The sequence below is a fragment of the Apodemus sylvaticus genome, chromosome 2 (assembly GCF_947179515.1).
Source record: "Apodemus sylvaticus chromosome 2, mApoSyl1.1, whole genome shotgun sequence".
Classification (NCBI taxonomy): domain Eukaryota; kingdom Metazoa; phylum Chordata; class Mammalia; order Rodentia; family Muridae; genus Apodemus; species Apodemus sylvaticus.
Genome location: NC_067473.1, coordinates 74,291,888 through 74,436,066, shown reverse-complemented (window position 1 = coordinate 74,436,066; position 144,179 = coordinate 74,291,888). Strand labels below are relative to the sequence as shown.

At 41.6% G+C, this 144,179-nt stretch overlaps 3 protein-coding genes and 1 pseudogene across 6 annotated transcripts in view; 1 reads left to right on the top strand and 3 right to left on the bottom strand.

The window, feature by feature from the left end:
- The window catches only part of Stk31 (serine/threonine kinase 31), an 88,881-nt gene extending 50,943 nt beyond the window's left edge, over positions 1 to 37,938 (bottom strand). The window contains exons 1-11 of the mRNA XM_052172525.1: positions 37,889 to 37,938; positions 35,251 to 35,297; positions 35,110 to 35,162; positions 28,392 to 28,490; positions 21,612 to 21,686; positions 20,168 to 20,326; positions 11,134 to 11,483; positions 8,982 to 9,156; positions 5,839 to 5,954; positions 3,121 to 3,280; positions 970 to 1,092 (exon numbers count right to left, since the gene is read on the bottom strand). Of these exons, the coding sequence (XP_052028485.1) occupies positions 970 to 1,092; positions 3,121 to 3,280; positions 5,839 to 5,954; positions 8,982 to 9,156; positions 11,134 to 11,483; positions 20,168 to 20,326; positions 21,612 to 21,686; positions 28,392 to 28,490; positions 35,110 to 35,162; positions 35,251 to 35,297; positions 37,889 to 37,938 (1,407 nt within the window). The remainder of the gene's footprint in view (positions 1 to 969; positions 1,093 to 3,120; positions 3,281 to 5,838; positions 5,955 to 8,981; positions 9,157 to 11,133; positions 11,484 to 20,167; positions 20,327 to 21,611; positions 21,687 to 28,391; positions 28,491 to 35,109; positions 35,163 to 35,250; positions 35,298 to 37,888) is intronic.
- LOC127677443 (nucleophosmin-like) lies at positions 1,995 to 2,836 on the top strand (annotated as a pseudogene).
- A 13,478-nt stretch (positions 37,939 to 51,416) lies between the features above and the next one.
- Fam221a (family with sequence similarity 221 member A) lies at positions 51,417 to 84,397 on the bottom strand. The gene is made up of 7 exons (XM_052172524.1): positions 84,248 to 84,397; positions 79,850 to 80,023; positions 73,245 to 73,435; positions 71,187 to 71,393; positions 63,504 to 63,608; positions 62,441 to 62,520; positions 51,417 to 51,567 (listed from the first exon to the last, which is right to left on the bottom strand). The coding sequence occupies exons 1-7, from the start codon at positions 84,310 to 84,312 to the stop codon at positions 51,499 to 51,501; spliced, it is 891 nt and encodes a 296-aa protein (XP_052028484.1). The 5' UTR covers positions 84,313 to 84,397; the 3' UTR covers positions 51,417 to 51,498.
- A 23,984-nt stretch (positions 84,398 to 108,381) lies between these two features.
- On the bottom strand, positions 108,382 to 129,724 carry Ccdc126 (coiled-coil domain containing 126). Of its 4 annotated transcripts, none has more exons than XR_007976603.1 (4): positions 129,525 to 129,724; positions 114,503 to 114,898; positions 109,059 to 110,175; positions 108,382 to 108,490 (listed from the first exon to the last, which is right to left on the bottom strand). XR_007976603.1 is itself a non-coding variant. In XM_052173695.1 (4 exons), exons 3-4 carry the CDS (start codon positions 114,738 to 114,740, stop codon positions 109,991 to 109,993), a joined length of 423 nt encoding a protein of 140 aa, XP_052029655.1. In that variant the 5' UTR covers positions 114,741 to 114,898; positions 119,488 to 119,575; positions 129,525 to 129,724; the 3' UTR covers positions 108,382 to 109,990. The 4 variants fall into 4 exon arrangements, 3 of the variants coding, with proteins under 3 accessions (XP_052029655.1, XP_052029654.1, XP_052029656.1); XM_052173695.1 differs by adding an exon at positions 119,488 to 119,575 and having other exon boundaries at positions 108,382 to 110,175; XM_052173694.1 differs by having other exon boundaries at positions 108,382 to 110,175.
- Between the last annotated feature and the right edge of the window lie 14,455 nt (positions 129,725 to 144,179).

Sequence of the window (144,179 nt, the reverse complement as noted above, 5' to 3'; positions counted from 1 at the left end):
GATAATATTCAATAAAAAAAAAAAAGAAAGTGAGATCTACAAAAAGAAAAGAAAATATGGTTCGTTTACTCAATGGAATACTATTCAGCTATTAAAAAAAAGGACATGTGTTTTTCAGGCAAATGGATGGAACTAAAAAATACCATTCTGAGTAAGGTAACCCAGACCCAAAAAAGACATTCATGGTATGTACTCACTGACAAGTAGAGAATACCCATGACACACCACACAGACCCAAAGAAGTTAAACAAGAAGTAAGGCGCAAGTGAGGATGATTCAATCCCACTCAGAAGGAGAAACATAATAAACCAAGGAGGCACGGACCTGGGTGAGAGAAGGGAAGGGCATATATATATACATACATACATATATATATATATGTATGTGTATATATATATATACATACTAGTAAAATAATGATACTCAGTTATGCTTGAGACAGAAGCCTAGCATAACTGTCCTCTGAGAGGCTCCATCCATCAGCTGACTGAAACAGATGGGGAGACCCAGCCAAACACTGGACAGAGCCTGGGGAGTCTTACAAAAGAGTTGGGGGAAGGACTGAAGACTACGAGGGGTAGAAACACCACAGGAAGACCAACAGTATCAACTATCCTGGGCCTCTGGGAGCCTTCAGAGACTGATCCAACAGCCAAAGGGCATGCACAGGCTGGACAGAGGCCTCCCCAGCACGGTCCTTCAGATGCCACCTGACTCCCCCACACATCTGTAGCAAAGTGCTGACTTGTCCTGCCACAGTGGGAGAGGATGTGCCTAATCCTGCAGAGAATTGATGCACCAGGGTGGGAGGATATTGGAGAAGGGGATACCTCACCATCTCAAAGGCAAAGGGGAAGGGAAAGGAGAAGGGACTCTCTGAAGGGGGGAACCAGGAGGGAGGCAGTATTTGGGAAGTAAATAAATAAGTCAAATTTTTTAAAAAATATATATGTATATATTAATTCCAACCTGCAATGTTTTTAAGCGTTTATCAAGTGGTAACTCATCTACTTCCAGAATAAAAACATCTACAGCCACGAACAGCTTCTGTTGTACTCCATTTCTTTCAGCAATCAAAATATTACCTTCATTCTGAAGAAAAGAAAATAGGATGGTCAAGATATCAGGTAATTTCACATGTTCACTATATGGACAATAGTGATTCCTAAAGCTCAATACTACAATAAAATACAACATTAAAGGTCAACAATCCTGCTAAGCTCATTTTTCCCTATTATTTTTACCATAAGAACTTGTTCCTTTAAAAAAAATGTATACAATTCCTAGGTAGACTTCAGCCTTCATACTACTACTCCCTTCATATTAACTACCTCCCAACACTGCAGGAGCATAATAATATATATAATAATAATATAGTCAGTAATATAATAATATATAGTCAGTATATAATAATGTGTCGGATTCCTATACTGTAGTAACATACCACTCAGACCAACATACAAGGTCCATGTTAGCAGGTTTAGAAGTCACCCTAGTTAAAATCTCCTATGAGGCTCTCAAAAGCCAGTATTTCTGTTGAGTCCTCCATGGGTTTAACTTTTAGGCTCCTTAAAGGACATACCCAGTTGTGAGTCCTCATTGGGTATTTTATAGTCTTCCTAATACAGATACAACTTGAATATTTACAGTAAATAATATTGACTATTAACATGGTTGAAACATTTTATCAGATTTCTAGGGAAAGAAACAGTTACTCAAATATTAAATATGAAAACAGAACAGGAAAAGATTTTTAAACAATGTATCTAGTTGCCAATTACTTAATCTAACTTTCTCTTAAGATAAACACTTATTTTATGTAAATAAAGTATCACTACAGTATCAGACCCTCTGCTTTCTTAAAAGATTCAACAGATTTAAAAACAAAAACAAAAACAATGGGTGTGATTCTGTCCTGCCTGCCTGTTCTGTGGAACTGTGGACAGTTGTTTTCTGTCCAGCTTCTCCCACACTGAAGTGTGTGCCTCTACCACATGGAAAACTCAATGGACATGGGCATGAGCTTTCTTAGGCCTCAGAACTATCTTTACTGCTGTGAACTAAAGGCTGACAGAGGCTATCACTTTAAAGTGGAGAATGATAAAAACGAGTGCCAGATACCATTAAGAACGGTCAGTTTAGGAGCGGGAGCAAAAGATGAACTACACATCGTAGAGGCAGAAGCAATGAACTATGAAGGCAGTCCAGTTAAAGTAACAGTGGCAACTTTGAAAATGTCTATACAACCAACAGTTTCCCTTGGGGGCTTCGAAATCACACCACCTGTGGTCTTAAGGTTGATGTGTGGTTCAGGGCTGTGCACATTAATGGACAGCACCTAGTAGCTGTATAGGAAGATGTAGTGTCTGAAGATGAAGAGGATGTAAAACTCTTAGGTATGTCTGGAAAGCAATCTGCTCTTGGAGGTAGTAACAAGGTTCCACAGAAAAAAGTAAAACTTAAGATGATGAGGACAATGATGAAGATGATTATTTTGATGAAGGGAAAACTGAAGAAAAGATTCCAGTGGAAAAATCTGTATGAGATACCCCAGCCAAAAATGCACAAAAATCAAACCAAAATGGTAAAGACTTAAAAGCATGAACACCGAGATCACAGGGTCAAGAATCCTTCAAAAACCAGGAAAAAACTCCTAAAACACCAAAAGGACCGAGTTCTGTAGAAGACGTTAAGGCAAAATTGCAAAGCAAGTATAGAAAAGGGTGGTTCTCTTCCCAAAGTGGAAGCCAAATTCATTAATTAGGTGAAAAATTGTTTCCAGATGACTGACCAGGAAGCTATTCACAATCTCTGGCAGTGGAGGAAGTCTCTTTAAGAAAATGGTTTAAACAGTTTGAGATATTCTTTCTTACTTCATTTTTGTAGTAATTGATACCTGTCTGCCCTTTTTATAATGCAAAGTGAGAACTTTCCCTACCATGTTTGATAAATGTTGTCCAGGTTCAACTGCCAAGATTGTTATGACAGGACATAATCATAGTTGTGGTCAGATGTGGAAATGGTAAAGAGACAAAAATACACATGTGAAATAAACTCAGTATTTTAATAAATTAAAAAAAAACAACAACAAAAACATAGAAGAGAAAATTCTTAGCCCACCTCATTAGGACAAGTTTGGATCTTCTCCTGAGCAACATTATATTCAGCCCAAATTTTCTCTAATTCATTCAAAGATGCTAGAGTAGTAAAGGACCCTTCATCCAACACTTGCATAGCATCTGAAAGGTCATTTCCAAAGCGAATACTAATATTAATATGCCTATTTAAAAACACAGGAAAAGAAAAGGGGGAAACATCAAAAAATTGCCAAGTTTGTATGAGAGAAATTCATTTAAAACATCTTAAAGTTACTATTTTCAACACTGGCCTATGACTTCTATAGTGGTTTGAAAATGTTTGTCCCAAGGAGTGGCACTATAAGGGGGACACTGCCTTGTTGGGTAGGTGTGGCCTTGTTGGAGGAAGTACGTCCCTGTGGGGGTGGGCTTTGAGACCCTCCTCCTAACTTCCTGGAAGGCAGTCTTCTGCTTGTCTTCAGAACAAAATGCAGACCTCTCAGCTCCTCCTGTGCTGTTCCTGCCATGCTTCCAACCATGATGATAATGGATTGAACCTCCAAACCTTTAAGCAGACCCAATTAAATGTCCTTTATAAGAGCTGCCTTTGTCATAGTGTCTCTTCACAGCAATGAAAGCCATACCTAAGACAACTAGGTACTTTTTAAAACTTTACAGAAAACCATGTGTAACTATGGTTTGTAAATAATACAAAGTTCTAGTTAAAAACTGTGTAGAGACTCAGTGGTTAAGACGCTTGCTATTGCAAAAGACCTGGGTTCAGTTCCCAGCACCCACATAGCAGGTCCTAACTAAAATGCCAGTTCTAGGGGATGTAATGCCTTCTGGCCTCCACAGGAACTAGGCATGTATGTGGTACATTTACATACATGCAGGCAAAATAGTCATACACATAAAATAATAAATAGATCTTTTAAAATGTAGAACAAATAATTCTATACATATTTTAAGATAAAATATTTCCATTAGCCAGACACAGTGGTACACACCGTTAATCCAAGCACTCAGGAAGCAGAGGTCAACAGATCTCTGTAAGCCTGAGGCCCTCCTGGTAGTGATTTTGTGTCTCAAAACAAAAACACTCAAAACAAAAAAAGCCATTGCCGTATTGCCCAGCTTGGCCTCAGAACATCTTCCTATCCAAGCATTTTCCTGCCTCAGCCTCCAATAAACCTGTACCTACTGACACATGCTGCCATACCTAACAGAAAGAAATCAGTATTTTTAAACTTTGTATAAAAAGATGACTTCCAAAATCTGCAAAATTTAAAATGTCAAAAGGAACTTTAATTTCTGTTCTATAACAAAATTTGTAAATATTTCTATAAAAATGTTAAACATAGGCAGTCTTGTTTAACCAAAGTCATAGGCAAATTCCTTCTACCCAGTATATATGCTGAGTTGTTGGGGGATTTTTTATTTTTAATCTATAAACAAAGCACTCACAGAAGTCAGGTAACAAGTTTTACCAATTTTTTTTTCTGGTTTCCAACTAGACTGCCACCATTCTAATAGATCACTTTTCCTCAAAAATTAGTTAAAGTATATTGTCATTTTGGTTCAAGTCTGGGTCAGAGCTTTGCCAATGCAGCCAGTCACCTGATTTTTAGTACTGTATCAAAAGCTGTGAGAAACCAAACTACCCAATTTCTAAAAGAGTTACAGACCACATGCTATGTGAGAGATTTATACTGGAAAAAATAGATTTCCACTGGAAGAAAAAACCAACATGCAATTTATATATTCATGGCAACATCAAAATATAGTGAAAATGAATGAGTTGTCCAGCATACAGCAGAAATACAAAATATTAAATAACACCAAATACCAAATGTTCTAATATAGACTTTTGAAAACTACTGAATAAATACTATATAAGACTTTCTAATTAATCCCTTTTCTTTCATTTTACAAGTAACATAATATTTCTTTAGAAATAATTAATAAAGAAATTCAAATTAACACAACCTTCAGTTCCAGTAAACTAAAAAAAAAAAAAAAATGTACAATTAGATACACTGGTTCCCCATCAAACCAGTACTTAGAAGCTGGAATGTGTGTGTTTTTGAGGGGGTTCTAATTTCACTCTCAGAGATGAGCTTAGGATACTACGGTTTTAAATGAGAACAGAACACTGATCAAAAGTTTCTCTAAAATAAATCTTAGGTTTAGAGCTTTCTCTTTGAAGACATAAAAATCCAAAGATTAAATCTCAAAAGTAAAAATAGTATATACAAATAAAATTTAAACAAAGCACCAACTAATTAGCAATTTTTACATTATTATTTGCAAAAAAATAAATATTATTCAAGGGAGGGTCTGAAGAGATCTGTTGGGAAAGTACTTGCCACTAAAGCATGGAGACCCAACTTGGGTCTTCAGGCTCCAACACTGAAAGGCTAGGCCTAGCAGTGTTCATTGTAATCCCAGTGGGAAGGAGATGAAGATCCCGGATCTAGGAGTGCAGACAGCATAGCCTACCTGGAGAGCTTTGGGTAGTGAAAAACCCTGTCTCAAAACCAAGGTAGAAAGCATTTGCAGAATGATACTGGAAGCTGTCCTCTGGCCTCCATACCATATACATGTATGCACAAAAACACACATAAATATCCACATATAAAACATTCTTTGAAGCTAATTTTTTTTTGCTCAGTGGTAAATTTTCTGTCTAGTATTTATAAGATTCTGGGTTCTATAACCAGGGCTACAAAAAAATACACATAATTTTACTTTAAAGTACCTAATTTCTTTCAATAGTTCTACTTTAGCTGCCAGATTCTTCAGCCTGGTTCCAACACACGTCTTCAGAGTGCTTTCTAAATGCTTAGTCAGATCCAAGGTAGCTGTTTTCTCTTTCTGAAACATTAAAAAAAAAAACTATCTTTGTGAGAAACCAACACCATACTTCTAGCACTCAAATAACTTTTTAGTTAGACTCAAGTTAAATGTTAAGAGTTAAAAACAATGTTAGTGTTAGAACTGAATTGAACTGTGGGACATCTAGCTAGTACCATGTCTGGAATCCTAGCTTAAAGAGATAAATTTTAAATATTCCATAAAGCAATATGGGAAATGTGATATAAATTATGTTATGCTTACTTTACTTTGAACTATATACTATGGTTATAGTTTGACTGGCTTTAACTTGGGGAGGGCTAGCATCTATCCCAGGACACCTGTACACAGATAGATATAGTTCTATGGAGGAGGTAGTGAAGGAAGAAGTAGTGGAGGTGGTGGAGGTGGAGGTGGTCGAAATAGTATTGGTAGAGGTGGTGGTGGCGGTAGAGGTGATGATAACAGGGTCTCACTGTGTAACCCTGGCTGGCCTAGAACTCACTATGTAGATCAAGCTTACTTAAAACTCATAGAGATCTACCTGTCTCTGTATCCTGAGTAATGAGATTAAAAATGCATGTCTCACCACACTCAACCTCTAGTTTCTTAAATGTCTGCTTATATTAAAATAGATATATTCTTTTTCGTAGCTTTGTCTAGCCTAGAAATTGCTATGTAGAACAGGCTGGGCTCAGATTCATTGAAATCTGTCTACCCTAGCTACTCCAGTGTTGGAATAGTCCAATTTTTTTCTTTTCTTTTTTTGCTTTTTGAGACAGGGTTTTCTCTGTATAGCTTTGGCTGCCCTGGAACTCTGTCTGTTGACCAGGCTGGCCTCAAACTCAGAGATCTGCCTGCCTCTGCCTCTGCCTCTGCCTCCCAAGTGCTGGGATTAACGGCGTGCACCCTGCAAGACACATTCTTAAGACTATGTAATACTACTGATGGGGCTAATTTTGAACAAAAGACTGAAAAAACAAAAACTGTCAAAATGTTAATGAGCAATACATGATTAATTATGAATCCTTTCTGAAATGTTTTGAGATAGTTCCAAGACTTAGAAGTTTTAAGGACTAGAGCACTGGCTTAGCCAGTAAAATGCTTGCCAAGAAAAACAACCCTGAGATTTCACCTCACACCAGTCAGAATGGCTAAGGTCAAAAACTCAGGAGGCAGCAGGTATTGGCGAGGATGTGGAGAAAGAGGAACACTCCTCCACTACTGGTGAGATTGCAAGATGGTACAACCACTTTGGAAATCAGTCTGGCTGTTCCTCAGAAATCTGGGCATGACACTTCCTGAGGACCCTGCTGGGCAAATACCCAGAGGATTCCCCGGCATGCAATAAGGATACATGCTCCACTATGTTCATTGCAGGCCTATTTGTAATAGCCAGAAGCTGGAAAGAACCCAGGTGTCCCTCAACGGAGGAATGGATACAAAAAAAATGTGGTATATTTACACAATAGAGTACTAATCAGCTATTAGAAACAATGAATTCATGAAATTCTTAGACAAATGGATGGAGCTGGAGAACATCATACTAAATGAGGCAACCCAGCCTCAAAAGATCAATCATGGTATGCACTCACTGATAAGTGGATATTAGCCTAGAAACTTGGAATACCCAAGACATAATCCACATATTAAATGATGTCCAAGAAGAACAGAGGAGTGGCCCCTGGTTCTGGAAAGACTCAGTGCAGCAGTATAAAGGAATACCAGAACAGGGAAGTGGGAAGGGGTAGATGGAGGAATAGGGGGAGGGAAGAGGGTTTATGGGACTTTTGGGGAGTGGGGAGCCAGAAAAGGGGAAATCATTTGAAATGTAAATAAAAAATTATATCGAATAAATAAAAAAAAAAGAAAGAAAGAAAGCATGAGGACCTGAGTTAAGTCCCCACTACCACATTTAAAAGCCAAGCACAGCAGTGGCACACATCTGTAACCCAACACTGGAGAAGCAGAAATAGGAAGGTCTTTGGGGCTTGCTATCCAGCCAGTCCAGCCAAATCAGCATGTTCCCAGTTCAGTGAAAGACTGCCTCAAAACTAAGGTGAAAATGAGGAAACCATCTGACATCAACCTCTGGTCTCCACACACACTGTCACACACACACATACATGCACCTGCACACATGCATACACACAATCAATATACACAAAAAATTAAAGAACATAAGGAAAATATAAATAAAAAATGATTACATTTCAAACAACCAATGAAATATAAACATGGTTAGCTTGAAATGTAAGAAAAAAAGTTTTCTCCTTACACAGGTATCAGATGAGAACAGACAGAGACAGAGTGACAATAACAACTAAGAGTTGCAGGGTATTTGTTCACACTGTGAACCCAGAGATTGTGTTATTTAATGAAAAAAAACTATTTCTAGTTGTGGTGTGGCTCATTTTTAGCACACCCCAACAATAAAGGTAAAATTAGTTTGTTGAAGGAAGCACCCATGTCTGAAAGTGATTTGACAGAATAGGATATGCCCAACTCTCATGAGAAGAAAGAAGAAAGGGAAGCTACTTAAGGGGGTGGAGTGTGAAAGGCTAAGAGGCAGTTTTACTGACAGTCATACAGAGACAGGTTGCAGAGAGAGAACATTTTAGATGTATGTTAGATGTAGATGAAGAAAAAACAAGGCAGAGAATGAGAAGAAGCCAGAAGATTAGAACAGATTGCCAGAGTTAGTTTGAAGCCAAGCAGAGTAATTTAGTAGTGGCCAAGAGAAGCTAATTGAATCAGTCAACTTGGAGAGGAGTTTGGGTGGAACAGCTGGGTTGAACCAGCCAGCTAGAGATCAGAAAAAAGTAGGAAGGGGTGAGCTTATTTAGCAGCAAGTCTCAGAGGCTAAAACATTCAAGGCTTAGATGAGATTGTACAGACACTAGTGGTTTTCAGGACTAGGCCTAGGTTAGCAGACAGAGGCAGTAAGCCTCCAAGATGACAATTACATCAGGTAAATAAAAGTTACTTTTATAAGCACTAATTGCACACATTTCACAGAACACTCTTTCCCACAAACCACTGACATACCTGCAGCTCTTGGGCAGTCTGTTCAACTTTCAATTCTAATGCTTTGTAATTTTCTAGAAGAACCTCTTTCTCTGTTTTAAGCTTTTCATTCTCTTCAATAAGTTTCTGGTCCTGCTTAATTTTTGCCAAGCTGACATTAGACCCTAAATTAAAGTCACCGGCAGCCAAACTTTCCCTGTTAAAAAAAAAAAATTCACTCATTTTTAAAACTATGCTTAAGGCTATTGGAACTCAAATACTGAAATTAGCATGGGCATTTAATAATACACCTTATAATTAATTGTGAATATTAAAACCATTGCCTAGCTCAACATTAAAAAATAATTTAAGCTGAGCATGTTGGCACAAACCTGCAATCCCTGAATTTGGGAGGCCAAAATGAATGCATACAAAATCTGAGGCCACCTTCAGCTACAGAGTTTGAGAGCAGTCCTGGCTACACAGTTAGACTCTATATCAAAACATGAAAATAAATTATTTTAATGCAAACTAGTTTATGTTAACTGGGTCATACTTCAAAAACAATTCCTCTAATGTTTTATACTCCAAATTCCTTATACCACTATCAACCTTAAAGAACATCATGAACATCAAATGGTCTGTTCATTTTTTTCTAATTCTTCCTCCTTTGTACCTTTTTATTTGTATAGTTTCTAAGCCAACAATAAAAATCCATCAAACTGCCATGACATCATTTCTTGATTCACCACAGATAAGAATACACTGGTATATACTAGAGCTAGAGAAGATGTTCAATGGTTGAGGCTGGCTGCTCTTGTAGAGGACCCTGGTTCAATTCCTATTACCTACGTGGCAACTCGCAGCCTTCTGTAACTCCTGGCCCAGAGCATCCAATGCCCTCTTCAGGCCTCTAACTGTACCAGGAATGCATGTGGAACACAAACATACATGAATTTAAGCCAAACACCAACACATAAAATATTTTTAAGTAATATACTGGTATGCATGAATATCTAGACTGACTTGTTGACTCAAGTAGATAATTCAAAATTATCTAAAATGGTATCTCAAATTATATACACCTGTGGTAACAAATATGAAACTTCTGATCTTTTAATTATATAACACATATGAATTGAAACAACATATCATACCTTAGAAATATATACAATTATTTGATAAATATTAAAATATTAAAAATACATATTAAAGGTAGAGATCAATTGGTAAAAATATATGCATATATGCATATTCATCACATGCATCAGACCTTAGGTTTGACCGTCCCAAGGACTGCAAAAAAAAAAAAAAAAAAAAAAAAAAGTTGAAAAAGAAATGAACTCCTTAATAGAGCACCTTAAAAATCTTAACTCCTGGCCGGGCAGTGGTGGCGCATGCCTTTAATCCCAGCACTTGGGAGGCAAGAGGCAGGCGGATTTCTGAGTTGTTGGAGGCCAGCTGGTCTACAGAGTGAATTCCAGGACAGCCAGGGCTATACAGAGAGGGCTATACAGAGAAACCCTGTCTGGAAAAAACCAAATCCAAAAAGAAAAAGGAAGTGGGAAGGGGTGGGTGGGAGAACGGGGAGGGAAGGGGGCTTATGGGACTTTCGGCGAGTGGGGAGCCAGAAAAGGGGAAATCATTTGAAATGTAAATAAAAAATATATCGAATAAAAAAAAAGAAAAAAATCTTAACTCCTTCAAGTCCTACAACAAGATTTCATACAAAAGATCTCTTAAACACATGAAAAATATTCTGGCAGCAAAAGGGGGGAAATCAGTCTTTCTTCCCTTAAGAGGATGGAGATCGCACCCAGAGTCTTATGCATACTAGGCATGTACTCCATTGAGCTACAACTCCAGTCCTAGCTTCAAAGCCTATTGTGACTTCTGGACTTTGATTAATTAATATTTGGGGAAGATTTTTATTTTTGTTAAAGATATTCAAAAAATGAAATGAAAAGTTCACAAGGGAACTTTAAATAATTCAAGAATGATTTTATTTTCTAATTGGCTTTTAAGGAAAACAGAGGAGCATGTGTTTGATGAGGAGAAAAACAGAAATTATGTAAGATCATTCACAAGATCATAGGCTTTGTTAAGGATTCCAAGAACCTAAGAACTGAATTCTATAAAGACTACTACCATGAATTTAAAATCAATTAGAATTTTAAAACAGCACCAGTCTTACTTTGGAAATGCCACGTGATTTCCTGCATTAGTCTCATACTTCACGTCAAGAGTCAGCCTCCCATTAAAATGCCCCTTTGGCCTGCTGAAGGTTGACTGGTTTGATCTTCGTCCCCACAGGGGGATAGGATTCTTGAGACCAAGCTGATTTGGATCTGGTTTCTTTACCTCACAGGCATCAATGCCTGAGGTCAGTCTGCACTTTTCTGCAAACCCTTTCTTTGCCACTTCTTCCCCTATATCAACAGTGCCATACTCAGCCTGAGCAATCACTGTTCCATCTTGATAGGTTGCTTTAATTCTCATTTTAATTTCTTTTTCAAAAATCAAACTCCCCAAAAATGTTCTGCCCTAAAAAAGACAGGAAAAAAGACATAAACCATTAACACTTTTCTCACTTACTTTGTTTCTATTGTTTCCAAGCATTGTATTTCTTTTTCCTAAAATCTATATACAATGAATCTTACTTCGTTGCTGACTTATGAAAGTATGTAGCTAATGTATTCCAATGTGTGTAAAAACACTCTTTTACAGAAGTAAAGCTAATATTCAACCATATTTACAAATGTTTTGATGAATGTTTAATAAAACATATATAATGTTTTAATTAAATATGCTAGAGAAAATTTTTACTGTCTTGGCTCCATCTAAATGTAATGATGTTCTTTAATTTGTAGGTTTTGTTTTGTTTTTCAAGATAGGGTTTCTTTGTATAGCCCTGGCTGTCTTGGAACTTACTCAGTGAACCAGGCTGGCCTTGAACTTGGGTATCTGTCTGACTCTGCCTCCCTAGTGCAAGAATTAAAGGTGTGTGCCAGCATGCCTGGCTGTGATGATGTCCTAAGGAGTTATAGTTTTAAAAAGAATTCTGGTACCTCTAAAAGGAATTCAACAAAATGTAATTATTTTAAAGGCAAAGTCAGATACTTTGATTTTAAACTAAAACAAGAACAAAGAAAAAGAAGTAGAATCTCAAAACACAAAACAGATGCTACAATATGGCTCAGTGGGCTTGCTACCACATTGGGCAATCTAAGTTCAATCTTCAGAAGCTACGTAGTGGAAGGAGAAAAACAATTCTCATAAGTCCTCTGATTTCCACATATGCCATGCCACATGCATGTCCACAGATGTACATACACATACAATAAATAAATTAATTTCAATTAAAAAATACCAGAATCTTTTTTAAAAATCACGAAATTAAATTCAAAAATGTGAGCCACTAGGAATCTTTTACTCAAATCTCCCTTACATAAAACTTTAAGGAGGCAATTATCAGAGCCTTCATATGCGAAACTAGCTACTTCCTAACTTTTCATTATTACCAACACACTACACTGAGAAAAGCTATAATAAAATGTATTTGAGATTGGAAAGCATCTTAAGACTTCATTTTACCAGGAACTTTTACTGTTGAAAATCTTAGTTCCTGAAATTACTTTGATATAATCTAAGCACTCTTTTCTTCTCAATTTCTCTATATTCTTTTCCTGATTTCAGCCTATACTATAAATTAAAACACTAATATTTCAGAATATATAAGTATAAATTCAAAAATAAAAATGAGATTACTGCTCACATTTACCTGTTCATATCTTCCTCGATATAGGGAGACCATTACTTATTTTATGTATATGAGTACACTGTACTGTCTTCAGACACACCAGAAGAGGGCATCAGATTGCAGATGGTTATGAACCACAGGAACTGAACTCAGAACCTTTGGAAGAGCAGTCAGTGCTCTTAACCTCTGAGCCATCTCTCCAGCCCTTACAGGGAGACCATTAAAATAAATGGACCATCTCTCTCTTAAGAGAGGGAAGTTTTATTTTTAACTATAGTCTCAATGATATGAAAAATAATATAATTGGGTTGGGTGGGAATACAGTAGCACAATGCTTACCTAGTACCTAGGAAGCCCTATATTCAAATACCAACACCATTACCAAAAAGAATGTATATGAATAATGTATGCCAACCAAGTAAGACTTGGTCAATAACAATCATAAAAACAAGGATGTAAAAAAATAAAACTAGCCTCACTTTTAAAAAATAAAAACACTCAAAATCCAAAATATTTTATAAAACTAATGAAAATACCAGCTTGCAATCCCACTTACAATGTTCCTCTTTCTCCACATCCTCACCAGCCTCTGCTGTCACCTGAGTTTTTCATCTTAGCCATTCTGACTGGTGTGAGGTGGAATCTCAGGCTTGTTTTGATTTGCATTTCCCTGATGACTAAGGATGTTGAACATTTCTTTAGATGTTTCTGAGACTTTCGAATTTCCTCAGTTGAAAATTCTCTGTTTAGCCTGTACCCCATTTTTAATAGGGTTATTTGGTTCTCTGGAGTCTAACTTCTTGAGTTCTTTATATATATTGGATATTAGCCCTCTATGGGATGTAAGATTGGTAAAGATCTTTTCCCAATCTATTGGTTGCCATTTTGTCCTATTGATAGTGCCTTTGCCTTATAGAAGCTTTGTAATTTTATGAGCTTCCACTTGTCAATTCTTGATCTTAGAGCATAAGCCATTGGTGTTCTATTCAGGAACTTTTCCCCTGTACCCATGTGTTCAAGGCTTTTCCCCACTTTCTCTTCTATTAGATTCAGTGTGTCTGGTTTTATATGAAGGTCCTTGATCCACTTGGACTTGAGCTTTATACAGGAAGATAAGAATGGATCAATTTGCATTCTTCTACACATTGACCACCAGTTGAACCAGCACCACTTGTTGAAAATGCTTTTTTCCACTGGGTGGTTTTAGCTCCTTTGTTAATGATCAAGAGACCATAGATGTGTGGGTTCATTTCTGGGTCTTCAATTCTATTCCATTGATCTACCTGTCTGTCACTGTACCAATACCATTCAGTTTTTATCACTATTGCTCTGTAGTACAGTTTGAGGTCTGGGATGCTGATTCCCCTGTGTAAATTCTTTTATTGTTGAGAACAGTTTTTGCAATCCTAGTTTGTTTTTTTTGTTGTTGTTGTTATTCCAGATGAATATGAGAATTGCTCTTTCTAACTATTAAGAATTGAATTGGAATTTTGATGGGGATTGCACTGAATCTGTAGATTGCTTTTGGTAAGATGATCATTTTTAACTACATTAATCCTGCCAATCCACAAGCACAGGAGATCTTTCCATCTTCTGAGGTCTTCTTCCATTTCTTTCTTCAGAGACTTCAAGTTCTTGTTATACAGATCTTTCACTTGTTTGATACTTTATATTGTTTGTGACTATTGTGAAGGGTGTTATTTCCCTAATTTCTTTTTTGGCCTGTTTATCCTTTGAGTAGAGGAAGGCTACTGATTTGTTTGAGTTAATTTTATGTCCAGCCACATTGCTGAAGTTGTTTACCAGCTGCAGGAGTTCTCTGGTGGAGTTTTTGGGGTCACTTAAGTATACTACCATATCATCTGCAAATAGTGATATTTTGACTTCTTCCTTTCCAATTTGTATATCTTTGACCTCCTTTTGTAGTCTAATTGCTCCAGCTAGAGCTTCTAGTACTATATTGAATAAACTGGGAGAGAGGGGCAGCCTTGTCTAGTCCCTGATTTAAATGGGACTGCTTCAAGTTTCTCTCCAATGAGTGTGATGTTGGCTACTGGTTTGCTGTATATTGCTTTTACTATGTTTAGGTAAAAGCCTTGAATTCCTGATCTTTCCAAGACTTTTAACATGAAGGGATGTTGAATCTTGTCAAATGTTTTTTCAGCATCTAATGAAATGATCCTGTGAGTTTTTTTCTTTGAGTTTATTTATGTAGTGGATTACATTGATGGATTTCTGTATATTGAACCATCCCTGCATCACTGGGATGAAGCCTACTTGATCATGGTGAATGATTGTTTTGATGTGTTCTTGGATTCGGTTGGCAAGAATTTTATTGAGTTATTTTTTGCATCAATTTTCATAAGGGAAATTGGTCTGAAGTTCTCTTTTGGGTCTGCTGGTGGGATTGCAAGCTGGTACAACTGGTACAACCACTCTGGAAATCAGTCTGGTGGTTCCTTAGGAAATTGGGCATAGTACTACCTGAGGACCCAGCTATATCACTCCTGAGCATATAACCAGAAGATGCTCCAAAATGTAATAAGGACACATGTTCCAATATGTTCATAACAGCCATATTTATAATAGCCAGAAGCTGAAAGCAACCCAGATGTCCTTCAACTGAAGAATGGATACAGAAAATGTAGTACATGTGCACAATGGAGTACTACTCAGCCGTTAAAAACAATGACTTCTTGAAATTTGCAAATGGATGGAACTTGCAAATATCCTGAGTGAGGTGACTCTGTCACAAAGGAATAAACACAGTATGTACTCACTGATAAGTGGATATTAGCCCAGAATTTCAGAATACCCAAGATTCAATTCATAGACCATATGAAGCCTAAGAAGAAGGAAGACCAAAATGTGGATGCTTCAGTGCTTTTTAGAAGGGTGAACAAAATACTCACAGGATTGGAAATATGGAGACAAAGTATAGAGCAAAGACTGAAGGAAAGGCCATCTGCAGACTGTCCCATCTGGGGATCCATCCCATATACAGCCACCAAACCGGATGTTGCTGACAGGAACCTGATAAGGCTGTCTCCTGAGAGGCTCTGCCAGAGCCTGACAAATACAGAGGAGGAAGCTCACAGCCAACCATTAGACTGAGTTCAGGGATCCCCAATAAAGGTGATGGAGATGGGACTGAATAAGCTGAGGGGGTTTGCAGCCCCATGAAGGGAGCAACAGTGTCAAGAGGCCAGACCCTCTGGAGCTCCAGGGAACTGGACCACCAACCAAAGAGAACATGGAATGACCCCTGGCGCTGGCCAAATATGTGGCAGAGGATGGCCTTGTTGGACATCAGAGGAAGGAGAGGCCCTTGGGCCTGAGAGTATTCAATGCCCCAAAGTAGGGGAATGCCAGGGCGGGAAGATGGAAGTGGGTGTGTTGGGGAGCACCCTCATAGAGGCAGGGGAAGGGGGTATGGGATGGGGAGGGTCCTGAAGGGAGACCTGAAAAGGGGAAAACATTTGAAATGTAAATAAAAAAATCCAAGAAAAAATTTTAAAAAATTAAAAAATAAAAAACTAATAAAAATAAATACTTTATTCCCCTAAATCTACAGGGAAATAACTATATAAAGGATAGAAATAAAACCCATGTAATAGAATGCAATCACTGATAAATGGATATTAGTCCAGAAGCTCTGAATACCCAAGACACAATTAGCATATCAAATGATTCCCAAGAAGGAAGGAGAGGGCCCTGGTCCTGGAAAGGCTTGGTGCAGCAATGTAGGGGATTACCAGGACAGAGAGTGGGAGAGGGTTGATCGAGGGGGGGGGGGGGAATTGGGGGAGGGAAGAGGGCTTATGGGACTTACGGGGAGGGGGGAACTGGGAAAGGGTAAATCACTTGGAATGTAAACAAAGAATGTAGAAAATTAAAAAAAAAAAAAAAAAAAAAAAAACCTGTAAAAGTCCCAAAGTTAAACAAAGGTTAAGCCAGCAGGGATTTCAAGTCAAGTATCAAGCTTTAGTGGCTTTGCTGAGTCCTTCGGTGGAACAAGATCTTTATAAAGAAAGAAAGGCTTTGGCAAATCTCAGTAACTTAGACCAACATGTAAAGAGTATCTTTAAAATAAAAGAAACTAAAGGAGAAAATTTTTTTTAAGGTTAAGCAGAAAAAGAAGTCTGTCTAGGTTCTTCGAAGACAGATGAAGTAGGATTTATATTGAGCTAGGGTTGCTAAGGAAAAATCTCATAGGAAGGCAAATTGTGTGCTAAGGAGCTTCTGCCTAAGGAGAGGACATCCTTGACAGAACACAGATGAAGCACATCAAGCCGGTCCCAGGAGCGGGTAATCCCCCCAGACCACGGAGGGTACATTTTCCTCCAGCCAAAGATAATGCTAGGGGTGTAGACTGTTAGCCCAGCTAGAAACTCCCCCAACAGCCAGGTATGGTGAATGGGGAGGCTAGAGGCATGTGCCAACCCAGGGCTACTCTGACCTAGTGAACCAGAGGTGTAGTGGGAAAGCAGGGCCACATTTACCTTTGGCCCAGAGTAGGTCTGAGCTGACTAAGTCAGACCCACTAAGTTGATCAGGTGTGAAGAAATGTACAGAGGCTCCCAGGATGAGCTCCAGGTCGTGTAAACATTGTAGTTCAGAGAGAAACTCTGAGTATTACAGTGAACAAATTAAGTTAGCACCTCCTATCTATGCTTTGTATCTGACCTTGATCTTTGGAGGAAGCAAATGATACAAATGCATAGAACCTTTCCATGCTGAATTAGACCTTGCCCCTTTCAACTTTAGTATCTTCTTAGTTGTGAACTTCCAGGCTCACCTGACCCTAGCTGAGGACAAATGACAACTGACTTCAGAGTGTTTCACCAAGGTTCTTCGGAACCCCACTGATTTGAGACAGTAGTTCCGGATGTTGCCTTGTCCTGCCCATCCTCTGGAAAAGGTTTTGTTACATAGATAACATAATGCTAACCTGTATTTTGCAGATTTGTAAAGCCACTGGAGATACAATCAGATATAGCATACTTCTACCTACCTTCAACCCTACCTAGGTGGGTTAATTTAAAAAAAAACAAACAAACAAACAAAAAACAAATCCAAAAGGTACCCTACATGGGTAAAAAAAAAAAAAAAAAAAAAAAAAAAGGCATTCCAGAGACCATAAGGTTATTAAATAAAAACTCCAGTACCAAGAAAAGTTTTTTCTAGATGGATATGATGTACCTGTCAAACTCTCATCTAAACATATGTATTTAGATGTATCAGCCTCAATTCATAACCCCTAGGGAAGCTCCTGAGATCAAGTGATTGTTACTGTCACATGGTGTCTATTTCTTAGCTATAAGTGGACATCTATAATTAACCCCTTCCGGACTCAGGGATCAATGTTGAAGAGGGGACAAAAAGAATATAAGAGCCAAAGGAAGGGGTATAGTATTATATAATAGTTTCCTCCTAAATTAAAACATTCCATTCTGCAGGAATCTCCTTAAGTAGAAAAGTAAACAACTCAAAATAGTTTCAGGAAATCCCTGAAACTGACCAGATTCACCAGGACCCTCCCTGGCCAAAAAAAGCAATAAAAGCTGAGACTCCTTCTCAGAAGAGGAAGCTGAACTGCCAAGAAGACTCTGAGATGAGATGAGTTGCCACAAAGACTCAGACAAGCCACACTACAAAAAAAGACTCTCAGAGGAAAAAAAGCTTTAAATAAAAGTCTCTGATACCAAAATAGCTCCTGAGAATGCAAAATCTAACTCAGCTTACTCAAAGAGGTTTAGACCAAAAGCACCTGGTTAGGATATTCTCTGAAAAACCTGCTGAGTTGCCTGCAGGCTGTGCAGTGCACTCCAAGTTCCCAGCTTTGTTAGCTGTCACCCATACTGGGTGGGCTTTGGTAATCAAGCCTTTGAGCTTGGTGAGCCATTTCTGCTCCTGTAAGTAACCCAATAAAAATCTTTGGTTCACCAAGTTTGGACTTTGGTGATATCCATACTTTGGTCTGTCATGGGATCCCTGTCATGAGCAGACATGTGTTGTGTCTCCCCAGAAAAGTTTTGTAACACAACAAACAGAAGGGGAAAAAAGTTTATTTGCCTTACAATTCCAAGTTATATTCAACTCTATAGGGAAGTCACAGAAGCTGAAACAGCCAGCTTAAAAGTAGAGAGAAATGAATATACCCATGCTGCCTGCTTATTCCTCTCATCTAGCTATCTCCTGTATTACATCACTCAAGGCACCCTACCCAGGGAGTGGTACTGCCCACATGTAGGGATTGAGCCTCCCCACATCAACTACCAATTGAAACAAGCTCTCACATACAAGTACACAGGCCAGCTTGACCTAGATAATTTTCTTCCATTGAGGCTCTCTTCCCAGGTTATTCTAGTTTGTGTCCAGCTACATTTAAAACTATCATATTGCCAAAAGCATAAATCGGATTACTTGTAATTTCATAATTTCAAACTACTGATATTTACAGATATGATTAAAGACCATTGAGGGGTGCTCAAGATTTAATCCCCAGTACTCTAAAAACAAAAAAAAAGCCAATACTTTCCCAAAAACAAATGTTAACAGAATTTTTCCATCATATGAAAGAAAATCCTTTTAAACTTCTACAGAAGAAACTATTCACATTTGGGGTTTTGTTATTGTTTGTTTTTCTACATTTATTTTATTCACATACATACATTCACTTATTTGATCATTAAGAATGATTACCTACCAAATATGAGAACAAATACATAATTGTTTTTCATCCATTTGAGGGACTCTGGCCAGCTAGAGCACAGCAAGCAAATTGCTCTGGCAGGCTGTGCCCTTCTCCCCAATTCCCTCTGCCTTGCTAAAAACTTACAACTAGACACCAAGGTCTATTCCCTTATTTGGCTGCTGCCTCCTCCTGAGGCTGACCACCAAGGTCCACCTATAAAACTATTTAAGTCCAGCAATCAAGAGCCACTTTGACTCACCTAATTAACAGGTTTCCCTTCCTACCTCTATAAACTGCCATTTTCCTATGTGCTATGTCTATCTCCTCTTTATCCAGAGGCAGTCCTTTGCCCCTCCCAGACAAATATTACTACTCCCTTTCCCTTCGTCCCTTTCTCCCTCATCTTCTTGTCTCCTATCTTTGTCTCTTATTCCATATTCTCTGTCCCTATGGGACAAATACATCTCATTTGTGCTAAGAACTTGGTTTTGAGAGTCCTGAGCCAATACTTTTCCTAACAGTATTTATGCTCATTTGTGTGTCTGTTTGGTAAGAACCAAGAATCAAACCCAGAGTCTGATCATACTGAGTGTTTTACCATGACTGTATCTATAACCCTGAATTACTTTTTCATATATTACATTTTCATAAATTTTATCCTATTTTCATAAACAAATTTATAATTTCCTAAATATTTAATAGTGCATATGCTTTCAAGTATATAGTTTCAAGTATAATACATTAACAAAAGTATTTAAATGTATGACTTGCCTGATCAAATTGGGTAACTTCTTGGCCAGAAGGAATCTGTAGTCCCCAAAGTCTATACTTCTTGGCAATACTAGAAAATTGTAGCTCTGGAGGAATTTCTACTATATCAGATCGGTTTAGAATTTCAGTATTTCCATAGTCAATGTACCTCACCAAGCACTAGAAAAAATTGGAAGCAAAAAGTAGTACTAAACATAGATTACAAATTTGTAAACAAGACCTATAAATGTTACCTAAGATAATGAACACCTTCAGAAATTGTTCTAATAACAACCTCAAAGATAAACCCTACATTTGGGACTAATTTCTAAGAGTACCATTTGTCATTTGTCTTTTTTTAACCACTGGTGTTTTTATACAAATGTGAGTATACAGCATTGTGATCCTTTCTACTATTAAAATCAATCTACATTCTTAACTTCAAATTGAAAATAGTAGAACCTAGGGGGGTCCCCCCCTCCAGCAAAAACCTTATTTGATAAAATTAAACTCACTCTATAAACTTGAAATTGGCTACATTCACCCTTACTTCCAGCCCTGTATCTATCTGTTCAAAGTTTTTCCCAGGGGTTATACAGAGAGCTCAGCAACTAAAATCACTGGCTGCTCTTCCAGAAGACCCAGGTTCAGTTCCCAACATCCACATGGCAGCTCACAACCATCTGTAGCTCCAGCTCCAACACCTTCTTCTGACTTCCACAGACACTACATATGCATGGAGTACATAAGAGCATAAGAGCAAAGAGAACTCCCAGACACACTTAATTTTTAAAATTTTTCTAGAAGTATATTACAAAATCATGCATTATCTCATGCCTTAATTTAAATTCTTAAAGTCAGTCCAAAAGACAAGTGTAAAAGATATTCTTCAATTGAAAAATTATGGGAAGATTTATATTACAAAAGTCAGTTTCATAAAAATAAAACATTATGACACTAGTAAATCATATTTTAAAAACAAACCAGAGAAATCATGAAATTTTCCACTCATTTTACCAAGAAAAATATTTATCACACACATACATTATGAAATATAACTATTTTTAGACAGCCTGATGATTGTACAGAAACTTAAATTCTGAAGAATATTTTTGAATCTTATCTAGTTTTAAAAAATTAATTTATTTTCATATTCACCAGAAAAACTTTCATAAATGTTAAGTTTATTAACTAGACATTATCACTATGAATAAACAATAGACTCAATAGGCATCAAGTTTCAGAAGCAATGGCTTAGTAGGTAAGGATGTTTGCTGTTATGGCTAATGACCTGAGTTCAATCCCAGGACCCAGATAGTGGTTAGGAGGAAGCAACTCCCTCAGGTCTCACTTATGTTCGTGTGTGTGTGTGTGTGTGTGTGTGTGTGTGTGTGTGTGAACAGACACACATATATAACCAAAATAAACATTTCTTAAGCCCAAAGTATGAATACATATTTCCTGCCTTATCATCGCTGATAGTTTTTAGCACTTTGCATCTGTACCAGCACTTATCTTCAGAAAACAATCCACCATAAATCTGTAGAAGAAAAAAATTGTCACTATGATAAAAAAGCATACTAAGTAGGTCTGGATATAAGTTAGCATTGTGCACTATTTTATGTTAATAAGTACTTTATATACAATAACTTATCTAATTTTCCTAACATACCTCTGAAGCAAGTACTTTGTTTTTACCATTATGTATCCAAAGTCATAGCCTAGTCTTTAGCAGAACCAAGATTCAAACTTCTGACTCTAGAGTCCATTATACTAGGCTACCTCTCAAAAGGGTAGATAAAATGTTAAAAAAAAAAAAAAAAAGACCCCTTCTTGTCTTCTGGGAGAGGACAATACTCAGCCATCATAATCATGTACTTGCAACAGCCACATATGACTGTATTGAGTCTACATAACCATGGAACCATCAACAGCCAGGAACAGATAAAGGAGAAACCCAGGAAAGCTCACATCATTACTGAACAATCTCTGGATCAATCGAGTAATAGTCACTGCCTTTCAGTTGTGCACCTACAAGTGAAACCAGCAGGTTCCAATGCTCACACAGATTTCCCTGGTTAAACTAAATGGGCTACAAAACACAGCAGAAAGTTCTGAATCTGGAAGAGAGGCAGTAGGGAGCAGGATGACAGGGACGGTACAGAAAAGGAAGGACCAGGATGCATTGTTTATGTAGCTATGAAGCTGTCAAGAACTAAAGTGAATTTGAGGGTAACCTGCAAGACAAGAAAAGGCCATGGTGGAGTGCAGAAATCCAAGCTAACTACCATGGAAGGTCTTACAACTTCCTCTACCACATGCATGCCAGAACCCTAAGAACACTGAGGCTGCAGTGCCTACTGGCCCCTCACACAACTAGGAGCCTGCTTAGAGCCATTGGAATCTGAGGGTATCATCACCTTTCAGCTCAGCACAGCTGTTCCAGAAACTCACTCCATAAGTATTCTTCTTATTTCTTATTCTCTATTATTTAATCTTCAGTATTGCATATATGTCTCATAAAGATAACCTTCTGTTCACATACTATTCAGACAGGTTTCAGAACTATTTCCCTCCAGTCTAATATAAAGCATTCTCTACTACACTTCTAACATCTCATATATCACCATCTCTTATTCCTATATCTTCCTTTCATCTTTATCCTCACTTATTTTTACTTAATTACAACATTCCATAGATATAACAACCTCTAACATCTGTGGACCCTAACAGAATCTTAATTTTCCCTTCCTAGTTACATTATACACCTTGATTTTTTTTTCTTTTCAAAGTTAATCTAATATTGTGCTGTCTAGATTTATGTCAACTTGACACAAACTGTAATCATTTAAGAGGAGAGAACCTCAGATTAGAAAAATACCTCCATAAAGTCAGGTTGTGGGCCAGCCTGTAGAACATTTTCTTAGTGATTGATGGGGGAGGGCCCATCCCACTGTGGGTGGTGCCATCCCTGGGCTGGTGGTCCTGGGTTCTATAAGAAAGCAGGCTGAGCAACCCGTAAGGAGCAAGCCAATAAGCAGCACCCCTCTATGGCCTCTACATCAACTCTTACTCCAGGTTCCTGCCCTGTTTGAGTTCCTGTCCTGATGTCTTTCAATTATATATAGAAAGATTGACGTATAAGCAGAATAAACCTCCCCAACTTGGTTTTTGGCCATGGTGTTCTGTCACAGCAATAGAAACTCTAACTAAGACAAATGCTTAATCCTTATCTTTACCCACTCTACCTCCCTACCACTCCTAATTTTATTAACTAAAATCTAAGTATATCCTATACTATCCTTAGTTATTTAGCAGTTATGGAAGCCAAAGGGGCCACTGTCATTAACTGGCTAGTATAGTATCTCCATAGGAATAATATCAAGCAGCTGTGATTGATCTCAAAATTTATATCCTGCTCAGAAAGTAATATATAATTCACACCAAGCACCCTGAGCTCCTAACTGGAAAACTATTTTCTAAACTATACACTCAACTCTACCACATCTAAGTCCCACAAAAATATTGCAAATACTTCAATTGAAAGAATATAGTTGATATAAAAATGTGTGTACCAAGTAAAATAACACCACACATGTAAATCCTAACATAGTGACATAAGAAACACACAAAAAAGACAACATAATTCCTCCAAATATTACTAATCTTATAGCAATGACATCTAGTAAGAATGTGTTAAATGAAATCACAAAGAACTCCAAAGAATTGTAACTATGTTCAAGGAAATGAAAGAAAACAAGCTCCTGATTGAGAACACAAAATAGTTGGATAAATAAGGAAGGCTAGGTAATACGTGAAAGAGGAAATTAAAGAGAAATACTGAGGAAAAACAATGAAATGTTGGAAATTAAAAATAATAAAATCAAATTAAAAGCTCTATGAAAACCCTAACAGAATAGATCACGGAGAGAAGAGAATATCTAAGCTTCAAGACAAGGTTGGGGAACTGGAACAATCAATCAAGGCAAAGTTAAAACAGTAAGGTAACAGAAAGAATTCCATCTGAAAAGGCATAGAAAAGAAAAATAGTCTAGATCTAAAGATACAAAAAACAGTTTTTAAGAATTGTAACAGAAACTTTCCCAGAGTTGAGAAAGGAAATGTATGCCAAATCAGATACAAGAGGCATTTACACTAAGACCAGAAAAGAACCTCATATTGTCAATATAATTAAAATTCAAATATACAAGACAAAGAAAGTATTCTGAAAGCAGCAAGAGAGAAGCATCACAAATAAAGATAAGTCCATCAAAATAACAACAGATTATTCAGTGAAATTTTAAACACCAGGATGGCCTGAACAAGTGTATTTCAAGTTCTGAAAAACAATCGCCAACTCAGACTACTGTAACTAGCAAAGCTATCCATCACAATTCAAGAAAAAAATAAAATCTTCTCATGATAAAAACAGGCTAAAGGAATTTATGACCACAACTCCAGCTCTACAGGAAAATACTTCAAGAAATTCATTGAACTGCAGAGTAAAACAAACCTGTCCATGCAGCCTCGGGAAAGGCTAACCTATCATCAACTAATGCACTGCGGAAAAACAACTGGGTCCTTGAAGAAATAAAAAAGTGAATAAAATAAATTCCTAGAACCAAATGAAAATGAAAACACAATATGCCAAAACCTACAGAATATAATTAAAACGTCCTAAGAGGGATCTGTATAGTCTAAGGGCCTATATTAACTATGTTCATAGCAGCCCTAGTTATAATAGCCAGAAGCTTGAAAGAACCCAGATGTCCCTCAACGGAGGAATGGATACAAAAAATGTGGTACATTTACACAATGGAGTACTATTCAGCTATTAAAAACAATGAATTCATGAAATTCTTAGGTAAGTGGGTGGAACTGGAAAATATCGTCCTATGTGAGGTAACCCAATCACAAAAGAACACTCATGGTATGCACTCACTGATAAGTGGATATTAGCCCAGAAGCTTGGAATATCCAAGACACAAGTCATATATCAAATGATGCCCAAGAAGAAGGAACAAAGTATAGATATTCTGGTCCTTCTTAGAAGGGAGAACAAAATACCCACAGAAGGAGATACAGAGACAAAGTGTGGAGCAGAGTCTGAGGGAAAGACCATCCAGAGACTACCCCACCTAGTGATCCATCCCATATACAGTTACAAAACCCAGACACTATTTTCAATGCCCACAAGTATTTGACTGGAGCAGGATATAGCTGTCACCTAGAGGCTCTGCTGGTACATGACAAATACAGAGGGAGACATTCTCAGCCGTCCTCTGAATTGAGCACAGGGTCCCCAATGGAAGAGCTAGAGAAAGAACCCAAGGAGGGATTTCCAGCATCATAGGAAGAACAATGATATGAGCCACCCAGCACTTCCAGAGCTCCCGGAGGCAAAAACATCAACCAGATAGTACACATGGTGTTACCCATGGCTCCAGATGCATAGGCAGCAGAGGATGGCCTTGTTGGAGGAGAGGCCCCTGGTCCTGGAAAGGCTTGATGCATCAGTGTAGGGGAATACCAGGACAGGGAAGCAGGAGGGGGTTGATTGGGGAACAGGGGGAGGGGAGATGGCTTATGGGATTTGAGGAGGGAGGTGCAGGGACAAGGAAAGGGGAAATCATTTGAAATGTAATAATATATTAATAAACAATAACAACAATAATAATAAAAAAAGAAAATGAAACTTGAAAAAAAAGGAAAAAAATCAGAGAACCCTCAAATAAGTAAATCAAATATTCACCTTAGAGCCCTGGAAAAAGAAACACATCAAATAACTAATCAGTAAGTGCAAAGAAATAGGGCAAAAAAATTAATGAAATGAGGCAAAATATACAAAGAATCAATTAATCAAATACTTGGTTCTTTGACAACATAATAAAACTGACAAGCCCTTATCCAAATAGCCAAAATAAAAAAGAGAGACAACCCCAAATGATAAAGTAAGTGACAAAAAGGGAGTCTTTACAGCAATTACCAATGAAATGAGAAAAACATTAGATATTACCTTGAAAACATACATTCCATCAAAGCAGAAATACTAAAAGAAACTCATAAATTCCTAAATGCAAATGACATAACAAATTAAGCCAAATGAGACAAATAATTTAAACAGGTCTATAACAGTGAGTCTGAATGAATAATTTGAAATTTTCTAACTAAAAGAATTCCAGGCCCAGCTGAATTCACTGGTGAATTTTACCAAACCTTCAAAGAACCACCAGTAATTCTTCACAAACCTTACCATTAAAGAAAGAAGCAAGTAACATCACCCAACTCTATTTAGTGACCTAGCTTTACCCTGATACCAAAAGTAAGTAAAGATACAATAACAACAAAAAGAAAATTAGACTCCCATGATGAAATTACACTGAGACAAAAAAAAAACCCTCAACAAAATACTTTGAAACTTAATTTAAGAACAGATCAAAAAGATCATTCACCATGACCAAGCTGTTTTTATTCCAGAGATGAAAGGATGGTTCAATGTAAATAATTCCTTATGACTAATTGGTCAGAGAAGTATCAGGGTCCCCCCAAAAAAGCATAGGCTACTGCATTGCTCTTGGCTGACCATCACAACTAGATGGTAAGACTCTATTAAAGACCGAACACACTTTGGTTACAGGACATAGAAAAATAAAACTGCAACTTACTGAAAACTTTCTACCTACTTGCTAACTTTTACAGTGCCATAAGGTGCTATACAGGCCACTGGGGAAGAAAAGTCATTCATGGTACTACCCAGAAGTAAATCCTGAATACTACAATATTGTTCTACAAGGCAAGATGTTACCACTGTTGAGCAATAGTGGTAATAATCACCCACTTTCTGACTGGATTTAAGGCCTTCTCCATAGGAGGAAGAAGTTCATGCCTGGTACTGTAAACCTGGCCAAACGTCTTTAACTTGGAAGGTCATAGGCCATAGTGGAGAGACTATTAGTGCTGTTTTGCCAAAAGAGCATGTTGTCAAACTGCTTTCTAAATATGTATGTCCAGGGTCAATTTGACATAAGCTAGTCATTTTGGAAGAGGGAACCTCAATTGAGAAAATGCCCCCACCAGATTGGTGTGGACAAACTTGTGGGGCATTTTCTTGATTGATGGTTAAACATTTTTAACAAGGAAAAAGATAAAACTCTGGACTTTCTGTGTTCTTAGTTAACTTCAAAGTCACTAATAATTTTGGAGGCCAATGATAATCAGATTAATTTGCCTCTGTTATGTGAGTTGTAGTAACAGTCACTTGGCAAGGACTTGAAGGCTACTTTTGATGAAAGCACTGATTCTCCACTGGGTCTACAGAGGTATGAGATTAGAAGCAGACTAAAAGATTTGGTACCTTGTGTACTTTAAGACTTTAACTTTTTAGTTAAATATGAAAATAACAGACCACAGAAGACAGAAAAACATAGCATGCAAGTTTTTCAAAGATTTGTGCCTATTCACAGAAAAGGCAGATATTTCTTCCTGAGTCTCATTATTCTTATACCGTGACTCCTCAGGCCCCTGGAGGAGTGACACTAAACCGCAAGCAGAGACTCCAGTTCTCCATTTTTTGGCCAATTAAGTTCTCTTCATTTATCACTCTCTTGAATTACTGTTTGATCCAGCAACGACAAAAATCAAATGCTTTACTGCTGCATGATTAACTGAGTAAAATTAGACAATATTATTAACACCAAACTTTCACTTAAATTTATAATGACATCTAATAAAAGGGCCAAGAAATTATGCTGTGAATTTTGCTCCTGCTTCAGTTCTACTGACATTTGTGACTGGATGGTTCTTTGTTAAGAGGTGAAAGGCTGTACAGGATGTTTACCATCCTTTCCTTTGGCTTTCAACCATTTTATGCCAATCGAACCACTTCCAGTTGTGACAGGCAAAAAAGTATCTCCTTTGCTATATAATCTAGACATTTTGGTCACCTGCCTTTTGTATCTTTGGACTCCTAGCTGCTGTACCTGGTCCCCCTCTCCTTCCTCTCCCCACAGGGCCCAGCTCAGTCTGGTCACGCCCACTCTGGACATGCTTTCCCACATGTCTATAACCCATACTGTAGTTTATATCAGAATTTCTGTCCATAAGTTATTTTTAATAAAATTACTATGTAAATTATACAAAATCTGTCTTTTCTATTCAAATAGGCCCCACATTCCAAAATCTAGATACTAAAATCTAGAAAAGCTAAAATGTAGGATGAATGATTATATCCAGGAATAAAGCTCACCTTCTTAGGATCAAGATTCCCAAAAACTGAATTAGCATGAGGACAAACTTCCGATAGTGAACAACCAATCTTCATAATATCCTTATTTCTACTAATATTCTAAGAAGAAAACAGAAGACGTATGAGATTCAATAAATTATATATGAAATATAATTGAGGGTTCTACTAAGTCTAATATTTAAGGAACTTTAGAGCACTGGGAATTAGACCATATTCTTGTGCTACCATTTTCTTCATAATTCAAATGAGTTCTTATAAGAAATTATACTAAGCTTAAACAGAATTCAAATAAAGTACCAAATAATAGTAAATCATCCTTAGAAACTGTGTAATTGTAGTGACATAAAATAAGCAAGTGCTCAAAGAAAGACTAAGATATGTCTAGAAGACATGAAACCAAACTATGTTCTTTGGACAACTTCTGCTCCATTGGCCAGACATGAAGAATTCAAAATAGCAAAAATAAATAATAAGAGCAATAGATGTACAACCTGTGGCATATCCACTAGTCACACTGTAGTCACAGAAAAGAAATGACTCTTCCTTACAGAAAAACAAGTAATAGATGCAGCAGGAATAAAGAAAGCTGAAAGACCATCATTAGACCAGTACAATACCAAGAAAAAAATTTAAGAGTGAAAATTTAGGAAAAGCAATACTAGTCAATCCCATGTGTCTTTCTCTAAAACATTTATTAATTACAAAAAAATATTAATTATATTCTTAAGAAATGAACATCTCGGTACAACCACTCTGGAAATCAGTCTGGCGGTTCCTCAGAAAACTGAATGTGACACTTCCGGAGGACTCCTGGGCATATACCCAGAGGATTCCCCGGCATGCAATAAGGATACATGCTCCACTATGTTTATAGCAGCCTTATTTATAATAGCCAGAAGCTGGAAAGAACCCAGATGTCCCTCAATGGAGGAATGGATACAGAAAATGTGGTACATTTACACGATGGAATACTACTCAGCAATTAAAAACAATGAATTCATGAAATTTGTAGGCAAATGGTTGGAACTGGAAAATATCATCCTAAGTGAGGAAACCCAATCACAAAAGAATATACATGGAATTCAATCACTGATAAGTGGATATTAACTAGCCCAGAAGCTCTGAATACCCAAGACACAAGTAGCATATCAAATGACTCCCATGAAGAAGTAAGGAGAGGGCCCTGATCCTGGAAAGGCCTGATCCAGCATTGTAGGGGATTACCAGGACAGAGAAAAAGGAGGGAGGTGATTGGAGAATGGGTGTATAAAAGGCTTATGGGACATATGGAGTGGGGGGAACTGGGAAAGAAGAAAGCCCTTGGAATGTAAACAAAGAATTTAGAAAATAAAAAAAAAAATGAACATCTCAAACCAAGTAGATTAAAGTTAATATATCCAATAAGACATAATGACATCAGAAAGCCCAATGCTATGCACACTGCACACAACATCATTTTGGGGCATTTTAGCCAATTTATGAGAAATCATCAAACAAACCCATATTAACGGATACTTTATAAAAAACAACTGGGACTCATCCAAAATATTCAAAGTCAAAAAATTTGATAAAGTAGCAAAGGTTAGAGGCCTCTTAAAGATACAGTAGGGATTTTTAGATTGGATCCTGTAACATGAAAAAAACTGGTAAATTTTGAAATAATGGCTATATATAATTCAGCTGACAATATAATTTTTCTGGCTTTTGTCCCACTGTGCTATGCTTAATACAAGAAGCTACCATTAATGGAAGCTGGGTAAGAAGTACACAAAAAGCCTTTGAACTGATTCTGTAATTTTACTGTGAATAAGTTTCTTCAAATTAGAAGAAATTAAATATAAGCTGGGAGTGGAACTGTACACCTGTAACCCCAGCACTTGAGAGGTAGGGAATGCAGGAGGACCTTGAGTTCAAGGCCAGCTGGGCTCTGAGATGGCATGCTGCCTCAAAAACACAAAATCAAATATACACACATACATACCAAGCTTTATAGAAACACAAGAATAAGATATTCAATGAGGCTATAATGTCTGGTGAGAGAAAACCTCTCAAAGAACAGTTCAAGAGATCATGATGAATATCAATGTTATCATGCAAAAAAGAATTAGGAGTTGTGGTAATAGCACAGTTGGTAGAATATATTAATCTAGAATGCATGAGGCTCTGAGTTCAATCCCCAGAACAAAAAGAAAGGAGGCGGTGGAGAGGGACAAAAGGAAAGAGGAGGAAGGGACAGAGGGAGGAAAGAAAGGAGGAAGAAAGAAAGGTGAAGGCAAAATACTTAAGATTCTTTTAGTTGCCATTCACCATTCATCTGGCTAAGAATACTGACAATCCTTAAATCCTTAAGCATTTTTTTTTGCTTCTTTCCGGTCCACTGTTCACAATATTAGTAAGCATCTTAACTCAAATATTACTATGTCTTCATTTATCCTAAACCACTCATGAGTTTGCATTGCCCTCAAAATACACTCAACGTTCAACCTCAGATCACTGTTTTTGCTTGCCCTCTGTAGGCTACACTCATATTATACTTTCTTCATTTCCCAAACTGGTTGTGTTCCTTCTTGCTTCAGGGCTTTCACACATGGTCAGTCCTATGTGTGCTGAAGTACACCTCTGCCTTTTTTCTCTCACTTTCTTCTGTCATAATTCTACTCATCCTTTATGTTAATTTTTAAAATTGGTGTATTCTGGCAACTCATTGTTGAGGACACTTTCAGGCTTAAATTCTATCATCTTTTAGTCCCCCCTTGTTGAACATCATTGAAAATAGCTAATTATTTACTGAATAACTTGCTTTATATGCTTAGAAGGTAAGATCTTCAGAGACATGGTGTGTACCTTATACTAATCTTTCATTTCCAGTACATGCTCCAGTACCTAGCACATAGTGATACAACAGCATCTGCTGCTTGAGCAGATGAATAATAAAGTATATAAAAGACTTGAGAAACAACATATGAGTTGCAACAATTAATATTAGTTAAGGAAAATATCTTTTTACTCAGTAAATTTTTTGGTTTGTCTGTATTATTGAGCAAATATCAAATAGATAAGTAGTACAAAATCCAAGAAGGACCAAGAATTTTACAATGACTGATATGATTAATAATTCTTTCTACCCTTGTGTTCCCCCAACTTTTTTCCCTATACATAAACACTAGTGCTTATAGTTCCTTGAACTGTGCTAGAGATTGTATGTATGTATTATAAATCATACCATACTATAAACATTTATACCTTACACTTTTCTTTACTATGACTTTAACTTGGAGATCTGCTCTTTATAAAAGGATTCTCATTTCTTTATAATAATTTCTTACAATTCTATTGTCTGGATGTATCACAATTGATTTTACATTCATTTAGTAATTGATAGTCAATGTTTTATAGTCTATTTTTATTACAATTATACTGCAATGAACATTTTTTCTAGAAATGCAGTATAAAATAATTATTATACATTAAGACTCATGAGATTATCAAAGCTTCACTCTAGTTCCATTACTATCAACTGAATGGCCTTGAGCAAGTTATTACAACTTTTTGGAATTTCATTTCCTTAGTCCTTAATTTGGTAATGACAGTACAACTTACCTCCAAGGTAAGGTGCAAAAAAAGTTAAATAAGCTACTTAGATTATATTTCCACTAGTGTACATATTCAGTAATATTGTTGTTATTAATAGTGGCAGTTTTCATAAGCATATAACAATTTTAATCTATCATGTTATAAAGGTTAGAAGTATTTGAGAACACAGTATGAATAAAAAGTACAGTATAAGTAAAAGAATAAAGAATAACTTGCTCAAGGCCATTCAGTTGACAGTATTCTCTTTTAAATAGCAGAATTCAGGCTGGGGAAGCAAACAACAGATCTCCACCCTGGGTTGCCTCTCTATTTCCAAATCTCTACTTATGTGTCTCTACTCTCATCTCAGCCTAATCTCAAAAACATTTTATGATTTGCATCTTGAGATAGGCATTAGATATATAGGAAAAGCAACAGTAGTTTTAATCTTTTTAATGCATTCATCTAAGGCATGTTTTCTAACTTTTTACAGTACGTATTGCTTTGAGTTTGAGACCTGCCTGGTCTACAGAGTGAGTTCTAGGACAGTCAGAGCTACACAAAGACACCATGTCTTAAAAAGAATAAATAAATAAATAAATAAATGAGTGAGTAAGAAATGCAAAATGTCTTCTTTGTATTTTATATCAATTGCATGCGTGCACTTTCTTCTAGCATTGGAAATGGAACCCATTTCTATTTGGCAATTATTGTATAACTAAACCACATCCCCAGTCCTTGTTTATTCAACAGAGTCTAAGTTTTTAAGACAGGTGCAAACTCAAGGTTCTCTTGCTTCAGGTCCATGGAATTACCATGCCCAGTTTGCTGATAAGATTTTGAAACAATATTTTGGATATATTAAGTTAAATAAAGATATGTATTAAAATTATTTTACCTGTTCCTTTTACTTGCACCAATGTGACTGCTAAAACTAGTTTTTAATTACTCATAGGATTCACATTGTATTTCTATAATAATAGCACTAAACTAGGAAGTATTAAGTTAGTACATATACAATTCCTGTATAATGACCTTAAGTGTATAATTTGTCATTCAGTGTGGGGTACCACTAACTGGCACATGTGCTAGTAATATAGAAGACCCACACAGATCCACAACATGTGAGCACCATTTAAAAAGTACATGTACAACTGGAGAAATGGATAAGCTGTTAAGAGTTCTGGCTGTTCATCCAAAGAAACCAGGTTTAATTCCCAGCATCAACAGGGCAACTCACAACTGTCTGTAACTCCAGTTTCAGGGAATCCAATACCCTCTTCTGGCCTCCCTGGACACCAGGTATGAAAGTTGTACACAGACATAAACTCATGCAAAATACACATGCATATAATTTTAAAAAATAAAAAGTTTGTGTGTACATATACAATTTACCACAAATTCTGCTGATTTTTCTATAGTTTTTAAAAACTCTTAATCATATTCTTCTATAGCTCTTTATAACTTCTATTTTATATACTGTACACCTAACCTCATTAATAAGAAGTTCCCAAGCCATGGGAAGTGTACTTAAATGCAATTTCCTCTCCCTGCCACCATCATGCATAGTTTGCAGAATCAAAAATTCATCAGTAACAGCACATTAGAAATTCACTTCTTAACATTTGAAACCCAAGAACTTTGGTGATTAATATTGTTTTACTGTTTTGTTTTGTTTTGTTGAGAAAACATCTGTGTAGAGCTGGCTGTCCTTGGAGAGCCACCTGCCTCTGCCTCCCAAGTGCTGGACTAAAACGGGTGTACCACCACACCCTGCTTACATTGAAATAAGACACATTTCATTAGTTCTCCAAATTTCATAATTAAATAAATACTTATTTTACAACGAATCGCATGCCATTAGGGAAAAAAACTGGGTTTTCTTTGTCATCTCCCAGCGGCTTGAGTATAGAATCTTTACTCTCTTTATAATCTATGACCATCTGATATACTAGAAACTTTTAAGAAATGTCTTTGAAATAGTGTAAGTGTATTCAAAATGGCCCAATGTTTGACATATCACCTGGGCCTCCCCACAACATAACTTCTAACAAAACAATGCTGTCCCAGACCCCGGTGTGGAAGAGGGGGAGTGGGCACCCCTAGCAAAGAAGCTACTCAAAATTGATAGTGTCTGGGAGAGAGACAGTCAGTGTTCCTTAGTGGACTGATGCTGGATACATCAACAACACTAGTCATTAACACAGACTGAACAGCATGGGTTTTCATTTTGTTTTAAAGAAAGACAAAGAACATGATGTTGTGTGGGTAGAGATGTGGGTGAAGATCTAGGAGTTGGGAGTGGGAATAATAAAAGCAGAATATACTGCATGAAATTCTAAAAAAAAATAAAAAATTAAAAACATAAGACAAGTTTGATAAAATATTATTTTATAAGGATATGGTGTATTTAACTATATTAATAAGTTAAATATAATTAGTGTTATTTTTCTATCAACAGAACTAGTCACTTTTATACCAAGAAAGTTGGAAAAATACAAAATTTCTAAATGTGACTCACATTTAGTGAGTTCAAGGTAAGCCAACTTGAAAAGGTGCTGCCTACAATTCCTTCAATGTCAGCATAGACTACTGTTCTATATATGCTAAACTGGTCCATTACAGGATCAAGAACAAAACTTTATTTTGAGGGGTAAAGGCGTGTGGGGTGGCTATGTCCACAATACTTTGAATAAAATCCTCAAAGAACTAAGAAAATGAGGAAAATACTGTGAATGTGTTAAAGGCATAAAAAGAGAAACACATGCAGGTCAGAAAGCTAAGATTTGTTTTTTGTTTTTGTTTTTTGGATCAAGGGCTTTTGAGTAATTTTTAAAAAAAAAAGTGTTTAGCCTAAGTTTTCAGGAAACAATCTTACAAAGGACCCCTAGGTAGAGCTACAGCTTTACAAATACAACATTTGTGGCTTCCTGACCCCATTGAACATAATTTTGAAGTTCCAATCTTAATTATTTTGCTGTTTAATTCAGCTATATTATAAGCATTTTTTTCAACACAGGAAAACTGTAAGTTTTAATCAACTGAAGAGTAAAAACAAAAAACACATTTTAGATTTTGATTTTTGTTGGAAAAGATTTGAATTGGATAAGAGGAAGGTAGAAGAGAAAAACAGTATTATATTTACCTGGGCCCAAAACGTTACTGCATCTTCTACATGACTTCCAACAACATCTTCAACTAAAATAAAATCACAATGCAAAACAAATTAGAAGTTAATCAGTATCATTTAGCTCTTATACCCCCAAATAATATTTAATGCCAGTACCTTTATTGTAATGTGTATCTTCATCCATTTGGACAAGTCCTGGAAAACTAACAATTCAATACCTTGAATTAGGTTTTTATATCTATTAACAATGAAAAAATCTAAACCACATATGTTCAAAGTATTTGCCCTAAGGTGGTTATCAAAATTCAAACTATACTAAAATTGTCTGTTTTCTCATGGCTGTTTCTTGTATTTGTTCTGAAAATATTATAGTTTTCGATGGCAAAATACATCATCTCTATCTCTATCATTGTCATTAGCCAAACCTTTACAGGTTTACAAGTAAGATAATTCAAACAGATTTTGATCACTTATATAAATCAATATTTTGAAATAACATGCATATTGTGTGTGTGTGTGTGTGTGTGTGTGTGTGTGTGTGGTGTGGTGTGTGTGTGTTTTGCCTGAATGTACATCTGTGTACATGCAGTGCATGCTGAGGCCAGAAGAGGGCCAAAAGCCGGCTCCAAATCCACTGGACTAAAGTTACAGCCAGGTATAAACTGCCATGTTAATGCATCTAGAGAACTAAGGTTTAACTTTTTTTTTCTGGTCTTTTTTAAATTTCTTTTCTATATTCTTTGTTTACATTCCAAATGATTTCCTCTTTCCTGGTTCTCCCCTCCCTATAAGTCCCATAAGCCATCTTCCCTCCGCCCATCACCTCCCAACCCCCCCATCAAACCCCTCCCACTTCTCTGTCCTGGTAATCCCCTACAATGCTGCATCAAGCCTTTCCAGGACAAGGGCTCTCCCCTTCCTTCTTCTTGGGAATCATTTGATATTTGAATTTTGTCTTGGGTATTCAGAGCTTCTGGGCTAATATCCACTTATCAGTGACTGCATTCCATGTGTGTTCTTTGGTGATTGGATACCTCACTTAGTATGATATTTTCCAGTTCCAACCATTTGCCTAAAAATTTCATGAATTCATTGTTTTTAATTGCTGAGTAGTATTCTATTGTATAAATACAACACAATTTCTGTATCCATTCCTCCATTGTGGGACAGCTGGGTTCTTTCCAGCTTCTGGCTATTATAAATAAGGCTGCTATGAACATAGTGAAGCATGTGTCCTTATTGCATGCTGGCGAGTCCTCTGGGTATATGCCCAGTTTTCTGAGGAACCGCTAGACTGATTTCCAGAGTGGTTAAGAAAACCAAGCTGTCCCAAATCCCAAATGCCAACATGGAGGAAGGGAACTGAACCAGTGCTCTAGAAAAGCAATAATGCTCTTAACTGTTGAGCCATAGACAAAAAAATTTTAAAAAAAAAATTTAAAAAGCCCTCTCAAACAAGAGAAGAATTCTGAAATAAAAAAACACAAATGCCTGAGAGTGGCTATTTTTTAAATGCTCTAGAATTAAAAACTGAAATATAACAAATTTGCCTATTACTTCAAAAATCATGTTCATTACATAAAAAATATTTCAAAAGAAGTATCTACTATTTTACAATTTGATTCTCAAAATTCCAGGAATCACTTTCTACTCATGAATATTAAACTGATAACATATTTCATCTATTTCACTGTTCAATTCCAATTGATTTTATTTCTCAAAACAAGCACAATCTCCACCCTCCAAAGCTGGAGCAGGGGACAGGGATAGGTTAGAGCATCAGTTTGCCTTCAACTTTAAGGTAAACATTCTACACATTCTGATAAACAGGGGGAAAAGTTAATTTTTCACAAAACTGCTTTTAAAATGTAGGATACATGTCATGTTTTGAGACGCATTTTTGAGAGTTTTTAAATCAAGAACATCTACATCAAAGTTTCAAATGCTCTCAACTATGAAAAGAGAAATTAACTCATCACAGAAAATAACGGAGCCTATTTATAGGAATCTAAGACTTCCGATTTTTGTCTAGCTTAATTTGTTTCAAATAGCATCACTGAAACATCTTCAAATCGGGGATCGTTTAAAAAGCAGTTTTAAAATTCAGCTGTTTGTGAAGCTGTTAAAAAAAAAAAAAAAGAAAAGAAACTGGAATCTTTTAGAGAGGCTATTTCTCTCTGGAAAACCCTTTTTTGTGAGGACTGGGGGGTTCAAGACAGGTTTCTCTGTGGCGGTCGTGGAACGCCCTCTGTGGACCAGGCTGGCCTCGAACTCAGAGATCTGCGAGCCTCTGCTCCCGCGCGCTGAGGTTAAGGTGTGTAACCACGGCCGTGCGCTTCCTGAACATTTACAAGGTTACTCTGGAAATCCTGGCACTTGTTTTAAGAAACCTGTTTTCTAGACTTCTTTTAAGTGTATTTCGAAAGACCTGCCACGGGCCGTCCCGGCTGTGAGCAGAGGGGGATGGCGCACGGTGAATTTAAACCTCGCCTTGGAATGGCTGAAGGCGGAGGGAAGGAGAACACCGCGCCACGCTTGCTTTCTGGCGGGTCGGAAGCCGAAACCGCAGAACTTGCCAGAAGGGGAAGAAATCCCGCACAGTGGGCCTAGCGGCGCCTCCCGGGGAAGCTGCGGCGCCTTCGAGCTCCCTGAGGCAGGCGGCCCTCGAGGGCGGGCGAGGGCGGGAGGCCGGAAATAGGCCTCGCCCCGACCCTGAGCCCGAAAATGCCAGCAGGTGGACAAGAACGCCCTGGGCGCGGCCCCTGTCACCCTCGCCACCAAGACTACCACTAACCTCACACTCTCCGCCACAGCCGGGCCAGCAAAGAGCCGCTGGCCCCACATGCCAGGCGCTCCACCCTCAGCCCACCAGCTCTCAGGCCAGCCCTCGGCGCGCTTACCGCCTGAGCTTCGGCGCCTCGGGCCACGCTCTGCGCCTGCGCACAGGGTGCTGCAGCTGTGCCATCGCAGCAGCCGTCACGTGGGCGTCCCGCCTCAGGGCCTCGAGCTGCCCGGCCGCACGCGCTCTGCGCACGCTCCGCAAGCCGCCGCGTGCCCCTGTGCGCTGTGGATTTATAGGACGACGCCCCCACACCTGCAGGCCAATGGCAGCTTCGCTTCACCAGGCGCCAGTGACGTAAGACCGTGGCGTGAAGTTGCGTGGGTCTCCCTAATTTTTACACCGGGATTTCAACTAAGGAAAAAAAAAAAAGAATGTAATAAGTGACAATGTCATTTTGTAGATCAATAGCTTTACACATATTTCTCCCCAGACTTCGCATCCATATCAAACATTGCAGGGGACAGCAGGGATCAGTGGGGACTGGGGTGGGATAGGGTTATAGGCAAGTTATGACACTTGGAGTTAATATTGCACAGATAAAAACCATCTCTACCTAGTTCTTTTGTTTTGCAAAGGAAAGAAACCCAAGGTTTCCTGCAAGACCAAGGAGCTCTCCAATTAATTTCTACAGCTCGAAGTATAATTTGCAGACTACTGATACTAAAGTGTAAACTATTTTAATATGTTATACACCATTGAAGTCATCCCCATAATAAAACATTTCCATCAACCTCAAAAGTTTCCTCACACCATTTACAATAACTGGCCCTCCTTATGTATCTTTCTGTTTCTTGTAACTGAACGTTAATTTTTTTTCCTAAAAGTGTTAACAAGATCACACATAAAGACCGTTTTATCTGCCTTCTTTCAAATGGCATGGGTATATTAAAATAATTCCATCTTCTATACATCAACACTACTTTCTATACGTCAACAGCTTGTAACTTCCCATGTACTAGTCCGCTGTCGATGCATAACAGTTTTTCTACATTTCTGTGTATAGGGATTGTTTTGACTTTAGATGTCTTTAAAATAAAGCTGTTATGGTCTCCAAGTCTTTCCATGGGCATATTCTTTCATTTCTTTTGGGTTAATGTCCCCTAGTGGATGGTTAAATGGAAGAAGAGTATACAAGAATTTGCCAGACTATTTAACAAAGAAGCTACTCTTTATTACCACCATCAAAGTTTATATATTTTGGTTGTGTCACTAGTTAAAAGTACTGTGTGGTCTTCCAGAGGACCTAGGTTTTGTTCCCAGAACACACCTACTTGGCAGCCCACAAAGGTCTAACTCCAGGGAATCCAACAGCCTCTCTGGCTGCCTCAGGCACACGTGTGTTACACAGACAGAAATGCAGGCAAAACTCCCATACATATTAAATAAAAATAAATCTTAAAAACCGAATAAAAATTAAAAAGTAATAATTCTAGTTGCTCCATACATTCACCATCACTTAATATGGTCAATGTTTTTTATTTTAAATAATTTTATATAGTGGGGGACTTCCTTGAGGTTGTTTGTATTTATTTATCTAATAAATAAAAACATTGGGTATCTTGATAATGTTGTATATTTATTTTCCATACACCTTCATACATCTTCTTAGGTCCTGTCTTAGTCAGGGTTTCTATTCCTACACAAACAGCATGGCCAAGAAACAAGATGGGGAGGAAAGGGTTTATTCAGCTTACATTTCCACACAGCTGTTCATCACCAAAGGAAGTCAGGACTGGAACTCAAGCAGGTCAGGAAGCAGGAGCTGATGCAGAAGACATGGAGGGATGTTTCTTACTGGCTTGCTTCCCCTGGCTTGCTCAGCTTTCTTTCTTTCTTTCTTTTTTTGTTTGTTTGTTTGTTTGTATGGTTGGTTGGTTGGTTTTGTTTTGTTTTATTTTTTTTCTATATTCTTTGTTTACATTCCAAATGATTTCCCCTTTCCCGGATCCCCCCTCCCCATATGTCCCATAAGCCTTCTTCTCTCCACCCATTCTCCAATCACCTCCCCTCCTTTTTCTCTGTCCTTATATTCCCCTCCAAAGCTAGATCAAGCCTTTCCAGGATCAGGACACTCTCCTTACTTCTTCATGGGAGTCATTTGTTATGCTAATTGTGCCTTGGGTATTCAGAGCTTCTGGGCTAATTAATATCCACTTATCAGAGATTGCATTCCATGTGTATTCTTTTGTGATTGGGATACCTCACTTAGGATGATATTTTCCAGTTCCAACCATTTGCCTAAAAATTTTGTGAATTCATTGTTTCTAATTGCTGAGTAGTATTCCATTGTGTAAATATACCACACAAAATCAACTCAAGCAAATCAGTTGCCTTCCTATACTCAAAGGATAAGCAGGCTAAGAAAGAAATTAGGGAAATGACACCCTTCACAATAGCCACAAACAATATAAAGTATCTTGGTGTGACTCTAACCAAACAACTGAAAGATCTATACGACAAGAACTTCAGGTCTCTGAAGAAGGAAATCGAAGAAGACCTCAGAAAATAGAATAATCTTCCATGCTCGTGGATTGGCAGGATTAATATAGTTAAAATGGCCATCTTGCCAAAAGCAATATACAGATTCAACGCAATCCCCATCAAAATCCCAACTCAGTTCTTCACCGAGTTAGAAAGAGCAATTCTCAAATTCATGTGGAATAACAAAAAACCCAGGATAGCTAAAACTATTCTCAACAGTAAAAGAACTTCTGGGGGAATCAGTATCCCAGACCTCAAGCAATACTACAGAGCAATAGTGTTAAAAAACTGCATGGTATTGGCGCAGTGACAGGCAAGTTGACCAATGGAATAGAATTGAAGACCCAGAAATGAATACACACACCTATGGTCACTTGATCTTCAACTTGCTTTCTTATAGAACCCAAGAATACCAGCCCAGTGATGGAACCACCCACATGGGGCCCTCCCCTCTTGATCCCTAATTGAGAAAATGCCCACAGCCAGATCTCATGGAAGCACTTCCCCAACTGAAGCTCCTTTCTCTGTGATGACTCCGACCGATATCAAGTTGACACACAAAACCAGCCAGTACCGGTACGTAGGTAAAACTATCTCTATTCTAACATCCTTACTTTTTTTACTGGATTCTTTCGTTTGTTTTTGAGACAGGGTTTCACTATGTAGCTTAGATCAGCATTGAACCTGATATATATATATCTGGCTGGACTCAAAATCAGAGAGATCTACCTGCCCCTGCTTCCCAGAGTTCTGGTAGTAAAGGCATGTGCCACCACACCATTTTTAAAAAGACAGGGTCTTGTGTAGCTCCAGCTTGCTTCCAGCTCACTGTGTAAGCAAGGATGACCTTGACCTTCACCCCTGACTGTTGAGATTACAGACATTCCTCAGGGTGTCCATTTTTTTAATTGACTGGGTTATTTATCCACTTTACATCCTAGCCAATTCACCTGTGGACCCATCCCTCAAATTCTGCTTCATCCCCCACTCCTGCACATTCTGTACATAGGACAAATTCTGTGTCTAAGGTTTTGTGGTTGGGTTGGTGTCCCGAACCCTCCACTGAAAGTCTTGCCTGGTTACGAGAGATGGCCGGTTCAGGATCTATATCTCCCATTGCTAGGATTGCTTTCTTATCATTAGCTTATCATTGTCTTCTCATTGTGAATGTAACTCCTTTAGATTTGTAAACATCTTACACAGGTTAGGACTAACTTTTCATCCTCTAACAAAAGTATTTAAAAGAGAGAAAGCGAGAGAAAGCTCAGGTGCTGAAGTATAACCCAGTTAGTGAGGCCCAGGATTAAATTCCCATCACACACACACACACACACACAGAGAGAGAGAGAGAGAGAGAGAGAGAGAGAGAGAGAGAGAGAGAGAGAGAGAGAGAGAGACCTGTTTATTTTACAATTGTTTTCTCGGGGAGGGAGGTGGTCAGACACTGTAAGGCCCCCTTACATGCCATTGCACACATGTCAAAGTGAGAGGACAACTTTAGGGAATTGGTTCTCTCCTTCTACCAGGTAGGCTGCAGGAATCAAAGTCAGGCCATCAGGCTCTCTTATCCACTAAATCTCACTGGCCCAGTAAGTTATTTTGATGGAATCTAATTTATTGGTTTTGCATTATACATTTTACATTTGCATTGTTTTTAACAAATCCCTGGCTGACTAGTTTACAAATGTTTCTTTCCTGTATTTTCTTTCTAACTATATACATAATGCTACATATCATACCATATATGTATATATATATATGTATTTTTGTGCAGATCTATAATAGTTGTGCAGTTAATTTTTTATAAGATGTAAAATGTGACTTTAGGTTCACATTTTATATATGTGTGTCCAATTTTTCCATCAGCATTTCTTGAAAGCACTGTCATTTCTGTACTGAATCATCTTTGCAACATTGCCAAGGATGGATGGGCCACATATGTAGAAATCTATTTCTCAATTATTTGTTTTGTGATTGAACTATGCTTACTTTAAACTGCCCTGAGTTCTGAGGCTTTAAAAGTCTTGAAAACAGGTACTCTAGGGCACATTCCAGCATAATTTTTTTCCTAAGACTGTTTATTTTGAGTTCCAGGAAAATGAAAATCACCTGTTGGTCTGGTGAGATGGCTCAGTGGTTAAGAGCACTGACTGTTCTTCTGAAGGTCTTCAGTTCAAATCCCAGAAACCACATGGTGGCTCACAACCATCTGTAATGAGATCTGACACCTTCTTCTGGTGTGTCTGAATACAGCTACAGAGTACTTACATATAATAATAAATAAATCTTTTAAAAACAAAAAGAAAAAAATCACGTCACACAAAGGCACACACTGACCCATCCAAGAATCGTTATCAGGAGAGTGATGAATCTACATGTCTAAGTGAGGAAAATCTGCACCTTAACTAAAATCTTCTGATCATTTAACAGAGTACATATGTATAAGTACACACATATGTGTATATATATATATTATACATTATAATACATTATATTATTATATATAAATATATGTTATATATGTATATATGTGTGTACATACATATATACACACATATACATACATATACATGTATATATATATCCATATATTCAATTATTTTATTTTCCTGAGCAATGTTCTGTATTTTCAATGTAAAAATTTTACTCTTCTTTCATCTGATTTTCCCAATTATTTCTATTATTATTATGCTACTGTTGATACTTTTTTCTTCAACTTCTCATCATGCTCTTATTTCTGTGATAAGCAGGGCTTTGTCTTGTTTTCTGTAGAGTTGGCAGATTAACCTACATGGATGATTTGTTTCATGCAAATTCTTTCACTTTCTCCTTCCCATTTGGTTCTCCTGTCTTAATTTTGTGTTAATACAATGCCTAACACATCCAGTGTGAGAATGTATAGAAGTGCTGACAGGAAATGCCCTTATAGTGCTCCTTCCAAGAAAGGAGGAATTTTCCCTTTGCTACCAGGTGCTCTCAGAGTGTGATTTTAGTAGATGCCCTTGACTGATGAGGTTACCTTTTGTCCACAGTTTGATGGGAATTTTTAATCACAAATAGACATTTGTCTATTTACATTTATTATTTTTTATTTACATTTATTATTTCAAGTGTTAAATCTATCTTGCATTCCTGGGCTAAAGCCCATTAGGTCATGATGTATTAATCTTTTTATGTATGTTTATTTGGACTTGCTAAAAACACTCAAAATTTTTACACGCATGTTCATGGGGGATATTTATTATTTTGAGACAGTGTCGCATGTATGAGGCTGTCTGAACTCATTGTATAGCTGAGAGTGGTACTGCACTGCTGGTCCTTCTGTCTCCATCTCCAAAGCACTGAGAAGACAGTCACTGACCAACACATCTGGTGTATTAGGGTTTTACTGCTATGAACAGACACCATGACCAATGCAAGTTTTATAAAAGACAACATTTACTTGGGGCTGGCTTACAGGTTTAGAGATTCAGTCCATTGTCATCAAAGCAGAAGAAACATGGGAGCATCCAGGCAGGCATGGTGCAGGAGCAGCTGAGGGTTCTACATCTTTATCCAAAGGAAACCTGGAACAGACTGGGCATCCTCAGGCATCTAGGAGGAAGATCTCCAAGCCCATCCCCACAGTGACATACTTCCTCCAACAAGGCCACACCTTCTAATAGTGCCACTCCCTGGGATGAGCATATACAAACCATCACAACTGGGTTTGTACAGAACTGGGGATGAATCCTGCCAGCTAGACAAGCTCTTTACCAAAAGAGTACATAGATTGAGCCTCTAAGAGAGATGTTGTTCTACACTTCTTTATTTATTTATTTATTTATTTATTTATTTATCTATTTATTTATTTTTGTAATGTCTTGATGTGTTTTTGATAGGAGAGTAAGAGTTGTTTTTTTTTTAATTCCAGCTTCAGCCAGGCGTGGTGGCGCACGCCTGTAATCCCAGCACTTGAGAGGCATAGGCAGGCAGATTTCTGATTTCGAGGCCAGCCTGGTCTACAGAGTGAGTTCCAGGACAGACAGGGCTACACAGAGAAACCCTGTCTGGAAAAAACCAAAAAAAAAAAAAAAAAAAAAAAAAAGTTCCAGCTTCAGTTTTCTAGAAAACGTGATATAAGTGAATATTCCTTGTTCCTTAATTATTTAATAACTACTTCTTTGTGGGAAGGATTTTTTGACTGCAAGTTGGATATTTAAATAATACAAAGCTAATAAGGCTGTCTTATTTATTATTAAATATGCTTAGTGGTTTATTTTCAAATTTTTACAACTTTCCTGGTGCTTGACTACACCCACAAACAGGTGTGAGCACTCTGTTCAAGCACCTAATTGTGCTAGTATGATGGCCCCTGTCACTAGTTCCCCTTCCTGTCCCCTTCTGACTGTGACCTCATGACCTTCCAAAGCCCCAGTGAGATGCTGTCCCGCCTTTCATGTGTGCTCTGCTCCTAGTCCTAACATGAGGCTTGTAGATGGATGCCTGCTTCACTGAGCCAGTTCCCTCCAATGACTCTCCTTCCTACAGGAACCCTTAAGAGGCCATGAGTATGCGGAATCTTTTAATCTCACATTTCTCTGTAATTTACCCAGCAATTTCAGAATGCTCCTTAAAGATTCCACATAGAGGACTCACTTTTCCCTCAGTGTTTTTTATTGGGTTTGTGTGGTTGGATTACCAATGAACGGGGATGGGGGAGGAGATATTTACATTTTTAGTCACTATAGAATCTATGATAATGGCAACAGTCACAGTCCTAACATTTATCTCCTGTACCCACCACACACACATTGATCAGTCATGGTACAAGCTTGCTGGTCTCCAAGGAAAACAATGAACTTCATTGAGTTCTTCTCATGTTTTCCTGCTTGTTTCAATTCGTGGCCTAATCTTTATTATTTCCTCTTAACTACTTAGTTCTCTTTTATACATTAACTCCACAGAATAACGGGTCTTATTGCAACATTTTCATGTGCATACATAATTGTCTTGAGCTCATTACCCTGGCTCAGGTCACTCCCCTCCCAGGTTCTGTTCCTCTTCCCAGATAGTCCTTCTGCTTCACTGTCTCTTTCTAGATTCTACATGAGAATCTACATATTTGTCTTTCTGAGTCTGACTTAGTTCATTGAAAATGATAATTTCTTATTCTATACATTTTTATACAAATGACATTTAATTCTTCTTAAACAAAATAGTACTATTACGTGGCATTAAAAAACAAGTGTGGTTCTTTTACCCATTCCTTCATTGATAAGCACTAGGCTGAGTCCATATCAACCACTGTGAATAGTGTTGTGACATACGTTGGCCTGCAGATATCTTGTATTGTACAGCATTAATTCTTTGGGGGTATGAACCCAGGTGTGGTAGAGCTGACTCAAATGCTAGTCCTATGTTTAATTCCTTGAGAAGCCTCCAAACAGGTTTCCAGACTTGCACTCCGTACCAGTGGAGCATCTCAGCTTGTCCCCACCAGCACCCGCTGCCCTTTGCTGTCTCGGTGGAGCTCATCCTAGGAAATACTCGAAGACTCGTTAGAGCTTTGAGCTGTGTTTCTCTTATGGTGTTAAACATCTCGCCATTTGTTCTTCCTTGCAGGTTGGCATGTTTGGCTCCTTTCCCCATGTAATGACTGGAGTGTTTACCTTTCTGTATTTTTCTACCTACATAACATAATGGCCGGAAGCACCAATTTGAGATCTTCCTTCTTTGCTGATATAAACATTTGGTGTCATAAGTTAACCTATAAATATTTCTTTAGCTACAACCCAAGAATTTTTTTATGTTTTTTTAAGCTTCCTATTTTTAAATGGCTAAATATTAGATAAAAGACTGAATACAAGTAATAAACTGTTATAAAAGGATATAAGGCTAGTTTTTTTAGTTCCAACTCAATTATGAATTTTTTGGTGGATAAGTGTATAAAAATATACTTGAGAGTGAAAGTGTAATATCCAGTGTGAACTGCCACAGTGTTTTGAATGGCTATTTCAACCATATAGGAGTTCATTGAGTTTTATAGTCTTTGGATCCAGCTAATTTTGCTGTGTAATGCTTTTTGATTTGTAGCTTTTAACTAATAAACTTATAAGACAATTTTTAGATACACCAAATTCAGGACTACAACCAAATCTGTGGGTACAGCAATCAGCATCTGAATATACATCACTCAACAAGTTACCCTAGTAAATATCTGCCTTATAAGGATTTTCAGTGGATATGATGATCCTTCCTGATAGGATCTGGGCTTTCTCTTCCTCCTAGAACCAAGACTGAACTTCCTTAGAACTAGTAAGTAGGTAAGAAACTGTGTGAGGAAGGGTTATTTGATTGGTTAATTTTTGTGTTTTCTTTATTCATTACCATGACTTTTGTAAGCCTTCTGTTTGCCAGTTTATCACAGTTTTGGGGTTTGCTTTGCTGTATTATATTTGTTGTGTTTGAGTAATGAGAGATGAGGCAGGAGTAGTTATACACCTCAAATATTTTAACTGTCTTTCTGTCCTACCCTTTGGATCATGAATTTAAATTTAATCAGACTCATGCCTTGTTGCCCATTTAGTTATATTAAGCCTCTCAGAGCAGCTGGGACAGAAGTCTTCCTGCCGCCATTAGCACCAGGGAGCCGGGAGACTCCACAGCCTTCTGTGCACAGCCTGCCAGGAGAGAGTGATCTCCCAGCAGCGTTTTCACTTCTGAGCACAGAGGTCAGATCTCCACCTTCTCTCTGGAGGGTACCAGCTAGGAGCACACAGGGCATAAGATCAGTGGAGCAGTTGGGACAGAAGTCTTCCCACCGCCATTTGCACCAGGGAGCCAGGAAACTCCACAGCCTTCTGTGCATAGCCTTCCAGGAGAGAGAGATCTCCCAGCAGTGCTTTCACTTTTGAGCTCAGAGGAGTAAGGACACAGGCTTACAGGCCCACAGGAGGAACAAACTCCAGCCAGAGACAACAATACCAACTAGCACCAAATGGCAAAAGGCAAGCACAAGAACCCTACTAACAGAAACCAATGCCACATGGCAACATCAGAACCTAGTTCTCCCACCACAGCAAGTCCCGGATACCCCAACACACTGGAAAAGCAAGAGTTGGATTTAAAATCATATCTCATGATGCTGATCGAGGGCTTGAAAAAAGACTTAAATAACTCCCTTAAAGAAATACAGGAGAACATTGGTCAACAGGTAAAAGCCCTGAAAGAGGAAACACAAAAATCCCTTAAAGAAACATAGGAGATCATGGGTCAACAGGCAGAAGCCCTTATAGAAGAAACACAAAAATTCCTTAAATAATTACAGGAAAACACAATCAAGTGAAGGAACTGAACAAAACCATCCAGGATCTAAAAGTGGAAGTAGAAACAATAAAGAAATCACAAAGTGAGACATCTCTGGAGATAGAAAACCTTGGAAAGAATTCAGGAGTCATAGATGCAAGCATCAACAACAGAATACAAGAGATAGAAGAAAGAATCTCAGGTGCTGAAGATACCATAGAAAACATTGACTCGACAGTCAAAGAAAATGCAAAATGCATAAAGCTGGTAACCCAAAACATCCAGGAACTCCAGGACACACTGAGAAGACCAAACCTAAGAATTATAGGTATAGACTAGAGTGAGGATTTACATCTTAAAGGCCCAGTAAATATCTTCAACAAAATTGTAGAAGAAAACTTCCCTAACCTAGAGAAAGAGATGCCCATGAACATACAAGAAGCCTTCAGAACTCCAAACACACTGGACAAGAACAGAAAGTCCTCCCGGCACATAATAATCAAAACACCAAATTCACTAAACAAAGAAAGAATATTAAAAGCAGTAAGGGAAAAAGGACAAGTAACTTATAAAGGCAGACCTATCAGAATCACAGCAGACTTCTCACCAGGGATGATGATAGCTAGAAGATCCTGAGCAGACCTCATACAGACCCTAAGAGAACACAAATGCCAGCCCAGGCTACTATACCCAGCAAAACTCTCAATCATCATAGATGGAGAAACCAAGATATTCCATGATAAAACCAAATTTTCACAGTATCTGTTCACAAATCCAGCCCTGCAAAGGATAACTGATGGAAAATGCCAACACAAGGAGGGAAACTACACCCTAAAAAAAGCAAGAAAGTAATCTTCTTCCAACAAACCCAAAAGAAGATACCCACACAAACATTAAAAATAACATCAAAAATAACAGGAAGCAACAATCACTATTCCTTAATATCTCTTAACAACAATGGACTCAAGTCCCCAATAAAAAGACATAGACTAACGAAATATTTCTCATGTAAATCTTCAATTTTATCAGAAAAATTTTGTAATTCCCCTTTTAATTAATGTTTTTATGTCTACCATTTTATTTGCATTATTTTTCATGATAATATTCAATTTTAATCTTTCTATATACTTCCTCTATTTTATCAGAAATGTTTTCAATGTAAATCTTTGATTTTATCACAAATATTTCTAATTCCACCTTCAATTAATTTAGAGTTTTTATATCTACCATGTTATATGTAAATTTTTCCATGAAATAGTCAATTTTAACGTGTTTGTTTATAAATTTCTTGAATTTTACCAGAAACATTTTCCATGTAAATCTTCAATTTTATCTGAAAATGTTTATAATTCCATCTTCAATCAACTTAGATTTATGTTTATACCTATCATTTTATTTGTATAATTTCCATGATCTGTAATTCTAACATGTTTCTATATATTTCCTCAATTTTATCAGAAATATTTTCCATGTCAATCTTCAAGTTTATCAGAAAATGTTTATAATTTCACTTTCAATCAACTTAGGAATATTTTTATACCTACCATTATTATATCTATATAAAATTTTCCATGATAATCTTCAATTCTAACATGTTTTTCTACATTTTTCTACAATATTATCAGAAATATTTTCCATGTAAAACTTCAATTCTATCATAAAATGTTCCTAGCCCATATTTCAATTAATTTAGCAATGTTTTACATGTCTACCACTTTACTCTTTAATTTTCCATGAAAATTTTTGTCAATTTTAACATGTTTATATGAAATATTTTCCATGTAAATCTTTAATTTTATCATAAAGTGTTTTACTTCCCTTTTCAATTAAAAAAAAAAGCCTCTCACATTTAAATCCCACAATGTGATACTCCATCATCAATCTGCTCTAACAAGAGTCCAAGATAACAGCAGTGACTTCCACTAATTCTAACCTGTATAGGTCTGACACTCTGTGTTCTCAGTTTGCAGAACATTCTCAGCCATTGCATGTCTTAAGACCTTAACGGTGAGTATCATCCAGGGCTCCCTAAGGGTAAATTCAAACTATAACTTTTCCAGGGTTTTTTCCCTCCCAACATAATATTTTTATTATTTAGAAATTTCACACAATAAATATACCCCCAATCATATTTGATTCCCTGGAAGGCCTGGGAATCAAATGTGACTGGGGGTGTATTCATTGTGGGGGTATCTACCCTCTGAAATGGAAACGTTAACGGTTCTTTGGAGAGTCAGTTTTGTTAGATGGCATTCTGCTGTGGCAAACACGTGAAGAAATGTTTTCCTAAAGTGGGCACAGGTGCCAAAAGCCATCAACTGTGAAGAGCTACACTTCAGCATCCCTAGCACAATTTTTAAGTACTCTCTTCAATGGCTTCCTACCCAAACCGTTTCACTCGGGGAGGGAAGGAGAATATTATAGAAGCCGTCAAAGCCTCCCATTCTCATCTGTGAGTCTCCAGCCATTGACATCACTGCAAAGAAGCTTTCGAGTCAATAACAGCCAGCAGCAGCATAGACAGTGGACTCCTCCAGTGGCAGCATGGACCCCTGACATTCACATGGCCTCTGCACAGGCCACACGTGGCCTCCAGCAGCAACGCAGACCATAGAGGTCTTTTGAGGAGGTCCAGTCCACAAAATGAACCTTTCTTCCTTTTGGACATCCTGCCATTGGCCAGAGCCAGGGCAGTCATGTGACTAGGCATCACATTCAGAAGCAGAGCCTGCCTGAGCTCCAGGCTGCTGCACACCACCCTATGGACAGTACCAGGTAACAGCATGCTCCTCTGTCAGCTGAGGCCATACATCTTTGTATATTTATTCATTGAAGTGGCACTGCAAACATGGGTGTGCCATACAGGATTTTTTTTTTTTTTTGCACAAACAGCTTTACATGAAAATACTTTTGCAACTAGTTATTGTTCTGATTCAAGGTTTCTGGTTTCTGAAGTACCATAAATACTGGTTATTGCTAAGACTCCTGATGGTACCCAGAGGCAGGGTGACTCTGTGGATGGGCAGTACGGCTCAGGGAATAATACTGAATTAAACTCAGAAACTCAGGGCTAAGAGCATGGTGACTGAAGACAAAGAACAGGTTGTTGCTGAGTAGGGCCAGTCCTCAGCCGGCTGGGAGGTGAGGCCCGCCCAGCAGGTCGGTAGAAGCCTGGAGCCACTGCTAGAGCCCTCACTGGTTGTCCCTCTGAGGAAAGGAGGGCGTGGAACCGAGGCGCTGCCCAGGCCTGAGGGCACACTGGTCCTATCGGGCAAGCCAGCTGGACAGCTGTCAGTAAGGGCGCAGAGGCGTGTCGCACTATCCAGCCACAGGTCACCTTGACTCTCCGCAACAGCAGGATGTTCAAGACAAGTCTTGCTACCTTGAATGAAAAAATTAACTCTATGTATTTGTTTAGAACTTTTAATAATAATCCTTAATTTTTTAGGTAGACTAAAAACGTTAAATTATGATAAACTAAAAATATTTACTGTACTTTCAGGGTTTGAATCACATGAAAATAACATAAAACCTGCTAAGAGAGAGAGAAAGTATGCATATGCAGAGGCGAGAGCACTGTGATCTCAGAGCCAGTCGGGGCTGCCCAGGAGACTATCTTCACAAGGCGTGTAAAGTGCATTAAGTCAGGAATTCTGACAAAAAATTCATTTCACTTGTTTCAAAAGCTAAGCAAAATTCAAAAGGACATATTTACATGATAAGAGCATATACTGGGAGAAACTAAACTTAAATAAACAGATGTGTCTGGCTGGTGGCGATGCGTCCGACGGACTTCAGGATGGCTCTGTGCTCGGCAGCGGGGGTGCCTTTCCTTTCTGCTTTGCAGCCTTTTCCAGTTTTATCTGTAAAGTTAAAACATTTATTGATAAAAATGTTTAATTATCCTAAATAAAGGTTGAACATCCTTATTAACATTGCCACAAGAGTTATTAACTGCTAAATACTAAATCCAAAATCTGATCACAAATGAGGAATGCTTGAATGTCTGTAAATGACTGACTGGCTTTGGCTTCTCAGGAGAAGTTTAATGAAAGAACATATAAATGAATATTGCCTTGGGTAGAAATGAACCTGAACTGTCCCTGACGGATTCCTAAATGCTTAAAATCCTAATGTATATCCAGCCTATGCCCGTTGCCCGCAGCTATAGAATACACCTAATTCAGCAGGAGCCTCTGTGGAACACAACACCCATAAGGCTGAGTCCCAAGGTCTCAGAATCAGGGAGCTCCAGCAGCAGCTGTCTAATTTCGAGACACATGAGCCTTGGCATGACCTTAGGGACTCCCAATAGGAAACACATACTATTTCTTCATTGCCATCCCTCAGGACAGCTTCCAGGCACAGTGTCAGTGTCCCTAACTTTAAAGAGGATAAACAAAATATAAAGGGCCCAAAAGTAGAAATGGGGCCTCTAAGCTTAAATGACAGAAGCAATAGTAATAAACCACAGGGAGACGGGGCAGTGGTAAATACAATCAAAATACATTACATATACTATGAAATAGGAATTATTGGGCACCAGTGAGTCTAGCGCAACGCCCCCAGCCAAGCTGTTTGCACAGGTTTCCTGAGAGCAAAGCATCCTGAGGCTCAGCTTGATTCCTGTTTCCTGCTCGATGTGGTAGGGACTTTCCAGGTGTCTGACCTATGGCTATGATTGTTTTTTTCCTGTTGTTTTTCACCCAGTCTCAAGTATATATTGATGGTCCCTCAGTAAAGCTTTGGCAGTCTCCTTACTGAATGACGCATGTCTGTGTTTTCTGTTAATCCTCCAGGCCTACGCCCGATACTTGGTACTGTGGCAGCACAGGTGCTGTCAAATGGAGGTCCCACTGAGATCGGGAAGGAGAGGAGCTCCTGAAAGGATTGTTCCAAGAAAAGCCAGCCAGTGAAAGAAAGAGGAACATACTGGGGAATATATGGTGCAAGAAACAAAGTAAAAGTAAGAACTGCAACAAAGTAAGTACAGGATCCCCCCATGGGGACAACAAGGACAAGGAGTTCCACCTTACAATTAGTAAGTAGATCAACTGGTATATTTGCTTAAGCAACAGGTACTGGGATTAAGGTTAAAACAGCTAACAACAGCTAAGCGTGACAGCAAAATGGGATGGTGAATTTTATTAGGCAAATTGTCCACAGTCTAGAACTTCATCAGGTGAGCAGAATAGGAATAAAATAAATAAAATAAAATAAAAAGAGTAAAAAAACAAACAAAAGATGGATTTTAGAAACATGAGAGAGAAAGAGAGGAGGAAAATGGATTTCAAAACTCTAAGGACAAGGGGAAACATGAAGACGTCCCTCTATAGACTCTGGTTTCCTCTATAGACCCTACTGGAGATATTCTTTGTACTGGTTACAAGTGTTCTTCTCTCGTATTGTCTTTGGTGCACCAATATGTCCATGTGTCAATTTGTGTCTGTTCTTGTTTCATTGTTTGAATGATTATTGTTTTATGTTTCATGTTGAAAAGAAAAACTGGTAAAAACTTTATCTGCTGGCAGTCCATCTCTTGATCCAGTCTCAGTTTACACAGTAGAGACTGATTTAAGCTGCCCTGCATTAACTAGGAGTCAAGCACAGCTGGAGAAAAGCTGCTTTTAAAAGGGCCAACAGCGCTGAGCAGTGGTGGCGCACGCCTGTAACCCCAGCACTCTGGGAGGCAGAGGCAGGCAGATTTCTGAGTTTGAGGCCAGCCTGGTCTACAGAGTGAGTTCCAGGACAGCCAGGGCTATACAGAGAAACCCTGTCTCAAAAAAGAGAAAAGAAAAGAAAAAGAAAAAGAGAAAAAGAAAAAGAAGAAAAGGGTCCAGCAGCTTCTCAAGTTCCAGAGCAAGTAGGCTGATGGTTATTTTTCCTAGAGAAATCTCTGCAATTGTGATTATTGGGCACAAAGTGCTTTTTCTCTTAAAATTACAGCTAGAAAAAAGTGTTTGGTTTAAATTTATAAGATTTGTGTAGTTGCTTCATTTTTGTTTCTGATGGGTCTTAAAGGTATAAATATTTTTTGCATGTCTTGACTATAGAGTATTGGCTTATAAGTTATTGGACATGATTAAAAATTATTACATTGGTAACAAAAATTTGGTTTAAAATTTGGAGTTATCTTTTTTTTTAAAGACTTATTTACTTATATGTAAGTACACTATAGCTGTCTTCAGACACACCAGAAGAGGGTGTCAGAGCTTGTTAGGATGGTTGTGAGCAACCAGGTGGTTGCTGGGATTTGAACTCAGGACCTTCCAAAGAACAGTCAGTGCTTTTAACCGCTGAGCCATCTCTCCAGCCCTGGAGTTATCTTAAACAACAACACATGGCATGACCCAACCCAGGAAAAATAGGCCTCTAAAGATACTTCTAAATTGGCATAATATTTTATGTAATTCCTATCCTAGAAATTAGACTTATAAGGGATAATATTTAAAACAATGTCTCTTTAATGAGGTATTATAAGTTGCACTATCGTGCATTCAAACATAAGACTTGCAGACATACTTTGTAATGTAAAAGCAATGTGTTTGCCATTGATTTTAAAGAGAATAGATTGTTTAAAATTGGGCTTTACTTTCCAGAGTTGTAGTTATGCTCTAATATTGCAAGAGAAAGTTAAGAATTATGATTAACAACTGCCAATGTACCAATTGAAGGCTCACAATTCTTAACTCACCCATATTTTGTAATTAAGATGATTTCAAGAATGATAAAAGTTAAAAACAGCTATGGCCAGTATAGGCCTGTTGTCACTTTTTCCACAAGCTTTATTGGATACAGTGAAGCAAAATTTAACCCCCCAAAATTGAAAAGGAGATCTCAGTGGGAATTTATTTGGTATCAAATGGGCTACTTTTAAACTGCTTCAAAAACTTGTAGGTAAGACTACTAAAAACAGCTAGTGGAATTTTTCCGTGAACCCTCAAATTTCAGGTTCCTTTTGTTACTCGATCCTTATACAATGGGCAATAGGCTCAGATTAGAAAATATTACATCTAAGCTAATGCAAAGCTCAGAGCTGCCTCAGTGGAGGCTTGTGAGGCACTGCTTTTGTCTTGCAAATCCCACCTAGGAAATTTCAGGCCAAAAACAGCATTGTTGACAGATATATCCAGGTGTGGTTCAAAATACAGTTCAAACTTAAGATCTATGAAAGGTTAATAAGGCTATGTAGAACTTATTGAGGGTATTAAAATCTGGCCTGCCTACTCCATACAAAATCATTATGGATTCAGAAGGTTGGGTTTTTTGTTTGTTTGTTTGTTTGTTTTGTTGTTGTTTTTGTTTTTGCTTTGCATCCTGATAATTATAAAACATTTATTGGCTAGGACATTGCTCTAAGCTTACCACAGGAAGACTTAAACCTCTGTTCTCAAGGTGTCATGAAAATTAACTGGCAAAAGACAAGTATCTTTACAGAATTGTAGAGAAGGCTACTGTAATCAGTTGTTTGTTATGTGTTCACTGCCATTCCTTAGCAAAGGGAGCATTAATGTAGTCACTCTTTCATTTCCAAGTAAAGTTTTAACATCCTACTCTAAAGCTGTCGGTGTGTTGATAAGGTATTGCTGGATAGAATCATGAAAGTATTTTTGAAAGGAATGTCTTAAGAACCTAATGAAACATTTGTTCCTTGTTTCAATCAGCTATCAAATTGGTCATATCAGAGTATTGATATTTGGCCTATTATACCTCAAGTCTTTTAGGCAAAATTAATCATCGTTATCCAAAAGACAAGTCGTTAATTAGAGAATGGTTTATGTTTTACTAAAAATAGTAATAGGAGTTAGTTAGATAGAACTTCATTTTTGGTTCCTGTCTTGTGCTTTGCAATGTTTCCTTGAATACTAAACCATGTGTTTTAGCCCCACTCTTTTCTGTAATTTGAAAAGTCTCTAATGAACAGGAAGAAGACAAGAAATTGAATTGTTCTAGCAGATTGTGTGTATTGACAAATTGCTGAGAATATGAAGATGTGGTTGTGAGAATTCCTGGAGTTGTGCCTATGACTCTAAATAATGGAGATTCCCTGTCATCTTGTACTGCCATAAGAGAGACATTGGCATTACTACCACCCCTGATTAAAGAATGGGCTGGGTCCATGGCACTAGAGCTTTTGGCTTGTGGAGCTGCCACATTGGGATTGTTCTTCTAAACTGTATGTGCAAACAGCAAAACCAGTCCAGGGCAGTAATTGAACAAGTGCTTATGTCTTTGGCACAGGATAATACATCTGCTCAAATTTGGCTCAGTCTGTATTGAGAATAGTTAGTCTATAATGGACAACTCCTTTGCAGTCCACACCAACCTAAGACAGAGGCTCTGAGACTGGCAGAGATTTCCAGAGATGGGTAATGAGAGTTGGATGGAAGGTAACCTAAGATAGACGCTCTTCCTTTTTATAAAATAAAAAAGGGGGGATCTGTTGGGCACTGGTGAGCTTAGCTCAATGCCACCTGTTTGCACAGGTTTCCTGAGAGCAAAACATCCTGTGGCTCAGCTTGATTCCTGTTTCCTGCCCGGTATGGTAGGGACTTCCCAGGTGCCTGACCTATGGCTATGATTGTTTTTTCCTGTTGTTTTTCACCCAGACTCTAGTATATATTGCTGGTCCCTCAGTAAAGCTTTGGCATTCTCCTTACTGAATGACCCGTGTCTGTGTTTTCTGTCAATCCCCCAGGCCTATGCCCGATACTTGGTACTGTGGCAGTGCAGGTACTGTCAGGAATATAAAATATATATACATATATATTCTTCTCAAAAAGAAATCAGCAAGAGTTGGAAGGAAGGCATAGCTCAGTGGCAGGGCACTTGCCCAGCACTACACCAAGACTGGAATGCTTTCCCATGAGACTGCAATGCTTTCCCATGAGACTGGAATGCTTTCCCATGAGATTGCAATGCTTTCCCATGGAAAGGAGGGATGAGGAAGAACAGGAGGGGAGGGGAGCAGGAGAAAAGAAGAGGATCGAGGGAGAGAAACGAGGTGGAAAAAACGAGGTGATAAAATCAGTTTATGCTTTCTGTCAAGTTATGCATGATAAAACTCCCAGTAATAAGATCCTCCCCTTGATTGGCAGGCACACACAGACACGGTGTTGTCACATCACTCTCAGACAGTCCCTCAGAGGACTCCAGAGAACACTGCCCTCTATGGCAACATTGTAGGATGGTTTCATTAGGGCTGGGGAAGGGTTGGTTGATTTGGGTTGGGTTGGTTGATTTTTCAAGACAGGGTTTCTCTATCTAGCCCTGGCTGTCCTGGAACTCACTATGTAAACCAGGCTAGCCTCAAACTAAGAGATCTGCCTACCTCTGTCTCCTAATTGCTAGGATTAAAGGTGTGTACCACCCTGCCTGGCTAGATTGTTTTGTTTTGTTTCCATACAAAGTCATAGGTTTCATAATGGTGTTTATATATGTACTTTTTGTTTATCCTTTTCCTCATCCCTGTCTCCCCTCCTTTTGGCCCCTCTCCTCCCCAGAGTGTCCCCCTCTGCTCTTATGTCACCTACATTCATTCTCTCTCTGGTTCTTTTGTTTCACATGGAAGAGCATTTGAAGTCTTCCTCTTTCTTTTATCAAACACCAAGGACAGCTTTTCATTTGTTTTGCTTTGTTTTTTAAAACGCAATATTGATACTACACAGGATTATTCTAGAAGTATCAATAAAATAAAATATATAGAAAAATGTACCTAATGAATACTCAGCAAGGTAGGCATGGTGGTTTGAATGAAAGCCCCCTCGTAGTCTTGGGCATTTGAATACTCAGTCACCCACTGATGGCTGTTTGGGGAAAATTAAGAAGTGGGGCCTTGGTTGTGGAAGTTGTCACTGGGGATGGGCTTTAAGGTTTCAGAAGACTGACACCATTTTGAGCTAGCTCTGTCTGCTTGCAGTCTGAGATGTACGATCTCCGCTCTTCCTGCCACAATGCATTCACACTCCCGCAATGGACACTCTCCCTCTAGAACTGTAAGCCCAATTGAATGCCTTCTTTTAAAAAGAAAAGAACTTTGACTTTGCTTTGATCATGGTGTCTTATCATAACAATAAAAAATAATTAATCACTAATAATTAATATACTAGGAATGGTGGTTTATACCTGGGAGGTAGACATCGGAGGATTGGACAGTCAAGGTCAGGCTTGAGCTACCTAGTACCTTATTCTCCTAACCTCCAAACAACAGCAAAACCAATCAATCTCTAGATTAGTACTCAACAAACACTAGACTCTTTCCATCTCATTTAAGGATAAGTGTTAACTTCTTAGTAATATGAGAAGAGGAATAAAAACAAAGGATGCCAGACAACAGCAGGAGGGCAAGGCAGCCTTTGCTCATCTGAAATGGCATTTAACAAAGCCAAGCAGTGATACGCACTGAGCTCCCAGTGTACTAGAGGCTGAGGCAAGTTAATGGCAAGCTCAAGGTATCAGCAGGTAGCAAGATGATGCTCAAAGTATAAAAATATTAAACTTAAAAAAGAAAAATTTTAAAGATAAAGAAATAGTACTTCTCAAATATCCATTTGGTGGGCTAAGGGCCAAACTATCTGTTTTCTAGGTCTTGCCCTGCTTTTTCAAATGTCCCTCTGCACATGAACCAAGTGCCTTGCCATGTGATGCATCGTACTGGCTTCCTTAATAGAATTCTCCTTTCTTGCCGGGCAGTGGTGGTGCACACCTTTAATCCCAGTGCTCTGAGAGGCAGAGGCAGGTGGATTTCTGAGTTCAAGGCCAGCCTGGTCTACCAAGTGAGTTCCAGGACAGCCAGGGATACACAGAGAAACCCTGTCTCAAAAAAAAAAAAAAAAAGAAAGAAAGAAAAAGAAAAAAAAGGAAAAAAAATTCTCCTTTCTTGGAGAAAGAGACCAAGCCCTATCAGGGCAGAATAAAAAAAAAAAAAAAAAAAAAAAAAAAAAAAAAACCACATAACATGATATATAAAGTAAACACCTCCAATAACCTCTGAAAGAAGAAAATAACCATGTAAGCACAAAAGCTTTCAACACCAAAGCCAGTGTCCACTGACCACTACGATTGCCCATACCAAATGTGCCAAATGATTCGCAAAGGCCAGAGGCAATACATAGCCTGGCTCTTGAGCAAAGCTCTGAAACACCAACACGGCTTCCTAATCATAATTCCTTTTGCTCAGTAGTTTTGGAGCAAGGGACAAGTACTCACAACATGCATGGGCCGTACCAGCTCAAGGGTGAAGTGGAAACTTCTAGTTCTTTGGAAAGCTAGTTATGTCAAATGATACTTTGCTGGGGCACACAGGTGAGAGGATGTCTTGCTGAAGCAAACATGCAAACACGTGAAAGACTGAAGCAGACACAGGTGAAAGGATGTTTGGCTATAGCAAACACATGAAAGGACACTTGATGAAGGAGTATAAATATGACCCCACAGGCAGTGGGAGATGAGCACTGAGCTTTGGTTTGGTTTGCTCCACCTCAATATTCTTTTCCAACAACATGCACGTTTTGGTTCACCTTACATAGCATTCTTGAGCTCAACTTGTGATAACACTGCCATTGAGAGAAACTCACCTAAGAACTGCTCTTGAAGTTTCTGCGGCAGCTTTTAGCTTCTGTGGCCTGCAGTTGGCAAACTTGGCAGTTTCTTCAGGTTTGGACTATAGCTGCTTAGTGTCTGCTTACTGAGAGGACTGGCTGTAGCTGCTGGTTTGTGCCTGGTGTCTGTCCATCTAGACAACCAGTCTGCAGCTGCTGAGTCATAGTTGGTGTTTGCTGCAGAACTGAACTGCTGCCCAAGAAGATCAAGCTCGCCCACAAAGAACTATTGCTGAACAGGTCCACTTCCCCCATATCCTAATAACTTTTCTCTTCCACTCCCTCTGCTGGGTGGTGGGCTAGAGGAGAGGTTGAACTCTTATTAAAAGTAAGTTGCAAAAAATGTATGCCTACACAAGGAAGAGCATTTCAGTGTGGGCTTCTTAGTTTTATACTCCATTAACCACACTGCAGAGAGTTTAAAAACTGCCTCAGAAAGCAATTAACCATATGGGCTAGAAAGTTATAAACTGTAACTCATAAGTCCATTAATGTAGGTTTACTTATAATAAGTAACCTGAGATATTCATAACTAAGAACTCCACTCACTTTCTGTCAGCAAACAAATAGCACCAGCACACTCTGTCCACACCCAACAGTATCCAGGCTCGTGGGGAAGGACAGAAAGAGCTTCAGAACCCAGGAAAACTAAAATTAACCTGTAAGCATGTGGTCTAAGAATAAAGACTGACTGGATTATAAGTTATGCTCCCGGTGCTAAAAAAAAATTTAAAAAAAAAAAAAAAAAAAAAAAAACAGCCTTTTAATTCCAAATCATCTCTCAGGTCCTTTGGCTCTGACTTTCTCTTTGTTATGTCTTCCAAGTGTCTGTATCCCTGCCAAACTCATACTTTAAAACTTAATCACAGATGATACTAGGGGCTGTGGACTTTCAGTGGTAGGCCAGTTATGTGGACAACTGTAGGTATAATGTCATTGTGTAACAATGTCCTGTGTATAGACTATCCTTGAATTAGTCAATGCTGGTTTCTGTGTCCCCATACCTGTTGCAATCAGTATAAGATCTCAGTATAAGAATCTCCTGTCTCAATGTTGTGTAAACATTGTTCCCCAGTTATTTGCTGATTGGCCAATAAAGCTCTCTGATCAGCCAATGACTGAGCAAGGAAGAGAATAGGGCTGGACTTTCTCCTGGCTAAAGGAGGAGGAAGAGAGGGGAGGGAGAAAAGGGAGGGGAGGGAGAGGGGTAGGAGGAGGGGGAGGGGAGGGAGGGGGAGAGGAGAGGAGAGGAGAGGAGAGGAGAGGAGAGGAGAGGAGAGGAGAGGAGAGGAGAGGAGAGGAGGGAGATTCTCCAGGGGGAAAGAGTCCAAAAAAACCCATTAGAAAACACCTGGAGGCCAGAGAGTCCGATCAGTACTAAAACACAAGTATTGTGGGGATTTTGACTGAGAAGTAGTCAGATTAGTCTAGAGGATTAAAATAATACTGCTCAGCTCTTGAACCCTTAAAGATTGTTAACAACTTATAATAGTCCAGTCTCAATTATTTAGAGGCTAGAGGAAAAGTACAACACACTATATAAAAATAACACTAACATTTTGGCATCCACTGTCAGGTATTGAATCCAAACTTAGAAACACACACACACACACACACACACACACCAACAACAACAACAAAAAGCACACATATAAAACGCCAACAACAGACAACCCTCAGGAGTACAGTTGGGATCTATGAAAAAGACGCCAGCGAGCCGCTGTCTTGTCTCTCATTCACTGCCACACAGAAAACACAAAGGCACCAACTGTGGACCAGAAGACAGCCCTCAAGGGGCATCAAATCCACAAGCACCTTGCCTTAAAACTTTCTGGCCTCAAAAAATTAGTAAGTTTCTATCGTTAAGGGTATTTTGTTAAAGCCGTCCAAACAGAGATATCCTGAAGCCCGAGTTCTCCAAAAGCACTTTTCGCAGTGGTGGAGAGGATTTCCATCTTTGCTGACCAAGCGGGAGCTACTAGACACACGTGATTCCTGAGCACCTAAGCTTCCCTCAGCTAGTGTAACTCGGGGACATTTTTTCATTTTTCATTTTACTTAAATTTAGTATTCTTCAATCACATATGGTAACTGATTGCAGCACACATAGAGACAATTTCTATCAATGCAGAATGTTCCACCATTTCTCTCTGGCTTGAACTGTGTCCAGGATGCCACCTCCCTGCCTCAGGACCCTCCCCCTGGACTTTAAAATTCCTCCTGGGGGAATCTGAGATAACCTTGCTTTTCTGTTCACTGCCTCTGCTCTTGCATGGAAAATTTATTTAATATTGTTCTTCCACCTCCTCAGTGACATGGGAGCTTAGCTAGGCACACAGAAGTTCAACAGGAAGAGGGAGAGCCTTGCTGTGTGCAGCGTTTAGCTGGTTGTGTGAACTGCTGAGGTGCAGTGCGGTTCAATGCCCACATACAATGCTATCACTTCCACCAAAGTAGTTGACGTGGCTATTGCCTCAAACGTCTACCACTTCTTTGTCCATTCACATATGGTAGTGGCAGGCCTTGGAGCCTTGTAGGATTTGCAGTGAGACCAAGTGGGAGACCACCAGGCCCTATCCACCTAGAGACCAAACTACAAATGAGGCCAGCCCTTAACGCTGGAGACCCAGGCATCAAGCGTTGCTCCCCCTTGCTCCCCTTCTCTTCTCCTTTGCCATTCAAATCCCCTCTGCTAGTCATTCTGTAGCTGCTGCAAACCATGACCACCCTGGTGCACTACAGAGTATTAGAGGCTATCCCCCTATGCAGCCCGCACTCGTCAGCCAGCCTCTCCATAGCCTCACCCCTGACACTTACACATTTTAATTATTTTAAAGTCATGTATAAAAATTCAGCATACACATAATTTACAAATATGTAGACAGTTGATGCTTATTTATGTATTTGATCAATATTGATGAGTTTCATGACTCAGCTGGTATATTAGTCCTATTTATTCAGTACTCCTTTTTCTATGTGAATTGTTCTAAGGAAGCTTCAAAGCCTAACACCATCTGTGAGTTAAACCTTTACAGATTACTTTCGGTGATCCTCCACATACAAGAGCTAATCTTTCCATGGTGTCTGTGTTTCAGGTAAAGCCTTATTATGCAAGTAGATTTCCGAGCACATTTACCCTTTCCTGGTACTGTCTCTCAAAGTACGCCATATCATCCTCCTCAGGTTTCCGTAAGGAAGAAATCTGAGTGCTTGGACCTACAAACAGGAGGGGAAAAAACCTCAGTCGTGATTTATAACATTAAATGTCCCCCAAGAGGAGAGGAAGAAAAGACAGAATTCCTTTATACCAAGTAATAACAGTTTATTATTCAAACCTGAAATGGCCTAAATGGTCCTAATATTGTACTCTTACTTGGCAAGAATCCCATGGTAAAACAAAAGTAATTTCCAGTGGCAAACATTCTCCCAATATTCAACTGGCTCCTATTAAAAACACCACACCGCAATACCACGTGAGTGACCAGAGCCAGGCACAGAGCTTACACCCAATCCACGCCATTGAGAGGTGCTATCAGGAAGAGCTAAAACTGACTAAGCTACAGACTAAAACACTGTCTGAAAAAGTAGCAGAGGAGGACACTAGAAGACTTGGTAGGTAAAGTGCCTGCCACCAACCTCACAAGCTGAGCTCATCTCCCAGGACCACGTGTTAGAAGGAAAGCACCAGCTTCAGCAGGTGGTCCTCTGACCACCACATACACATGTCCCGACCCTCCCCCTTCACCCCTACACAGCAGGTAGTCCTCTGACCACCACATACACACGTCCCAACCGTCCCCCTTCACCCCTACACAGCAGGTAGTCCTCTGACTACCACATACACACATCCCAACCCTCCCCCTTCACCCCTACACAGCAGGTGGTCCTCTGACCACCACATACACACATCCCAATCCTCCCCCTTCACCCCTACACAGCAGGTAGTCCTCTGAGTTTCAGATACACACCTACTAACCAACCTGCAGGCCCGGGAGCTCCTGGATGCAACTCTTTGCAGAGTAAGGCAGCTTCTTTTGAGTTCTCCCTGCTCCTCGCCCATGTCCCTGCTGGCAACCCCAATAAACACTCACTGGTTTGCTACATTGGACTCTGGTGTGCCCTTACTCTGGTCTGTTGCCTGGGAAGCAAATTACGCTCTATACTGTTACTTCACCATACAACACTTGTACCTTCATTACCTGCCAGTGGCTGTGGGAAAGAAGTAGATGGCGTCTGCATGGCTCTTAGGAACGGATGGTCCATGGCCGACACCGGAGAGTCCAAAACCGCAGCCGAGGGTGCGCCTACAAACAGGAAATGTGCGAAGTGAAAATCCAATATCTGCTTATAAAGATGCAAGCATTTGTACTGTGAAGTAAATCAGACTTTCAGCAGAATTAAAAAAACAAACAAAAAACTTCATTGTAGCTGGCCAAAGTAGCACATGTCTATAATCTATACCTTGAGAAGGGAGACCCCCAACTCAAACAAAACAAAACACCAAAAATAAATCAGGAAACAAGAAAACAGGAGGCTTTATTTTAAATTATTTTTATTTTATGTGTATAGGTGTTTTGCCTGCATATGTGTCTGTGTACCACGTGTGTGCCTGGTACCCAGTGTTGGGTCCTCTGGAAATGGAGTCGCAGACACTTGTAAGCTACCACATGGGTTCTGGGACTCAAAACCAGGTACATGGCCAGAGCAACGAGTGCTCTCAACCACTCAGTCATCAGTCCAGCCCAAGGAAATTTTATTTTAAAATTTTATCTTTCATCCAAGTGGGGCAGAAATCACTTTTAAAAAAAGAATATTTATTTCTCAGAAACTTTCCAGGAGGAAAAATAATAGATAGTAAAGTAACCATATCAGGAAAGAATTACAAGGCCCTAATACAGTTATGACACACTACAAGAAAAGTATTCGGTATGAGGTGAATTGAACTTCTTACCTACTCCTCACTAGAAATCCAGTGAGCCGTGCGGGGCCTGTCAAGGGGACACCAACTAGAGTTGTCTGTGAAGGAGGAGCGTCAACTGAGGAGCTGCCTGTATCAGACCGCCCTGTAGGCATGTCTATAGGGTACTAACCTAATTAGAAATGATTGATGGGCCAGAGAGATGGCTCAGTTCTTAAGAGTCTTGCTCTTCCTGAGTTCAATTCCCAGAACCCATACCAGGTAAGGCACATAATGCATGACTCTAACACCAGCATCAGGGGATCTAATACCCTCTCCTAGACTCCAAAGGCACCTGTACGCATACAGCTTACATACACATACACCAAATAAAAATAATCTTTAAAAAAAAAAAGGAAAGATTGATGTGGGAGAGCCCAGCCCACTGAGGGTGACCAGGTCCTCTAGTTATTTATTCAGTGTTTGATTTGTTGTTTTTTTTTGTTTGTTTGTTTTGTTAGACGGGGTCTTTCAATGTAGTCCTGGCTGTCCTGGAACTCACTATGTAGATGCCCTGTCTCTGCCTCCCTGGTGCCGGAATTGCAGGCCTGCAGTCATCCTGGGTGGTATGGCATAGAGCAAGCTATGGGAAGGCACCAGTAAGCAGGGTTCTCCCATGGCCTCTACTTCAGTTTCTGACTCTAGCTTCCTGCTGCGGCCTCCCTCAGGAACAAATCATCACCTGGATTATCACCTGTAATCCTCTCCTCAGTTGCTGCAGGGTCTCCATTGGTAAGGGCTGGCCTCATTTGTAATTCGGTTTCTACAGGGATAGGGCCTGGTAGTCTCCCACTTGGTCTCTCACTGAAAATCTGGATTCTACCAGGCTCCAAGGCCTGTCACTTCCCACACTGAATCTTCCAGTGCTGGGGAAGATTCAGTTATACTCTAAGGTCCCCTGAGCCCCACTATGATAGACAGCATCGCAGAGCCATCATCTCAGGGTTCAGCTGTCTGCCATGCCCTTCTGAGAACTGTGTGGACTGCTTCTATATCACACAGAAATCAAGCCCCAGGCAGAGAGTACCCCTGTACCTATCACACAGGACCCTACACGGCTCAGAGCCAAAGCCCCACCCCTGGGTTCTCTTTCAGCAGGACAGAAATTTCTGAATCTTCTCTCCTCACTCATCTTTGCTTCTGCCACTTCCTTACCATGCTTACCGCCACTTCCTCGTGTATTTTGCTTGAATAAGAATAGCCCACAGACTCATATATCTGAATCCCCCAACCCCCCACTGCCAGTGGGTAGAACTGTTTGGGCAAGATTAGGAGGTGTGGCCTTGTTGGAAGAGGTTTGGCACTGGGGTTGGGCTTTGAGGTTCCAAAGCCCACACCATCCCCCGTTAGCTCTCTGCCTCCTAGTGGAGTCTCATGCTGTGAGCTCTCAGGTACACTTACAGCCATGCCTTCACTCCCAATCAGAGACTCCAACCATCTGGAACCATAAGCTCAGATTAAACACTTTCTTTTATAAGTTTCCCAGGGAATGGTGCTTTACCACAGCAATAGAAAAGTTAAAAAAGGTGAGGAGCAAGATGAAAGGTTTCTCTCTGTACATTGCCGCAACGTGAGGGACAAACATCAAAAAGGCCAAGATGGCAGTTCACCACCACCATTCAGAACGATGACAAAACCGCTGACAGGATTGGGAAGAGCTAAGTAAAAAAGAGGCAAAAATATCGCTATTTGCAAACTACACTGAAAAAAAATCTACCTAAAACTCCCAAAATGGTGGTCCTGTGTGCTAGAAACAGAGAAATTTCTCCAAAAAGTTGTCCTCTGAACTCCATATATGGTCTCATACATATACACATATGTGACTACACATACATAAACACACATAATAAATGTAATTTTTTAGTTTAAAGATTAAATAGAAATAATACAAATTGTGTGAGCCTTTAGAAAAATAATTTCAAAATTCCACTTGTCTGTGCCGAAGAGCACAGATAAATGAAGACAAAATATAAATTATCAGTTCTATGTTAATCTGCATAGTTAATGTGCTATTAAGTAAACTATTACAATGTTTTTATAACAAAAACTTAGGTCAAATTTCTGAAAAAATTTAAAAATAGGTCAGGAGTATTCTGAAATAGTAAAATTAAATCATAAGTAAATTCACTTATTTACTCCATGACTGAAATATGAAAATAACATAGTGGCTATACAGAAACACACAAGAATGAGGCAGACCATGGTGTGTAGAGCAATCTCTGGGTTGCACCCTGTTGGCCGCCATTGAAGTTTATCGGCGTGGGATGCAGGCAAGATAGTGGCCATTACCAAAAATGCCCCAGACTTCTAGAGTTAGGGTTTGGCTGGGGGCCTTTCCCAAGCCCCTGAGCGGGCAAAGATTCTTGCTCTAGCTCTTGCCTAGAGACGATTTCGTTGGGACTACACACAATCAAATTCATTTGTGACAGAAGATCTCTTCCCCAAAGAGTAGGTAGGCAAGTTTTGCATAACATAAGGCCAGATCTGCCCTGAATTTCCCTCTTTATCTTTCCAAGTTAGAAGTCTCACGCTCTGTTTTGGATTATTATCCGATGCCTTGGAGATGCGTAAGTGTCTCCGTCAATGGCCAGCTACATGGCCAATCTGGTCCTTTAATAATTGTTACATCAGCTCCTGTATCTATTAATCCTTCAAAACTCTTTCCTTCAATAGTCAATTTAAGGTTAGGTCTTTTATTGGTAATAGATTGAACCCAATACACTCCGGAGAAGCCAAAGCCTTCTTTTCCTCTTTTATCTTTAACAAATTTGGAAGGCAGTGGATGTAAAGGAACCAAGACAAGCTGAGCAATTCTTTGGTTAGCAGGTATAGTTATGACACCATGAGGGGAAGCAGCCATAATTTTTATTTCTCCCTCATAGTCACTGTCTATGACACCTGGATAAATCTGCAGTCCCTTTACGGTAGAACTGCTTCGTCCTAGCAGTAATCCCCAAGTTCCTTCAGGTAATGGTCCAAAAACTCCTGTAGGCAGGATCTGGACGCCCATTTCAGGGGTTAATACGGCATGGAAGGCACTACAGAGGTCCAGTCCAGCGCTCCCTGGTGTTGCTCTGGTGAGCTCGAAGATAGATTTTCTTGGCTCGGCAGCAGCTGCGTTGCCCCATAAACTGTCTGTCCTGGATGAATCGGGGCCTGGGGTGGGCCCCTCCTCCCGTTTCCCGACACGGGTCTGCCTTGAATATTAGTTTTGGACTTGCATCCCTTAACCCAATGATTTCCTTTTCTACACTTAGGACATGTTCCTGGTGAACAACCTGATTGCCCGTTTATAGTACCCCTGTTATCAGGGCAATCACTTTTAAAATGACCCAGACTGCCACATTTAAAACACCTTTTATTTCCTCGTCTCTGCGAAAGTATTCCCTGGATGGTGGTTCCCTGCAACGCTGCAGCCATTGCTAGACCCTGATTATACGAGGGGCCAATTTCAGAACAGAGACGAATATAACCAGCTAAGTCTGTCTTCCCCCTATGAGGTCTGATGGCCTTGTGGCAGGCCGCATTAGCATGTTCATAAGCTAGCTGAGTAACCAACGGATTTTCTGCCTGAGAATTTCCAAAAATTCTATTAGCTGTTTTTAACAATCTATCCACAAAATCCTGAAAAAGCTCATCAGGAGCCTGTTTGACACCTGTTAAGTTTCCACTAAGATCTCCCTTTGATGGTAAAAGATTCCAAGCACGGCGGGCAGCCATCGCAATCTGCGCATACACTGCGATGGGAAACCCAATCTGGTTAGTATTTCCTTCATATACACCTTCTCCCAGTAACATATCAGCATTCCATTCTGGATGGCCTGCCTGAGTATTTGTGGTGGCAGTTCTTTTCCTAGCCTCAGGCCATTCAGAACTCCAAAGCAAGAAATCTCCTCCTGACAAGGTAGCCTTACACAGGGTTCTCCAATCCTGTGGAGTTAAATTTGACTCTATCACAGTATCCAATAACGCTTGTGTAAAAGGAGCTATTGGGCCATACTGAGCTACTGCTACCTTTAATTCTTTTATCACTTTAAATTCCAAAGTCTGATATTGTCTAATCACATTTTCCTGATCTTCTATCTCAAGGACTGGAAAAGCTAAGATTTCTGACGTATCCTGCCCTTCTCCACGAGCCTGGCTTATCACTCTTTCTAGTGGCAATTGGCAGGTCTCAGAATTATTGTTCTCTCTAGTATTTGACACCCTTTTTAGCTCCTGTAATTCATTAGTCAATTTCTGCAATTTAATTTCAAACTCCAACTTTTGTAACTGCATGTCTCTCTGGATCTCGTCTCCTGCCATCAAGGTCATAGGCGGAGCAGATGGCACGATAGGGGCCCATTCTTCCCCATGAGATTCAGTTGCTCTCTTTTTGGGATGAGCTGTCTTTTTTACAATTGGCTCATCAGCACTATCTCTGTGTTTTTGTAACTTAGAGTGGGGAGGGTCCTCCTTTGCAGAGGTCCTCTCCGGCAGGCTTTCTTCTTGAGATTCCTCAATTTCTTGAATAATATCTAATTCCTCCAAGCCTCCTTCATCTATGATATCCTTTATAAGTGTCCAGAGGCAGAGAGTAATATTATCTGCCTTGGCTGCCTTTAGCAAATTACCAATTCTTTCCCAAGTTCTCTCGTTTAACATTCGTTTTTCTTGGAACCAAGGACAGCAAGAATATATCTGGTCCAAGAAATCCTCCAATCTTCCTTCTTCAAACCCTATCCCTTTCACCTGAAGCAACTCTTGAATGTTGCGGGTGCAAATTTCACACGAACTTTCCTGTCCCATTTTTCCCTATCACTCAACCCAAGGGGCCACTGTGCCGGGTCAGCACAATTTTGCTTGCTAAACTGTATCCCTCTGCACTCACAACAATAGTTTCAAGGAATAAAATTTTTACACTAGCGCTAGCATTTGACTTCTATGTTGCTTACCGTGCGGATACCATCTTCTTTCCACTTTTTCTGCGAAGCTTCGCCAGATAGGGTCACCCCAGGAAATTCTCCCGTATCAGGTCTATCCCATGTTCAGGCGCCAATATGTTGGCCGCCATTGAATTTTATCGGCGTGGGATGCAGGCAAGATAGTGGCCATTACCGAAAATGCCCCAGACTTCTAGAATTAGGGTTTGGCTGGGGGCCTTTCCCAAGCCCCTGAGCGGGCAAAGATTCTTGCTCTAGGTCTTGCCTAGAGACAATTTCGTTGGGACTACACAGCACCCAGTCCAACTAGCTGATGAACAAGAGTAGTAGTTCTCAACCCCCCTAATGCTGCGACACTTTAATACAGTTCTTCACGTTGTGGTGACCCCCAACGGTAAAGTTATTCCATTGCTACTTAATAACAGTAATTTTGCTACTGCTATGAATGGTAATGGTAATACCCAATATGCCGGACATCTGATACTCGACTCTGGTGGGGTTGCAACTCACAACTTGAGAACCACTGAACAAGAGCAAGTTGTGTAAAGTCTCTATTCCTCATCTGTAAAACAGAAGTGATGGTTTAAGTCACAGACTTGCTATCAGGAATACATGAGATCATGTGAAGTGGTTGGAACAACTCTGAGCACTAGAAAGGTCCAACCATTGTCATCACTTTGGTGCCTGAATTTCAGTTTTCTGAAGCTGTTAACTAAGCTGAGCCTAAGAAAAACATGTACAGCAGGAGGCAGAGGTGGTGGCGATGGTGGCGGTTGTGGTGGTGCCTTTTATCCCAGCACTCGGGAGGTAGAGGTAAATGGGTTTCTGTGAGTTTGAGGCCAGCATGGTCTACAGAGCAAGTTCCAAAACAGCCAATGGCACACAGAGAAACCCTATCTCAAAAAACCAAAACAAAATATCATGAACATTCAATCTACAGAAGAAAAGAAGAATTTGCTTATGTAATTTAATGAACTAATTACATAATTATGTAAAAGAGAAAATATGTTAAAGTATGATAATTTTGACAGATGAACTCAAACAGAAGGTATGTCAAGTATCAAAGTGTACCAAGACACAATAAGAAATTAAGTATGTGTGCCACTGGCATACAAACTAGTAACAAGTATGATAGAACATGACAGTGTTTCCAATTACTTGAGAAAAAAAAATTGTAGTTGTATAGCCACCATCAATTTAAACAAAAAGTTATAATATCTCACATGCTCACAAAAGTAAATCCCAACTTCATGAAAAAAAATTATTAAGATAAAATGAAGACAGAAAAGTATATTTATAAAACGAAGTGTAAAAAGTGGATTCAAAATAATCTAAACAACATCGGGAGCTAGGGAGCCAGGTCCTGTCAGAGGGGCCTACGGCTCTCCCGGGGCCGGAGCTCTGCTCCCAGCTCCCGTGCCAGGTGCCTCACAACTGCCTGTAACTGCAGCACAGGGACCTGATGCCCTCTCCTGCCCCATGGGTACCCTAACACACAAATACACGCAGACACACAGATACACAAATAAGAACAAAATTACACGTTTAGTGTTAAAATAAGACGGTTAATGGCATATTGGAGAAAATTATCTGCAAAGTAAATAAAAGTATTAGTACACAGCATCTTAAAGACTTGAGGTCAATGAGAAAAGATGAAAAGGGAAGGAAAAGGAAAAATGGTGGGGGAAGGGAGAGACAGTATTACAATAGCAAGCTGCACACAATAAAGTAACAAGTAATTCTGTCACATCAGACAAAGTGTCCTTCAGCTCCTCCCACCAACAGGGATGGGGACTCTGGTTAAGTACTGCCACAGAACAATCTTTCCTCTTGTGTTTGGTCAGTTTTCTATAACAATATGTTGTATAGTGCAACAAAGTTTTTAAAATAAAAACCAAGTAAGGGGAATTTTTCTGAAAGAAAATGACTCTGAAATGCTAAGTCCATCCGAGGTTTTGTTACTGTGAGCATGCCTCGTGCCAAGTTCACACGTCCTCACTTACCTATGCCACTGTCATCTAAGCGCATGTAGCCTTCTGCCAGGGAGCTGAAACCAGTTAAACCTCCCATTGCCGCATAAGGAACATCCCGTCCTACGGGTTTGCCCTGAGCCAGCCTTTCTTGCCGCGTTTCCACCACTGTGTCGTGGGCATAAGCAGGCTGGCCGCAGGCACACGTGAAGCAGCTGTGGAAGCCTGAGCACTTGGAGCCTGAAGTAAGACACAAAGAGCAAAATGTTACAAACAAGCAGCGCTAAGCTGCCCGCCCTGGGCCAGAGCCGCTAAGGGAGGTCCTCTGACCCTGCAGCGCCTGTCTCCAGCCACTGCTGTTCCGTTTGTACAGGCGCTGAAGTAGTTAAGGGGTGAACACTGAAGAGGGGGAAAGGTTTCAACGACCAACTGGACCCAAAAGACACTGTATTCAAAATTGAAAATGCAGACCCTCTCCTCAAAAGCTACATAAAAGCTGAGCACTGTGGTGAACTACTGTAAGCCAAGAACTCTAGAGGCTGAAACAGGAGGATCACAACTCTCAGGCCAGGCCTGTATACACAGCAAAACCCTGCCTTTAAAAGAATAAACAAACTAACTAACTAAGGCTGAGGAAATGGCTCAGTAGGCTGAAAGCACACACTGTTCTCCCAGAAGTCCTGAGTTCAGTTCCCTACACCCATATGGTGGCTCACAGCTGTCTGTAACTCAAGTTTCAGGGGATCTGATGCCCTCTCTGGCCTTTGCCGGCACGAGGGTCGCCAACAAGTGCATAGATGTGATTTTTTTTTAAGCAGCTATATTGGAATAGAGATCAGAATATATTATGTAAAATCTTTACCTGCTCATACACTTATTCCTATAGATGAGAACCAAAGTCCCTAAGTTTTATACAACTAATTCCATGCTTGTTGAATGAAACAGTTACTCCACTCTTGTCAGTAAACTGTTTCTCAGGCTAAGTTCGCTTCAGCCAGACAGCTTGCAGGAAGAAATACTTCAGATTTGTGCATGGTTTTGGAACTACTAATTCTAATGCAGAGTTTCCTGTCTGAGCACCCACAGTCAGAAAATCTCACATGTCTGTCAGGTTGTTGTATTTTTTTTAGCTTATAAAATCCTTTTTTAAAAAGTCTGTAAAGAATTCCTTTAGGTCTGGGGGCATAGCTTGGTTTGCCTAGTATCCATGAGGTCTTGGGATCAATGCCCACCCAACATCAACTGCCACAGCAAAAAAGGAACCAGATGAATAAAACTCTCATTAAAACATTTATAGATCTATTTATTTTATTTTTGTATGTATGAGTGATTGTCTAAATGTATGAATTGTACAATGTCTGTCCTACGAATGGTTGTAAGGCATCAGGTAGGTGCTAGAACTGAACCCAGGTCCTCTATAAGAATAATAATTGTTCTTTACTTCCGAGCTGTGGCTCCACCCCATTATTACAAAGTTTTCAGCAGTGCTGGAGAGCTGGCTCAGTGGTTAAGAGCACTTACTGCTCTCCCATAGAGAGCCCAGCACCCACACTGCCGTTTACAACCATCGATAACTCCAGCTCCAAGGTAACAAATACCTTCTTCTGGTCTCTACATGTACCAAGAACACATGTGATACACAGACATACATGTAGACAAAATGCCCATAGGCAACAAATTAAATTAAAATAAGATTTAAAAACAACTTTTGAGCCAGGCAGGGGTGGGTCATGCCTTTAATCCCAGCAACTCAGGAGGCAGGGGCAGGTGGATCCCTGTGAGATCAAGGCCAGCCTGGTCTACAGAGCTAGTTCCAGGAGAGCCAGGGCTACACAAAGGAACCCTGCCTCCAAAAACAAAAATGAAATAACAATAAAAACCAGGTCGTGTCTAGAATTCTTTAAAATCTATCCCTGTCACTTAAATTACTGAACTTTAAACATTCCAAGAACTGAGCATCCACCCATTGAATTTTGCTTTGTAGCTAAATATTGATTCTGTAACAAAAAAAAAAAACCTGTCATAAAATCCAGTAAGTATTTTATAAAGAATTTAAAACACTCTGCAACGTTGTATAAGAACGGAACTTACAGGCATTGCATGTGAAGCCAAGGGCAGCACTGTGCTGGTCAGCAAAGTGTTTGCACCGGCAGCGAATAGGCTGGGTCCCATTCAGAGGGACATAGTGATAAGCCTTGCACCGGCAACCAGCCACCCGGCAAGGCAGGGCAATGGGCCGCTGCTGTGGAATCGTTTCAAAGTCAGTTTTGTGCTGTTTATACCTTTAAAAAATAGAAACACAAACACATTTGGATACTGTCAAATATTACAATTTGGTGTCTATTCAATGCATGCATAATTATTTTGATTCTGTTTTTATCTCTTGTTATTTATTTATATTAATATGGTAAAAGTAAACCCCTACATGGACATTGCTATCAGCTTTGGTCAGGAGCCTTCACAGTTTCAGATTTTAATTTTTGGTTATTTAAAAAGATTCACAACTGTATAAAGAAATATAAATCCCTTAAAATCCCTGTCATTGCGGCTCTTTAACATGGGATGCACATCCTCAATAAAAGAAAATGTTCCTCTTACAGGGCTGGCTGGAAATCAAACCTAAGGCATAATGTTTGTCCCATTACTAATATATAACCAGCCACACAAAGCAGCTGTTTATAACAGGTTTCTATGAAGTCTGATGTAGTGGTACACGTATGATCTCAGTATTCAGAAAGCAGGGGCAGGAGGATCATGAGTTTGAGGCCAGCCTGGGCTATTCAGCAAGACTCTGTCAAAACATTAAGGTGCGAGGGAAGTGACTAGTCAGTGAAGGAGTTTGTTGCCAAACCCTTATTTTGATACCTAAAACCTACATGGTGGGAGGACTGGACCACTCCCCTTAAGTGGTCCTGTGCACATCGGCACTGTGGCAGGGTGGGCCTGTGTCCTCTATCTATCTATCTATCCATCCATCCATCCATCTATCCATCTATCCATCCATCCATCCATCTATCTATCCATCCATCCATCTATCTAACCATCTATCCATCCATCCATCTATCTATCCATCCAGCTATCTATCCATCTATCCATCTATCTATCCATCTATCCATCTATCTATCCATCTATCCATCCATCTATCTATCCATCTATCCATCCATCTATCCATCCATCTATCCATCTATCCATCTATCTATCCATCTATCTATTCATCTATCCATCCATCCATCCATCTATCTATCCATCTATCCATCCATCTATCTATCCATCCATCCAGCTATCTATCCATTTATCTATCCATCTATCCATCTATCTATCCATCTATCCATCCATCCATCTATCCATCCATCTATCCATCCATCCAGCTATCTATCCATCCATCTATCTATCCATCTATCCATCCATCTATCCATCTATCCATCTATCTATCCATCTATCCATCTATCTATTCATCTATCCATCCATCCATCTATCCATCTATCCATCCATCTATCCATCCATCTATCTATCCATCTATCCATCCATCCATCTATCCATCTATCCATCTATCCATCCATCTTATACACATGCACTATAAAATTACATAAAATGACGCGGCTTGGTGGTAGATCACTTACCTACTGTGTATAAGGCAGTGAGAACCCTAGTATACCAAGAAAGCTGAAGAAGGCCTGTGAGAGGGCTCAGTGGATAAAGGCACTTGCTGCCAAACCTAATGTCCTGAGTTTGATCCCTGGACCCACTGACCTCCACACATACACACACATAAGTAAATAAATAATGAATAAACAGACAAATGAATGCACAATTTTTACAAAGCATGGTCTTCATTAAATTGCATCACTTAAGTTTATTTTTATGCTTTGGTATCTGTCTTAGTCAGCGTTTCTATTCCTGTGCAAAAATCATGATCACAAAGCAAGTTGGGGAGGAAAGGGTTTATTCTGCTTACACTTCCACACTGCTGATCATCACCAAAGGAAGTCAGGACTGGAACTCAAGCAGATCAGGAAGCAGGAGCTGATGCAGAGGCCACGGAGGGATGTTTCTTCCCCCAACTGAAGCTCCTTTCTCTGTGATAACTCCAGCCTGTGTCAAGTTGACACACAAAGCCAGCCAGTACAATGGACCCCTTGTCAACTTGACACACAAACACTTAATCACTATTAAGCCTCAACCCTTACTTTCTTATTCATCCCCAAAATCTAAATAACTTTAAAAGTCCCACAGTCTTTACATATTAATAGTTCAACCCCTTTAAAATATTTATCTCCAAGATCTAAATAACTTTAAAAGTCCCACAGTCTCTATACATTAAAAGTTCAGTCCCTTTAAAATGTCCAATATCTTTTAAAATTCAAAGTCTTTTTAAAAAAATTTTTAGTGGTCTTCCACAGCAAAATAATCTCTTTTTTATTCAATATATTCTTTATTTACATTTCAAATGATTTCCACTTTCCTGGATTCCCCCCTCCCTGAAAGTCCCCATAAGCCCTCTTCGCTCCCCATTTCCCCAATCCACCCCTTCCCACTTCCCTGTCCTGGTATTCCTCTGCACTGAGCCTTTCCAGGACCAGGGCCTCTTCTTCCTTCTTCTTGGGAATCATTTGATATGTGAATTGTGTCTTGGGTATTCAGAGCTTCTGGGCTAATATCCACTTATCAGTGAGTGCATACCATGAGTGTTCTTTTGTGATTGGGTTACCTCATTTAGGATGATATTCTCCAGTTCCATCCATTTGTCTAATAATTTCATGAGTTCATTGTTTTTAATGGCTGAATAGTATTCCATTGTGTATATATACCACATTTTCTGTATCCATTCCTCCATTGAAAGACATCTGGGTTCTTTCCAGCTTCTGGCTATTATAAATAGTGATGCTATGAACATCACTATTTATGAACATAGTGGAGCATATGTCCTTATCACATGCTGGGGAATCCTCTGGGTATATGCCCAGGAGTGGTATAGCAGGGTCCTCCAGTAGTATCATGCCCAGTTTTCTGAGGAACCGCCAGACTGATTTCCAGAGTGGTTGTACCAGCTTGCAATCCCACCAGCAGTGGAGGCATGTTCCTCTTTCTCTACATCCTTGCCAGCACCTGTTTTCTCCTGAGTTTTTGATCTTAGCCATTCTGACTGGTGTGAGGTGAAATCTCAGGGTTGTTTTGATTTGCATTTCCCTGATGACTAAGGATGTTGAACATTTCTTTAGGTGCTTCTCCACCATTCGATATTCCTCGGGTGAATATTCAAAGTCTCTTAACTATGGGCTCCACTAAAATACTTTCTTCCTTCAAGAGGGAAAAATATCAGGGCACAGTCACAATCAAAAATAAAACTCAAACTCCAATGGCTCAATATCTGGGATCCAACTCACAATCTTTTGGGCTCCTCCAAGGGCTTGGGTCCCTTCTCCCACTCTGCCCTTTGTAGCACACAGCTTGTCTTCTAGGCTCCAGCTGCCTGTACTCACTGCTACTGCTGTTCTTGGTGGTCATCTCATGGCACTGGCATCTCCAAAACACTGCTATCTTCCACTGTAACTAGGCTTCACCAATAGCCTCTCATAGGCTCTCTTCATGATGCCAAGCCTCAGTTCCTTTGCATGATCCTTTCAAGTTCTGGACCATCAATTGCAACTGAGGCTGCACCTTTACCAATGGCCTTCCACAGCCTCTCACAGCGCTGAGAGCCTCGGCTGCTCTTCAGGACCTTTTCATGCCTTCAAAACCAGTACCACCTGGGTGACTCTTACACAGTACCAAGTCCTGCTACAGCACGAGGTACAACCTTGGCTATCTCTGGAACACAGTCTCTGTGCTCTCAGAAAATACTTCCCCTAAGATTTCACCTCAGTGATGCTGGTTTCTTCTTAACCACTGCTAATTTCTTAGCTCCAGCTAACCAGCATCAAGAGTCCCAGTAACACAAAGGTTCACTTTAATGGTTCTGGTATCTTGTTAATCACAGATGATTCTTCAGCCCCAGCGAACCAAAACCACAGAATCTTCATAATCCAAACATGGCCCTGATAAGAGTCTATAATCTTCCCTCTGAAATTTCACAAGCCAGGCCTCCATCTTCTGCACTGTTCTCAACATTATCTTCCAAGCTCCCTACACAATATCCCACAAAGGTCTCAACACTGAATGAACCATCTAGCCCAAAGTTCCAAAATCTTTCCACAGTCCTCCCCAAAACATGGTCAGGTTGTCACAGGAATACCTCACTACGCTGGAACCAATTTATCTTAGTCAGGGTTTCTATTCCTGCACAATCACATGACCATAAAGAAAGTTGGGAAGGAAAGGGTTTATTCCGCTTACATTTCCACACTGATGTTCATCACCAAAGGAAGTCAGGACTGGAATTCAAGCAGGTCAGGATGGAGGAGCTGATGAAGAGGCCAAGGAGGGATGTTTCTTACTGGCTTGCTTCCTCTGGCTTGCTCAGCCTGCTCTCTTATAGAACCCAAGAATACCAGCCCAGAGATGGGACCACCCACAAGGGGCCCTCCCCCCTTGAGCACTAATTGAGAAAATGCCCCACAGCTGGATCTCATGGAGGCACTCCCCCAACTGAAGCGCCTTTCTCTGTGATAACTCCAGTCTGTGTCAAGTTGACACACAAAACCAGTCAGTACAGTATGTAAACCTGAAATAAGTTTAATATAATTTTAATGTAATTTACTCATTTCAAGAAACTCTAAAACTTCCATCGTTTAACCCTAGAATTCATTTTGGAAAATACACACTTAAAAAATAATTCTACGTGTAGATTAGGGTTTGATTTAAAGGTGGTGTTAGCAATAGTAAATGTGCTAGAAGAATGCATAAATCCATTTCTAGAGAGCCGTTTTCACATTTTTTAGCAATGAAGCCCTCTGCTTCACAGAATCACAACACAATATATAAGACACTTAGAAGTTGATCAGTTAGAGCTCAGGGAAGGACAGGAATTGGGATCCCCATGTGTGTAACCTGCCTTTCTGCCTGGCACACTCCTGAGTCTCACTCACAGCTTCAAGAACAACAGTGAACACCACTGGATGAGCTGGAACACAGAGCAATTATAGAACCTCCTTTCAGGTTCCTAATGGCTATGTGCATACACATTTTCTGTAACTCGATCATGAAAACACAGTGCTATATTTTATACATGCACCAAATATACAACTAAATGAACAAGGCAAAGAGGAAACTACCAGGTAGTGGGACAGGCTCCCGCTACCGTTCTGCATATTCCCCATTTTTATAAACAGAAAGACACACATTGGATAGGAATTTTATTAAGTGATGAATACTACAGAGTAATGTCTTCATTGTAGTTGGGTTAAATCTTGAGGGTCATTTCCAGGCTGCACAGATTCCACACAAAAACTGACATGTTCACAAGCACAGATTATAAGACTACCACAAACTTGCCAAGCCCTTCAGTTTAGACAGATATGAACATGTAGCCATCACGCTCCATTCCTCCCTGCTGTTTACAGTCAGGGCTCCTAGGTAAGCTGAGAGGCAATCTATACACATTACTCATCCTAGCAACTGCCTAACAACTCCTTGCAAACTGCAACTCTGTACACAGCAACCAGACAGAGTCTCTCAGAAACAGCCTCAGAAGTCCCTGCTGAAACAGGGCGGGGCCCCTCCAATGGACTCCTTAGGCTGAAAAGTTAAACCTAGTCCCTAAAAACAGATACTGTGCTCAGTGGTTCTTTTGTTTTGTACACTTTGCAAAGCAGTTTGGTCATTTTGATGTTTTCAGCTGTGATATGATAGAAGATTGGAAGAAATGCACAGGCACAACAATACACTACACACATTATGATTGGCCCCTTGGGTCTCTTTTCTAGGTAATGTTTTTCAACACAACAATTTGAAGTAAAAAAAAACTGCATTTTTGTTTGTTCAAGGCGTGAAGCCTGGTATGGAGATACATACCTGTAATCCCAGCACCTGACAGACCAGAGAATCATGAATTTGAAGCTAGTTAGCAAGTTCCAAGCCAGCCTGAGATAAATTGCAGGATCCTCTCTCCAAGAAATGAACAAATAGAGAATGGAAAACACCAATCCAGTACTCCCCGGGGATGTGAGGGGTGATTGAGCAGCCTGAGCAGCAGGTGTGACCACCAGGTGTCTACCTATCGAATAAAAGAACTAGCAGATTTAACTTTCCCCAAACTGAAAGACCCCTGGAAAAACATTGTCCTCTGTTACCAATGGCAACACAAGAGTTGCTCATGGTGACAGACTCTAAGATTAACAGGGTATGAAAGTTTATTAAATATTTAAAATCCCCATCGCTTCTCGGCCTTTTGGCTAAGATCAAGTGTAAAATCCCTAACATACTTCTAGTGCGCTATGGAAATGCCAACATCAAATGTTTCTTAATCATCACGCTGTTATTTATAGGAGGAAGATACATTTTTGCTATAGTTTTAATTATCTAGCCCTCAGAAAATCATGATAAAGTAGTTTGAGAGACGACTCAGCAGTTACGTGTACACACTGTTCTTGCACAGTCTGGGTCCCTGTGCCTCTCTTAGGTGGTTCACAGCCATTTGTAACTCCAGCTCCAGACATGCCTAAAGTTTCTGCAGTCATGTGAACATACCCACCCAGAGACACACACATACACATAATTTTTAAAAAAAACATTTAAAAAGAAAATGATACAGATCTTACCTATGTGTACAAAAACACAACGTCTCTGGGCCAACAAGTTTACAATCCATTCCTGTTGGTGACCGCCAACTCACAAATAATCTGTTCTGTAAACGCATGGGTAAAACTTTTTTCTTGTATTCTTCATATTCCTCAGGAGTAAAAAGTTTCCCTCCATCATCCTCACCAACAATTCTACAATGACAAGAAGAAGAAACATTGCTTTTAATCCTTGAGTATTTTCCAGACCAAATATTAAATTATTTTTGTATATTTAATTGAAAAGTAGCTTTGACTTGGATTCTGACTTTCAACACAAATACATAGCCAAACTACAAACAGTGACAATAAAATGCTCGCTTCTGATGGAGTTCAGTGTGTGTGAACTTGAGCCAACGGCCAAAGCAGGTCTGCCTTTGCCACCATGCCAAGTACTCTTCCCGGAAGCAGGTCCTACCCCGCATCCGCCTCTCGGCCTGGGAAGAAAAAACATACTTTTTCCTGGAGACAGAACAGCACAGAGAAGAATCTAGACAAACAGGCCTTCCTGCGTTCCCCGGCCTACTGTCGCTGGGTCATCCTCTGCTGTCGCTGGGTCAGATTGCTCCCTGGCTGTCCACCATTCAACCAGCCTAAGTACCAGGTACAGGATTTCCTCTAAGTTTGTTTTCTTTCACTCCAATGCCACATAAAGCTTGACTCTGTAAGCTTTCCCTGGTCAATCTCCCTTTTATTTTAGGTACTTCAGTCATGAACTCTGGGATGTCTGAGAAAAGAAATCTTCTCTCCACTCTCTTCCCATATAAACGATTGTAGGGTAACAATTTTAAGATCTGACTTTACTGACTGTGGTGGTTTGACTGGAAATGTCCCCATAGGTTCTTGGCCCCTGTTTGGCAGCGCTGTTTGGTGAGGTTGTGGAACTTTAAGAGCTGCAGCCTTGCTGGAGGAAGTCCAAAGCCAGCTTTGAGGGACTATAGCTTCTCCACTGCCTGCTCTGTCTCTCTCAGCTTCCCGTGTGCAACAGAGTATAATCAGACATCTTCAGACTCCTGCCACCACGCCAGGCCAGACCACACCATCCCAGCTGGGACAGACTCCACCCCTCTGGAACCCCAAGCTAATGCAGCCTTCCTTCTGAAATTTCTTTAGACTATGGTATTTTCTCACAGCAACAGAAAAGTAACCATACACTTACCAAGGTTTGCCAGTAGAGAATTATCACATACTCATCTCAATTTCTCCTTTAATTCTGAAACAAACATTCATTCTTCTCATTAAAAGCTAGAGCATAAACCACATGTGGTGGTTGGACTCCCACTTTCTAAAAACAGTGAGGCAGGAAGATAAATTGAACGCCACCCTGGATTCATACCAAGACCCACTCTATCTCAAGAAAATAAAAATCTTGAGCTTATGCTGTTAAAAATTATGTTTCATCCTTTAAAAACAGTACCTAAAATTAAAAATATATCAGTGCAGTCAACAAAAGTGCTTGCCATACCTGACCTCTGACCTATGACAGAAGCTGAAGGTCATATGATCTCTGAAAACATGCTCTGATTTACACAAAGCTCAAACTCATGGTATGTAGGGGGTGGTCACAAGTTTCAAAGTTTAATTTCAGATCCCAAAATTTAGGGAAAAAAATCAGCCTGCACTATTGCTATGGGGGAAATTTTTACTTTGCAAGAGAAAAAAATATATAATTTAAAAAGTAAAAGAAGTTGTTCATAATGGAGGAAAGTTCTCTTTGTAAATATCTCCCTTTAATTCCTAAAAAGCACTGTTTATAGAATATTTATGACTTTTTGTACAAAATATGCTTTTTTCTTGTTCTGAAATAGTTGTAGTAGAAGACAGAAACCTAATTCATAAGCTATACAATCAGCAAAATCTTCTCCGCTGTTGTTTCAAATTAACTTTTAAAACCCTGCAAATATAATAAAAGTCACACACTAAGATTGCCCAGCCCCAAAGTCTTCCATCTCAGTGGACTTCTACAAAGTTAGAATTCTGAAGCTGTGGAGCTTCCCACCGAACTTTACACCTAACAATTCAATATATGTCTGCGCACTTATCCACCAAGAAAACGAAAGAGCGCACGACAGAGCTTCCGCCCTCTTTCCTGCTTGTGCCTGTAACCTGCATCCAGTCCTTCCTTTCCCCATGCTTGCCCTTTCCTGTCCTCTCCTGTGTGACTCTAGACACACAGTCGGTTTTCTTAACGTACTTATTCTGAGACAAAGTTGTATTATAGGCATCAAAGAACACCAGCAGACACAGAAAAAGTAGAGAATGAATGCAAATCTCTTATGTAAAAAAGTGTTGGCATCTAAATCCCAGACCAAGACAGCTCAAACTTCACTGTATATCCTCTGTCTCCAGGGCATCGTGCTCACCTGCTGGACTGAGTTACTGAGCCCAGGTAAGTCTGACACCCTGATTTTCTAGTTAGCCCCCAAGTGCCTCCATCTTTTGACACTGTGAGGAAAAAGACTCTAAACTCTCTCCCAGATGCCTCCTCCCACCAAAGGCAAGTCAAAAATTAAAGAAAAGTGGAAACGCGTTCTGTGTGGCACTCTACGTGTTTGCAGAACCAAGGACTTGCACTTGCCAGGTGACAGCTCTGCCACAGAGCCACAGCCTAGCCCTTAGGGTTTCAGCAGCTTCTCACCATGTGGTTTAGACTGGTCTTGAACTCAAGACCCTCCTAGACATTTCCTCAGGGCTGAAATTACAGGCCTGGCCCCTGACAATAGGAAAGTTTATTTCCAATAGGGGTCATTTGGGGAAGCCTTCCCCATATAACCTTTGTATATCTAGAAGGCCAAGTCCTCGTGTTTCTCAAGTCTTGCTGTAAAAGATGCAATAATCTCTCTTAAAGGGACCTGTTTCATAATATTTATGCTTGCAAAAATAATTTTCTGTGAAAATTTCCTGTCCCTACCTTTTTCTGGACAAGAGTCAAGTGAAAGTCCAGGGAAAAGCTAGAGAGCAAAACTAAGGAAGCCGGCCCTGCTCTGGGCAGGAAGGCAAGCATGTGGTGAGCCGGCCATGAAGCCTGCGTGCCGCCTAGCTTTATGTCAACTTGACCCAAGCTAGAGTCATATAGAAATAGAAAATCTCCATTGAGGACGGAGAGATGGTTCAGCCGTTAAGAGCACTGGCTGCTCTTCCAGAGGTCCTGTGTTCAATTCCCAGCAACTCCATGGTGGCTCACAACCATCTGTAATGAGATCTGATGCCCTCTTCTGGTGTGTCTGAAGACAGCTACAGTGTTGTCATATACATAAAATAAATAAATAAATCCTTTAAAAAAAGAATTTAAAAAAAGACAAAAGAAAAATCTCAATTGAGAAAATGACCCCCCACACAGGAGACTGGTCTATGGGCAAGCCTGTGGCGGGAGCTCTGATTGATGTGGAAGGGCTCAGCTCACTGTGAGCGGTGCCACTGCTGGGCAGTGTCTACCCACCGTGCTATAAGCAAACAGGCTGAGCGGGCCATGAGCAGCAAAGCAATGAGCAGCAGCCTCCAGGAGCACTGCCTTAGCCCCGGGCCTGACTTGCCTGGATCGTGGACTACAGGCTGTAAGCTGAAATAAACCCTTTCCTCCTCAAGTTGCTTCTGATCACAGTGTTTTAATAGAGCAATAGAAACCTAACTAAGACAGACTGAGCAAGCTGTTCCATCTCACGTTTCCGTTCAGAATCTTCAGAAAGTTCTAAGCATTACCCAAAACTACATGGGGCAATATGCTGGGAAACCCAACTGCATAGACACCCACCAAATGACTTAGGGAAGCTCTTTACGTCTGGCCTTTCCTTTGTTCACACACATTCTACAAGTCGTCTGTAACCCCTATTCTCTCAGTTTCCCAACTGTCAGAAAGAAATCTTCCCCGGGCGATGGGAGTTTGGAGGCAGATGTGTAAGCCTTTGTGAGTCCTGGAGTCAAAGGTGCAGGCAGCTGTGCCCCTACTTCCAGAGAGGAGTCTCAGAAACTAAGTCCAAAAACCATCTCCCTTGATTTGGGAGAGCATTCAGCAGTTCACGCCTTATCCATTACTGAACTAATGTACAAACTGACATCATATAGGCCCAATATGTAATTCAATTGTCACCAAGAGAAACAAAAAAGGATTCATTATAAAAGTAGTTAATCATCCCTTTTAGCAAGGGAGTCTCTCAAGTTGTCTCAGAAGAGATTCATTACAGAATAGAACTGTGTGTCTGCAAATTTAATTACAGAGGATGAAATGTGAAATTAATCCAGGCCTCCCGAACAGCCCAGGAACGGACTCCCAGAGCGCTAGTGCATTCGTCCGCTGGGTCCCAGTTTGTCTCACGGTGCTCCAACCAAAGAGACCCAGCCATGATCAGGAGCCCGGCCCGCGGAGCAGAGTTAAGGCCTCACCTCCGGTACTCCAGGTACTCGTCCACTGCCTCGGCGCCGCCAGGAGGCAACGTCAGCCGCTCCATGGCCGCGGGAAGCGAAAGGAGCCCTTGCCTCGAGCTGAGTCCGCCGTGCAGCTGCCAGGCAGGATCCGCCAGACCTGCGCGAGCACCAGCCTTGCCGCCAGAAACTGCCCGGCCCCGCCCCCGTAGGCCTGCCCTCGTCCTGGGCCCCGCCCCTCTGTTTCACCCGCTTAGTCCCGCCCCTTAGTCCCGCCCTCGTCCCGCGTCAGCTCCGCCCTCTTCCCCTGCAGCTCCTTCCCAGTCACCCTCACCCTCTCCCCTAGGCTCCGCCCCACTTAGCTCCGCCCTCATCCCGCCCCAGAGCCTTACCCCTCCCCGGCTCCCGCTCCACCCCTGCAACTGGCCGTCCTACCACCCCCTCCTCCCTTGTGCCACGCCCCTTAGCCAAGCCCCACTTTGCTCCGTCCCTCTGGCTGCTCCAGGCCAAACTTCTCCACCAACCCTCGTGATAGCTTGCGTGGCCCACACTCTACCTAGCGATCCTCTTCTTAGGTCCTTGAGTCTAACTTAGCTTGAGCATCTAACGCTGAGTTAATGTTTCAATAGAGCAACAGAAACCTAACTAAGACAGACTGATCAAGCTATTACATCTCACGTTTCCTGTTCAGAATCTTCAGAAAGTTCTAAGCATTACCCAAAACTACGCTAGTGGAGCAATATGCTGGGAAACCCAACTGCCCAGACACACCCCCCCATGACCCTAACACTACCTGAGCCCTATGAATTGGCTTCTTCTGCATAGCCTAAGGCTGCAAAACAGTTGCTGTTTTCCCACTTCAAACATCTTGTCGCTGCTTCATTCCCAGAGTCTCCTTAAGAACAAGTGCAGTGCCAAGATACACTGGGCTCTCAAAACAGGGCTTGCTTTATACACCTCTTTCCTTTTAATCTGTCTCTTGAAATATACGTGATCTTAGAGAATTGGCCACTTGGAGCGGTAGCTAACAGTGCTTGCTGTGCAATCGTAAGTACCAGAGTTCAGATCCCAGCACCCACCTAACGAACCAGGCATCAAGGTAGGTAGAGACAGAAAAATCAATGAGGCTTGCTGGCTTTCAGCCTAGACAAGAAAATTCCAACACTGGGTTAAGGGAGAGAGTATCTGAAAGGACTCGCAGGAGAATGATAGAGGAAGACACCCACCACCCTCCCCTTCCCGCCCTCCCCCACCACCACTCACCACCCACCCCCACCACCCATCCCACTGGTGCGCGCACCCATTCACAGTTACACACTTTGAATCGGTACATCTCGAAGGGTGGGGGAGGGGTGTCAACGTCCATGTTTGCAGTATTACGGTTGAGGCTGAGAACTGAGCATAGAAACTTATTTGGACAGCATGAGTTTAGCATGCTGAGACCCTGGGTTCAAGTCTCGATACCACTGAAAAATAATAAAATATAAAACCAGAGGTCCTGGGTGCCTGTGCTTAGTACAGGTGACAAGAAAGACAAGAAAAAAAAATGTTCTCCAAAGAAAATAAATAACAGGTTAAGGAAAAACAAGCAGAAACAATTCTGCCAAGTTCTTACCCTCCCAGTGAACTGAACACAGAGCCTTTGAGCTGCTAGGTAAGCTCTGTACCACCAAACTACACACCTGGCTCCAAGCTAAGTCGGTTTCAACATTTAAAAAGGATCTCCATGCATTTTATATAAAAATTGAATTATCAACCATTAGTAATTTAGCTGTAAGTTGATCTGGCAAGCTGAAAGGGCCAGATTATTACTCAGGAGAAAAGAATCCTCAAATATTGAAGCTCTCTACGGACCAGATTTAGCATTCTTTGTTAATCTTGCTTATTAGATAATTGGATTTTTAGAGGTGAGGTTCACAGCAACTCAAATGCAGCAGGTCAGTTGTGGCTGTCTTCCAACAGTGTGTTCCACTTCAGGACTCTGCAAACTTGAGCCGTGTCCCCAGCCTGGTCAGGATGGTGATGATTTTGAGAGGTTTCACTATGTGATCCTGGCTAATTTAGAGCTCACCATGCTGTCAAATCTGTTTTCACAGTTGGGCTCCTCCTGCTTCCCAAGGGCTGGGACTGGGAATGTTCTTAGTCTTAAACTTCTTAAAGTCCTTATTGTTATTAGCCCTTCATTCAAAACCCTTTTTAAAATTATTTTTAATTAGCATACAAAGTGTTGAATTTCCATAAGGCTTTTTCTGTACATGAGTAGTTTCCGCTAACTCGCCCCTGCCCCTGCCCCTGCCCCTGCCCCTGTCCCTGCCCTCATCCCTACAGACATCTTTAACTCCCAGTACCGCCCTCTCTGTCAAATCACAAATGCTCTACTATTCCCTCCCCACACTGAGGCCTCTTGCCCTCCCCTCTTGTGGGACCTTTCTGACTTACTGACCTCTACAGACACTCCATTTTAGGTATATAAATATAAAGCTTGAAACTCAGATCCACATTGAGAAAGAACATGTTGCATGTGTCTTTCTGGGCCTAAGTCCTCTCATTTAGTAAATATTTAACTGTTCACTTACCTGCAAGTTTTATTTTTCTTTTCAGCTAAATAAAATCCCATTGTATATACACACCATGTTTTCATTAACCACGCAGCAGTTGGCGGACATCTTCTCTCATCCTATTTCCTAGTTACTTTGAAAAAACACAGTAAATATGGGTGTGTGAGTGCGTCTGTGGTAAGATTTGGAATCCTTAGGATATATGGCCAGAAATGGTATGGCTGGGGCACACAGTAGTTCTAGTTTCAGCTTTTTGAGAAACCTCCACACTGCCATCCACCGTGTGTGCACCAGGCTACACTCACCAACAGTGGAGAAAGGTTCCCCTCTCCCCACGTCCTTGCCAGTACTTGTATTTGGTTTTCTTGATGAATAGCCATTCTGAATGGGTGGATTGAACTCTCAAAGTTATTTTAATTTTCATTTCCCTGGTGGCTAAGAAGGTAGAGCATGTTTCACAGTAGTTATTGGCCATCTGTATTTCTTGAGAGCTCTTTCTAACCCTTTATTGATTGGGTTGTGTGTTCTCTTGATGTTACGTTCTTTGTATATTCTAGATACTAATCCTCTGTTGAATGTACAGTTTGCAAAGATTTTTCTCCCAATCTATATGCATTCTATTAATTTGATTGACAATTTCCTCTGTTCCTGATTTTAATTGTATTGATAATTGGCCTCCCTGGGCAATCAGAGTCCTGTATCTTGAATGTACTCCCTGATTTCTCATCTATTCATTTCAGACTTTGAGATTTGACTTGGAGGTTCTTTGAGGATCCGGTTGGAGCTATTTTATGTAGAGTGAAAAATGAGGATCCAGTTCCATTCATTTGCATACAGACATCTAGCTTCCAAAACACCATTTGTTGAAGAGGCTGTCTTTTCTCTAATGTGTATACTTTACATTTTTGTCAAAAATCAGGTAGCTCTTCATTGCATGGCCTTGTTTCTGGGATCTCTGTTTTATCCCATTGATCTATATGTCTGGTTTTGTGCCAGTGCATGCTGCCTTTATTACTTGGCTATCTAGTATGAAACCAGGCATAGGAATACTTGTAGCAGAACTCGTTTGGTTCAGAATTTCTTTGGCTATCTAGGGTACTTGAGGTGGGAACTTAAGGGTTCTTTAGAGAGTCAGTTATGTTGGATGGTATTTTGCCAGGACAAACATATGAAGGAGTGTTTTCCTGAAGTGGACACAGGTAAAATACTAAGGCAGACTCGTGAAGGAACGTTTCCCTGAAACAGACACAGGAGAGAGGATGTTCTGCTAAAGCAAACGTGAAAGGCCACGTGATGGAGGATTCTTTGGTATCAGCACACATGTATTGGTCCACCTTACATTGCATAGCTGAGCTCCATTTGTCAGGACTCTGCAGACTCGGCTGATTGGATGCACGAGCTGAGGCAAGGCCTGTGGAGGACACGTGGTGTGTGGAGGGTATAAACAGGACTCCACGGAGTGGCGGAGACAGAGCTTGGCTGGCTAGTACGGCCAGCTGTGCAACACTTGTGGGTCTCCTCTGATCTTTGCTGAGAGAGGCATATCTGAGAACTTCTCCTGGTGTTCCTGTTGGTCCCTCCTGCTGACTCGAGCCAAGGCTGAGGCCTGGCTGTCTCTGCTAGGTCGTGTCACAGCTGTTACTAACCTGACCCTACCAAACTGGACTGCTGATGAATCCAAGAAGTGTCTGCAAGTGGATCAAGCTGTGAACTGAACTGCCAATTGTACCTAAGGAATAACACCCAAGGTGCACTACACACACATACACACACAAACACACACACACAATCACATACACAAAGTAATATATGTACATATGTGGATGTATGCATATATATAATAAAAGTGCTTTCTACATATCCACATATATCTACATATGTATATATACCTATACCTATACATATACATATATTAAGGCATACATATATCCCAGTCCCACTTTAACTATCTTTATTAACTACTTTTCACTACATTGTCATAACAAAGCCATCCAGCTTAGAAGCTGTCTTAGGGTTTTACTGCTGTGAAGGGACACATGACATGGCAACTCTAATAAAGGAAAACATTTCATCGGAGTTGGCTCACAGTTCAGAGGTTTAGTCCATTGTCATCATGGTGGGAGGTATGTCAGCATACCAACAGACATGGTGCCAGAGAAGAAGCTGAGAGTTCTACATCTTGATCGAAAGGCGTCAGAAGTGAATGCCGCATTAGACCTAGCTGAGCATCTGAGACCTCAGCATCCACTGCCCTAATGAGGCACTTCCTCCAACAAGGCCACACTTCTTAACAGTGCCATTCCCTATGAGCCTATTGGAGTCATTTTTATTCAGACCACAACAGAAGCTTCCCAGGTATGCATACATTTTTTTTATAGAGACTATTTAAGACCAAAAATAATTCAATATCAGACACATAGGCAGGTCTAGGATCAGGTTCACAGGTTAGGGAAGTGTATCCACAAAGCTCTCTTCAGTCACAGCTGTGTTTACTGATGCCAGTCTTAAATTTTCTGAGTACCTAGTGCTGCAGCTAAATTAACAAAGACAAGTAGAAGGAGAAGCCAGGCCCCATGAGCTTGTGAAAAACCGGCAAGGGAAGGCAAGAAGTGTTTAATGAGTAATAATGACCCAGGCTCAGCACAGTGATGCACTCTCTGGGAAGGGGCTGCTCAGCGACTCTTATGCAGAAAGACAGACAGACACACAAGCCAGAAAGCATAATCCTGACTCTCAGTCACTTTATACAAAACTAACAATTTCCTAATCACAGTACTGCACTTAGGTAGAGCTTGCCAGACAAGATCCAAATGCAGTTTTCCTTTAAAGTATAGCTAAGCTGTTTCAGTACAGTTAAGAAAATTGCCTATGCAAGTAATTGTTAGATGTTTTGTCCATTTAATACTCAGAAAACGGCGAGATAAGAGTCGTGTGCACTGTTCAAGGATGTATACGTTAGGAATGCTCTCTCTGCAAAATAACAGAGAAATCCAACTGGCATAAACTTCGACAAAGGTGGGTTATTTTCCTTATAATTACTCTGCAAAAGCAGAGGGCAGCTGCTGGCATTGGTTCAGGGCATTTCAACATGGTGGCAAGAACAGTCAATGGCTCCAGAAACTACACCCAAATTCGAGGAAGAGAAGAGGAGGGCCACCAACATCAGCTGCCCTTTTGTCAGGTTTGAGTTTCTCAGAAACCTCCCTGGGAAAGGTTTTCAGTGTCTCTCACCAGAACAGTGTCACACGGCCTCCTCTAGACACAAAGAAGGCTGAGCCAACAAGTTTAACTTTCCAGAAGATGCTCGAAGATGTATTAGATTAAAAAATCAAACGACAGGTCCAACGCAGAGGGCCTGTCATGACCCACCCCTGAACCGCAGACGCCCAGCACACCATCTTCCTACTCTGGTGTCTCAATGCCGAGCACATTCACAGACCCCCAGGAAGCTGCCTCTGAGCCTCAGCCAGTTACTGCATCCTGCTAAGCCTCTGCAATCCCATTCTCTCCTGCTTCTCCTCAATAGCAATCACTGAGCCACACACAACCCTCCCCCCCAACCCCGCCCCACCGATCTGTTTCCAAACCACAATGCTCTGCATAATGGAACCCACCCTTAAAACTACTGGAGTTCTACTCAATGTGTGGGTGTGACTAGCCCCAGAAGCACTCCACAGCACTCCTTGCCTGAGTCTCTGTTTAAATAAGAAAATACAGAACTTGTGCCATGTGATACACAAACTAGAAGCTTATAGGAAAGTTTCACTCACTGTCAGGTCATTTCAGATTTCAGTGACCTCGTGCATGCTTTTAATATTCATCACTCTTGATCAGGTGGAGTGCTGCGCACCTTTAATCCCAGCATGTGGAAGTTAGTTATAATTATTTATATATAACATACTAAATATATTAATATAATATAATTATTCTTTCTCCACTCTGAACACTCCCTCCCTCTAAACTCTGGACAAGTATCCATATATATTCTATATACTAATATTAATTAAATATTATTTATGTATTTTTTAGTTATAACAATTATTTCTACATTACTATGTTACATATATAGTAATATGATATAAATATTTTTCCTCCACCTTGATGCCCCTTCATCTGAACTCTGGGCAAGCATCCTGTCTGCCCAAGCACCTTTCCTCATTGCCACACTGAGCAGCTCCGGGCACCCCTGGAACCTTAGCACGTATATTATGTGTACTGTAATCCTCATTCCTGTAGGTGGCAAACTTCTTAAAAGAATTCTTCTACCTCCCTACCTGTACACTGAGAATAGATAGTAAGGGGACAAAATGGGCCGCAACAAAACATTTGCCTGCCCACTGTTGGCTATCACAGAAAGACAGCTACTGGGAAGGTTTGCTTCCACAGTCTTGGGCACCATACAACATATAGCTATAAAAATGTAATCCATGAGTGTAAGTTGATATTTTTTAAAAGCCCCACTGGGAATATACTTTAAATGTCTGAAACTAGGCCTTAAATATAGTGGTAGTCCTGATTCATCAATATTATCTACTGAGGTTTGGCAATCTAAATTGCCACAGACAAACAAGTCATCATTGTTTTTGAAGGGACTGTGTTCAAGACTGCATGAAAATAACATAGAAAGGTGAATAAATTCAGAGAAGAAAAGGTTCTTGCTTACTTACTTCATTCATATGTGTAGATATCTTACATTATAAATTAAGACGAAAAGCTAAAAGTAACTATTTTCTCTTTTCTTTCTCTGGTCTGTTCCCTTACTTCATAGTATGGAGGAAAAATAGGAAGATAGAAAAGTGTCAAGGGGTAGGGCTCTTGGAAGATAGCTCCATCAATAAAGTTCTTGAGGATCTGAGTTCAATCCCAGGTATCCAACGTAAAAGGCTGGGCAATATGGAGTGTGCCTGTAATCCCAGTGTAAGGGAGGCAGAGACAGGAGGACCTAAAGCCTACAGGTCATTCTAGCCTCACCAGTGAGCTCGGGCCAATGAGAGACAAAAAGTTTGGGGCAGGGAGTGGGGTGGGGAGTAGTACAGGCCTTTAATCCCACTCCTAGAGAGGAAAAGGCAGGTGTATCTCTGAATACAAGGCCAGTCAGAACTCCACAGTAAGACCCTGAAAAAAAAATTCATCTGGGGCCAGTGAGATGGCTCAGCAGTTGAAGCTCAGGCAGGGCTGGAGAGGTGGCTCAGTGGTGACGCACAGGCTGCTCTCCCAGAGGACCCAGGTTTGGTTTCTAGCACCCAACACACGGCAGCTCCTAACTGCAGGGAACTTCCGCTCCAGGGGACGCAGCACACTTTTCTGACCTCAAAGGGCATTGTAAGGGGGAGGCTGCAAGAGGGAAGGACAGATGAGGAGACGGGGAGATGGGCAGGACTGGAATGCATGACATGACACTCACAAAAAATCAATAAAAAAGTTTTTTAAAAATTAAAAGGGGAGCATTGTACTAATAAGCCCAAACCCACTGAGATACAAGCATATGCACATATCCAAATAAAAATAAAATCTTAAAAAAATTTTAAATAACCTGGACCTGGTAACACAGGTCTTTAATTCCACTGTTAGGAAGGCAGAGGCTAGCCGGGCGGTGGTGGTGCACGCCTGTAATCCCAGCACTCTGGGAGGCAGAGGCAGGCAGATTTCTGAGTTCGAGGCCAGCCTGGTCTACAGAGTGAGTTCCAGGACAGCCAGGGCTATACAGAGAAACCCTGTCTCAAAAAAAACAAAAAACAAAAAACAAAAAACAAAAACAAAAAACAAAACAAAACAAAAAAAAACAAAAAAAAAAACCACAACATACACAGACCAAAACAAGTTGAGGGCACATGGGGCCAGAAAGAGCCCCTTGTCTCAAATGACTCAAGTCTCTGGGGTTTGGTGTTAAAAGTTATAATACAACCCATGAGAGACTGATAAGTCCACAGACACCATTCTCGTTTACCAAAAGTATCACAAACAAGATTATTAAGATGAACTAACTACACATGGAACCAAGATAAATTGTTAAACTCTTTATGAGACGTTATATAGCAATTTTTAAAAAAATTAACCCATGATGTTTAACTCACACATCTTCTTCAGGTGTAAACCTGCCAGTAGTTTTATGAATCACCTTGTGATTTCATTTGTTTAAAAACACATCTTACAATGAGAAAATGAGGAAAAGAAGATTCTTTTCAATAATAGAATCTGTAGACAGCTTCCTTTAAACTATGTAATTCCATATCTCTTACAGCTCTGTGGCTGCAGCCCTTGGTCGCATCTCCCTGATATCCTCAAGTGCATCTGCCCTGTTGTGAAGCAGTGACCTTCTGACCTTGCATTATTCTATCCCTGACAGTCTTTCTTACAATTTCAAGTCACAATCCTAGATGCACCTTCACGGAGGTAGGTTCCACACCATGATCTCAGCTGCACGCACACAGAGACCTGAGGCTCTCCGAGGAGTCCTCAGGCTTCACAGCTCGCTAGCAATCATCCTTCCCTGATTCCCATGACCTGTAAGCTTTGAGTAAGAACAACAACCTCCTTCAAAGATTAATTCATAGCAGATCAAGTTTTGTTATAATTATCAGCATTACAAAAGTCCCAGTGTGCCCAAAAAATTTCGAAGCTCCTAAATGCCCCAAACAACTGGGTTTCTATGACTACAATTTTTTTTTCTATATTCTTTGTTTACATTCCAAATGCTTTCCCCTTTCCCAGTTCCCCCCTCCTCATATGTTCCATAAGCTCTCTTCTCTTCACCCATTCCCCAGTCACCCTCCTCCCATTTCTCTGTCCTGGTACTCCCCTACAATGCTGGATCAAGCCTTTCCAGGACCAGGGCCCTCTCCTTCCTTCTTCATGGGAATCATTTGATATGCTAATTGTGTCTTGAGTATTCAGAACTTCTGGGCTAATTAATATCCACTTATCAGTGATTGCATTCCATGTGTATTCTTTTGTGCTTGGGTTACCTCACTTAGGATGATATTTTCCAGTTCCAACCATTTGCCTAAAAATTTCATGAATTCATTGTTTTTAATTGCTGAGTGGTATTCCACTGTATAAAAATACCACATTTTACAATTTTTAAAAAAAATGCTAAGACAAGAGAATTTGGAAAATTCTTTTGAGAAACGGGGTTTTATTTATTATATAAAAGACACTACCAACTCTTAGGTTTAACCTAATCTATGGTACCATAAATGAGTTATGTCTAGTTGGCCAAAGGGACCACCTGGAAATGTTCAAACAACTCAGGCTATTCCCAAGGACATTGGTCTCTCTTGACAAAATGACAGTAAGAGCCTACTGCTGAAGTCAACACTTGCACAGCTCATTGAACCGAGAGAAGGCAAGATGGTGCCTAACTAGAGCCTTCATCCCACTGACTAGTGTCTGCGGCACTGAAAGGTGCCCTGCATGCTACCAGAGGACAAAGCTAACCAACCAGTGTGATCTACAAAGGTGACCTGCCTGCGTGCCTTGCTGGTGCAGCAGTGGCATATATACTGTGGGAATATCTAGCTACCCTCTGCTTCGAACTAAGAACCATTCTGCAAGATTGAGCCCATGGCTGGCAGTGCTAGGGTGCAAGAACCTGAGACTGGAAAGGCAATGGCTCAAGGGAAAACCAGGTATTATTGCTCTGCAGAAAGAACATGGCAATAAAATGACTCCTAAGGACATTCTACTACAGCCAGAAATCAGTGCCCAGCTCAGCCAACATCAGAGCAGCATCTTCTTGCAATAGATGGACACTACCACAGAGACCCACAACGGCACAAGGGCACAGAGTCAGAGATTTTTGGAACACTCAGTCCGAATGGGATGTCTTCACCAAACCCCTTCCCTCAAGGCTCAGGGATCTCTGTAGAAACGGAGCAGGAAGTCTCTTAGAGCCAGAGGGGAAGGATGACTCCAAAGAAGCAGTGTCTTCAGACACAACAGGACTGACCCATGTGTGAACTCACCGAGACTGTGACAGCTCAGGTCCTGCTCAAGTCCAAGGGTCCCAGTGCTAAAACAGGGAAGTGGGCAGGAGCTCCTATCCCTAACCAAGGAACGTCCTCCAACTGACACCCACTTGCAAAGAAAGACTAGTTCTCTCCAATGGAGTCTCATTCCTGGTACAAAACAAACTCACTGGTAATTTTGTTTTTTGGGGGGTATTTTTTTAGTTTTTTTTTTTTTATCTCATATAAGCTTTGTTTGGGCAATTTTTTTCTTGCTAGCCTTTTGCTTATATATTATGGTTTCCAATTTTGTATTTTTATGGATTGTGCTTATACATGTGTATATGTTTCTTATTTTTCCTTTGTTTTATTGTTATTATGTTTGGGGGTTGTTTTTATTATTGCTACTTGCCCATTTGTTTTCTAAGGAGGGGGAGAAAAGAAAGGATTTAGAGGTTGGAAGGTGGGGGGATGGGGAAGATCTGGGAGGGGTTGAGGGAGGAAAAATTATGATCAAAATATATTGTATGAAAATTACTTCTCAATAACAAAAATACTTAATCTGTATTCTATTAACATTCTTCCATTCTTTTTTTTTTAAGATTTATTTATTTGTTATATGTAAGTACACTGTAGTTGTCTTCAGACACTCCAGAAGAGGGAGTCAGATCTTGTTACAGATGGTTGTGAGCCACCATGTGGTTGCTGGGATTTGAACTTAGGACCTTAGGAAGAGCAGTCAGTGCTCTTAACTGCTGAGCCATCTCTCCAGCCCCCACATTCTTCCATTCTTGTTGTTTTACGTATTTATTTGTTTTACATGCATGAGTGTTTTGTCTGTGTATCATGTATATGTGTGATACCTGAGGAGGCCAGAAGAGGGTGCTGGACTCCTTGAAAATGGAATTACAAATGGTTGTGAACCACCACGTGGGTGCCAGGTACTGAACTTGGGTCATCTGAAAGAGCTACCAATGCCCTTAGCTGTTGATCTATCTTTTCCAGACATACATTTTGTAACTCTTTAACTCTAAAACCCCCATCTTAGTACTTATACAAATACAGCAATATTGAATAATATCATTTATTTTACTTCAATTTCTTTTAAAGGAATAAAATAGTCTATCCATATTATAGTAGAATACATTTGTTTTCTTGTGTAAAGTATTTTATGATTATAAGTAAATTTCTTGTACTCTAGCAACATTTACTTTTTATATGTTTAGGGAAACTGAATAGTCATTATTGAACTTGAAATCATTATTTCTTCATCCTACAAATGTTGCCATATGGGCTGGTGAGATGGCTCAGTGGGCAAGAGCACTGATGGCTCTCCCAAAGGTCCTGAGTTCAAAAACCCAGCAACCACATGGTGGCACACAACCATCCGTAATGAAATCTGATGCCCTCTTCTGGTGTGTCTGAAGATAGCTACAGTGTACTTATTTATAACAATAAATCTTTGGGTTGGAGCAAGCAGGGACTGAGTGAGTAAGGTTAACCTGAGAGAGGAGGGTTGACAGGAGCAATCAGAGGTCCTAAATTCAATCCCCAGCAACCACATGAAGTCTCACAACATCTCTACAGCTACAGTGTACTCATATATATGTGTGTGTGTATATATACACACACATATATATTAGATCTTTTAAAAATATGGTGATAGATATATCACCATATATCTGTTTTGGATCCACGACTATCATCTTCCTGGGACTGTTCCCCATGCTCAGACGATAAGACAATGAATTACCCTGACCTTGAGGTGAAGTGAAGATGTCTGGTTTCTGTAACAAGACAGTTGTGTCACATGATGTTTTCCTGAAAGCTGCCTTGTGATATTTTACCAAAAACAGACACTTGAGAGGGCATGTGATGTTTAGAAAGACTATAAACAGAAGCCCACCAAGAGTGGGAGGAGGGTCTTGCATTGACCAGACGTCTATGCTTGGCTGGTCTTCGATGGTCTTCACTTCATAGACAGAAATGTGCAAAAGAACTTCTTGTGGTATTCTAGCTGATTCTGGCCATTTTCCACAGACTAATGCCAAGTCAGCAGAGTCTTGCTATTTCTCCTGGATCATGATGCCAATACTGTTTGGTGTTTGCTATTGAACTGGACAGCTGGTATCCTATCAACAAAGAGTAAAATTGCCCCCAAAGAACTACTTCTAAACAAGTCCACAACACCCTTTTCTTATTTACCTTCTTTTTGCCCGACATCTGGTTGGTAGGTTAGAAGGGAGGTTGAAATGTTTAAGAACTCTAAATAAAGTATGTTTTGAAAAATCTAAGCCTACAAATGAACACCTTGTTGTGCTGGAGGTTTGACCTTCTGTGTGGCAATGTCCAAAAGGTAGAATTGTAAGACATGGACCCTATGAGGACAGGGACAGCTGAGTCATTGGGTTACTGCCCTCAGAAGATATTGAGAAAGTTCTTGAGACCCAGTGAGTGTGACTTGTTCTATAAAAGAGCAGACCCAACACATCCCCACTACAGCTTCCTGTCTTGCCATCTTAACTCTTCCTGTTACATATGCCCCTACCTTGATAGCCTGAATCGTGATGCAGGACAAGTGAAGGGAGCCCTCACCACAGTGAGAAGGTATCTAAACTTGAGCTTGCAAAACTAAACAAACTTTTCTTTATGAAGTAGCCAACCTCAAGTATTTTACTACAGCAACAGAAAGCAGACTGCTAGAGACGTGGTAAGTACTATGAGAGGGAGGCTGAAGAGGGAATTTCTGGATTCTTTGGAGAGGCTGGTCTTCACTGAGGACACTCTTACATTGTTCCACCTTGCTTTCTTCATTGATCATTGCTCATCATGACTTAGTAGAGTGAAATGCATCAAAAAACTTCTGGTAGTATTCTGCCGGCTGCTTCTTGCCACTTCCACTGACTTGTTCCAATTGAGGTTTCTTCTGGTCGAGCTACTGCTACTGATTTATATTTGGTGTTTTGCTAGTAGATTTATTTCCTGTCTTTGGCTATTGTGACAGTGAACATAGAACACAGGAATGTGACACATTGATTTTATTTCCTTGGGGCATAGACCCAGTAGTGGGATTGCATGGCATTTTCTCTTTCGAAGGTTTTGGAAACCACGTCCTGATGTCTATAGTGGCTGTACTAAGTACATTCTTCCCAGGGTGTACAAAGGATCCTCATCCCTGCATCCTTATTTATCTAAATGTTTTAAAATAATAATAAATAATAATAATAATTGCCTGTAGAGATAATACCTTGTATATTGTATGGAAGTATCACCTGTCAATTAAAAAGCTAATGGCCTATAGGAAAGGGTAGAACAGATAGTGGAACATCAGGGAGGCAGAAGGAATTCTGGGATAGAGAGAGGCATGGGAGATTCCCTGGGGAAGGTGTGATGAGATGAGATGGATGCATGGCACCCGGGCACAGGGAACCAGCCATATGGCAAAGTGTAGATTTCTTCCTTCCCTTCCCTTCCCCTTCCCCTTCCCCTTCCCCTTCCCCTTCCCCTTCCCCTTCCCTCCCCTTCCCTTTCCTTTTCTTTCTTCTCCTTTCCTTTCCGTAGAGCGGCCCCAACATTAAAATTCCTCTTGCGTTTTGCATCGATTTCTGTCTCTGCGTGGTCCACTCAGGGGGTCCGGCAAGTTGAGACTGGTTCAGGCTTACAATACCACAATGACAATTTTCTGGAGTTGGTTTTTTCCTACCTCCACAAGGGCTCTGTATAATTTAATATCTTCAAGTTTGGGGAAAAGCACAGTTACCTTCTGAGTCATTTCCTGGGCCCTGATAATAGCTGTTCTGATAGGTGTGAGGTATCACCTTCACAAGGCTTTAATTAGTCAGTATTAAATAAATAAATAAATCTTGAGCACTCATCAGTGGATAATCAGTTAAAGAAACTGCAGGATAAATATACAATGGAATAGTATTCAGCCTTTGAAAACAGAAGAAAACCCTGTTATATGTAATAATACAGACAAACCTGGAAATGTCTTGGTGTTCCACTGAGTGAAGAAATCTCATGATCACTGCAACATTTTTTTTTTAAACAATAGCTACAGTTGGGGCTCATTGACCTTTTTTCTTTTAAGATTTATTTATTTGGGGCTGGAGAGATGGCTCAGAGATTAAGAGCACTGGCTGTTCTTCCAAGAGGTCCTGAGTTCAAGTCCCAGCAACCACATGGTCAAAACCATCGGTAATGGGATCTTCTGGCACATAGGTGTACATGTAGATAGAGCACTCATATACATAACATAAATCAATCTTTAAAAAAAAGATTGATTTATGTTATAAAGATTGATTTATGTTATGTATATGAGTACACTGTCACTGTCTTCATACACACCATAAAAGGGCAACAGATCCCATTACTGATGGTTGTGAGCCACCATGTGGTTGCTGGGAATTAAACTCAAGATCTCTGGAAGAGCAGTCAGTGCTATTAACCCCTGAGCCTTCTCTCCAACCCCACAGCAGCTCTTATAAAGGAAAACATTTGATTGGGGCTATCTTAAAGGTTCCAAGGTTTAGTCCATTATCATTGCAGAAAGCATGATCATCACAGACATAGTGCTGGAAATTTAGCTGAGAGGTCTACATCTGGATCTTCACATCGGGAAGAGAGAGCCACTCAGGCTGGTCTGAGCATCAGAAACCTCAATGTCCGCCCCCCTCCCCCCAGTGATGCATCTACTCCAACAAGATCACACCCACTCCAACAAGGCCACGCCTCCTAACAGTGCCACTCTCTATGAGCCTATTGGGCCATTTTCATTTCAACCACTACAGAAGGTGAGGACACCAAACAGGCGGAAAAAGTTATACCACAAACTAACAAGTACAGCCTAAAAAGTCAAACCCACTGAAGAAAGGGTACAATGGGGGTGTCGGGTGGATAGGGAGTGAAGACATGTTGAAAGGATCTCCCCTCTATCCATGAGACCCCACTCCCTCCTTTCCATTTCTAAAACCACACAACTGCTTTGGTCAAGGTTGCCAATGGCTTCACACTGCCAAACCCATCAGCCAATTCTCTGCTACTGGCAAACTTGACCAACGCAGGCAAATAAATCGAGGAATAGAAAAGAGGGAGGGAGTTCTCCTGGATAGAGGGAGGATGTGGCCATGGTAGGCAGTGTGGAAGTCTACCCTCAACCATGCACCTATTTCCCATATTTACCACCTTGTGTAATCGTTCTCTTACATGCCAAGGGCATGGTGACAGTTTGATGAAGCAAGCTGCCATGTCAGGAGGCCTGATATTAAGCAACTAGGACAGCCTCTGGCCAGCAGCCCGTAAGGAACTGAAGTCTTCAGTCCAAGAGGCCAGAGAGTACGACCTGAGCAGGGGAAGAGCTGCCCGTGGCTGCAAGACCTGAGCAGGGGAAGAGCTGCTCGTGGCTGCAAGCGCCTTGATTGCCACTCTGTGTGATGGGAGAGGCCGGCCCAGCTAACCGGTGCCTGCCCACCTGATTGATAGAAACTGCGGGAAATATAAATTGTAAGTGGTCAGGGTTTTGGGTTTTTGTTTGTTTGGGGTTTTTTTTTTTTTTTGGTGTTTTGTTTTGTTTTGTTTTGTTTTTCTAGTGATCATTGTTACAAGCAATAGATAACTACTGCAGTGGCTGAAGCCAAAACATGCAGGGCGCGACAATGGTTAGATTTGTGGGAAAACATTGCAGATCTTTGGATTTTGTGGTTCTGGCTTCATTTGTTCTGGTTTTTTTGTTTGTTTGTTTGTTTTTTGTTTTTTGTTTTTTTTTTTTTGAATAAGGGAAGGGAGCCCAGGCTGCTACTGGTTCCCAAACCTCCGGACTCAGCTTAAAGCAGGTGGAAGCTGGGATGGCAAGGGAGATTATAGCCATTCGGTAAGCAAGTGCATTGCTTTTAAGGTCACATAAGGTCAGAAGACTAAAAGCTGATGATATGATTTCAGGAAAAGGAGACAGGTGCTGTGAGACATAATGTAGTGAGGGGGTTACCTGGCGGGGCCCATGCCAAGGCAACCCCTAGAAATCATGATGTGTAACAGATCTGGCATAAAAGGTTGTGTGGGGGAAGGGGAAGTGAAGAACTGGAGAAGGAGTAGAGGCAGATAGATGGGAGCAGAGCCACGAAGGCAGGAAGGGGGAACACAGAGAGAGAGAGAGAAAGAGAGCGAGCTAGAAGGAACTGGAATGGTGTGCTCTTTATACACTACCTATACCTAGTGGCAACAGGTAATGACAGAAGCCAGATCCTGGGAGGAGCCTGGCAGAAGTGCCTGTAAGCTACAATAGGGATGTCTCTACTAGCAGATGACAGAGAAAAAGCTAGTTTGCCTCAAACAAAAACTCTGGGGAGGAAAGGATGCTTTTATTTTTATTTTAGTAGTTAAGTTCTGTGTGTGTGTGTGTGTGTGTGTGTGTGTGTGTGTGTGTCTGTGTCTGTGTGTGTGTGTCTCTGTGTGTGTGTGTCTGTGTGTGTCTGTGTGTCTGTGTCTGTGTGTCTTGGGGTTTTACTGCTGTGAACAGATACCATGACCAAGGCAACTCTTAAAAAGAACATTTAATTGGAGCTGGCTGACAGGTTCAGAGGTTCAGTCCATTATCATCAAGGCGGGAACATGGCGGCATCCAGGCAGGCGTGGTACAGGAGGAGCTGAGAGCTCTACATCTTCATCTGAAGGCTGCTAGCAGAATATTGGCTTCCAGGCAGCTAGGATGAGGGTCTTAAGACCACGCCCATAGTGACACAGCTATTCTAACAAGGCCACACCCTCTAATAGTGCCACTCCCTGGAACAAGCATATAAACCCATCACAGTAAGACAGAAAAGGATATCCTCGGAGCTAGTATGTTGGTTACTTTTCTGATGCTATGATAAAACACCACGACCAAGGCAATTATGAAAGAAAAGCGTCTAATCAGGCTTTTGGTTCCAGAGTGTTGGAGTCCAAGATGGCAGAGTGAAGAAAGAGTGGAGAGTGAAGCAGCAGGAGCAGCTGAGAGCTCCCATCTCCACAGCAGACAGAAAGCAGAGAGCACAGGGAGCCCACAAAGTGATACCCCTCTCCAGCATCTCCTAATTCTTCCAAAGAAACCAACCACCAACTAAGGATCAAGTATGCAAATATCTGAGCCCTTCTCCATCAGTCCTGCACAGCTGGAACCGCAGGGAGTCACTAGCTGGCTGTTTTAAGTGCAGGGAGCCAAACTCAGTTCCCTTGCAAAAGCAGCAAGTGCTTCTTCCCAGACCCTACCTACACTAACTTTTATAAACACAACTATGCTCTCAGAGGAGTTTCATGGTCACCAAGGTGACTTCCCTGGCCTCAGTCCTTGGGGCCAGTGAACTCGCCAGCCCAAGAGAAGCCTCCCAGTAAACCTACCTTTAATATATTCTAATCAGGCTAGAATTGGCTCATTTTACCAGCAGAGAAATAGGCTATCAAAGGTTTTTTTAAAGAGACCATTTGTTAATATTTCTTAAAAAGAGAGAAGGCGGATCTCTGTAAGCTCAAGGCCATCCTGGTGTATAGAGCAAGTTCCAAGACAGCCAGGGCTACACAGAGAAACCTCCATATGGTAGGGAAGAGGGGTGGAGAAAGGAAGAAGGAAGGGACAGAGGGAGGGGGAGGGAGGGAGGGAGGGAGGGAGGGAGGGAGGGAGGGAGGGAGGGAGGGAGAGAGGGAGGGAAGGAGGGAAGAAAGAAAGAAAGAAAGAGAAAGAAAGAAAGAAAGAAAAGAAAGAAGAAAGAAAGAAAGAAAGGAAGGAAGAAAAAGAAAGACTTGTCTGAGACATGGCTTCACACATGCTAGGTACCTACATACTCTATCACTGACATGCATCACGCAAGTTCACATTTTAAAAAATATCTATCCCAGCACTTGGGAGGCAGAGGCAGGCGGATTTCTGAGCTCAAGGCCACCCTGGTCTACAGAGTGAGTTCCAGGACAGCCAGGGCCTCTCAGAAAAACCCTGTCTTGAAAAAAACCAACCCCCCCCACCCTACCCCCCCACCCCACCCCCGCAAAAAAAAATATATATATATACACACACTACACACACACACATATATGTGCATATATACAATATATACATATATACATACACACACTACACACACACATATATGTGTATATTATACATATACATACACACACCACATATATATATTTATTATAATATATATATATTAATCCCACTTTCAGTGATGACAAGGTAGAAACTCCATTTGCCTCTGGTACTCTGAGGCAATAAGCAAGCTGAATAAGCAAGCCCAGACTCACTCAGATCTGTGCATGTTACAACAGACAGCAAAAGAGACTTTGTGGCGTAAGAATCTGGGGAGATTGTCCCAGTATCCAGAGGACACTGAGTATAACTAACAGGAGGGCTTGCTAGGAGGCAGGAAGGAGGTGGAGGATCTGTTTTGCTGGTTTGGGAATGGAAAGGAGGCTGTGAGCCGGGAAATGCAAGGAATGGAGTCCTAAGGGGGAGGGGGGAGGGGGGGAGGCGGCAGGCCAGGAACACATTCTTCCACCTGGAGCCTCCAGAGGGAGCAGGTCCTGCCAACACCTTGATCTCAGCCAAGATAGCTGATTTCAGATTTCTAACTTCAGAACCATAAGGGAACAATTTTTTTTCACCCATCAAATTTGTAATTTTTATGACAATCATAGAAAACCAACATACTACTCCCTGTTGCTGGTCATTACTACTTTGTGGGTTCTTCTTTTTCCCACCCTTCATCTCCCCCCCTTTATCCCCTATCACTAGATAGGAGAGAAAAAAACATAGAGGGAGGGGAGAGAAAGAGATCGCTGGTACCTGATTTCTTTCTTTTTTCTTCTTTTGAGCACATCTAACAAAATACCATCACCACCACCCCACCCCACCCCGAGTGACCAACACCCCTGGCCCTGCCCACGGGCCCTAGCATGTATATGCTCTCAGTTGAGAAAAGGCTTTCATCAGGTTAGCCTGTAGCCAAGTGTCTAGCGCATTCTTTTTTACTGGTTAATGATTGATGCGGAAGGGCCGCGATCACTGAGGGCAGGTGGGTGGTCTACCCCTGGGCTGATGGGAAAGAAAGCAGGCTGAGCAAGCCATGGGGAGCAAGCCAGTAAGCAGCACTCCTCCATGGGCTCTGCATCAGCTCCTGCCTCCAGATACCTGCTCAAATTCTTCCCCTGACTTCTATGAAGGATAGATTGTTTTTGTTTTTAAAGACTGATCTTATTCTATGCGTATGAGTGTTTTTGCCTGCATGTATGTCTATGTACCATAAGCATACTTGTGCCCAAGGAAATGGTAAACCTCCATGCTAGGAATCAGACCCAGGTCAGGTCCTTTGTAAGAATAGCAAGTGCTCTAAACCACTGAGCCAACTCTCCAGCCATCAATGATTGCAATACAGAAATATAAGTCAAATAAACCTCTTTGGTCACTGTTTTACAGCAACAGAAAAGCAAACTATGACAGTAAAGAAAAAAACAGATAAATTAAGCACCAAAAAGAATTTTAAGTGTTGATTTTTTTTAAATTATAATATTTTTGTGGATGGGTGTCTTGCCCTGGGTGCATGTCTGTGCACCATGTGTGTACAGAGCCCACAGAGGCCAGAGGTGGGCATTGGATCCACTGAAACTGGAGTTCTGACCAGTCGTAAGCTGCCATGTGGGTGCTGGGAATCCATCCCAGGCCCTCTAGAAGAGCAGCTGGTGCTCTTAACTCTTGACCCATCTATCTCTTCAGCCTCCTAAAGAATGGTTTTTAAAGACATTGCTTACCTACATGCAAAAGGAATATGAAGATACAGTTGACCTACTAAGGACTTATTGAGGTCCTAAACTCCTTCTGAACAGAGACTTACACTTGATGTCAGCCAAAAGGCTGAGAAGCGATCTGAATAGAGATTTAAAAGATACTGGTACTACTAATCAAATTTAAACAGCAGTAACCTTTTAAAAATCTTTACAGCTTAGCTCCCTTAAGTGTACTCTACTACTGAATTATGTATCCCAAAAGTTATAAAATTGCATGTACTTAGTATACCTGGGGTTCAGTCTCTAGTAAACCCCATACTCCCACCCTAAATAAAAACAAAGTAAGACTTGAAAAGGCTGTAAAATTACAAACTCCTGAGACATTTACCCCTCCTCACTCGCTAACTCATTACGCATCAGGCATTGTATAAACAGCCCCATCTTCTCACTTACTCTGCACAAGTCCATCTAACCTCTGCTCATGATGCTACTCACCAACTGGCTGGGGTCCTTCTGCTCTGGGTAGGAGTCTGGGGGCAGAGCAGCTTACTCAGTGGCAGTATTTGGCAGCTTTTGTATCCAGGCATCAGGGAGCAGCATCAGGGAGCAGCAGTGGGCGTCTCTCTCCTAGGTCCGCAGTGTAACCTACTTAACCATGCAAGCCTAGGATTGGAGAACTCTTAAGTTCCTTAAGCCAATGGCAGTAGCCAACATTCTTGGGAAGGGAAGTCTGAGACCCTTGGCCCTGAAGGCTTGATGGTTCTCTGGAACTCTCTGAGCAAGCAAAGCCTGTGGTTGGTTCTCTCCTCTGGCTCTTCATAGCCTTCTACCCTACTTCTCTCTCTGGTCTCCATGCTTTCTGACTTCCACCGCACCCTGTCCTGCCTGCCACTCCGTAGGGTTGCTCATCTGCCTGTTGCCGCTATAGCTGCTATCAGGCCGGCAGCTACTGCCACTGTTGATGGCTACTCCACTGCAGCCCCTGACCACAAGCCTTGCAGTTCCATCACAGTTCCATCTCACTTTTGGTTATCCAGCAGCCACAGTTTGACTTCAAGGGCTCCAAGTGCCCGGTGCCAGATGTCACTGCTGCTCTTGTTTCTGATGCTTCCTTCATGTCAGCAGGTCGACCACAGTACCAAAATCCAAGTAGGGTAGAAGGCTGTGAAGAGCCAGAGGACAGAACCAACCGCAGGCTTTGCTTGCTGAGAGAGTTCCAGAGAACCATCAAGACTTTAGGGCCAAGGGTCTCAGACTCCATTGGCTTAAGGAACTTAAGAGTTCTCCAATCGTAGGCTTGCTTGGTTAAGTAGGTTACACTGATGACCTACTTAACATCCCCCAAAGAAGTCTTTCATTGTGCCTAATGATGAAAAACCAGAGGGAGCAGTCACCTTTCTTGTTACTGCAGCAAAACAGCTAACAGAGCTTGAGGGAGAAAGGGTTTCTTTTGACTCAGAGTTAGAGTACAGTTCACCATGCAATAGGAGCAGGAGGCAGCTGGTCACATGGTGTATGCAGGAGGCAGCGGTCACATGGTGTATGCAGGAGGCAGCTGGTCACATGGTGTATGCAGGAGGCAGCGGTCACATGATGTATGCAGGAGGCAGTGGTCACATGGTGTATGCAGTCAGGAAGTGGAGAGAAGGGAATGCTGGTGGTCAGCTCATCTCTCCTTTTTATTCAGTCTACAACTCTCCAGGCCACGGATCAGTGCCACATACTCAGATGGTTCTTAACCCCTCCATGTGTTCTGGAAGCACCCTTGTAGATACACCCAGGGTTATGAATCCCTCATGGTTTTAAAGCCAAACTGACAACTGTGGTAGTTTGAAAGTGACATCACCCATAAATCTCCGACATTTGGCTACTTGGCCCCCACTTGACTATTTGGGAAGAATTAGGAGGTGTGGCCTTTCTGGAGGCAGTGTGTCACTGGAGGTGAGCTTTGAGATTTCAAAAGAATCATACCACATAGAATAGCCTTTTGTACTTCCTTTCTGCAGGTCAATATGTGAGCTCTTAGCTACGGCAACAGCCACCGTGCCTGTTGTGCTCCTTGCTGTGACGGACTCTTAGCCTTCTGGAATCATAAGCTCAAACAGACCCCTCCTAAGTTGCGTTGGTCGGGGTGTTTCATCACAGCAATAGTAACACAAGTAACTGAGACAGCAATGAAAGTACCAACATCCAGGGGAGGAAGACGTCTACCACCTGACTTAGCCAGTGAGCTGAACAGTAAATCTCACATGCAAATCAATCTTTAGGTTTATATCAGCAACAGAAAACCTTGATGGCTTATATGTGCGCCAGTGACAACAATCCCTCTGTGGAACCCCTCTGACCTATGTGGCAATGACTTCAGTCATTACAGTTCAGTGAGGTTTATGATAACAAAATGTCTGGTACCTCACACTGTCATCTGAAATGCTGGATTGTACCTCACACAGTACAATCTGACTAACACACCTCAGGTTACCAGTTGAGTGTTCAAAGGCTGGGCTTGGCACACAGGTAATCCTGCTGACTGTTTGATTGACAGTCCTTTTGCTTACAGAGAAGCAAGGGAAGGTTGTAGAGTCTCTGGACAACACTTAAGGAATGATTCCTGAGGTTGTGCTCTGCTGTGCACACACGTGAACATGCACACAAACATACATCAACATAATACATATATATACAATGGAGACACAGTACCCTTCCATGGCCTCTGCATCAGCTCCTACCTCCAGGTTCCTGCCCTGTGTGAGTTCCTGTCCTGACTTCCTTAAATGTTCATCAATATGGAAGTGTAAACCAAATAAACCCTTTCCTCCCCAGCTTGCTTTTTGGCCCTGATCTCAGCAGGAACCAAGAGGCAGGAACTGATGCAGAAGCCATGGAGGATGCTGCTTCCTGGCCTCTTCTCCATGGCTTGCTCAGCCTGCTTTCTTATAGAACCCAGGACCACCAGCCCAGGGATGGCACCCCACAATGGGATGGGCCCTCCCATCCTTGATCAGTAATTAAGAAAATATCTTTACAGCTGGATCTCATGGAGGCATTTTCTCAACTCTGAGACCTCTTCAGAGACCTCTAGCGTGTGTCAAGTTGATAGAAAACTAGCCAGCACCAAGTGGAAATGGAAAACCAACAGAGAATATGGACAAAGACAACTGACTGATCGATGGACTGGTGCTAGAGACAATACACACAGCTGCACATACAAAGTAAGTTCTACCACTGAGCTATACTGCCAGCCCAGAGATTCCATTTATATACTAAAAATGTCAATAGTAGTTATCTCTGATTAGAAAAATTTCAGGTTTTCTTCTCATTTTGCAACGATTTTTAAAAAACAATATATGTATTGTTTTTTAACTTATGACCCTTACCATCACCTAAGCCATGTTTGTAAGACTCATTCGTGGCTGGGATTACAGGTATGCCTCACCAGATTGGTTTAAGTGATGGGGTTGGAACCAGGGCTTCAAGCATGCTAGACAATCACACTACCAACTGGCCACATTCCCAGCCTCTTGGGATTTCTTGCTATTTTATATATTTTTTTGTAAAAGATTTTTGAAGTTGAAATAAAACACAAATTTGTGTTAACATTAGTTTTAGTCATTAGCATTAAAGGCTGTGAATAAAACTCAGGGGTTGAGAAGTACTTTGCATGTGTAAAGCCCTGGATTCCACACCCAGCACGTTAAGAAAAGAACAAATCACTTGCCATTTATTAAATGCATGGCTGCTGTTTTTAAAAACCTGTACCAGGCGTGGTGGTGCAGGCCTTTAATTCCAGCCGGTTCAGGGAGGCAGAGGTAGGTGGATCTCTTTGAGTTCCAGGAGGGCAAAGACTGTTACACAGAAAAACCCATGCTCAAAACCAAAACTAAACAAAAGTAACAACAATGAATACAAACAATAGATTTTATTTCATCCCTGAAAGCAATGAAATCAGAGATGCTCAGGACTCATCAGGAACTGAACGGTACTGCAGAGTCTACGGCAATGGGACATCATTTCTTCACATAAAGGTACAGGGAAGACATTTCAGAAAGTTATCTTTCATGAAACAATATACTTCTTATGCTTATTTTAACAAAATATTATAATCACTGCTACTTTTGTGGTAGCATTATAATAATGGAAAATATCGAAAACTAAATCCAATTTAGTCTAAATCTAGAGGCTAGCTGCACATAAGCAGTTATATAGAATAAATACTACGAAATATAGAACACTATATAGCAATTGGATTTGCTACAAAGACTATTTAAATAAAGACATGTTTTATTCTATACTAGAATTAACCAAGTCAAGATGTCTTGTGCTGTATACAGTAGCTGTTTCTCTAAAAAGATAAACAATCTTCATAATTTATATTTTAATGTTCTTAATTTTGTAAAGTGGTCATTATATAAAATGGATAGCTAATCTGACATCTCCTAGCATGGGATACTCTTAAATAACATCAACTCACATTAATTTCTCAAGCAGTTCTGTGCAGCACAAACAACATTTATTATATACATCTGGCTAAAGTCCTCAAGTCCTTTCCTTCTTCCACCGAAATAACCAAAGAACACTTACCAAAATATGGAAATGCTGAACTTTCCCAATAGGAGACACAGCCAGTGGTTTTACCGGGTCTGCTCTGGTGCCCAGGCTGGCATTTAGCATGTAACTCTCCTGTCCCAGCCTCCTGAGTTCCACGGCTATAGGCATATGACACTGAGATTTACTTTCAAATCAACTATCATGATTGTGAAAAATTATGCATATTTTATTTTTCATTTCATCATAAAAATATGTATTATTCTGCAGAATATATGTAAGAAATTTTAAAGTATGAGATTAGTGATTACTCTCCTTTCTATTAAATTGTCCCCGATGGTTAGCAATGGACAGTGGCTGCTACCCATTTCAAAATTATATTCTTACAAATGCTATTTTTAAAAATATACAATTAACCTCCAGTTATTTTGAAGGATAGTGCAAATGAAAACATTCTTTGGGTCTATTTCAAAACATGATTTTCGGCATGACACTTTCTTTCTCTGCTCCTAATTTGAGTAACAAAATATAGTTCTGGAAGTACGCGTGATCTCTACTCACAGGGAGACTGCTGAGGGCAGGTGACAGAATGAGTCCAACTTTATTGTCCACTTATCTGACAAACGTGATACAGACTTAAATAAGTCTTTCTAGAAAGGACTTCATGTCTTTCTGGTGCTTTTGTTTCCTGGTCTCTGTGCAGAGATGACCTCCTGCTTACCTTATCAACCGTGTTACCCAGTTCCTGTTAAGAATACAGAACAGCATTAAAGAGCTTTATGTCAAAGCAAACTAATAATGCCTGCAATTATATATACAGAATTAGCATCCTATGGATCCAGCCAGCTCCTTGGAAATGTGTAGAGCTTTTATTGTCAAGTATTACTCTGTCCGAGGCAGCAGTTTAAGAGGTGTCCTGCGATGGATATAATCCACAGTGGTGTAGCCGTGCCAGGGGGCCTTCACTGCTATCTGACGCTGCCCGAGACACCTGTCCTTTTGTTGGTTGTTACCGGCACCAGATTCCCGTTGGTGCCATTGGTAGTGTTGGCGGCTGAACCGTTGACAACAACATAGTCGAGCTTGCTCTCCAGCTTCACCAAGCGCTGCAAGATGTCGTCTAAGAGGACTGCGATCGTTCTCTTCAGATCAGCTACGGGGGGAAAACTGGAATCAATCATATTAAATAGCAATAGAGCACTTAATGTTTATGTCTTTACAGTTGAAGGGAAAGAGATAAACTATCAGGATATCTGAAAGAAAACGTGCTATAGAAAAGATACTTGGAGCCCAACAGGGAAAGCCTAATCACATTCATCACTAGCACAACACCCAAAGCAACAGAGTTACAGGCACACCAGGACTCTGCAGCTCTGGGAGCAGTGCGTCATATTTAACGTCTGTCTCAAAGCATCAGTCCCTCTGTAAGAACACATTAGTCTTACTGTTAAAAAACGTAGTTATCTTATGTGTATAGGTACCTTTATATGTATGTGTGTATACATATATCTGCATGTATGTCTGTGCACCGTGTACATGTCTAGGGCCCAGAAGCCAGAGAGGTGGTGGATTCCATGCTAGAGTTAAAGACAGTTGTGAGTTCCACACGGGTGCTTCTAGGCTCTTGGGAAGAGAAGCCGATGCTCTTACCAGAGGGTCATCTCTTGGGGCCCTACACTGAGTTTCTGAGTAGGGCATAAGAAGGCTGGCCAGGCAGGGGAAGAGCGAAGGCAGGGAAGGAGAGCCCCATAAGCAAGTGACCCCACACAAGCCAGAGACTGACTCCCGTGGGGTCACTGTGACTCCAGGCTACTCTGCGGCCTCAGACAAACACAGAGGCTGCAGACTTTGTGGTCTTGTCTGTGTGCAGATGCTACTGCCTGGCCAGCACTAACCATGAAGCACTGACTGGCAAATGCTCCATATGAGCGAGAAGGTAAACACCAGACCCGTGAAGGCTATAACACCCTCCCCTGGGTGCCATAAAGACGGAGACACCTCACCCTGAGACCATGGCAACGGCCCGCCCCCTGTGCTGCAACCACCCCACGGTATCAACAGACAGAGAGGGTGGCTCTGACGCTTTGATCAGGAATCTGTGTTTACTGACACTGAAGGTCATTGCCCCCCTATTGGATTTTGATCTATCAATAAAGATGCCAGTAGCCGGGCGGTGGTGGTGCACGCCTGTAATCCCAGCACTCTGGGAAGCAGAGGCAGGCGGATTTCTGAGTTCGAGGCCAGCCTGATCTACAGAGTGAATTCCAGGACAGCCAGGGCTACACAGAGAAACCCTGTCTCAAAAAAACCAAATCCATAAATAAATAAATAAATAAATAAATAAATAAGCCAGTAGCCAATAGCTGAGTACAGGGCAGGACACTGAGACTTGAGCGGGTAGGACGCAGAGAGAATCCGAGGACTTGGGAGGAAGAAGGGAATGCAGTAGGGAATGCAGTAGGGAATTCAGTAGGGAATGCAGTAGCAGCAGGTGAAAAGCCAATCTACCATGTGAGTTTTCTGGCCACATTCTCACTGGGGTAGCAAGGGGAAGGATTAAGAGTGGCCAGTCATTGAGTTAGCCAAGACATTTTAAGAATAACTGGTGTGTGTGTGTGTGTGTGTGTGTGTGTGTGTGTGTGTGTGTTATCTATTCAAGGATCAGATAGGTCCTGGACAGGTGCACACCTGTGACCAGCCAGGAACACAGAGCAGTGTAGACAAAACTCCCACAACAGACAGAGAACTTCAAACTATCCATAGCAATTTAGTTCAGCAGGACCCCACCCCGACCCCCACCCCTGCCACCACTTGATGAGCCCTAACCAAACTCCTGCCCATCCATCTAGACCCCGCCCTGCGCCTTGACAGGATGGTCCGGTCCTATGGACCTGGCCTTGGCCTCTCAGCTCCTTCTTCAGCCCTGCCTCAGCAGGCTTCTCCGCAGCTTCCCTCACTGTGATACTCGGAGCTTGTCTACTTTTCAGGGACTAGTTTCTCTGAACTCTCTCCTCAGTCTTAGGCCTCTCTGAACTCTGTCATCAACCTTTTGTAGCTGCTCTGAAACTACACACAGCTGTGAAGGGAGCTGTGTAGACTGAGGGCAGGCAAGGTAGCTTGTGGGTAAGACTGCTGCTGTAAAGCCTGAAAGAAAGCATGAGTTCAGTCCCCGGCATCCGCATCAGGAGAGAACTGACTGCTACACCTTGTCTCTGCCTTGCATGTGCGTGCACACACATACACACTCAGGAACATGGTGACACACACAGCCATACAATACACATACACACAGCTAATTTTTTGAAATATGTGATCTGTGTGTTATTAGCAATTAAGATTGGAATAAAAGATCTCATGGCCTCACTGTCAGAACAGACGGAACCATCTAGAAAACTGACGTCAATAAAAACCGACAAAACTTGTGAATTTACTATCACTGAATGAATTCTGACCTTGTGGAGAGATACACTGTGTCTATTGCTGACACTGCACACTCAGGAGAGCTGGCCAGCATCCCAGGCCTGGACTTCGTTCTAATTTTAATTTCTTCCAGAAAGACTCTTAACCTCTGTGGAAGGTGTGTGTGTGGTGGGGAGTGGGGGCGGTTAATACATTTTTCCTAGCTAGGAAAAAAAAAGGATTATTCTCTCATGACTTGCCCTTCATGCTTCTCACAGGCTTTTCACAGACCCTGGGGACCCAATAATGGCAAGTGATACTGTTATTTGTTTTGTTGATCCTGGAGCAAAAAGTCAGCTCTACCCCTGGTCTGTGATCCCCAGGAACAATCATCTAACACCAGCTGATCAAGCTGACAGTAGCTGTGCTATCAGAACATGGTGAGGCGTGCACACCTCTATGAACACAACTGATACCACCGAATTACATTACAACTAAATGGCAAGTTCACGATAAGGTGCCCACCTAGCATGCACAAAACCCTAAGTTTGACAACACATAAACCAAGAGTGGTGGCACAGGCCTGGAATCCAGTACCAGGGAGATAAAAGAAGGTCAGAAGTTCAAGGCCATATTCAACTACAAGGCAAGTTCAAGGCCAGCCTGGGAAACATGAGACTCTGCCTCAAAATAAATAATTAATTATATAAAACAGGCTAGGACTATAGCTTGGTTTAGGATGTGTAGTCCCTAAGGACTCACGTAAGGAATGTATGGCTCATAGGGAATAGCACTATTAGGAGGTGTGGCCTTGTTGGAGTAGGTGTGGCCTTGTTGGAGGAACTATATCATTGTGGGGCTGCACTCTGAGGTCTTATTAGCTCAAGTCCGACCAGTATGTCTCAGTCTCCTGCTGCCTGCAGATCAAGAGGTAGGACTCTCAGCTCTTTCTCTAGCACCATGTCTGCCTGCAGGCTGCCACGCTTCCTGCCATGATAACAGACTAAACCTCTGAAACTGTAAGCCAGCCCAATTCAATATTTTCCTTTACAAGAGTTGCCATAGGGGCTGGAGAGATGGCTCAGTAGTTAAGAGCACTGACTGTTCTTCCAGAGGTCCTGAGTTCAAATCCCAGCAACCGCATGGTGGCTCACAACCATCTATAATGAGATCTGATGTACTCTTCTGATGTGTCTGAAGACAGCTAGTGTACTTACATATAATAAATAAATAAATAAATTTTTTAAAAAAAGAAAAAAAAAGAGTTGCCATTGCTAGGATGCCTCTTCACAGCAATGCAACCCTAGTGAAGGCAGTGTGTTAGCCTAGCACTCTGTGAAAGGCCTGGCTTTGACTCCCAGCACTGAATGAACAGGCTTCATTCAGACTTCCTAGCTTTCCATCTCATCTAAAAGGAAAACACTGGCACACATACAAACCTTAACACAAGCCAGATGTGTGCTCCACACCTTTAATCCCAGCGTGGGGAGGTGGAGGCAGGTGGATCTCTATGACAAGGACAGCTTGGTCTACATGGTGAGTTCCGAGGTAGCCAGAACTACACACAGACATCCTATCTCACACAATAAAACAACAACAGAAAACTTAAAACAGGAACCTAAGCTATGAAAGGGACAGTTGCAGTAAGCAGTGCTGGAACTATAAGGTAAGTCTTGCTTCTTGGGACTTAATAGATGTTGTCTATTTGATGTTTATATTAAGAAGTAAAAAAGTAAAATAAAAAATCTAAATACATAATATATATATAAAACAATGATTCTGCTACATACTCATTTTAAATGCACATAATATTCCTTATATACATAATTTAAAGAGATGAATGTCACAATGTCTATAATGTACTTAAAATATAATAAATTTTATGTAAATATTAGTAACTTAAATCTGGGTGAGGGATATGTAAGTACTGTATTTCTACTTTCCATTTGAAAATATTCATCTGTAATTTTTTAAATCTATTCATAAAGAGTACACATGGCTGCTGCGCTCGACTCCTGTGAGTATATTTACACAGGAAAGAGCTGGAAAGGAGAAGATGGGAGACTTCACGTGGTTCTTACCGTAGCCCGCCATGGACGCGCCGCTGTCCACATCCGCCGTGCTCCTGCTCTCCTCCGCCAGAGCCTTCACGTATCTTTTGCTTAAGTCTAGGATCTGCTCGCGAAGCTTGACGCTGCTCTGCCGCCGCGGCTGTTGCAGCGTGTAGTGAAGTAGCATGAGCCCCCAGATGAGTCCGAACACCAGCAACAGGAAGCTCAGTTTCTGGGACATGTTTTTTCTTGAGATTGTACGGAACATGTCTGATGAGGGAGGCAGACAGGCTGGCTTGATCGAGGAGCAGTCACTGCGAGCAAGACACCCAGTGGTCAGGTCTTGGAGAGGAAAGAGGAGGAGCAGCTCTCTACTGCCGTCTGCCCATCTTCCGCAGGGCTAGGGCTGCGTCTGCTCTCGCCGCCCTGTAAATGAAGAGCCTAGGGTCAGTGCCACCTGCACCAGCACCAGGATAAACAAGGGCAGCGCCCGCCCTCTGATTGGCTACTGTCACCCTCCCTGACAGCTTTCTCTGCCACCTAACAAGCTTCCTGGTCATCAGTTCCATTTCATATCTTTTCAAAATTAAACTAGAAATAACTATAAATTTGTTAACAGCTGAAAAATGTGCCACGGTAGTCATAAAATTTTGAATGACTTCTCATCTGTCACTAACGCCATCAATAAGGTTGACAGACAAGATTCTAAGTTCTGTCTGTTCAAACATGGCCACCAACACCAACACAAAGGCGACTCCTAAAGGAAACAGAAACAGAAGTGTCAAAATAAAAGTTAGAAATGATGAAAAGCAAATACAGAAAATCAAAGTGCCCAGCTAGCAAGAACTCCCATAAGAAAATGTGTCCCAAACCGTGAATGTGCCACTAGACGATATCACGAATGAGGCTGCACTGGCCCTAGGAGCGTCCGCCCTAAAACGGAAAGTAATCAAGTGAAAGGTGAAAAATCATAAACCCTGGAAAGAGTTGGAATATAAAGATTAATGTTTATGAGACACCTAAATGCTCAGGAAACAGCCCTGGTTTCATCACGGGGTGGGGGGGGGGGTAATAATCGAAGTAAAAATCTATAGTGCATTTCCCATGACTACTTCAGAGCTTACTAAAAACAGACTTTAGGGATGCTTTCATTTCTGCAGTGCGAACAAATAAACAGGCCGATTTTACTCCATCTACTAGGGAATAACAAAACCAAATCAACCCTACTTTAAGCCTACAACTGAAAGTGAATGTAAAGGTAGCGAGGCAGGCGCAGGCGCACACACGGGCACACACAGGCAATCCCGGCACACAGGAGTGAGGACAGCATGGCGAGCTTCAGGCCAGCTTAGGCTGCGTGGAAGTGTCAAGTCAGTCTCAGCTACACAGCAAGACAAACGAATCGACCCCAGCCTTGGTCGGAGCATGACAACTTCCATTCAGCACATCCTGAGCTATGCGCGAGGGATGTTCTCTAGTTGTTCTTCCCAGAAGAGATGCTTTAGACTTCTTGTTTCATTTGAGGCAAGCTCTTGCTATGCATCCGGGGATGGTCTGGGACTCACTGCATACATCAAAGCTGGCCTCGAACTCACACAGACCCACGGCCTCACATATTTATAACAAAGCTGCAGATTAAACTGCATATCCCTAACACCCTATGAAAAGAGCACCAGGGCTCTCCAGTTAGTTCAAAAGACAAGTCGGCATGGCTGCAGAGCCAGAAGCATGACATCACTGGGGAACTGAGAACATGGCCAGCTAGGTGTTTCTGGCAGATGAAGGGTTAAATGACAACTAAAAAGAGAGGAAGAAAGGGAGGGAGGGAGAGGGGGGAGAGAGAGAGAGAGAGAGAGAGAGAGAGAGAGAGAGAGAGAGAGAGAACATCCAACCATACACTGTGTGCTGAGGAAATCAGCAAAGCCGTTGTTTTCCACAGGTAAACCACACAGGCAGAAGAGCTGTGCTTACAGTGCAAACACAGCAATGTATAACATGCACAGGGCTTGACTGCGAGCCGAGTCTAAAACAGCGCGAGGACTTGAGGACAAGCAGGCATGCTGTGTGTTCAGAAGCAAGGCTACGTGAAGCCCCGAGATGCAGCACGGGATAAACACACGTGAAGCCCCAAGATGCAGCACCGGATAAACACACGTGAAGCCCCGAGATGTAGCACGGGATATGCAGCATGGGATATACACAGCCACAAACACCTTGGGTTCAATACGCATTTGGTTTTGAATTCACTTCCGGCTGCTGCACATTAAGAAATCTTTTACTGTTTCCCAATTTAAAAACAAAACAAAACAAAAATCTCAAAAAGTTACTCAATCCCAGATGACTAAATATATAGATAAATAAATAAATAGATCAGAAAAGGGACCTTCATAAATGCATGAACATGGACTCTACAGAGTATCTACTCAGTACTGATATAGAGAAAATCCAGGTCTCCTTTCAGGGCTCTTAATCTTATTAATAAGAGATTTTAAAAATGGGCCCAAAGGAAAGCCCAAGGGCACTTTTATTAGCATTTAACAGACAAACCTCCCCCCCCCCAGGCCAGGTAAACTGTAGATCGAGACAGATTTATCTGAGATAGCAGGAAAGGTAGACGTAGGACTGACAAGCAGCAGTATGACAGGAGGGGGGTGCTTAAGGAGAGTACAAAAGCAGAAAATATCAGGGAAATTCAAAGGGTTAAGAAAAGCACGCTGATAAAAGGAGAGAAGGAAAAGGAGAAGTGAGAGTTTCCTGACTGACTGAGAGCAGCCAGCAGGTTTAGGAAGCTGTGGCCTGGTGAGCTAATGCTGAGGGGTGAGCTTTGGGAAGGAAAGGCACAATGTCACACTGAGGGACTAATTACTACACCTGTCTCCACCATGCCCCAAAGTAAGCATGGATGCCTAGGTTACTTGACCATGTCCAGCTGGAATGCTGGGTCTCCACCCAGGCCACAGATTCTATTTTCTTGATCAGGAGTTATTTCTACTCTTTCCAACCCCCCCCCCCGCCCATAAATGTATTTATCCATTTTACATCCTGATGGAAGCACTCCTCTCACCCACTCCTCCCAGTAACCCCCTCTCATAGCCCCTTCCTCCACACTTCCTCCCTTCTCCTCTGAGGAGGGGGAGGCATCCCCTGGGTGCCAACCTACCCTGGCACATCAAGTCACTGCAGGACTAGGCACATCCTCTCCCACTAAGGCCAGATAAGGCAGCCCAGGTAGGGGAACAGGATCTACAGGCAGGTAACATTCAGGGAAAACCCCCCCGCTCCAGTTATTGGGGGACCCACATGAAAATCAAGCTGTGGCCAAGTGGTGGTGGTGCAGGCCTTTAATCCCAGCACTTGGGAGGCAGAGGCAGGTAGATTTCTGAGTCCAAGGCCAGCCTGGTCTACAGAGTGAGTTCCAGGACAGCTAGGGCTACACAGAGAAACCCTGTCTCGAGAAAAAAAAGAAAACCAAGCTGCATTTCTGCTACATACGTGCAGAAGTGGAGGTTAGAGGTCCAGCCCATACGTGCTTGTTGGTTGGTGGCTCAGTCTCTGGGAGTCCTCTCTCCCAGGCTCTCCCTACACCCAAACGTTAGCCCACCCCCCCATACCCCTCCCATTCCCTTTACCACACAAATCCCACCCTCTATCCACCTCCATTGACTATTTTATAATTTCCCCTTCTGAGAGAGACTCAAGCATCCTCCCTTAGGCCCTCCTGGTTAGCTTCTTTGGGTCTGTGGATTACAGCATGGGTATCCTGCACTATATGACTAACACCTATTTATAAGTGAGTGCATTGCATACCATGCATGTCCTTTTGGGTCTGTAGTACCAAAATATCACTCAGGATGATATTTTCTAGTTCCATCCATTTGCCTGCAAATTTCATGTCATTGTTTTTAATAGCTGAGTAGTATAAATAGCTGCGTTGTATAAATGAATCACATTTTCTTTATCCATTCTTCAGTTGAAGGACATTTGGGTTTTTTTTTTCCCATTTCTGGCTATTACAAATAAAGCTACTGTGAACATAACTGAGCAAGTGTCCTTGTCGGATGGTGGAACATCTTTTGGTTATATACCCAAGAATAGTATAGCTAGGTCCTGGGGTAGAACTATTCCAAATTTCCTGAGAAACCACCAAACTGATTTCCAGAGTGGTTTGTACAAGATTTCACTCCCATCAGCAATGAAGGAATATTCCCATTGCACCACATCCTTGCCAGCATATGCTATCCCTTGAATTTTTCATCTTGGCCATTCTGATTGGTGTAAGGTAGAATCTCAGGGTCGTTTTTGATTTGCATTTCCTGATGACTAAGGACGTTGAACATTTTTCTAAGTGTTTCTCAGTTATTAAAGATTCCTCTATTGAGAATTCTCTATATAGCTCTGAACCCTATTTTTTTACTTAGGTTATTTGGTTTGTTAGTCTAATTTCTTAAGTTCTTTATATATTTTGGATACTATCTCTCTGTCAAATGCAGAGTTGGCAATGATCTTTTCCCAATCCGTAGGCTGCAGTTTTGTCCAATTGATGGTGTCCTTAGCCTTGCAGAAGCTTTCCAGTTCAATGAAGTCTCATTTATTGATTGTTGACCTTAGTGCCTGAGCTACTAGTGTTCTGTTCAGGAATGCCCTGTACCAATATGTTCAAGGCAGTTCCCCACTTTCTCTTCTATTAGATTTAGTGTATCTCGTTCTTTGTTGAGGTTTTTTATCCACTTGGCCTTAGTTCTGCGGAGAGTGACAAATATGGATCTGTTGCATTCTTCTACCTGCGTTTCCACTCTTGACAATGCTCAGCCTCTAACAGAATGAAATGCTCACCTCAATGGGGTGCCAGGGGGTTGGATGCAGACAATAATGATAAGGAAATATGGTGGTGTCTCCCTGATTTCTCACAGTAATAAAAAGACATTTATTATGCAAAGTATTTGCCAATGTGTTAGATATACACAATAAATGTTTTATTCAGCCACAAAAAACAAAACACGAGCTATGTCACTTACAGGAAAATGGATGGAACTTGAAATCATCATTAAGTGGAACAGGCCAGTCTCACAGAGTGTCATGTTCTCCCTCGTAGGTGATAGTTAACTTTAAAAGAAAGAAACAAAGGGGGGAACAATTTGAAAAACGAAAAAAAGAGGGAGGGCAAAGAAAGTATAACAGAGTGAATGTGATGAAGGGTTGTGGTGGAAATTTGCCCTAATTGATTAGATAATAAAGGTGACAAGAAACACTTGGTGAGAAAAGGCGGGACTTCCGGGTAGGGAAGAGGAAGAGGGAATGCTGGAGAAGAGACTTCCTTCGGGACTGTGGGAGCAAGGGAGGCAGGCACAATGTAGGAAGCCCAGGGCTGTCCGGTCGAGTGGTGGCTCCATTAGGATCCACTACTGAAGGATTTATAACATAGATTAGTTTATAAAGTTAGGATGCTAGGTTCTGCGCCCAGTGCTTGTGTTACCTGTTGATTCCAAACTAAGATTGTGTGGTGTTTTCCTTCATGCGAGACTCAACTGGGTTCCAGAGAGAGAGGTTCCAGAGTGTGAGTGTGCAAGCACGCACCCTAGCCAGCCTTAGGAATGTGAAAGCACAGGGCCAGCAGCGGGGCAGCAGCCAGCTGTGGGAACTTAGCAAGCTGGGTGGAGAGAGTGACTTCGGAGCCACAGAGAGGCAGAGCCAGCCGGGCAGAGCCAGGCCCTGGCTAGAAGGAATATGTGGTCTTGGTCTGCCGGCCTGCCAGGCTGACAACAGGCCGAGGCCGCTGGTCAGTGCATAGCTGGCCATAGTGTGGGTTTGGATTTTTAATATTTCACGTGACAAAGGGCATTCTCCACAACTCCGTTCCATGGATGGAAGTGTTGATGAAACCCACTGCTCTGCACAGCTAATAAACACTAATATGAGAAATGGAAAAGAAAGGAAAAGGTTTGTCTTGGGACTCTGAAAGGACATCAAGTAATAAAATAACATGGCATGGACAGCACAAAGAAGAAATACCCGAACCCTTCCCAAGCTAAAATAACGTCCAGGAGCCAGCCTAGGCCTGACAAGGGCTAAACAATTCCAATGTCCAAGAGGGTTCCCTGAAGCACCCCGAGACCTGGGAACCACAAGCAATTCCAAGCAACACAGGAAGAAGCAACCAGGTCTTTAAAGGCACATCTCCATTGTTCTTTCTTGGGCAATATTTTACAAAAAAATCACCTAGCAAGATTCCTTATAATCCCAGTACCAAATCATACCCTACACCAATTAAATGAGACTAAGGATGGGTCTTGGTTTTCAGTGGTGAGCATTCCTATACGGTGGACAAACATTCTCCCTACCGCTGAGCTATGCTCCCGGCTGGCATCAACAAGGCTGGTTTTACAGTTGCCGTTGCTTTACGACAGGGTTTGAACATGGACTGCTGTGGCCTCCATCACCTTGCCTCTCAGCCTTTACGAGGGCTGGGATTACAGATGTGTGCTACCATGCCTGCTGCTACCAATATTTTTTAGAGAACATTAGGTTAGTCCTCAATATACAGCAAAATCAGAGAAGAACACCGGCCAGATTCTCAGATGTCTTCATGAAATGAAGCAGCAACAAGACTTGCGGGGAAGGCATTGTAAATTCCGAGTTATAAATCAGATCATTTGGTGTGACATCAGAATCCTGCTGCTTGAAGGAGGTAGAAACCTGTGACCTTTACCAGAACACAAGTTCTTACTGCCAGGGTGGCCAAGGCCCCATTCTTACTAGGCAATCATAAGGGTGAAAAGCCAACTCGACTGAACCACTTCAGTGTCAATATGAGCACATGTCCCTGTGCACTAGGCGTTTCATGTAGAAAGATGGACAGACTCTGAGAGGCAGAGGCAGGCAGATTTCTGAGTTCGAGGTCAGCCTGGTCTATAGAGTGAGTTCCAGGACAGTCAGGGCTATACAGAGAAACCCTGTCTCGAAAAAAACAAATCCAAAAAACAAAAAACAAACAAACAAACAAACAAAAAGATAGACAGACATGAAGTTTAATTTTCAGCAACAGCAATTTCCTTATACTCCTTCAGTGATTAGAAAAGGAACAATTATTAGCCTCAATTTGGAAAAAAAAAAAAAAAAAAGAGGACTATAGGCCTAAATTTTTTTGCAACCTACTTTTTTTTTTTCTTTTTTCTTTTTCTTTTCTTTTTTTTTTTTCAAGACAGGGTTTCTCTGTATAGTCCTGGCTGTCCTGGAACTCACTCTGTAGACGAGGCTGACCTCGAACTCAGAAATCCACCTGCCTCTGACTCCCAGAGTACTGGGATTATAGGTGTGCGCCACCACCGCCCAGCTGCAACCTACTTTTAATAAGTATTCAACAGCTTCTCTAGCCCACCACTCAGCAGAGGTAGTGGAAGAGAAAAGTTATTAGTATATGGAGTAAGTGGACCTGTTCAGCAATAGTTCTTTGGGACAGAGCTTGATCTCTTGGGCAGCAGTTCAGTCCCATAGCAAGCACCATATATGACTTAGCAGCTACAGACTAGTCCTCAAGGCAGGTGTATACCAGGCACAAAACAACAGCTTTGATCCAGTCCTCTCAGCAAACAGATACCAGGCAGTTGCAGTTCAATCCTGAAGAAACCGCCAGGCCTGGCAACAGGCCAGAGTTGAGGCTGCTAAAGTTGAAAACTGCTGCAGGAACCTCACAAGCAGTTCTTGAGTTTCTTTCAGTGGTGGCATTAACACAAGCTGAACTCAACAATACTATGGAAGGCGAACCAATACACGTGTTTATCGAAGAATAGTGAGGTGGAGCAAACCAAGCCAACGCTCAGTGCTCATCTCCCACTGTCTGTGGGGTCATATTCATATTCCTTTATCAATCATCCTTTCGAGTGTTTGCTATATCAAAGCACCCTTTCACCTGTGTCTTTCATGTGTTTGCTCTACCAAAACATGACAGGAGTTTGAACTTTCAGCAATTAATAGTAATTTACTTACACTCCTTTTTTTGTACCAGCAAACCATCATTTGATATAACTAACTTTCCAAAGAACTAGAAGTTTCTATTTCAGAGGACTCAATGTGTTTTCCTGTATGGTGTTCAAAGCTTCAAATAACAATAGAACAAAAGAATAGTACTTTGACACTGCCATTATCTTTTATGTTTCAAGTACTGGCCCTCTGAAAGCCAAGGGTCACTACCTAGAAACCTGACAGGCTAACACTCAGGATTTCTGGGCCACCATCATATAACAGTCTTCTGCTAGCCAAAATTACAGCAATCTAAAATTATCTTTTTTCCCCAGATCACTGTCACCATTTGTAGGGAGCGGTTCTGATGCTAAGGTCCTGTTCCCCAATTGGTTCTTGATCTGTCAGTAAAGAAAGCTGGGGGCCAATTGCTGGGCGGAAGGAACAGGCGGGACTTCCAGGACCCTGGAGGCAGGCAGACAACTTGAGGAAGGAGGAGTTCGACATGCTTTAGAGAGAGAAGAACAAAGAGCCATGAAAGATCTCAAAACGGGAGTGGCCACACAGGCCGCTCCTATAGGCCTATAGGTCAGGGGTTTAGCAACTGAAGTTTAGGAAGAGACAGAAATAAGAAATTGGTAAAGGCATGCTTTTCCAGGCAGGAGATAGTAACACCCAACAATTGTGCCAAGAAGGCAAATTGAAATTGAACAACTCTGTGTCTGTGTCTTTTAGCCATGAATTCAAGGGAAGCTGGGCAGGGATGGTATAGTAAGGCCACTTCCAGAGCAGAGGCAGGTAGAGCATAAAGGTACATGGTACGACCATTTGCATCATTATCCCCACTTTTTTTGATCTAAAATAACTTTCTAAACATTCCTATGGGAAAGTTCCCAACTGCAGAAAATCCAAAAAGAAAATAGAAAAAAAATTAGAGGGAAATAAAGGTCTAGACTACTATATGCAGTTCCATTTAATGTGTGAAGGGCCTTGGTTTATTCATTCATCTGTTCATGTATTCACACTGTCTATTAAAGCGCCTACTATGTGCCAGGAATTGGCAATGTGAAAGGTGGAAGTAGGATTCCTGTTTTCCTGAAGACCATGCCTTAGCAGAAGTGAGACAATGACTAAGACACTACTCTGAATAAATAGAAACAGAAGCTGTGTCTGATGAAGTCGGTATCAGGTATGGGCTAAGGTAATCCCTCAGAGGGGTTAGCAGCTGGTCTGCCAACTACAAAATCTGGTCCCAATTTCCTACCAACTAAAACTATCAACATTTGTGTCTGGCCAGAATCTTGAAGGAAACTGCTTTTCCTTACTCTCAATACAAACAAATAGCAGAGCTGGAGAGATGGCTCAGTGGTTAAGAGCTGGGGAGATGGCTCAGTGGTTAAGAACACTTGCTGCCTTTTTCAGAGGATAGGAGGTCGATTCCCAGCATCCACGTTGGGATAGCTCACTGCCTATAATTCTAGTTCTAGGAAATTTGAAGCCCTCTTCTGGCCACCATGAACATGAACAGATGGACAGAAGGACAGAGACACGGACATGGACAAGGGGACACACACACACACACACGTGCAAAATAAATCTTTTTTTAAAAAAGTAAGCAAATGGCAAATGTAGGGGATGGTTCCGATGCTCTGATCAGGAATGAATGCTAGGTCCTATTCCCCAATTGGTTCTTGATCAATCAATAAGGATGCTATCGGCCAATGGTTGGGCAGAAGAGGCTAGACTTCCAGTTTTCCTGCAGTCAGGCTAGCAGATGCAGGAAAGGAGAAATGGATTTGCCATGCTTCAGAGGGAGAAAGAGGCACCAGCTATGTGAAGTCTAGGGCAGAGTGGCCATTGGCTGTTTCCCCAATTGAGCCTGGGGTAGCAAGCAGGAGATTAGAAACACAACTAAGCTTGGAGTGCTGAGCTAGGACTAAGGGTCTAAAGCGACTAAAGTTCAGGGCAGATTTAGGGTGCTGAGCTGGGAGTGAAAAGAAGGATGCATTAGCCAAGGAAGGCTTAGAAGAGTCTGGTCATTGAGCTAAAGCATGTCAAAAATAAGCTAGTGTGTGTGTGTGTGTGTGGGTGTGTGTGTGTGTGTGTGTGTGTGTGTGTGTGGGTAGCTCCTGGGGAGTGGGGGAGCAGCGAGAGGGGCTAGTGCAGTCTACCCAGAGCTTAGAGTGGGATAGTAGAAACTACAGGCTACAAGCAAATAAACAAGAGAGGACTCACAAGTCCTAGTAAGGCCTTGTCTAAACAAACCAAAGCAAAGAAACCATATATCTTTATCTCACAAGTAAACACGGGAACAAAGAAAAAGCACGGGAACAAAGAAAAAGCAAAGCCATTCCTTCTTACAAAAACCAATTCGGTAAGAACCCAAACCAGCTAGCAAATGCAGGTTTTTATTCTGACACGGTGGCGCCGGTATCTCTTCCACACCGGCTGGGGTCCAATCTCACAGTCTTTTCCCCGCTGACTAGTTTTAAAAGAATCATGCAAAGAGAATGAAGAGGGAAAGAGTGGCTACCCCAGGCTCTCAAGTTCTGGAGGGCTGGAGAGGGGCTGCCTTCGTATAAACAGATATGGGGAAAATAAATTATTTGCATAAAAATGTTACAAGGTGGGAGAGATTAGAGGTGTGGAAGATTTGCAGAATTTTGGCCCTCAGTAGGCTGTCCACCTCTGAAAGAAAAAAGACATTTTCCCCTCATGAATAGCAAAAAAAACCCAGGCAAAGAAAGCCCTGATGTCCCATTTCTTAGGAGCTTGTCAGGATATCTGGTAACATACAGGATCAATAATAACCTGATGTGATGATCTTTACAAACACAAAACACTTAATTTGTATTTTCTAATAGGAAGACGATAAGAGGAAGTGGGGTGCAGAACAAAGTCTAGGGAACAATTCCAAGAATGTTAACAGAAAACTGTTGCAAGGTATTTTAAGCACAATATGTTAAAAAAAAAAAAAAAAAAAAAAAAAAAGTTCCCTAAGGAGTACAGACATCAGGCAGCAAAGACTGGCAGAAATTTTTCTAAATTTCTGTTTGTTACAGGGTTTATTATTGCCACTCCAACTTACAAAATCTTTACAGGAAGCAGGTATAGTGGTGCATGCCTATAGTCTGGTACTCAGGAGACAGAAACAAGCTCTGAGTTTGAGGGCAGCCAGGGCTACACAATGAGACCCCGACTTTAAAACAACAAAAACAAACAAAAAACTTTAAAGCTCAGATTTTCAACCTTCCTAATGCTGCAACCCTTTAATACAGTTCTCATGCTATGGTAACCCCCCCACACACACACACACCATAACATTATTTTATTGTTACTTCCTAACTGTAATCTTGTTAGTATTATGAGTCATAATGCAAACATCTGCTGTGCTACCCTTGTGGAGGTCACAACCCCAGGTTGAGAACCGCTGCTTTAAACGACCGCACTACTCAAAGCTCTCTTACACATCTCACCAAGCAGCATGCCATGCTGATAGTCAAGTAGTTAAGCAAGGTTCTGGTGGTTTCTCCCTAGCCCCAGACCAAAAGATAAGCCTGCTAGGCCAGCTTTATTACTAGAACAAAAGAAAGACAAATAACCACGAAATACTTAAAACTAGAATTATAGAAAAGAAGGAAGGAAAGCACAGAGGGTGTCAGGACCATTCAATACATCCAAACCCTCAGCTCAGGATCCCACCGCTTTTCCAAAGCAGGGAACAAAACAGATCACTTGCAATTAGCAATATTTTAAAAGACAAGACAGAAATCATCAGAGAAAAATGTACACACTACAGATTTTATTTTGCAAAACTTTTCTTGGTATATAATTATTTTTACCTACAGGCATGCAGGCACGTCCATGAAATCCACAGATAAAGATTTCTTGCCAAGTTTCAGTTTTAAGAAGTATTTTTAAAAACAAGTGCCTTTTAAACTGCCTGTCATGAAGTATTTTCCATATATTTTTTACGCAAGCACTGTAATAGCAACTGTAATGTTAAAAACATTAACAGATGGCTAATCCTACCTTAAAATCTCTCATTCAAATCCCATTTTGCCTTGATTCAGTGCTATGTTCCGTGCTGTTATGAATAATATCCAACAGAGGCAGCGGCGGCAGCAGAGGCAGCGGCGGCAGCAGAGGCAGCAGCAGCAGCGGAAGCACAGCTGCCCACACTCAGCCTAAGAAGCTCTAAGCATCACACCTGCCTGTTGTCTCCAAAGAGCTTCCCAGCCACAGAGGCTGCTTAGAGTATAAAATGCTACGGTATGTTCACCAGCAGTTAGAAGTACACATAGCCCTCCCAGTACAAGGTGAGGAACTAAGCCCTATACACACAGATACACACATACCACACTTGGCCCTGGAATGGAATTTCTGGGGAAAATGTCCATTCCTAAAATACTTTCTCTACATAATACAGCCTGAAGCAAATATCTGGTGGGAAAAAAATTAACACAGGAGACAGCTACCGACTCTATAATTAGGTCTAAACTTGAAGATGCTTAGGCCTGGGGGTATATAGCTACTGAGTTCAATCCACACTGCTAAGAACTAAAGATATAAAAAATAATAGCTACTGCCTTGAAGAAAGCTACACAAGAGCTCCTGCTAAGGTGACACACAGATATCTTAACATTTTCAGATGGCATCTTGGGGAAGAGAGAAGAAGAAGCAGTAAAAATTATAAAAATAGATTTTAAAAGAGCAAATAAAGTACGCTAAAGTACCCTTGCACAGCTCTAATTCCAGCATGAGGGAGGCAGAAGCAGTCAGAGCTCTGTGAGTTGGAGTCCAGTTTGGTCTACATAGCAAGTTCCAGTGCAGTCAGCACTATGGTGAGCCAGGGGTGGGGGTAAAGTAAGGTTGGGATTAAAAACAGGAAGCACTATATCAAAAGAAAAGTGCTTAATCACTGTGCTATAGTGAGTGTTTAATCTAAAACATATTATGCAGCATCAGATATTTCAGTCACAAGCTGAGCTGCTCAGAGCCTTAGCCAATCATAACTTGTCATATGGCCCTGCACCCCTTTCCAGCTGACAAGACTAGGACAGGGCACCCTTGCCAGGGGCCTTCTACATAAAGAGGCCAGAGAGATGAAGTAGATGAATTCATGAAGAGGGAAAATGAAAACGGGTTAAAGAAGTGAGACCAGAAGCTGTGAGTAAGCAGGCGAGAGGTTCCCAGGACCCTCAGGACCCCCAGGACCCCCAGGACGGAAGGAGGAGGAGCCGCAGCACCGAAGCTCGCAGCACAGGAGAGCGGGTGCTGGTTGGTAGGGATCCTGATTTCTGCAGCTTCCTAGCCCTTCCATGAGAATCCCTTATTATCAGGTGGATGGAGAGAACTGTAAATCCTGGAGGGCAGGGAACAAGGACATACATAGTAAAATGGATGCTCCAAGATCTTTAGCACTGAAAATCAGAGATAGACAAGTCTCTGGAATCGATCTGTTCACTACCGTAGACACAGGGAAAGGGAAACTGCAGAGAAAGCAAAGCTAAGGTCACGCGGATGGTGGCAGACGGGACAAGAACCACGGCCACCGCCTTCTGTGGTTCCCACCTTCTCCTCCTCTGCACTCAATAACTCCCGGAGAAACAGTGTCTTCAAAATGCGTGTGTCTGCCACACATTTTAAGGTTAATCAGAAATGTTTACAAGCACATGCCTCCTTCCACAATTCCCAGTTATTAACTGTTACTGCTCTAGCGATCCTTAGAAGGCTTCCCTTTCCCTAAAGATATTACACAGTCAAATAGATCATCAGGCCCGCCAGCTCCACAGTCCCATTACATCTGTACATTCAAAACAATATTTACTCAATTACTTCACATACTGCACAATACTGTCTCAACTTAAAATAAAGCATACAGGGTAGACAGACACCTTAAATGAAAAAGAAATTCAGTTAAAGATTTATAAAGATTTCCTTGAAAACCCAATGTCAATATCATTGAGAAAGCAAAGGTAAAAACAGCTGACAGAACCTGAACACATTGAAGTTGTTCCTGATCCGATTTACTGTATCCATTCAATTTTTGTTCAATTCATTTTCTTCTGTCTCCAGAACAAAAACTACAACTTGGGAACAGAAATCCTAAGTGGGTGCCAGGTGATGGTGGCACATGCCTTTACTCCCAGCACCAGGGAGGCAGAGGCAGGAAGATCTCTGAGTTTGAGGAATTCCAGGACAGCCAGGGCTACACAGAGAAACCCTGTCGCGAAAATGAAAGAGGGAAAGAGAGGAGCTGGGAGGGAGGAGGGATGGAAGGAGGAAAGACTAAACCAGTGAGAAACAGGACAGAGAGCTGGCACAGGGGAAAGCAGCAAAGGACCTGGATCAGACAGAGAAAGCCTTTAATCTCCTTTTAAGGGCTTCCTATGGGACCAAACTAGGGAGGTGGGGGAGGTGAGTCCTTGTACAGTATCTACAGAGCTCATCCCCAGGAAAGCAGAGTCATCAATTTCCTTAGAACATTCTCAGCCATCTTAAAGGAGCGGAAATTAAGAAGCCAGCATATCTTAAGGAATTCTTTGCATGTAAGAAGTAAAATATAAAGTGAACACACAACCTAGAGCGCTAAGAGTGCACACACTTCGAATAACATTCAAAACATCTTTTCATCAAATAAAGAACAAGGTGTAATAGTTTATTATTCATAAATCTAACAACTTAAAACATGGTTTTGATCTCCATCTGCTGGATGGTGTGTGATCTCCATCTGCTGGATGAAACAAATCGGCTTGGAGCTATTGCCTGAATGAAGCAGCAGGCAGAGGGATGTCAAGGGTTCGAATCCCGGCTGCCTGGCCATTCAATCGCCATCACCCGTACCTACAGCAGATAAAGTTCCTCCTCACCAGCCACCCAGGAGAAGACTTTGGCAGGTTTAAAAGGCATTTCCTGTCCTTCTCCTAATGAGAGAATTGAGCTGTCAAGAGCGGGGCACAAATGAGCGCGGCCGCGGCGACTGCCCATCCCCGCAGAGCACCGCGGCGCCGGCCGGGCGGTCGAGGCTGTCAAAGTAGCAAAGCAGGGGCCGCAGGGACACCGCCTCCCGCCTCCCCTAGCTCCTCCGTCTTACCCGGCCTGCTGGTTTCCCGTCAACCACGCGGGCCGCCGCCGCGGGGCTCACAAACTGGAGCTCCAGCCACAACCCGCCGCGGGCATCAGCGGCGCCACAAGAGCCTCCGGGCCGGGACGGAGGTAGGACGGAGGTAGGACCGAGAGCGCTCGGCACCCGGGAACTCTACTCCCCGTTTCCGCTCCGCCTCCCGGCCACCCTTCCCCCACTCTCCGGCCAGGACCCGCCGCGCGCGGCATTGTGGGAGATGTAGTCCCGCCTTGCAGAGAGACGGCACGTGCTCTTGGCCCCCGGGCTCAAGGAGACGCGGTTGCTTAGCAACTAAGAGGCGCTGCAGCTGCAATGCTACTAGAGAAAACTCAAGCACCCTATTCGCCACTAGCGGTGGAGCATCCTACTACCTACCTTCCACGAGAAAAGCAACCTCTAATACTGTTTGTTGTCTGACACTAGAGGGCATCCTAGTGTTGGAGAGTCCAGTGTACCCATTGTGCTCCTGAAGGTCCTTACCCAGGGCAGTAGGATAAAAAAATAAATAAAAGGACTAAAGATTAATAGAAACAAACTATCCTTTTCTGGGGACTGGAGACCTAGCTCAACAGTTCAGACAGTTTGCTGAGGGACCAGATGGCCAGAGTTCGATTCCCAGCTCCCACATCAAGAGGTTCATAATCTCTTGGAATTCCAGCTCCAAGGGATTCTACCTGCTTCTGGCCTCTGCAGACTTCAGCACACACACACAATTACATGAATACGAATAAAGTGTTTTTAAGATATTCTTGTCACTGATGGTGTAATTATGTATACACACAACAAATACAAAACAACTTGTAGACAAATTATTACAATTAATAAGAGTTTATCAAAGTTAATACATTTTTTTTAAAAAATCAATTATTTCTGGGCTTGGACATGCCACTTAGTGGTAGAACACTTGCCTAGCATGCATATGGCCCTGATTAAATGCCCAGCACACACAAAAATTACAAGTTAAAAAGTCAAATTGGGCTGGAAAGATGGCTTAGTGGTTAAGAGCACTTGTTCTTCTTAGAGAGTACTCAGATTCTGTTCCCAGAATCCACATGGTGGCTCACAACCATCTGTCACCCTAGTTCTGGATATCAGACAGTCTTCCTCTGGCCTCACCAGGAATACAGTTGGTACACTAAGGTATATGCAAGCAAAACACTCATACTCGTGAAATTCCTCTCCCTCTCTCTCTCTCTCTCTCTCTCTCTCTCTCTCTGTCTCTCTGTCTCTCTGTCTCTCTGTCTCTGTCTGTCTCTCTGTGTTTCTCTGTGTCTCTCTCTTTGTCTCTTTCTGTGTGTCTCTCTCTGTCTCTGTATCTCTGTGTGTCTCTCTCTTTCACACACACACACACACACACACACACACACACATACACACACACACCTTAAAAAAAAAAAAACAGAAGCCGGGCGGTGGTGGCACACGCCTGTAATCCCAGCACTCTGGGAGGCAGAGGCAGGCGGATTTCTGAGTTCGAGGCCAGCCTGGTCTACAGAGTGAGTTCCAGGACAGCCAGGGCTACACAGAGAAACCCTGTCTCGAAAAAATCAAATCCAAAAACCAAAAAAAAAAAAAAAAAAAAACAGGAGGATCTGGATATCAAATGCAGCCTGGGAAAGACAGTTTTATTTTAACAGCAACAAACAAAAGACTTCTTAGAGTCGAGTGAGACCCTTGAAATATATAAATCAAGAAATGTCTTGCACTCAAAATATATAAGGAATTTTAATCACAAGAAAAAGAATCGAGGACAAAACAAAGGGTTCTGTCCGTAGAATGCCAGCATCCTGTATGAGGATAGCTTGATCCTCCACACTACAGGAGAAGGTGGGGGAGGGAGGAGAAGGAAAGGGGGATTCGAACAGGCCCCTGGCTAAGGAGGAAAGACTCCATGTCACCAGTGCACACAATGGAATCACCTGGACACAAACGTTCTGAGCTCTCTGACGCTGCTGGCCATGCATGGCCCTTGAGGACCTACAGTGTAGTTAGCCTGAGTTAATACTGTAACACAGGCTGGAGAAATGGCTCAGGGGTTAAGAGCACTGACTGTTCTTCAGAAGGTCCTGAATTCAAATCCCACCAACCATATGGTGTCTCACCACCATCTGTAATGGGCATCCGATGCCCTCTTCTGGTGTGTCTGAAGACAGCTACATATAATACATATAATAATAAATAAATCTTAAGAAAAATGAAACCCTGTTGTTTTAAAGGGGAGGTGTACTGTAATAGCAAGCCACCAAATAAATACTGAAGATTTGCTACATAAGAAAGAATGTTGCCGGGCGGTGGTTGCGCATGCCTTTAATCCCAGCACTTGGGAGGCAGAGGCAGGCAGATTTCTGAGTTCGAGGTCAACCTGGTCTACAGAGTGAGTTCCAGGACAGCCTGGGCTACACAGAGAAACCCTGTCTCAAAAAAAGAAAAAAAGAAAGGAAGGAAGGAAGGAAGGAAGGAAGGAAGGAAGGAAGGAAGGAAAGAAGGAAGAATATCGATATCAACCAGGGTTTTAAAGTAATGACTACTGTCTTAGTCAGGGTTTCTCTTCCTGCACAAACATCATGACCAAGAAGCAAGTTGGGGAGGAAAGGGTTTATTCTGCTTACACTTCCACACAGCTGTTCATCACCAAAGGAAGTCAGGACTGGAACTCAAGCAGGTCAGGATGCAGGAGCTGATGGGAAGGCCGTGGAGGGCATGTTTCTTACTGGCTTGCTTCCCCTGGCTTGCTCAGCCTGCTCTCTTGTCGAACCCAAGGATACCAGCCCAGAGATGGGACCACCCACAATGTCCCCCACTTCCCTGATCACTAATTGAGAAACTGTCTTACAGCTGGATCTCCTGGAGGCATTTCCTCAAGGGAGGCGCCTTTCTGTGATAACTCCAGTTTGTGACAAGTTGTCACATAAAACCAGCCAGCAGTACAACTATAAATGTTAAATGTTTATATATATATATATATATATATATATATATATATATATATATATATATATATATTTAGCTAAGTAAATGCACTGATAAAATCTGATAAAATTTATCTTTCTCTCTCTGTGGTGTGTGTGTGTGTGTGTGTGTGTGTTCACCATGCAACATTTTAAACAGAGGTTCAGCTAATACTGAAATTTTTAATTTCTACACTTAAGTCGGGGCAAACAGCTACAGTGCAGAGCAAAACCATTGATGCCTACAAGGAGTGCAACCTGAAGAAATAATCACCGCCCCTCAGGTGGGGGTGAGTTACAGAGTTGGCTCTCTGGATACTGTAGACAGAGTGTGGCCTGTACCGATGACCCTCTGCTGGTCTAAGGGAGTGATTTCCTTCTTCTGGCTCTTGGATCTTGGCCTTCAAATGTCTTAAAGACAGAGTCTCCATACATAGCACTGACTGTCATAGAACTCACACAGGCTCCTGAGAGCTGTGATTAAAGGCACACGCCTGTTACAGGGTATTTGAACCTGTTTCTAGTTAGGGAATGGCTCAGCTTTAGCGGACATCTTTAATGCTTCCGCGTAGAACACAGACACACCCCCTAGTACTCACCTTTAATCCCAAACAACGAAGGTTAAGTTAGTTTGTAGAAAGAAGCACCGAGTTTGAAAGCGATGTCTGAGTGGCAGAGAAAGATTTGACAGAATAGAACACTCATGAGAAGGGAGGAAAGGGAGAGGCAGACAGTGCAGAAGAAGAGAGTCCAGTACAGGACACAGTAGAGTTCATGGAGAGCAGTGGAGTAGAGTTGAGAAGGAGCAGCATGGAGAGGGAGAAGGAGTGCTACCAGGAGAGTTTTACAGAGACAGATTGACTAGAGAACAACCTAGACACAGTAAAGACAGAACAAGCAAGAGAATGGGAAGGAGCCCAAAGATTAGAAAAGACTGTTAGAGTTAGTCTGAGGCCAAGCCGAGCAATTCAGAGGCAGAGAGAAAACCCAGACTGAGTCAGTCAGCTGTGGAGACAAGTTTGACCCAGAACAGGTGAGCTGAACCAGTCAGCCAGAGCTCAGAAAGAACCAGGAAGGCTGAGCTTATTCAGCAGCAAGTTTCAGAGACTAAGAACATTCTCAGACTAGATTAGATTGCACAGAGGCTAGACGCTTCCAGGACTGGGCCTAGGTTAGCAGAGAGAGGCAGTAAGCCTTGAAGACAATTACAACAAGCCAATAAAAGTTACTTTCATATGCCACCCACCTAGCCATCACATTCTCCATAGTGGCTAAGGACTGCCTCCAACGTGACGATGGTAGTCTTCCGGGAAGGCTCTTCACAAAGAGCTCAGTTTTTATCTTTTAACAGATGTGATGAAACCACAAGTCACCAATCAAATTGAAACACCATAATACCAGCAACACAGAACCTGATGAACCCATCCGTCATTGCAATTTACTTAGCATACAATTAGATAATATTATAAAATATGATATATGGTATTAGTTGCTCAAGTGAATTAAATCAGAGTGGGAGTCATGCTTTTCCAGAATCCAAGCTAAAATCACAGCCAACCAGAATCAGAGATCTGTTGCCAAAGAGCTACCATCCTCAACAAGAGTAAAGCTAGTGAAATCAAGCTAGCAAGAAAAACAGCCACTTGTGAGTTTAATTGTGTGTTCTCTAAAAAAAAGAGCTGGGAAGACAACAGGGAAGGGATAAAGTTGGAGTTTTACTTTCATTCTTGTGTGTTTATTTGTTTGAAATTGAGACAGGCTCTTGCATAAACCCAGGTTAACCTCAAATCTGCTCCATAGCTCATGATGACCCAAGAGCTGGGGTTACAGGCATACACCAGCATGGTTTGGGTTTGGTTTGGTTTGGTTTGGAAATTGAATTCAGATCTCAGACGTGCTAGGCAAGCACCCAACCAATGAGCCACATCCTCAGCCACACTGTTTTTGCTCCTAAGGCAAAGCATGACGCTTGGCCATACCTCTCAGACTTGCCAACTCCAGGCAAAGGATTAGGACTAAACCTGCAGGCAGTTCTGTCCTGAGGGGGGCAGTGTCTCTTTACTGAAATTGGGGAACCGTGTGGGGAGAGGGAAGCCAGTAGCAAAGTCAAACTGTGAAGTCTGCACCGACCTCAGAAAGCAAAGACATGAAGGTCACAGGTTTGAGAACTCTGATGATTACAAAATAATTGTAAGGCCAAATTGAAGGACTTAGGCCCAAAGAAATTTTTTTAAAGGGCTGGGCTATCACTCAGTGGGAGAATACTTGTCCAGCAGGGGCAGGGCCTCAGCTTTAACCTCTAGCACACCTGCATACACACAAATCAACAGTGAAGTCAGACTCCCTGGACAAGGATGGGCCTGCAGCCCAGTAACTATGCTCTGGTTTTCTTCCATAGTGATTTCGTCACAGGAATGAAACCTGGTTTTCCCCTTGTTGAGGAATTTGGGATATGAGAAGTACCTGCCATCTGTTAAAAAATACTCTTAAAACAGATTCAGTTTTTATTGTATTTAGTAATCCTGAGGATTAGTTTGTACATTTATGATAACACGTATACGGGTGTAGCTATAGTTTAGTGATTGAGAACACATATTGTTCTTCCAGATGACCTGAGTTTAATTCCCAGCAACCATAACAGGTGGCTTACCACCACCTGTAACTCCAGGGGAATCTGAAGCCTCTAAATTCCAAGAACACCTACACTCCCCATGCACATACATACATACATACACATACACACACACACATACACACACAATTAAAAAATTTAAAAAATCAATTTTATTTTTTAAAAATTCTATTTGAATTCCCACATTCCAATGCACTCTCCACTGTACTTGACTCAGTGAATCCTGAAGCAGAATAGATAGTCTTTTAGCAGAACAGATAGAGGCAGCCTTGAAACCCAAGTCCCTGTCAACTCCATCTATTCCCACCCACGCTATGTCAGCAGCTCTCTTGGATTCCACAAAAAGTGAGAGGGAAGGAAAAAAGAAGAAAAATTGTCAGGCATTAACTATACCATCTCTCCATTTGGCTGAGGATAAACAGGATTTAGACTCTCAGTTTTCATACAAATAACTTCCTCTATTCAAATACTGGGTTGAATGTTTCCAGAGTACCAACTGCCCAGTTTTATGCCGGTGCCTCAGAGAACACTTGACAAGCACAAACAGGCCCACACTTTTTGACTTTTCCAAGGAGGCTAAGATAACGTGCCCAACAAGAAAAGCAAACATGAAAAATACAAGACATTAGTAAGGGTACTCTAGGAAACAGAACTAATAGAATGAATCTATGTTCAGAAAAACAGGAATCTGTTTGTTTGTTTGCTTGCTTGCTTGCTTGCTTGTTGAGACAAGGTTTCTCTGTGCAGTCCTGGCTGTCCAGACCAGGCTGGCCTTGAACACGCAGAGATCTCCCTGTGTCTGCTATCCAAGTGCTGAAATTAAAGGTGTGCTCCAACAACACCAAAGTAAAAAACAGGATTTCTTAGAGTGGCTTACAAGTTATGGTCTGACTATTTCAACCATGGCTGTCTCCCAATGGAAAGTCCAGGCTGGATGTCTCTGCTGGTCTTCAGTATACATCAGAATCCTGAAAAAGAAGGCTCTAATACCAGGAAAGGAATTAACCTGACAGCAAGGACAAAGCAAGCAAGCAAAAGTTAAATGTTCTCTTCTTACATGCCCTTTTGCAGGTTGCCAGGACAAAGTATGGCCCAGATTTAAGGTATATCTTCCCATCTCAAAATGTCCACACTTAAGCCTGATGTCGACAATCTCAGCACAGGCAGATCACTGAGCCTGAGGCCAGCCTGGTCCACAGAGTGAGTTCCAGGAGAGCCAGGGTTATACAGAAAAATCTTGTCTCAACAACAACAACAGACAAACAAAACAAAACAAAAACAAAAACAAAAAGAAACAACCAACAACAACGAAACACCAATGTAGAAACATAGTAAGGGTTCTTTGAAAAGTCAGTTGTGTTGGATGGTGCTTTGCTGGGGCAAACACGTGAAGGAGTGTTTTCCTAAAGAAGGCACAGGTGAAAGACTAAGGCAGACTCGTGAAGGAACGTGTCACTGGAGCAGCACAGGAGAGAGGATGTTCTGGCAAAGCAAAGACACGAAAGGACACATGATGAATTCTTTGCAAACAACATGCATGTATTGGTCTGCCTTACATGGTGTAGTTGAGCTTCATTTATCAGGACTCCGTAGAGAGAAACACACCAAAAAACCTTCTGGTGGTGTGCTGCAGTTTCTTGCCGCTTCTGCAGACTCAGGCTGATTGGCAGAGTGATGTCAGCTGGGACAGACACATGTGTCCTGTGGATGAAATGTGATGTTTGGAGGGTGTAAAAGGACTCAGGGGACAATGACAGAGGCCAAGCTTGGCTTGCTCATAGAGCAAGCTGTGCAGTGCTTGTTGGTCTCCAGTCTTCTCTGATCTTCTCCCTGAAAGAGACGTCCCTCCTGGTCCCTCCTGCTGACTAAAGCCTCGTGCTATCCTGACTCTATTGAACTGGCCTGCTGGTGTATCTGTGAAGTGTTTTCAAGTAGACTGAGCTGCTACTGCTAACCGTGAACTGAACTGCCAATTTCCAGACAACACAGACAGGAGTTGTTCAAAGAACCTTTCTAAACAGGTCCACTTCCCCCATAACCTTTCTTTTCCACTACCTCTGGTGGGTGGTGGGCTACAAGGGAGGTTAAAGTATTAAGAACCATCATTAAAAATAGAATTTGAAGAAATTAAAGTTACACCAACAAAAGCAATTCCAGGGTTAGGGTGGGTCTTTGCACTTCAAATAATTCAGTTCAATTTTAGTTAATTCCAGTTATAGTCAAATTGATAACCAAAAACTAGCCACTACAGAACTCTGTGGGACCATTCTGGCACAGGCCCCCATGTACCTGTGGAAGATGCCTGGCCACAGGGGTGAGGGTGTGGGGGAGTGGGGAGTCCTTGGTCTGGTCCAGCAGCTGGAAGAGCTGTGAAGCCTGTTCCCTTTCTCCAATACTTATGGCAGGTTTAGATGAGAAGAGACAGGTCATGATTCTAAAGCTTTATTATAGAAAAGTAGGGGGGGAAAGAGATAGAATAGTAAAGAGGGAAAGGAGAGGTAAAGAGGTTAGAGCCGGCCATGACCATGTGGAGAGAGGCAAGAGAGAGAAGAGGGGTCACACAAACCCTTTTATAATGGGCCCAGCTACCTGGCTATTGCCAGGTGACTGTGGGGGTTGAGTCCAGCCAGAACACAGGGGCCTGGCCCTGTGTGACTGATGGCCACAGAGTTATGTCCAACAGAACGCAATCAAAATTTTTTATTTTATGCAACCTATAGAAACTATAGGATCTATAGAAACACATGGTGACTGTTATAGAATTTGTGACCCCCCTGGGGAAAGACCATAAACTCAATCCAATTATAATTAAAAGGTTTATTGATTAGCTGCTAGCAGGACTATCTCTGAACCAAATTTGAAGGAGGAGAAAAAAAAAACTACACAAAGACCTTCCATATCTATGCAAACAAAAACCTGTTTGTTCTGCCAAGTCATTAAGGCCACTCAAACCAGTCTTTAGATATTGGTGTAAGCAAGTCACAGAAGCAAAAAAAAAAAAAAAAAAAAAAAAAAAAGAAGGAAAGAAAGAAAGAAAGAGAGAGAGAGAGAGAAAGAAAGAAAGAAAGAAAGAAAGAAAGAAAGAAAGAAAGAAAGAAAGAAAAGAAAAAAGAAAAGCAGTTAGTCATAATGTAACAAGCAGGTCACAGCTGTACATTTTTGGATGGGGGGATCACTGAGTCGGGATTACTGGGAATTTTGTAAGGGTCTGTAATTCACCAAAGAATGATACCCCAGACTCAAATAGTATGAAAAAGTAAAGAGTGTTTTATTCTGCAGAAGTCCAGTATGGAGGGATCTACTATTTACCAAGATGGAGACACCCAGGTGAGCTCACAAGCCTAATTTAAAACGCATTAGGGGAAATTGAGGGAGAGGTAGGAACGTTTATATTGATTGGTTGACTCGATTTCTAGGAGAGCAGGGGTCGCTGGGATTGCCTAGGTCTCTGGAGACATTCCAGAACAGTGCTGGGTGGGAAGAGAGGGGGCTAGAAACTGTTGTCCTGGCCTCAGGCCAAGTGACAGGGCAGCTTCTGATTGGCCTGTGGTTTTTCCAGTAACTGACTCGCCTAGACTTGCCCAGTTCTGGGAATAGAGGTCTAGGCCTCATCTCCTGAACTGCTGATGGCTGGGAGTGCAGGGGGCAGCAAAGCTACCAGGATATTGGCAGGGGATGCTTAGGAGGGCATCCTCGTAGCTGTCTCAGCTAGCCTGCTCCTTCGGGCTAGTTCTGCTGTCCTTTTCTGATGTCAGGACAATGAATTATGGCCACTTTGAGAAGAAGCCATAATGCCTCCAGTAAAGCAAATATTTCTCCCTTATTTTTGACGATCTTTTTTTTTCAGCAGTCAATAATCCCCTCTCTTGGTATATGACCCCTGTATGTAAACTGTAGCAAAGGCATATCTGTTCTCAGTGTAGATCTTAACTACGCTCCCCACCTTTTTTTGCCAGTTTTAAAGCCTAGGTTAGGGCCTTCAGTTCAGCTTTCTGGACTGAAGTTCCTGGCAGCAAAGCACAAATAACAGAGTACAAATCGACCACCACCGCTTCTGCACACCTGGCTCCATTTTGGATGAAGCTACTCCCATCCATGAAGTAGATACTTTGCACATCTGGCCAGGGTATGTTAGTCACTTCCAGACTGACGTCCTGGGCGTGCCCCCAGAACTATAAAGCAATCATGACCCATCTACAGATGGGCCAGGTAGCAGGGTAGCTGAGTTTAGGGCAGATGCTGGGTTATATCTTCTGAAAGAGGGATTCTAAAGTAAAGCCTGAAAGTGCACTAGTCTGGGGTTGGGCAGCCACCAACTGGGTGGATTCTTGAGGGTCCTCTCAATAGCATATAGGGTAGCAGTAAGTTCCTACCCCATGGTTATTTTGTCAGTGTTCTTGACTAGCGGGCCAGCAGCAGCTACAATCCAGAGGCAAGATGACCATCCTTGGGCCACCAGGTCCAGCTTCTTAGATAAATAAGCCACAGGTCTTTTCCATGGTCCCAGCGTTTGGGTAAGCGCTCCCTTTCTCTGATCCACATACAGGTGGAAAGGTTTGAGAGTGCCTAGGACCAGGGCCTGTACCTCCAATAAGACTTTTCTTAAAGTCTTAAAAGCCATGTCCATCTCAGGGGTCCATTCTATTGTATCTCCTTGGCCCCTGGTAGCCTCATATAATGGTTTGACTATCTCAGTGAACCCTGGCACCAGAACCAGAGTCTACAAAACCCAGCAGATCCCAGAAATTCCCATACTTGCCTTCAGGTTGATGGAACTGAGATGCTGAGGATGGTTTGCTTCTGAGCATCTGACAGTATGCGTTGGCCCCTGTAACTTTAATTTTTTTAAGATTTATATATTTATTATATGTAAGTACACTGTAGCTGTCTTTAGACACCCCAGAAGAGGTCATCAGATCACATTACGGATGGTTGTGAGCCACCATGTGGATGCTGGGATTTGAACTCAGGACTTTCGGAAGCAGTTAGTACTCTTAACTGCTGAGCCATCTCTCCAGCCCAACTTTAATTTTTTTTTAAGCGACTATTTTTAATGATGATTCTTAAATGCTTTAACCTCTCTTGTAGCCTGCCACCCACCAGAGGTAGTGGAAAAAGAAAGGATATGGGAGAAGTGGACCTGTTTAGAAAGGTTCTTTGTAGCAACTCTGGTCTGTAATGTTTGGAGATCTGTAGTTTAGTTCACAGGTTAGCAGAGCAGATGGATCTACTGGCAAACACTTTATAGATGCACCAACAGTCTAGTTTGGTAGAGTTGGGATAACAAACAGGAATCGGCAGCAGTGACCTAACAGAGACAGCCAGGCCTCAGCCTCTGCTTGAGGCAACAGGAATGACCAAGAGGAATGCCAAGGAAAGTTCTTGGCTGTGTCTCTCTTAGCAAAACAAAGATCAGCAAAGACACGAGACCACAAGCCTTACACAAGCAAGGCTAGCTCCTTCCACATCACTGTCCATCGAGTCCTATTTATACCCTCCAAACACCACATGTCCTCTATGGGTCTGGTCTCAGCACGTGCGTCTGTCTCAGCTGACATCACTCTGCCAATCAGCCTGAATCCATGGAAGTGACAAGAAACCAGTGCTTCCTGTAACCAAAAAAATCCTGTCTCCTGTGTCTGCTTCAGAGAAACAGAGAAACAGAAAACTCCCTCATGAGTCTGCCTTAGTCTTTCACCTGTGTCCACTTCAGGAAAACACCACCAACTGACTTTCCAGAGAACCCTTAAGTTTCTACTTCAGGGCCCCCTTTAGTATATACCCCAGATATATGGGGGGAGCCTTCTTAGAAATATACATATATCCGCCTTGAGTATATACCCCAAATATATGTAGGATCTTCTTAGAAGACCAAGTTGATTCAGCTTCTGTAGCAGGTCTCATGAGACCTCCTGACATGTCTCCAGGTCGGGGCCACAATCAGGGCATCATCTACATACTGGAGCACAGTTATTTGGGGGTGGGCCAACCAGTACTCATCCAAGTGCTCATGTAGTGGTTCATAGAAGATGGTGGGTGAGTTCTTGAATCCTTGAGGCAGGCATATCCAGGTCAGTTGTCTGTTGAAGCCTCTCTCCAAGTCTTGCCATTCAAAGGCAAAAAGAGGCTGGCTTTGGCTTTGGGGTACCAGAGGCAGCCTGAAGAAGGCACCCCTCAAGTCAAGCATGGTGTACTTTGTGTGCCTGGGAAGAAAGCTGCTCGGCAGGATGTATGGGTTTGGAACTGTGAGATAAAAATCTTCTACCTGCTTATTTCTTCGGATAGCCCATGGATAGGGCTTAGTGCCGGTTGCCCCCCTTGCACCCGTGGTTTTTCAATTTGACAGTGGCCCCAGCTGTTGTTTCAAGACAGAATGTTGTGCCCCTGTGTCCACCAGGAAGTTTATTGGTTTCCCCTCCATCTTTAGAGTTACCGGGGCTCATGGAGGGGGGTTGAGCCCTGACACCCAGTCATCTAGTTCTTCTAATACTAGAACCGTTGCACCCTCTCCCTGATTCTTAGGGCACTTGTTCTTCCAAAGGCCTTTCCCTTGCAATGGGCACATTGGCCCCTCTCTAATGGAGGATGGGCGTTTCCCTTCGAGGAGGCTGCCTTACCTTTTGTTCCTTCCAAGAGCAAGGTTTTTCAGCGCTCTCTATCTATCTATCTATCTCTATCTCTCTGTCATCAGGACGGCCTCAGCTCCTGGCATCAAGTAGCACTTTTGCCAGTTCTTTGGTCTGTCGATCAGTCCTCAGGGCTCTCTCTCTCTTCTCAGCTATGACTCCTAACTCAGTCAGTTGCTTACTCACAAAGCCATCCAGGCACTGAAGCTTCCACGGATGTCAGGGGCAGCTTGGTTAACAAAAGCCATTGTTGACAGCATATTGGTGCTCTCTGGCTTCTGGGTCAAAAGGAATGTAGGTCCTGTAGGCTTCAAAATGTCTTTCTAGATATTCTCTGGGGCTCTCATTCTTTTCCTTCCATCACCTTGCTTACCTTAGATAAGCCTGGCCATCTGGTGGCCCCTGGAGGCCCCCTATCAGAGCCTGGTGGTAGACCCAGAGTCTCTCCCTGCCTCAGCAGCGTTAAAATCCCAGCTGGGTCAAGTCAAATGGAAGGCTGCCTCGATATCAGCCAGGACTTTGGTGGGCAGCCTATTCACTCCCATAACCAATCTCCAGGAGGCTCCCACTAGCTTCTCCCTCTCCTCTGTCATGAAAAGAACCTGGAGCAGTTGCTAACAGTCATCTCAGGTAGGTTGGTGGACCAACATGATTGAATCTAGAAGATCTGTAAGAGCAGATAATCTTTGTTAAAATTGGGGTTCTACAAATTCCAGTTGTAAAGATCATTGCTGGCAAATGGCACATATGTCATAAACTGTCTCCCCTGAGCAGCTGGGGATCCCATAGCTTAGAATGGTAAGGCCACAGTAGAGTCCATCCTCTGGGCAGCACAGGCCCTAATGTGAAGTGGACTCTGTGGAGTCAGGAGAGTCATGGGAATCGGGCACTGCTCCACCCTCTGCCTGCACTGGCTAGGCAGGAGCAGTGGTGGCAGGGACCGTGGTTGCAGAGGCAGTGGTAGCAGGGGCAGTGGTGGCAGGAGCAGGGGACATAAGGAGGAGGACAGAGATCCTCCTAGGGAGCAGAAAGGGGGAGCAAGGCACAGGGGCTGGGGCTAACCCTCCTTTAAAGGAAAGAGAGCCAGGGAGTGGTACAGACGGTGGCAAAAAAGTTCTCATGCAAAGTGGGGGCTTCTCGACCAGGTATTGCCACGTGGTGATATATAGAACTTGGTCCGGGTGGCCCCTGGACTCATAGACTACAACCTTCACCCTGTAAATGATGAGGAGATGGAAGTCCCCTCCTCAGGCCATCCTACTTTATAGGTGGACCATTCATTCCTGCAAAAGATGGTTAGTTTGCTGGGATGAACAACTGGACCTGAATCTTCTGCAACTCTGCAAAAGTCCTTAAAATGTTTCAGGAGAGGTATAGCAGGATCCTCCAGAAGTGTCATGTCCAGTTTTCTGAGGAACCGCCAGACTGATTTCCATAATGGTTGTACCATCTTACAATCCCACCAGCAGTGGAGGAGTGTTCCTCTTTCTCCACATCCTCACCAACACCTGCTGTCTCCTGAGTTTTTAAACTTAGCCATTTTGACTGGTGTGAGGTGAAATTTCAGGGTTGTTTTGATTTGCATTTCCCTAGTGACTAATGATGTAGAGCATTTCTTAAGGTGATTCTTGGCCTTCCGAATTTCTTCAGGTGATAATTCTTTGTTTAGATCTGCACCCCATTTTTAAATAGGGTTATTTGGTTCCCTGGGGTCTAACTTCTTGAGTTCATTGTGTATATTGGATATTAGCCCTCTATCAGATGTAGGGTTTGTGAAGATCTTTTCCCAATTTGTTGGTTGCCATTTTGTCCTTTTGACAGTGTCCTTTGCCTTACAGAAACTTTGTAATGTTATGAGGTCCCATTTGTCAATTCTTATCTAAGAGCATAAGCTATTGGTGTTCTGTTCAGGAACTTTCCCCCTGTTCCCATGTCCTCAAGGGTTTTCCCCAGTTTATTTTTAGTTTCAGTGTGTGTGGTTTTATGTGGAGGTCCTTGATCCACCTGGATTGTGTTATGAATGTAATTAATGGAATTACATTTTTTGTAGCTGGAATTACTTGTAGTGGAATTACTGCAATTTTCTACTTGGATTTAAGTACCTATCTACAAAGTGAATCTAAAACCTGGCACTATTGTAGGAGTCAAGAACCTGTGGGTAGGCAAGGTCATAGACCTTTGGGGAGAACCTCATATTATCACTCTGCTAAATGGACATAAGATAAAACCAATCCTTAACTTATGTTTAAACCCATGATAAGATCATCTTTTAGTCTTCATCAGAGAAGCTTCTACATGCATTAGATGGTGATTAATGTAGAGGCTCCCCACAGGTTAATTTACAAAGACCTATAGGCTGTAGAATGATCAACCATAATGGTACACCTATACCACACCTATCGTCTCAAGACTCAGAAAT

Coding starts and splice junctions, on each gene's coding strand:
- Ccdc126 (XM_052173695.1), bottom strand. CDS start 114,740: ATGTTCCGTACAATCTCAAGAAAAAACATGTCCCAGAAACTGAGCTTC. Junction 110,176..114,502: donor CGCGTCCATGGCGGGCTACG/GTAAGAACCACG, acceptor TTCCCCCCGTAG/CTGATCTGAAGAGAACGATC.
- Fam221a (XM_052172524.1), bottom strand. CDS start 84,312: ATGGAGCGGCTGACGTTGCCTCCTGGCGGCGCCGAGGCAGTGGACGAG. Junction 71,394..73,244: donor TGGCTTCACATGCAATGCCT/GTAAGTTCCGTT, acceptor GTCTTACTTCAG/GCTCCAAGTGCTCAGGCTTC. Junction 63,609..71,186: donor CTTAGATGACAGTGGCATAG/GTAAGTGAGGAC, acceptor TCCTGTTTGTAG/GCGCACCCTCGGCTGCGGTT.